The sequence below is a fragment of the Mustela erminea genome, chromosome 9 (assembly GCF_009829155.1).
Source record: "Mustela erminea isolate mMusErm1 chromosome 9, mMusErm1.Pri, whole genome shotgun sequence".
Classification (NCBI taxonomy): Eukaryota; Metazoa; Chordata; class Mammalia; order Carnivora; family Mustelidae; genus Mustela; species Mustela erminea.
In genome coordinates, this window is record NC_045622.1 from 102,301,916 (window position 1) to 102,421,023 (window position 119,108).

The 119,108-nt window shown below is 45.8% G+C and overlaps 5 protein-coding genes and 2 long non-coding RNA genes across 9 annotated transcripts; 3 read left to right on the forward strand and 4 right to left on the reverse strand.

Annotated features, from left to right (window-relative positions):
* Positions 1-1,997: 1,997 nt before the first annotated feature.
* LOC116599623 lies at positions 1,998-2,998 on the reverse strand. Its single transcript, XR_004289433.1, has 3 exons — positions 2,781-2,998; positions 2,406-2,589; positions 1,998-2,209 (listed from the first exon to the last, which is right to left on the reverse strand). It is a non-coding gene; the product is annotated as an uncharacterized LOC116599623 (long non-coding RNA).
* A 7,043-nt stretch (positions 2,999-10,041) lies between these two features.
* Positions 10,042-18,373, forward strand: FAM111A (family with sequence similarity 111 member A). The gene is made up of 4 exons (XM_032358991.1): positions 10,042-10,128; positions 12,773-12,802; positions 14,859-14,973; positions 16,324-18,373. The coding sequence occupies exons 3-4, from the start codon at positions 14,896-14,898 to the stop codon at positions 18,076-18,078; spliced, it is 1,833 nt and encodes a 610-aa protein (XP_032214882.1). The 5' UTR covers positions 10,042-10,128; positions 12,773-12,802; positions 14,859-14,895; the 3' UTR covers positions 18,079-18,373.
* Positions 18,374-19,325: 952 nt separating this feature from the next.
* Positions 19,326-24,008, forward strand: LOC116599225. The gene is made up of 2 exons (XR_004289287.1): positions 19,326-22,049; positions 22,783-24,008. It is a non-coding gene; the product is annotated as an uncharacterized LOC116599225 (long non-coding RNA).
* Positions 24,009-37,500: 13,492 nt separating this feature from the next.
* Positions 37,501-73,330, forward strand: DTX4 (deltex E3 ubiquitin ligase 4). 3 transcript variants are annotated; one of them, XM_032356954.1, is made up of 9 exons: positions 37,501-37,884; positions 46,758-47,481; positions 53,966-54,027; positions 54,372-54,533; positions 56,531-56,592; positions 57,409-57,561; positions 60,620-60,781; positions 66,676-66,765; positions 69,879-73,330. In XM_032356954.1, exons 2-9 carry the CDS (start codon positions 46,865-46,867, stop codon positions 70,110-70,112), a joined length of 1,542 nt encoding a protein of 513 aa, XP_032212845.1. In that variant the 5' UTR covers positions 37,501-37,884; positions 46,758-46,864; the 3' UTR covers positions 70,113-73,330. The 3 variants fall into 3 exon arrangements, with proteins under 3 accessions (XP_032212845.1, XP_032212843.1, XP_032212844.1); XM_032356952.1 differs by lacking the exon at positions 37,501-37,884 and adding an exon at positions 38,350-38,586; XM_032356953.1 differs by lacking the exons at positions 37,501-37,884; positions 66,676-66,765; positions 69,879-73,330 and adding exons at positions 38,350-38,586; positions 62,152-62,566.
* Positions 73,331-73,971: 641 nt separating this feature from the next.
* MPEG1 (macrophage expressed 1) lies at positions 73,972-78,432 on the reverse strand. The gene is given in 2 exon segments (XM_032356951.1): positions 73,972-76,365; positions 76,367-78,432. Coding segments are annotated over 2 exon segments (2,151 nt in total). The 5' UTR covers positions 78,139-78,432; the 3' UTR covers positions 73,972-75,986.
* An 18,242-nt stretch (positions 78,433-96,674) lies between these two features.
* On the reverse strand, positions 96,675-97,637 carry LOC116599968 (olfactory receptor 5A1-like). Its single transcript, XM_032359901.1, has one exon. The coding sequence runs from the start codon at positions 97,635-97,637 to the stop codon at positions 96,675-96,677; it is 963 nt and encodes a 320-aa protein (XP_032215792.1).
* A 14,888-nt stretch (positions 97,638-112,525) lies between these two features.
* LOC116599969 (olfactory receptor 1440-like) lies at positions 112,526-113,473 on the reverse strand. The gene has a single exon (XM_032359902.1). The coding sequence runs from the start codon at positions 113,471-113,473 to the stop codon at positions 112,526-112,528; it is 948 nt and encodes a 315-aa protein (XP_032215793.1).
* Positions 113,474-119,108: the final 5,635 nt, after the last annotated feature.

Genomic DNA, 119,108 nt, shown 5'->3' on the forward strand with positions numbered 1-119,108 from the left:
GTTCCTCTGAAGAACCCTAATACATATGGGAGCAGGACCTCTACAGTGAGACATAGGCCATGAGGGAAACGTCATCTTTCTCTTACCCAGAAGACAAAAGAGAAGCAGCGAAGAGAATGTGTCATTCAAGTTTAGGAGCTGCTATTTTCCATGTCTTAGAAGCCTCCCAAATACCATAACACCAATTCTATGAAACTTCCCTATCCTTTGTAAATGAATGTCTTTAATTCCACAAACAGGAGAGGGCAATCTGTATATGCAGTTGCCACTGGAATTCAGTAACATAAAAGTATCAATCTCAGAGTTCTAGTAAAGATGAGGTAGATATTTCAGACCAGCTCTCCCCCGCCCCCCCCCCCCCCACAGAGAGGCACACTGAACAAGAAAAATCCAGACTTAAAATAGGAAATGCCTGTGTGAAGGCATCAAAGCTGTAGCCAACGAAGCTACCAAAGCAGTATTCTACTGAAGTCCAGGACCAATATCCCAGTGAGGAGGGAAGCCCAAACAGGTCAGTTCTGTAGTTAGTACTGATTTTACCTTAGAGGCACCTGCCAGTTCTGGAGATGACTGGGAGGCTGAGAAGCTGACCACACATTTGAAGACAATCATGAAGCTGAGAAGGCACAAGAATTAGTGCCTTCAAGTAGTAGGGGTTCTGGTAAACACAGGATTTGGAATGCAAAGTGTTGCATTCACAAATAAAAATGTTCCAGATGTTGTCTCAGCCTTCACAGGGATACAAGTCCGTTTGAAATCACCTCAGTCCATATTAGGTTAAGGTGACTGGAGATTACTAGGGATGCCAGTCCAGCCATCGCCCAGAATGAATTGTAAAGTCTCTTTGGAGGAAGGTTATATCATCCTGAGTCTTGTATTTTTTTCTACAAGACAAAATATGCTATGTAAAAATGAAATCTTGAACTTCTAAAGAGAAGGAAAGGGACTTATATTGGTGACATAGATTAAGAAAGATGGCCAAGATGTAGACTTGATGAAAGGAATGTGACCATATTCTTCTATCCAATACTAACATGAGAAATGTATTAGGATTATTTACTTATACACCAATTGAAGGGCCCAACATGTTTATTTGAGAGACAGACCTTCTTTCTTAATTATTATCTGAATAATGGGGAGTTAAATTCTATTCTAAGCATTTGACTCATCCTTTCTCTACCAGACCACCATGGGGACTGACATTTCCTGTTTGGTATTTACTGAAATTGAAAGAAGGAATAATGCAACAAAGGGTTACGTGTAACTGTAACCAAACGGATATCTTTAGACATGTCCACAAAGCTGTGGGACCTCTTGTCAAATCCTGGGAGCCCACAATGCCTCTTGCTACACCACACACGTAAGGATTTCAGATCTTATCCTGTTGCTGTAATTAAATGTCTAATAAAAATTGTCACAGGAGCTCCAGTTGGGGGAATCAGATCCTCAAATGTAAGTTTTTAAATAGCATGCAAAGGAAGTCTGCCTCTCTCAGTGGCAATCCTGGGAGGCAAAGCATATGGCACCGCTGAACTTGCCTGCCACTTGATCCTGCCCCATCCCTTTGAACCAAAGGTGGGTCCAACCAGCCCAGACAAGAGGTGGTTCTAAGTTCTTATAGTAAGATGCGTTTTCCACCAAGATTTTCGGTAAAGCTTATCACTGGGATGTGCAGGAGTTAAATGCAGAGACCCTGGGACTTTGCCACAACAAGCACATCTAAACTTGGGATATAGAGCTCAAGTGTCCCCCCTGGGTGCTGGCATCCCTGAAGCCCTCTCTATGCCACCACTGCCTTTCCTCATTTCTGTGTCACAGCACACCAGTTGTAACTCTCTTTTTACCTTTTTCAGAGATTGTAACTTATTTGATGATTAGGACAATGTTACATTCTTCTTTGTATCCCCAGTGCTAAGTCTTTAGCAAACACTTAAAGTTCTAGTAACTCCAAAAAGAGTGGATACACTTTTAAATTTTTTTTTATTATTATTATTCGGATACACTTTTTTAAAAGAATCTAGATTTATAGTTCTTAGACACAGGTCAATAAGAAATGAGTAAAGGCTACCCTATAGCATATTCACGGGACCTCTACCGCAACAGGTTATTGTTCTAGAACAACACAAATCAGTTAAAGATGAGGTCCCAAGGGTTGGCTCCTCCTGCTCTTCAGTCTTTACTGCTTCGTCCTCCCAGGCTTCACCCAACCCTGCAAAGGACAGCTAAGAAGAGCATATTGGAGGCTGGTCCACACCTCCCTGTTGAGAAGACTTGCTAATCTACCTTCACAGAACGCTCGCTTTGGCCGGGGTTTTCTTTTCTTTTGTTTTTTTTTTTTGTTTTTTTTTCCCTTGTCGATTGTGAAAGTCAGTTATACAATTGAAGTAGAACTAAAAAAAACAAACCTTCAAAATGAAATCTGACCAGGGATTCTTCTGGTCAGTCTCATGATGTTGTGCAATCACTTGGCCAACTGCCAGTGAAGGAGGAAAGGCTGGCCACAGAAATTAACTGGCAGGCTTCCAGAAACAAAGTGGCTGCGATCGGAATTACCGTGTGCTTTTGCTGTTGTTGCTGCTATGAAAAGACCTGAGAAGAAACCCAAGGTTGAGGAACCAAACTTCCTAATATGTTATATCTTGATTAACAAAAGAAAACTATGTAACAAAATATATTTTAAAATCCTGCCTGCTCCCTCCTTTTCAGGGCCAGAAATTCCTGGGCCTAAAACAACAACAACAAAACCAGATAGCTTAGCCCCACGCCAAGCATCCCTTTACATGTTTACGATAAATCCAGGGTATCATGATGGAGAAAAGGGCACTTGACTCTCAGCAAGGTGAAGTCGATCGATGCTAAACTGGAGAGGCAGCAACGCAGCCCCAGCAGGCCAAGCCAACCTCAGTTCTGGCACATTTAGGCCAACAGCCGGATCTAGAAGGACCACTTGAGGGGGAGCGTCCAGACCGTAGCTTCTCAGCTTTCTGCAAAAGTCTCTGGCTTGGGACGCCTGGGTGGCTCAGTTGGTTGGACGACTGCCTTCGGCTCAGCTCATGATCCTGGAGTCCCAGGATCGAGTCCCACATCGGGCTCCCAGCTCCATGGGGAGTCTGCTTCTCCCTCTGACCTTCTCCTCGCTCATGTTCTCTCTCACTGTCTCTCTCTCTCAAATAAATAAATAAAATCTTTAAAAAAAAAAAAAAAAAAAGTCTCTCGCTTGCCCAGCTCGCAGCGAAGGAAAAACCGTTTCCCGCCCCCTTCCCTGGGGAAGGGAAGGTTGGGCAAACCACCTCCCTATTGTGCTGCTATTGGGCAGGAAGGATGTCAATCCTCGCCCTGGCTCCGCCCCCTTCCCTTTCTCTCAGGTTCGTCCTCTCGCGTCCCCTACAGGCGGCGCCCGGACTCCGCTCCTAGTGAAGAAACGCCCTCGCGGGGCGGGGTTATTAGAGGCTCAGCTCCCGGGGCAGGGACTTTCCAAGAAGGGGGGGCTGCAGGCGCTCATCTCTGGCCCCGCAGCTCCGGGTTTAACAGCGCCGCGGGCGCCTCGAGAGGATTCTGGAGGGACAGAAGGGGACGGCGGAACGAGAGGACAGCGGGGCGAAGGGCGGAGTCGCGGTGGGGTCCCGGAAACCCAGCAAGCAATGGAAAGGAAGCACAACTGACTTGAAGTTTCAACTTGCTGAGGATCCCATGACCCTGGGATCATAACCTGAGCTGAAGGCAGACGCTTAACGGGCTGAGCCACCCAGCTGCCCCAAGATCTGCACTTTTAAAAGCCTGCCCTAAATATTTCTTATAGACACTAAAGTTGGGGAATCGCTCATCTAGGCCAACCTCTTTGGTTTGCAAATGAAGGAACTAAGAGGGGCCCAAAGTCTTTGCAGCGTCCTAAAAGGCTGTAAGGCTCTAAGACTAAAATCCTAGGGTACGTCTGTCTTTCCCTTCAACTAGCAAATTTAATCTAGCAAACATAGATTAGGGGTTCCTAATCTATGAAATGGAGACAAAGTCACACCCACCGCCCAAACGGTGAATGTGAAGATTAAATGAGACTCAGGTGTGTCAAACGCAACCCCAACGGGCCACAGGTGATGAATGAAGGTTCCCATCCTACCCCGTCCGGTTTTCGGAGGTGCAAAGGACGATCCCCGCCAGGAAGCCCTTAAGTAAAACAGCGCACCTTGGAAGTGCGAGTCTCAGGAGGCGTACTGCGGATGGTGGTTAGGGAACGTCCATCCCTGGGGCTCAGGCCCGCCCAGCCAAGACTGGCGGCGGGTTTCTGCGTGGTTCTTTAGGAGGAAGGACGGAGGGCACTCCAGCACGCCTCTCCTGCGCGTACCCAGCGCTCAGGCGCTCTGGCCTCTGGCCACGACTGCGCGGACTGCGACGGATACCGCTCTTCCCGGAGAAAGGATGAGCCCCGTGTGCAGGCAGCCTCCCCCTTGGAGTCTCTGCAATTAGGGCGGTGCACGCACCCTCCTAAAAGTCTAAGCAGATCCCCCCACTCCTACCGCCATGAGGGCGTTACCTCCTCAGGTGTTATGCCCTCCAGATATTGGGGGTATCTGGAGTCTTAGGATCTGGCTCTGAATTTAGGAATCCAGGTCGCTCAACACTTTGACCTCAAGGTGAAATTAACATCACCTTGTCCTGCTGGTGGAAGAGTAATTTGGTACATTCTTTCTGTATTAGTAATTTGGCAATATTCCCCGAACCTAGCAATCATGTTCACTTTTGACATAGTGCACAGCCTTGCAGACAGGTATATACCAAGCAGAATAATACGATAGTCATAAAAAAAAAAAAAGAAACATGAAAACGCCTATCATTTATGGGGTATTTGTGTATTTGGTGTATTTGGACCCTCATTCCGTCCACTGCCTCATTGAAACCTTCCCACATTATGAAGTAGTACTAGCAGGTGCATGTTCTTAAACTGGCGGTAGCAGAAGTCAAAGAGAGGCAAACAGAAAGATCCAGTGGTGCCCAAGGTCAAGCCAGGCAAGTTTTCATTCTGTGCACATTCCCCTGGCTGAAGCAAATCAGGTGGTTAAGTCTGACATTAATGAGGTGGGAGGAACTGCGAAGTCAAGGCAAGTCAGGGCAAAAGGTATATGTACAGGGCAGGGTGGAGATTTGAGAACAATTTCTCACATTCATCATCAGGTTCTTCCAGTTCTCCAGACTTTCCAAAATCAGAGAAACAGAATTAGGGTTTTCCTAATTCCCAGAAAATCAAAATAAATGTTTTCTAAGGCAAAATTACATAAAACTTCATGAAACTTTAAGCAGCAGACATGTATAGTGTGTCCTGGGAAAGTACTGTGCTTAGAACTAGATTGTATAAACTGCTCTGGATCCATGAATATGAGAAACATATTCATTCAACTCTGAATCCCTAATATCCAGTACATTCTCTGGAAGCAGGAAGCAACATGTGTTTTAAATGAATGAAACCATGTTGGAGATTCTATTATGTGTGTACCTTTTCCTCCTTCCTAATGGCAGGACTGTTCTCAACTGTTCTCTATAGAATCCAGCACTTGGTCTTGTAAATTGTAACTGCACATCTATGTGTTGAAGAAAGGATCGCGTAAATGAAAAAATATGTAGGAAGGGGTGAATGGCTGTGCCTTTCACTGTTAAAAATTAAAGGCAGCCATTGAAGCCTTTCAATACAAGGAGTTAGATGGCCTTAGCTTCAGATGGTAGTTTAAATCCTGGCAAGAATGTTTCTGGGCAAATACTTGCAAAACTTTTGATTTGTGACTCAGGGCAGATGAGCAGACCTTCCCCACAGGGTCATTGAGAGTATTAAATAAAGCAGGCACACCCGGGGCAGTGACTCCTTCCACCCGCAGATGTAAGGGTTAGCGCATCCGTGAAAGCAAACAGCCTGGCTGGCCATTGCCAAGGAATCCCCTGCCCCTCCCTCCATTTATAAATGACTATAAAAAGTAATTACAATAAAATGTTATATACCACCACCAATTTATTTTAACTTGATCACATATCTTGATTTATGAAACAGGCATTTATTTATAGCGCTTTCAGTGATTAAGAATGAGTTATGGGGTGCCTGGGTGGCTCAGTGGGTTAAAGCCTCTGCCTTTGGCTCAGGTCATGATCCCAGGGTCCTGGGATCGAGTCCCACATCGGGCTCTCTACTCAGCAGGGAGCCTGCTTCCTCCTCTCTCTCTGCCTGCCTCTCTGCCTACTTGTGATCTCTGCCTGTCAAATAAATAAATAAAATCTTTAAAAAAAAAAAAAAAAGAATGAGTTATAACAGGCAACCAAAAAAGAAACTTGTGTCAAGTATGATGAACCTGTAATTTTTATTTACTTTTTTGAGTTTTGTTTGTTTTTTACAGAGGAGGAATGGCTTTTAAGATAAATTCTGAAGTAAAAATGGAAAACAAGATATCTTCATGTATGATATCATCTTTTCCTACAAGAAGGCTTTGCACAAAAATTAGCCTCAAAAATTGCAGGGGCGCCTGATGACTCAGTTTGTTAGGCATTTGACTCTTGGTTTCTGCTCATGTCATGATCTCAGGGTTCTGAAGTCAAGCCCCTCATCGGGCTCTGGGCTGGGCTTGGAGCCTGCTTAAGATTCTATCTCTCTGAGGGGCGCCTGGGTGGCTCAGTGGGTTAAACATTTGCTTTCGGCTCAGGTCATGGTCTCAGGGTCCTGGGATCAAGCCCCACATGGGCTCTCTGCTCAGCAGGGAGCCTGCTTCCCCCTCTCTCTGCCTGCCTCTCTGCCTACATGTGATCTCTCTCTCTCTCTGTCAAATAAATAAGATCTTTAAAAACAAACAAACAAACAAAAAAAGATTCTGTCTCAATGTCTCTCTCTGCCCTTCCCCCAGGACCTCTTTCATTCTCTCTCTAAAAAACAGAGAAACAAGACAAAAAGAGAATCCTGCAGATGAGGTTATCTGTTCGCACGTTTTATGTAATGTCTTATAGGTGCATTATCTAATTAAGATTTTCTAGCAAAGACTTCACATTCAGGAGTCACAGTAAACATTGTCCAAATAGACCAGTTACCATAGCATAATTATACTCATGCATATTATTGTTGATATGTTTCCCATAAGAAGATTAGTCTTAAAATATATGAGTGATTTATTAAAATTAGTGTCTATAGAGCACAGTGTAATATAAATCTATGAAAAACCCATTTTTACATTTTCCAAAATGTCACTTTGAGTATAACAACAGAGCAAATTTCTGCAGCAGAGTAACAAACACAGGAATTAATTATGAAAATTATACTGTATTAAGTGCCTTTGCTCTTGACTGTTTAGCAACATAAAAGCTCAAAACAAAACAAAACAAAAACCCCAAACCCCACCATAAAAGCAAGAGGCAAGAAATAAAAATGAGGCATATGCAGAGGAAGAAAACTCATTACATGCTGTCACCTTTATATTTGACCTTGCATGTAAAAATTAATCTCTTCCCATCAAAAAACCCCCCACCCCGGTGATTAAGTATGGAAAACAACACTTTTGGAGGCTAATGATGGGAAAGAGTTGTTCTCTGTAATCCTAATCTAGGAATGAAGAAATAGCCTATTTGATTAAGCATTTACAAGGAATGCATCTACTTTTTAAGGAATTTCCTGGTAATTATAATAACTCTGGTTTTCAGCAGACCAAAGAAAAAAAGAAGAAAATTTCATAAATAAGTTTAATGGTCAAATTGCTTTTAAAAACTTTTGGGTTTCAGGGCACCTGGATGGCTCAGTGGGTTAGGCCTCTGCCTTTGGCTCAGGTTATGATCTCAGGGTCCTGGGATCGAGCCCTGCATCGAGCTCTCTGCTCAGCAGGGAGCCTGCTTCCCTCTCTCTCTCTGCCTGCCTCTCTGCCTACTTGTGATCTCTGTTTGTCAAATAAATAAATAAAATCTTTTTAAAAAACCTTTTGGGTTTCTAGTCTTGAGAATGTGAATTTTATTTGGTTTAGCTCTCACTAGCTCTATATTGTAACTGAGATTACAACTTCATCTTGTCTGAAATTTGGAGAAAGAAATAACAAAAGATATAGGGGTTATGAAGGAAAAGGTGTGACAGAAAACTTTCACCCAAAAAAGTTTATTTTCCTATTACCTTGAGGCAAAATATATTTTATTGTGAATATATTTAAGGCTGAGGAAATATTTATTTTAGACCCTTTCCCCAAGAAACTAACACATAACTTACCAAGCCAGAAATGTTTTAAAAATAAGGATTATTAAAATTATACAAAATTATAGAAAGATTTAAGAAAAAAGTGATAGATATCTTGCTATATAGTAGGTACAGTTGCACTGAGGTCTCATAGATGCATAGATAAGAACATATTTTATTTTAACTTTTCACTATCTTCTTGAGCACTAATATTTCATAGAAACAAAATGTTGAATTCCTAACATCCATGTTTGGGAAGTGTTGTTAAGCCTATTGGCTACTAAGCCACTATTTTGTTTATATACTGAAATGTACAAAAGACAAAAAAAAAAAAAAAGACCCAGAAAATGTTTCACATCTGCATAAATACTTTCTCAGTGGACCAGACATTTAGTTTTGCTCTTCATTATAGGTCTTCTTACTCCCCAAAAAGGACAACCTCACTCTTCTTCGTAGTTGAGATTGGTCATAATTTCCAGACAATATCTCAAAAGCCCATCAAATTCTAACAAGTCAGCTGGAAAAGTATAGCTCTCTAAAACGAGGTAGCTCAGATTGTTGGGCCGTTTCAACCCCAGTATTTTCACCACCTCTTGCTTGTCATGAAAAGTTTTTACTGCTTCAGAATCTACAATGAAAAAAAAAAAAAAAAGAAATCAGAAAAGTTAATTCTTTGGTGTTGATTGCATGCACTACTCTCAGGAGCCTGAAAACTTCTAACGGTTCAGAGAATGATAGTGAGTGGTGAAATTTTCATACTAATTGGGTTTTCTGGGGTCTTTTGTTGTTGTTGCTGTTGTTTGTTTGTTTGTTTGTTTTTCCTTTTCAAAGTTTACTCTTTCCAAATCCCAGAGAACCCACAGTATAGGAAGCAGTATTTGTAGTTATTTGGGGAGTGCGGTATTGCACACTAAGTCCGGTTCCCCCCAAATTATCACATACACTGTAGTTACCAACGCTCTTCTCAACACTGTGGCTCTACACACATCCTCTAGTCCTCGGTCAATTGCAGAAAACGTGTCACGGTTGTAACCTCGGCTCCTCTTCAAATACAGAATGGAATGCGTGCGCATCCGCTGTTGGTGCAGATCCTTAAACAGCGGCTGCCGGCAAGCCCTGTCCTACTGGAGTTGTCCGCTCTGGGATTTATTCCTGGAGTCCTTACGGTCTTCTTCATCAGGATTGCAAACATCTGCCTATATTCGTGGACGTTTGGAGACTCGCTTCACGACCAGGTCGTTCACTCCACCTCCATTCTCGGCTGCGGCTTCTTCCTGATTGTCACAGTCACCGGATCTGTCGCATCTGGGGGGAACGCCCGAGTCGCCCAAGTCCCCTTCTCCCCACCCGCCCGCAGCGCCCCCAGGGCGCTGGAGATGGCGACTCGCTGCAAACGCCTGCCTCATGCCTCTGTCTTCACTTTCCACACATCTCCGGGAGGGGACAGCCGGGCCTCCGGAAGCCGCATTTCCACCCACGCACTTTCGCGGCGGGTTTCTGGCGCGCAGGCCGGAGCCTCAAGTCCCGCCTTCCGCTGCCCCCCTTCACTCCCACTGGGATTGCCGCGGGGATTCAGGACTAGAGGAAGGAGGGAGATGAAGCAGGCAGCGAGGGCAGCGAGAGCCCAGTGAGGCCGGACCGGTCCGCCGCGAGGGAGGGTGCGCGGCCGCCCGCAGCCGGGGTTCCTGCCTGGGATTCCTGCACCTTGCAGCGCCCCGGGCCGCGCTCACCCTTTCCCGCGCTCCGCTCGGCGGCCAGAGCGCGACCAATCGGCTTCCGCAGTAGAGAGCAGCCGTCCAATGAGACAAAGGGACGCGGCACCCCGCGGTCCCTCGGGCCGACGCACAGCCCGCTTACCCAGAACGCGGAACTCCCGGCTGCAGGCAAGGGTCCCCCCAAAGTCGCGCGTGCAGGCGAGTGAAGGCTAGGTCTGGGACGAGCTCTTCTCTTGGGTGAGTTACCCCTTTGGTCCTGGCGCTGACTTAAGAGTTTGGAGAAAATGTATTGACGGTCACAAAGGAGAAAAACCTCGGGCTGGGGCGGGGGGGCGGGGCGAGAGGGGACAGCAACCCGTAAACCGGAATACCCTTGTTTCCTGAAAAGACTGGGGTTTGTCCCTGGAAATCTAGAGCAGAGTCAAATAAAAGGATGTAATATTTCTTTCGCAGTGCCCAAGGGGAGAGCAGGTTCTAATCTTAAAAGCTGATGTGGTTCTGAAGACCCATCGTTAACTTTATGAAAATGTTTCCTAAGAAGATCAACCTCTTTGTGTCTAAATTCTGGGTGTAGCATTATGACAACAATTATGTTAAACGTGTTCTCTTGAGTGAGCTTCTAGATAAAATACTCGATACTCTCGGTGACAAATGGTGACCAGGTTCTCCAACATGTTCATCATGAAGAGAAAGTCATCTACAGTCACATCGCTTGCTGACTACATTAATATGGCTTATCTTCTCTTTTCATGAGCATGAATTTACTATACCAGGAAGCTTTTGCCCAGGGACATGGAAGTTGCAAATATCTTTACTGTTTATTCCAGTAACTTCCCCAAAGACCGCAGCACTCTTCACTTAAAACATGAAAGCACAGTTTCCAAACCTTCTTGAAAATCCTTGCCTGTCACCCACTGGTCCTAAACTGTCACCCGAGGCTTACCCTATCCTAACCAATCCCCCACATAAAAGACCCGACTTAAACCAGACTTCAAAATCTCCATAAAGAGTCCAACCTTGCTCTCCCCTTTCTGAGACGCTACGGAAGTTCTGCTCCCCATAACCTCAAGAAGCCGCGGACTTAGCTTTACCAACAGGCGGTTCTGTCGAGATTTCTGGGAAGCAGCACTTGACATCCTTGGAGACCTCACAACACCGAGCGGGTTTCTGCTGCCCTGTCCCTCTGAGGTCCCTTGAACTCTGTCCAGCGCTGTGTGAACTCAGTGGCGGGGAGACTGTGTCTTGCATGCGGAGGTTCATGTCCAGCTTTGTTGTTGTTGTTGTTGCGTTCCCCCAAGTGCTGAGTTTATTTTGCCCTTGGGAGTAAAGAAACCTTTTAAGGAACCCTTTTGATTTTCTGACCAAAAATTTAACAGGTCTGTGTTTGACGAAAATCCGCCTTCTTAGCCATACAGTGACTGGTCTCTACCCGTGTCAGCCTTCGCTGTCCTTGTGCGAGAGAAAAGCTCAAGGGAAGAGACGAGGCGTAGACGCCCACGTCTGGTTCTCAAACCGGCCGTGGGGACGGAAGACCTTGGGAAGATTTTGTTTCAGGCTGGAGGGACGGAGACAAACACGCTAATGCTTTATTCTGGAGACTCCCCCCCCCCCCCCACCCCGCCACCGACGGACAGGCCCGCTTCCCGGGTGTCCAAAGAAGCAAAGACTCAGAGGCGGCGGAGGGGTGAGGCTGTTAGAAGCCGGGCAGATAGGAGAGTGGAAGGACCCCAACAGCCCGCCGAGCAGCGGATCGCATGGGGCAGGACACCTTCTGGAACCTCAACCCCCGCCTCCCGCCCGCGCGCCCCAGCTCCGGCCCGCCCAGCCGGCCCCGCTCGCAGGGACGCCCCTCCCAGGCCAGCTCCCCGCCGGAGCTCAGAGGCCTTGGTTTCCTCCTATAAGCACCGAGCTCGGCTGGGCGCGGGATTCAAGTCCCGGGTGCTGGCGGCCGGCGAGGAGTGGGTGAGCGCGCGTGAGCCCCCGGGGCTGGGGCGGAGGGGCTGGGGTCGCTGGCCTGGGCGGGACAGCGCCGCCCACCCGCGGGGCCCAGATTTGGGCCTGGTTTGATTTCCGTGGCTGCAGCTTGTCCCGCCACGGAGGCGGGGTGGGGGCGGCGGTGGCGGCCTTGCAGGGGGGCCTAGGTCAGCCGAGACCCGGCCCCTCTCCTGCAGTCTGGCTCAGCTCTGTGCACTTGTTCCAGAGAAGAGAGGGCGGAGAAGGAAAGAGGAGGAAGAAGAGAGGGAGAGAACTAGGGGAGGAGTGGGAGAGGAAGGGGCGAGGGGCGAGGGGCGAGGGGGGGCGGGGGGGTGCCTAGAAGGTGGAGAAGCCGGGGGAGGGTGAGGAGGTAAGAGGAAGAGGGGAAGAGAGATGGGTTCGGGAGGAATTCCAAGGGAGAGCCTCTGGGTGGGCAGGAAATGGACCAAGAACAGGCCGCATATCTTTATCTCCTTACTCGAGGACATAGGGCAGCCCTTCAGGTCAGCAGAGCCTTCTCCAACTCTGAGAGCGGGCTGCAGTAGGAGGCCCAGCTAAGGACATTTCACCTTTGCTATTACGGGACTCACGCTGGACACCGGAAATGATGTTGGGGGGGAATGTTAGGGTGTTTTCTTAATCTCTTGCCCCTGTCCACTGTGAATGCTGGAGTTAATCCCAATGTAGTACAAAATTCGCATTTCTTTCTGTCTACTTTATATTCCTTTTTTGGTCCATATGTAATTACCACTCTTAAATCTCCTGGGTTCTCACTCAGTCCCTAAGATTGGGTCATCATCAACTGACACACTGAAATCGCAGATTTCTTAATTGTTGGACAGTAAGTCCTTGCCTTCAAGGATCTTACAACACAGCCCAGTGATAGGTATCTATTTTGTTTTCCCAGGTTCTCTGCTGTTGAAAAAGTATCCCTGTGGTAAGTATATTGATACAAAATAATAATAATAGTAGTAATATGTACTGGGCAACCTGTTATGTGCCAGGCACTGTTCCGAAAGTCTTTTCATGCATTGTATTTTTTAATCTTCACAAGGGAGTCAGATTCCACTACTCCTTCCGTGTTAGAGCTGTGGACAGTGAGATGGACAGGGGTTAATTAACATGCCCACGGTCAGGTAGCTAGTAAATGATAAGCTGATATTTGAACCCAGGTGGTCTTATAAAAACTACCCTTGATGCAGCACCTTCAGATTCTGTAGCTCACTTAGAGTCCTTGCCTCATTTTACAAACAGGAGAGTTAGGCTCAGAGACGCTGGAGTTTCCTGGGCAGCTCATTAGCAGTAAAGAATGAAGCCACAGCTCCTGCTCCACAGTGAAACGGTTAGGAGAACAGTCATTGTCTTTAGAGAACTTGCCCTTGACCAAAAAACAGGTGGGCTACAGCGTAACAACATGAAGCAGCAGCCGGGGAGTTGAACGCTCTGCAGATAGCTTCTCTGTTCTTTTTAATAAATCAGGGCTTTTTCTAGAATGAAGGAGACTAAAGAGACATAATAATTAAAGACGACTAATGCACCTCGATTGGATGGTCAAATAAATTAGGATTGTGATTAGGCAAGAAAAAGTTCTTAATTTGTAGAGCTGGAAAGAGATAATTAGGGATAAAATGTTATGATGTATCTAAGTGTAAAATAATCTAGGAAAATAAAAGGATGATGCAAATTTATCCAAAAAATGAATCATCATTAACTCTGTGCGATAGGCGTATGCAGAGTCATTATCCTATTCTCTATTTTGTTGTTGTTCCCATTTGAAAATGTTCGTAACCAAAAGTATACTTTCTGGAGCTTTGTGACCTTGAGTAAATAGCTTAATCTCTCTAGATGTTCAAGTTTTTTATTCGTAGAATGGAACTAATAATACCAATTACACAGAATTGGAAAAATTAAATGAGGTAATTTATTAAAAGGAACTTAGGATAGGTCATAGCACCTCCTGTGCTTGCTCCGTTCATTCATTGGATCTTTACAAATGTGTCCTTTTTTTTTTTTTTTAAGATTTTATTTATTTATTTATCAGAGAGAGAGAGCACAAGCAAGGGGAACAGGAGAGGGAGAAAGCAAACTCCCTTCTGAGCAGGGAGCCCGATGCGGGACTTGACCCCAGGACCCTAAGATCATGACCTGAGCCGAAGGCAGACGCTTAACCGACCAAGCCACCCAGGCACCCCACAAATGTGTCTTTATTGAGAGATCACCACATGCCAGGCTTCGTGGTACATGTTGGGATCTGAAAACAGAGCTGCTGCCCTCCCTGGCTTTTGTTCTATTTATTGCTAATGAAGATTTCACGGTTTTATTTACATTGTTCATTCTCTCCTGGGGAGACATCAGAGGAAAGATAGAAGGGAAAAGTATCCCTTTAAACAAACCAAAAAACCAAGCAGCAACTAAACTTCTTGACTTCTTGACTTCTAAACTTCTTGACTTCTTGACTTCCCAGGCAAACTCTCGTCCTAAGATGATTTTGTCTTTATGGCTCTTTTCCCATCCATTCCTCTGTAATCACACCATCCCTGTGCCATTAAATGGGGGCCAGATTTTAATCTCCGTGTAACTAGAACACACTTTTTAATTCTCATACTACAAACCCTTCTGCATTTGAATTCCATCTCTATCACATGGCTCCGGCCTTAAGGGTCACCTACCTCTTCTGAGTTACAGTTTCTTCATCTGCAAAAAGCAAATACACCAGCTTTGCATGGTTTCTGGGGGAACTGGCAATCGGAGACAATTTCTTTCAAGTATTTAGTGTGGTACCTACCAAGCAGTGGTCTATAAAAGGGAGCTTTTATCATCGAGTGATCGTAGTTGTTGGGTCAACTATTTACTTGCTAAGTTAACATCTCTTAGCAAGAGAGGGATGCTAGAGGCCAAGGGGAGGGGTGGGATGTGGGGTCCCATCAATGTTATCTTCTACAATTAACATAGCTATGAAAATACCACTCTAACTTGAACTTTTTTGAAGTTAGAGTTTAGAGTGAACTGTCTCTTCACCTTCAAACCATCATGAGCCCTAAGAAGCGCAGGTCACAGATCGCATTCGATGAGAAGAGAAATAGGAAAATTGAGCACTATTTCTCTCAGGTATGTTTGTAAATATGTCTATTTACTGTTTATGGAATATGCCAATATGAGACATAGCTCTTCTTGACACTGGATTCATAGTTCTTTCTGCCAAGAAATTGCCTCCTTGTAGGTTGACGATATTAAAGTAAAATCTTTCTCATCCATTTTATTCTTTTAGTGTTAATACAGGTCTTGGCCACATCAAAACAGCCTTCAGTAAAAAGCTATTGTAACACTTCCTGAACAAAAACAATGAATCTACTATAATGTATTACAGTCAACTGTGGAATAAAAAAATCAATACTATTTCAAAGAATGAAAATATATACTATCTCAAATATAGCTAATCTCTTTGATCACAGTAATAACCTACATTTGTACTGTGCTTTCTAGTGTATGAAACAAATTTTAAAATAATCATCCTTCTCATAACCTTGTTAGGCAGGGAGGGAAGATTTTTATTATCCTCAGTTTATTTATGCAGAGAGAGAAATGCCTTTTTGCTTGAGACATAAGTGAAGGGAAGACTTACATTTACTTTTACTGACATTAGGGCTCTTTCTAATAATGGGGCTCTGTTATCATATCAAACCGTCAGTTTCTTTCCTGAGTCTGAAATCCTCCTTGCGTTTATCAAGAAGCAGGCTAGGAGAATTTTGAGAATTGGAGTATGCAATGTAAAAGCTTTCCTCTGTTTTCTTTCATCTGGTTGTAACTGAAATATCCAAGTATCTAGGAAAGCTGAGACAAGCCTAGTTATGCTTCTCTTTGTCCTACTTCATGACAGAGCCAGCCAATAGCCATGTACTACCCAGTTCCCTTACTTGAAAATGTCCGTATCTGCCTTAGAATCTTCTGAAGAGCTGGAAATCCATTACAGTGTCCCAACAAGGATGTTTCTGACAATGCTGGGCTGAAGAGATGCTCTCTGAGAGTTTGTTTTGTTGTGCCCAGAGTGAACGTATATTACCTTATGCTCCTTTTTTTTTTTTTTTGGATCCAGAATATTAGCACCATTACAAAGAAGGGAAATAAAAGTTAATCTCTTAATGTGCCAGTCATCGTGTTGGGTATTGTCACCTATGACGTTACACTGAATCTTTACAACCATCCTGCCCTGTTATTTCCATGACCAGCAAGTTCTGTCCACACCAATGCCATGATGAATACGACTTGGGCGACAATGTCTCATTCAGGCATAGAAATCAAATGCTCTTAATTTTTCAGGGAATTTCTAATATATGATGAATCCTCCTTGTGTAAGGTTGTATTCAGAGTTTTAAAGGATGTAACATTTATTTTTAGGTCAATAAAAACCAGGAGTAAGGTTGTATTCAGAGTTTTAAAGGATGTAACATTTATTTTTAGGTCAATAAAAACCAGGAGAATAATTCTGATATTCCTCAAATGAAGATGGGTGCTAGGAAAGGTCCAAAAGATATAACTAACACCCAGGCTCAAGGACCCAAAGACCAGACTGGGCTCCCAAAGAAGACAATTTATATCACCTTGGCTGTGAACTCCAGAAAACACGTGCTCACACACAGTGAAGGGGATAGCTTATATGCAGCACTCAACACGTTAAAGGCTGTCGAGAAGGAAATAAAAACTCAGCAGGGCAAAGAGATGCTGGTGCTTGGCACGGAAGGCATCGAAGGATACATCAATCTTGGGATGCCCCTCAGTTGCTTTCCTGAAAGCTGCCACGTCCTAATCAAATTTGCCCAGAGTAGAAGTAGACAGAAAGAAGGGAGCCCGGTATTTGGCCGGCATGACAAGGTATCCCCTGACTGTGTCAAATTTTATATTCACGTGATTGGGAAGAGAAAGAAGAGGCTAGTCAAGAGCAGGCATCTTCACAAAGAAGGGTGCAAACTCTGTGTCTACGCTTTCAAAGGAGAAACCATCAAGGACGCAGTGTGCAAGGACGGCAGGTTTCTCTCCTTTCTGGAGAAAGAGGACTGGAGACTCATCAAAAACCATGACTCCATTCTAGAAAGCACACAGACTGTTGACAACCTAGAAGGCGAGCTCTTTGAGATTGAAGTTGAAAAAAGAATGGGCTTTGGAGCAGGAGCTTCTCAAAATTCGGAGTCAGAGGAACGAAACACCTCTGTGTTGAGAGAAGAATTTGTGGCTCAGTACCCCAGTTTGCAGAGAGAAAGTGAAAAAATCAGAGATAACTTCAAGAAAAAATTGGAAAAGAAGAAGAACAGAGCTTCATTATTTAAACTACATAAAGTAAACTTTGGGAAACTGACAAGAAACTCTACCCCAGTTAAAATGCACAAACTTCTTTCTCATCTCAGTGACTCAGTTGGGTACCTGTCGTGGGACAACAATGGAAATAAGGGTTCTGCCACCTGCTTTGTTTTGAATAAGTTGTTTATTTTAACTTGTCGACACGTGGTAAGTGACATTGTGGGAAAGGGAATAGACCCAAGTAGGTGGGCAGACATAATTGGTCAGTGCGTAAGAGTGACTTTTAGTTACGAAGGGCCCCCTGAGAAAGAAGAGAACTGCTTTTTCGTTGAGCCTTGGTTTAAGGTATCTGATGCCACTCTCGATTACGCGGTTCTGCAACTGAAGGCCAATGGACAGCGGGTACCTTTGGGACTCTATTCTAGAGTTGCTCCTGCGCCATCTAGTGGGCTCATCTATATCATCGGCCATCCGTATGGAGAGGCCAAGTCTAGTGATGGTTGCACCGTGATCCCTCTGGAGCAGCGACGGGAGAAATTTCAGGAACATCCTCAGCCTAGAGGGGGAGAGAATAGCAGTCATGACATGCAGTATATCCATATGTACACTCAAAGAAGCTTCCAGAAAATAGCTTACGATCCTGATGTGATTACCTATGACACTTCTTTTTACTTTGGGGCTTCTGGCTCCCCAGTGTTTGATGCAAAAGGTTCATTAGTAGCCATGCATACTGCTGGCATCACTTACAATCGCCAAACTGGGTTATCTCATATCATTGAGTTCGGCTGTACTATGGAATCCATCCTCCTTGATATGACGCGAAACCATTGGCAGTGGTTTACAGAAGAATGTATAAATCAGCCAAATACAGAACAATGTGTTGATCCGCAAGATGTGGAAATGGTGAGTGAGGAGGATTGAAGATGGTGAGAATTCAGCCTATTTACTGGCTTCCAGGGGATTACCCAGGGAGTTGGTATTCCACAGGCAATGGTGATCATTTCCTAAATTCCAAAATGGTTACTTTTGTTTAAAAAATTGCCATTATAGAGCACTTCGTACACACCACTTCTCTAAAGACATGAAGACTATAATCCTAACACGTGGGCTGTTAACCCCCTTTTAAAGTCAACCAACGGTCTTTCAAGATATGTCTCCAAAGGCAAAGGAAACAAAAGCGAAAATAAACTTTTGGGACTTCATCAAAATCAAAAGCTTCTACACAGCAAAGGAAAGAGTCAAGAAAACAAAGAGCAACCCACGGAATGGGAGAAGATATTTGCAAATGACAGTACAGATGAAAGGTTGATATCCAGGATCTATAAAGAACTCCTCAGACACAACACACACAAAACAGACAATAATATCAAAAAATGGGCAGAAGATATGGACAGACACTTCTCCAATGAAGACATACAAATAGCTATCAGACACATGTAAAAATGTTCATCATCACTAGCCATCAGGGAGATTCAAATTAAAACCACATTGAGATATCACCTTACACCAGTTAGAATGGCCAAAATTAGCAAGACAGGAAACAACATGTGTTGGAGGGGATGTGGAGAAAGGGGAACCCTCTTACACTGTTGGTGGGAATGCAAGTTGGTGCAGCCTCTTTGGAGAACAGTGTGGAGATTCCTCAAGAAATTAAAAATAGAGCTTCCCTATGACCCTGCCATTGCACTCCTGGGTATTTACCCCAAAGATACAGATGTAGTGAAAAGAAAGGCACTCTGTACCCCAATGTTTATAGCAACAATGGCCACGGTCGCCAAACTGTGGAAAGAACCAAGATGCCCTTCAACAGACGAATGGATAAGGAAGATGTGGTCCATATACACTACGGAGTATTATGCCTCCATCAGAAAGGACGAATACCCAACTTTTGTAGCAACATGGACGGGACTGGAAGAGATTATGCTGAGTGAAATAAGTCAAGCAGAGAGAGTCAATTATCATATGGTTTCACTTATTTGTGGAGCATAACAAATGGCATGGAGGACATGGGGAGTTAGAGAGGAGAAGGGAGTTGGGGGAAATTGGAAGGGGAGGTGAACCATGAGAGACTACGGACTCTGAAAAACAATCTGGGGGTTTTGAAGGGGTGGGGGGGGTGGGAGGTTGGGGGAACCAGGTGGTGAGTATTAGGGCATGGATTGCATGGAGAACTGGGTGTGGTGCAAAAATAATGAATACTGTTATGCTGAAAATAAATAAAAGAAAAAAAGAAAAGAAAAGTCAACCAACGGGAAGAATAATGGGATTGTGACACAAACCGCATGTGCGTGCGTGTGTGTGTTTTCCGTGTCTTCTGTGCCTTCCCCTAAATTCAGTTGCTTGAAGGCAGTATCTAACACGTGTTCATCTCTTCATTCCCAGTGTCTGGAAGATGGAAAGTAAATGCTTAGAAAATGTGTGGGTCAATCTATAGCACAATTTTTGGGCTGCTGTTCATCTTAAGTGAGGAACTAAATGCTTGCTTAGAAATAATCTCACACAGAATCTTTAGGATTTCCCAAATCTTCATATTACTAAAACTCAGGATGCATGTGTTCTGAAATTCAAAGGGTAAAACATTATTCTTGTATTGATTAGTCTATTCAGGCAAAGAAACTATCGTAAAGATTCTATCACTGTGATCTTAAGTCCTTGGTTTTTACCTTTTCTGTTCAAGATCACATAGTGCATTACATTTAGATGTTAATGTTAATGTTAGGCTCCTCAATTTCTCAGACTTTGACTAGTGATCTTGACAGTTAGAAAGAGTGTACTTCTCAGGTGTTCTGTGGGATGCCTTTCTGTTGGAATTTGATGATTAGACTGGTGTTGTGGGGTATGGAGAGTAAGACCAGAAGGGCAAAGTGCCTTTTCACCATATGACATCAAGGGTTTGCATATCCCTTTGACATATTCTCATCAGTGTGTTGTTTGCTTCCTGTTTGTTTGTTTGTTTGTTTGTTTTGAGTACTTTCTTATGCTGTGGTCCATGCTCTGCTTGAAAATTTCCTGCCCCAGCCCTAGAATCAGCCATTTCTCCAAGGAGCCCTGGAGAACAGTATTAAAAACCAAGATCTGGGTACTAAGTATGCTTGTCGCTATTGGATGTTCTTTCTTTTATGCTCGCTCAGCAGACAGAGAAAAGACATATGTGTGTGTTTATTAGCTTCTGTACAGTCACCCTTCCCAGCTTATTCTTGATCTTGCTTTCTGGGGCTCTGGTTTCCTGTGGTCAGATGATCTTCCTTCTGACTTATCGCCCGAAGGTCAATGGTAGCCGAACGCTGGGTGACAGCACCTAGGTCGGCCAGCTCATTTCCTCCCATCAGGCAGGCATTTTACCACCTCACGTCACCATAACAAGGAGGAGGAGGAGTGCAGTAAGGTATTTTGAGAGAGGGAGAGAGACAGCATTCACATCACTTTTATTCCAGTGTATTGTTAAAATTGGTCTATCTTCTTATTAGGGATTGCTAATCTCTCACCGTGCCTCATTCATACATTAAACTTCATCATAGGTGTGTGTGTGTGTAGAGGAAAAAACAGAATATATGCAGGTTTCAGGTATCCCCTAGGGGTCTTGGAAAGTGTACTCCGCAGATGAGGAGGGCCGCCGCAGGTACCATGTATCTGCAAACATTCTTACGTGTGACTGGATGTATCATAAGCTGGACATTCTTACTGATGTCTCCCACTGCAGTCCAGTCCCATTGGACTGGATCATTTTCGCCTCCTCCCTTGCTTATCTGGGAACTCCCAGTCGAACAGGGAGAAACCTGGCTTCGACCATCCCCAACCCACTTAATTGTTCAATTTGGTTTTCATGCAAAGCGGCATCAGAATTGTTCACCTGTACTGGTGGGAGGAGGGGTTGCGTGGTCAGTTACAAAGCAGTGTGTATGTGCCATCTCCTTGCCTCTAGTTCTTAGAGACTCACTCCCAAAGTGACTGGGGTCAGCACCTGTCTGTCCTTCCACACCACGCAGCGAGGTGTTTTGCACATTTGCAGTGTAGTTGGAGTCTTGTCACTGTCTCCACTCTTTCCTCTCACTTCTCAGCCTAAGTGACGTTTAAAATTTGCATATCTTGGGCGACCGACTCTTGGTTTTGGCGCAGGTCCTGGTCTCTGAGGGGTTTCAGGTTCGGGTCCCAAGTGTGGCTTTGCGCTCAGAGCCGAGTCTGCTGGGGGACTCTCTCCTTCTCTCTCTGGCCCTTCGTCTGCTCATGCTGTCTCTCTCTCAAAATGAATAAACGAATAAATCTTTTTAAATTTGCGTAGATCAAGGTTCACTGTCCATGCTGTGAGTTCTGTGGTCTTAACAAGTGTATAATGTCATGTGTGCACCGTTACAATGTTGTACAGAATTCTTTCACAGCCTAGAAGTCCCCCAGGCTTCACCCACTTCTCCCTCCCTCTCCCCTGCACCCCTTAGGGATCACGGATGCGTTTACTGTCTTTATAGTTTTGCCTTTTTCCAGAAGGTCCCCGGAGTAGAACCCTACAGTAGGCAGCCTCTTGAGCTCGACTTCTCTCGCTGAGAATATTCAACAAAGGTCGTGTGCGCTGCATCTTTTTGTGGCTTGAGAGCTCATTTATTTCATTCCTGCCACTGACTACTGTTCTCTTGTGCAGATATACAACCCTTTGTGTACTCGTTCACCTGTTGAAAGATATCTTAGTTGCTTCTGTGCTTGGTGATTATGAATAAAGCTGCTCTCTGCGTTTGCATACAAATGTTTGTGTGAACCCAAGTTCTCAACTCCATTGGGTAAATAAATACTTCAGTGTGATTCCTGGACTGTCTGGTGAGATTGTGCTTAACTCTGGGAAGATCTGCCAAACCATCTTCCGACGGGCATGGCCATGCGGTTTTGCCTTCCCAGCAGCAGTGGTGAGGGAGAGTTCCTACTGCTTCCTGTCCTCACTGGCCTTTTGTGGTGTCAGGTTCTTTTTTGGATTCGAGGCCTACTCATAGTATGGAAATACCTGGTATTCTTAAGGGGATTATGGGATTTATTTATGAAATTTGGGCTGTCTTGGATGTGTACAGACGTACAGTATGAGCCTGGAGTCTGTCAGGAGAATAAAGCCACTGAATTATCTTTATAGCACTTTGGGGCTCTGAACTTCTGAAAGTGAGAGAGGAGACCAGAAACCTAGGGAAGTATTAACCAGGACCCTTTTGTAGGAAGAAAAATATATTGATGTTTAGGTGACATAACAGAAAAAGTTAGAGGTTACAGGGGCTTGAACTGTGTTTCCCAGAAACGTATGTCCAAGTCCTAACCACTAGCACCTGTGAGTTTTGGGGAAATAGATTATGTGGATATAGTTAAGTTGATCTCTAGGGAGGACCATCCTGGATTTAGAGTGGGGCCTAAATCCAATGACTGGGGTCCTTAGCAGGGAAAGGAGAGTTTTAACACATCCTAGAAAGAAGGCCTTGGTGGGGGGAGGGGGAGAAGAAAAGGAGGATGTGCGGATCTGAGAAGCCAGGGAGGGGACGGTGGGGGTGATGGGCAAAGGGAGGGGGAGAAAGAAGACCACCGAGCAGATCAGTTTCCCTCCGGGCCCCAGCCCTGCGCAGAATCTTTTGGATTCTCCTCTCCCTCATGCCTCACCAGGACCCACTTTGTCACGCGTTTGCCGAGCCCCCAGTTCGCTCCAGTTCCTTCCTGGCCTCCATTCCACCTGTGGACTCTGCCCACGGTACTCCCTGCAACTAGCTTCGGGACAACTAAAACATTAAATGTTCATTCGGTCGACCCCAAACCACCAGCAGCTGCTCAAAACCAAAAATAAAAGCCGGTAGTGACGTTCCTCTCCCTCCTCACCCCTGCTGCCCTCCTTCCCCCCTACCAAAACCTCAGCTGCTTTTGGAGAAAGACAACTAGAGATGAAGCTAAGATCTCCCCGTCCCCAAGGGGGACCAAAGGCCATATACACTTGTGTCAGTACAGGAGGGAGGACCCAAATTGATGGCCAAATCACCAAACTACCTTGTCCCAGAAGAGGAAAAGCTTCCGGAGAACAGGACTGTTGGAATGGACTGAGGGATGGAGCGGATGCAGCTTGTGCAGGGGGCAGAAAGGGGTCCCTGGGCCTTGGTGCTCACCAGATACCCAGTGGTACACGGAGGGGAACTAGCTCTGGGGCTTCGGTGCGGACCCTGGAGCGAGAGGACAAAGAAGGGAAAGAGACTGACAACTGCGTTCTCTCCTCCCCAGCCCACCCTGCCCGCCCTCCATAACCTGACCCCACCACCTGGAAAGTCCCTTGACTTGTACTGCCCTTGAATGGGAAGAAAGCAGTCTGACTCAAGTAGTGGGGTTTAGGCAAGATTGAGGTGGGGGAGGAAAACCGAAGTGATCCTGTGGCTGGTGGCTTTGGGGGATTCGATGATCCCTGCTGTGGTGTAGCCCAGAACTCCGTCTCCTAAGTGCCACCGGGGATTCTCCTGTTAAGGAACCGCTTCATGTTGGACATGTGGCTTGTCCGCGAACCATTTCCCTGCCCCCACCCCCACTCCCACCCCACACCCCGACGATTCCAGTAAAAATAATACAGAATTTCCAAAGAAGAAAGAGGAAATCCCAGTTTGGGCTAACTGCGGGAAGGCCAGTGGAGCGCCCAGAGAGGCCATTTCCTGGTACAACGTCGCCACCTGCTGGATGTATCCAGTACCGCACCTTCTAAACAAAGCCCTTGACCTGTTGCTAAGCCCTCTTGAAACTGACCTCTGGACATCCGGAGGTCCCTTCCACCGGACTCGGACTCTCATTCACTGACAAAGGAAGGATCCAAAGGGGTTGGCAGTCAAATACAAACGGTATGTACATTCAGGAGCTCAGCTGGCCTGGCTGTGGCATCATTCTTGCATTTTACACACACAAAAAATGGCAATGGCTTTATCATCTGCATCAGTGCCTGCATTTTATTATTTTCCTCCAGGGAGGGAGTCTCCCTATTTTCTGATAGAATGCAGTCAGATCATCTTAATTCAGTCGAGTACAAAACTGACTTGAGACTGAGTCACAGAAGGCTCCGTCCATCTCTGGTTTGCTCCACTTCCAGAATTCAGTCCCAGCTGAGAGTGACGGAGGTACACTAGTGCATGTCCCCTTTCAAATCTTTAAGTCCCCCCCTTTTAAAAAAATCTCATCAGCACTAAAAGTCCTTAGAGAGCTCTGCCCCTACTTTTTATTGACTTAAGTGGGGGAGGACATGAATATAAATTAGTGCAGTCCTTAAGGATCTAAAAAATACAGGAAAAGTGGTCCCTGTCACATATGCATTTATTAGTTGATTCCTTGGAAAACTCGTAAGTCTGGAGAACAGCCATTGACTTCCACAGAGTCAAACCAAGTGGTAGGGCAGTGTGCCACATGTGTGATATCATAGTGTGATATCTTTGCTAGAGCAAATTAGCACTGCCCGAGGTACACGGTGTGTGGCCACTGACTGGATTAATGTGTTCTTTTCTGTCATTATCAGAAAAGGGGCTCCTAAGCAGTTCAGCTCACATGGAGCAGATGACAGTATATATATATATATATTTTAATTTTGCCCAAGACTATAGTAACACTTTCTTCTTTCAATATAATATAGATAGAAAAGGCCTGGACTATTTGTACTTCCTGCAGATCATCACATCAATCCACTCTGTCAGTGACATCATGCTAATCGGGCCACATGAGTAAGAAGTAGCCAACACATTAGAGGTCATGGTAGACACACATTTCAAATGATAGAAGATCAACTCTATGAAGAATCAGCAGCCCATGAAATCAGGGATGTGCTGGAACATCTCATCCAAAGAAAGAGATAATTCTTTTTTTCTTTTTTTTTTTTTAATTTTACTTATTTGACAGACAGAGGTCACAAGTAGGCAGAGAGGCAGGCAGAGAGAGAGGAAGGGAAGCAGGCTCCCTGCTGAGCAGAGAGCTCAATGCAGGGCTCGATGCAGGGCTCCATCCCAAGACCCTGGGATCATGACCTGAGCTAAAGGCAGAGGCTTTAACCTACTGAGCCACCCAGGCACCCAAGAGATAAGTTCTTGAATCTTGTGTACCTTTCTATGAAGAAGGGGGTACACTGTCTCTTTGGTTTCTGAAGGTAGCAAATTCCATACCTGCGTATACCTCTTTAGCCTGTTTAAAAGGGTGACAGATAGGCTGCTGGCCTTAATGTGAAGCTCAGGTTAGAGAAAGTTTCTGTGGACCTTGGCTATGATGAAAAAACAAAACAGTGCTGTTTCTTGGATGGTGCAGACTCACCTAACATATGCTATCACAAGTGTCAGATGAGAACAAAGATACCATGTGGAGTTGATGACAAAACTAAGTGGAAGAATCAGAATATAGACTCCTGGGGTTTTGCAGCAAGATCACATCATTTGCAGTGGAGAATTGTATGCCTTTTGCTTAGCAACACCTGGTGTGCTACTGTGCCCTGTTAAAAGTGGAACACGTCTCAAGACATCAAGTGACCACGCATCCAGAACTGTTCATTATGTTGTGAGCTCCTTTAGATTTCCCAAGTCATAATGTCAGGTGTGGCCAAAAACGTTCTCTTGTAAGATGAAAGGGGTACACCCAGGATGTGTAAGCAGGACAAAAGATCACAAGTCAGTTGCATGGGCGATGTGGAGAGCATCCCTACAAAGAGATCTACATCCCAATACCTGGACCCTGTAAATATGTAAATTACATGGTAAAGGGCAAATGTGGGGCATCTCTAATTGGCCATGTTAGCTTCTGAGCTCCCTGTTGGCCAAACCTGTGACAGGGCACAAGTTTGGGAGGTCACCAAGACCATCTTTAGGTTCAGTAATTTTGTAAAAGATCCATAGAAGTCAGAAAACTGTTATGTTCATGGTTATGGTTTATTACAATAAAAAATACCAATTAAAACCAGCAGAGGATATAAGAATATATTAGGAGCAACTATATTTCAGCAAATTTGACAATCTGGAAGAAATAGATGCATTCCTAGAGACATATAAACTACCACAACTGAACCAAGAAGAAATAGAAAACCTGAACAGACCCATAACCAGTAAGGAGATTGAAGCAGTTAACAAAAATCTCCAAACAAACAAGAGCTCAGGGCCAGATGGCTTCCCAGGGGAATTCTACCAAACATTGAAAGAAGAATTAATTCCTATTCTCCTAAAACTGTTCCAAAAAATATAAATGGAAGGAAAACTTCCAAACTCATCTTATGAGGCCAGCATTACCTTGATCCCAAAACCAGACAAGAATCCTATCAAAAGAAAGAATTACAGACCAATATCCTTGATGAACACAGATACAAAAATTCTCACCAAAATACTAGCCAATAGGATCCAACAGTACATTAAAAGGATTACTCACCACAATAAAGTGGGATTTATTCCCGGGCTGCAAGGTTGGTTCAACATATGCAAATCAATCAATGTGATACAATACTTTAGTAAAAGAAAGAAAAAGAACCATATGATACTCTCAATAGATGCTGAAAAAACATTTGACATAGTACAGCAACCCTTCCTGATGAAAACTCTTCGAAGTGTAGGGAAAGAGGGTACATACCTCAATATCATCAAAGCCATTGATGGAAAGCCCACTGCGAATATCATTCTCAATGGATAAAAACTGAGAGCTTTTCCGCTAAGGTCAGGAACATGGGAGGGATGTCCATTATCACCACTGCTATGCAACATAGTTCTAGAAGTCCTAGCCTCAGCAATCAGACAACAAAAAGAAATTAAAGGCATCAAAATCAGCAAAGAAGAAGTCAAACTATCACTCTTTGCAGATGATATGATACTATATGTGGAAAACCCAAAAGACTCCACTCCCAATCTGCTAGAACTTGTACAGGAATTCAGTAAAGTGTCAGGATATAAAATCAATGCACAGAAATCAGTTGCATTTCTATACACCACCAACAAGACAGAGGAAAGAGAAATTAAGGAGTCAATCCCATTTACAGTTGCACCCAAAACCATAAGATACCTGTGAATAAACCTAACCAAAGAGGCAAAGAATCTATACTCAGAAAACTATAAAGTACTCATGAAAGAAATTGAGGAAGACACAAAGAAATGAAAAAATGTTCCATGCTCATGGACTGGAAGAACAAATATTGTAAAAATGTCTATTCTACATAAAGCAATCTACACATTTAATGCAATCTCTATCAAAATCCTATCCGTTTTTTTCAAAGAAATGGAACAAATAATCCTAAAATGTATATGGAACCAGAAAAGACCTCGAATAGCCAAAAAAAAAGAAAGCCAAAGTTGGTGGCATCACAATTCCAGACTTCAATCTCTATTACAAAGCAGTCATCATCAAGACAGTATGGTACTGGCACAAAAACAGACACGTAGATCAATGGAACAGAATAGAGAGCCCAGAAATACACCCTCAACTCTATGGTTAACTAATCTTCAACAAAGCAGGAAAGAATGTCCAATGGAAAAAAGACAGCCTCTTCAACAAATGGTGTTGGGAAAGTTGGATAGCCACATGCAGAAAAATGAAACTGGAGCATTTCCTCACACCACATGCAAAAATAGACTCAAAATGGATGAAGGACCTCAATGTGAGAAAGGAATCCATCAGAATCCTTGAGGAGAACACAGGCAGCAACCTCTTCCTAGGAAGATTGCCAAAGGCAAGGGAAGCAAGGGCAAAAATGAACTATGGGACTTCATCAAGATCAAAAGCTTTTGCACAGCAAAGGAAACAGTTAACAAAACCAAAAGACAACTGACAGAATGGGAGAAGATACTCGCAAACAGGCTAGTATCCAAAATCTATAAAGAACTTATCAAACTCAACACCAAAAGAATAAATAATCCAGTCAGAAATGGGCAGAGGACATGAACAGACATTTCTGCAAAGAAGACATCCAGATGGCCAACAGACACATGAAAAAGTGCTCCACATCACTAGGCGTCAGGGAAATACAAATCAAAACTACAATGAGATATCACCTCACACCAGTCAGAATGACTAAAATCAACAAGTCAGGAAATGACAGATGCTGATGAGATTGCGGAGCAAGGGGAACCCTCCTACACTGTTGGTGGGAATGCAAGCTGGTGCAACCACTCTGGAAAACAGCATGGAGGTTCCTCAAAAAGGTGAAAATAGAGCTACCCTACAACCCAGCAATCACACTACTGGGTATTTACCCTAAAAATACAAATTTAGTGATCCGAAGGGGCACTTGCACCTGAATGTTTAGACAATGTCTATGATAGCCAAACTATGGAAAGAACCTAGATGTCCATCAGCATATGGATGGAAAAAGAAGATGTGGTATGTATATACAATGGAATACTATGCAGCCATCAAAAGAAATGAAATCTTGCCATTTGCAACGGCATGGATGGAACTAGAGGGTATTACGCTGAGCAAAGTAAGTCAATCAGAGAAAGACAATTATCATATGATCTCCCTGATATGAGGAAGCTGAAGGTAATGTGGGGGGTTTGGAGGGTAGGAAAAGAATAAATGAAACAAGATGGGATCAGGACGGACCCAAACCATAAGAGACTCTTAATGTCACAAAACAAACTGAGGGTGGAGGTCGGGAGCAAGAGGGTGGTGGGGTTATGGACATGGGGGAGTGCTGTGAATTGTGTAAACCTGGCGATTCACAGACCTGTACCCCTGGGGCTAATAATAAATTATATGTTAATAAAAAAATAAAAAATTAATTAAAAAAAAACAGCAGAGGAGTGAGATTTATTCCAGGTATGCAAGGTTGACTCAACCTTAAAAAATTAACTGATGTAGCTTATTAATGTAATGACATCATCAGGGTAAAGAAGAAAAATATAATCATATCAATACATTCAGAAAAAGCATTTGACAAATTACAATAGTAATAGTGGGCAACCTCCTTGGGTTGATAAAGAACATCTTCAAAAACCTACAGCTTCGCAGATGATATGATACTATATGTGGAAAACCCAAAAGACTCCACTCCAAAACTGCTAGAACTTATACAGGAATTCAGTAAAGTGTCAGGATATAAAATCAATGCACAGAAATCAGTTACATTTCTCTACACCAACAACAAGACAGAAGAAAGAGAAATTAAGGAGTCAATCCCATTTACAATTGCACCCAAAACCATAAGATACCTAGGAATAAACCTAAACAAAGAGGCACAGAATCTATACTCAGAAAACTATAAAGCACTCATGAAAGAAATTGAGGAAGACACAGAGAAATGGAAAAATGTTCCATGCTCCTGGATTGGAAGAATAAATATTGTGAAAATGTCTGTGCTACCTAAAGCAATCTACCCATAGCAATGTCTATGCTACCTAAATTGCACATTTAATGCAATTCCTATCAAAGTACCATCCATCTTTTTCAAAGAAATGGAACAAATAATTCTAAAATTTGTATGGAACCAGAAAAGACATCGAATAGCCAAAGGGATATTGAAAAAGAAAGCCAACGTTGGTGGCATCACAATTCTGGATTTCAAGCTCTATTACAAAGCTGTCATCATCAAGACAGCATGGTACTGGCACAAAAACAGACACATAGCTCAATGGAACAGAATAGAGAGCCCAGAAATAGACCCTCAACTCTACAGTCAACTAATCTTCGACAAAGCAGGAAAGACTGTCCAATGGAAAAAAGACAGCCTCTTCAATAAATGGTGCTGGGAAAATTGGACAGCCACATGCAGAAAAATGAAATTGGACCATTTCCTTACACCACACACGAAAATAGACTCAAAATGGATGAAGGACCTCAATGTGCGAAAGGAATCCATCAAAATCCTTGAGGAGAACACAGGCAGCAACCTCTTCGACCTCAGCCGCAGCAACATCTTCCTAGGAACAACGCCAAAGGCAAGGGAAGCAAGGGCAAAAATGAACTATTGGGATTTCATCAAGATCAAAAGCTTTTGCACAGCAAAGGAAACAGTTAACAAAATCAAAAGACAACTGACAGAATGGGAGAAGATATTTGCAAACGACATATCAGATAAAGGACTAGTGTCCAGAATCTATAAAGAACTTAGCAAACTCAACACCCAAAGAACAAATAATCCAATCAAGAAATGGGCAGAGGACATGAACAGACATTTCTGCAAAGAAGACATCCAGATGGCCAACAGACACATTTAAAGTGCTCCATATCACTCGGCATCAGGGAAATACAAATCAAAACCACAATGAGATATCACCTCACACCAGTCAGAATGGCTAAAATCAACAAGTCAGGAAATGACAGATGCTGGCGAGGATGCGGAGAAAGGGGAACCCTCCTACACTGTTGGTGGGAATGCAAGCTGGTGCAGCCACTCTGGAAAACAGCATGGAGGTTCCTCAAAATGTTGAAAATAGAACTGCCCTATGACCCAGCAATTGCACTATTGGGTATTTACCCTAAAGATACAAACGTAGTGATCCAAAGGGACACGTGCACCCGAATGTTTATAGCAGCAATGTCCACAATAGCCAAACTATGGAAAGAACCTAGATGTCCATCAACAGATGAATGGATCAAGAAGATGTGGTATATATACACAATGGAATACTGTGCAGCCATCAAAAGAAATGAAATCTTGCCATTTGCAACAACATGGATGGAACTAGAGCGTATCATGCTTAGCATAATAAGTCAAGCAGAGAAAGACAACTATCATATGATCTCCCTGATATGAGGAAGTGGTGATGCAACATCGGGGCTTAAGTGGGTAGGAGAAGAATAAATGAAACAAGATGGGATTGGGAGGGAGACAAACCATAAGTGACTTTTAATCTCACAAAACAAACTGAGGGTTGCTGGGGGGAGGGGGATTGGGAGAAGGGGGTGGGATTATGGACATTGGGGAGGGTATGTGCTTTGGTGAGTGCTGTGAAGTGTGTAAACCTGGTGATTCACAGACCTGTACCCCTGGGGATAAAAATATATGTTTATAAAAAATAAAAAATTAAAAAAAAAAACCCTACAGCTAACATACTTCGTGGTGAGAGACTTGATGCTTCTCTGCTAAGATCGGAAACAAGACAAGGATATCTGCTCTCACCTCTTCAGCATCGTACCAGAAGTCCTACCTAATGCATTTTGACAAGAAAAAAATGCAAAAGTGATACTAATTGGGAAGAAAGAAATAAAATTATCTTTACTCACAGATGACATGATTATCTATGTACTAAGTATAAAATCCCAAAGAATCAACAAAAACAACATTTCTAGAGCTAATAAGCAATGATAACAAGGTTGCAAGACACAGGGTTACTATACAGGAGTCAGTTGCTTTCTTATCCATCAGCAATGAATAGCTTAAATTTGAAATTAAAACAATGCGTATTAGTGTATTAATAAAACAGAGAATTCTACCAAACTTTTAAAGAAGAATTAACACCAATATACATAAAAATTTCCAGCAAGTAGAAGAGTGTGGAATGCTTCATTTTATAAAGCTGATATTACATTGATATCAAAGCCATACAAACACAGTAGAGAGAAAGAGAGAACTACAAACTGGTTTCTTTCATAATGCCTCCAAAGCCTCAAAATATTAACAGTTAGAATCCAGCAATATATTAAAAGCATTACTCACCAAGACTAAGTGGAGTTCATTTCAAGGATATAAATCTGGGTCAACATTTGAAAACCAATCAATGCAATCTACCATATTAACAGACCAAGGAAGAAAAATCACATGAACATATCAATCGATGCAGAAAAAAAGATCTGATAAAACTCAATAAATGTTCGTGACCAAAAAAAAAAAAAAATGCTTAGAAAAATAGGAATAGAGGAGAATTTCTTCATTTTGATAGAGAATATTTGAAATAAACATCTAGTGGGGTGTCTGGCTGGCTCAGTTTGTGATCTTATGGTTGTAAGATCGAGACCCACATCAGGCTTGACACTGGGTGTGGAGTCTGTTCAAGACTCTCTCTCTCCCTCTGCCCCCTTCACTTAAAAAAAAAAAAGAAAGAAAGAAAAGAAAAAAAGAAAAGAACTACAGCTGATATCATATTTAACAATGAAAGACTAAATGCTATCTCCATATGATCAGAAACAAGGCACAAGAGTGCCCATTCTCACCACTGTATTCAACATAGCACTGGAAATTAGAATTATAATATGGTAAGAAAGGGAGGGAGTGTGGAGACAGTGGTTGGGTTGACATTGGGGAGGGTATGTGCTATGGTGAGTGCTGTGAAGTGTGTAAGCCTCACGATTCACAGACCTGTACCCCTTGGGCAAATAATATATTATATATTATTAAAAGAATTAAAATTTTAAAAAAAGAAAGGAGGAAATAAAATAGTCCCATTTCCAGAAATGTGGAAAATTCCAAGGAATCTGCAAAAGAACTCCTAGACCTACACCTGGACCAATAGGGTTAGAAGAAACCAGGTAAATGTACAAAATTCCATTGTATTTCTACATAGCAACATACACGTGGACAAAAAAATGAAAACTACAATGCCACTTACATGCACATCCCCAAAAACAAAATACTTGGGCATAAGTTTAACAGAACATGTATGGCACATGTATGATGAAAGCTACAACATACTAATAAAACAAATCAAAGATCTAACTAGAGAAGCATATTGCGTTCCTGGGTTTGACAACTCAGCATAGCAAAATGATGTCAGTTCTCCCCAGACTGATCTACAGCTTCAGTGCAATTCCTCGAAAAATCCCGGTCAGTTCTCCCCAGATTGATCTACAGCTTCAGTGCAATTCCTTGAAAAATCCTGGCACATGTATTTGCATATAGACAAGATTATTCTTTTATACAGAAATTAAAAGAACTAAAATAAGTAAAAAACATTTTTGGAAGAGAAGAATGTAGTGGGAGGAACCAGTCTTTATATATTGAGTATATAAAATATACCCAATTTATAACAAGACATCACACAGCTTATTCACCAGCACTCTGTGGCACTGGTGTAAAGAGAGACACACAGATCTGTGGAACAGAACAGAGAAACCAGAAACAGAGCCACATAAATATGTCCAAACAGATATTTGAGAAAGATAGAAAAGCAATCAAAAAAAGGGAGAATAGCTTTTTGAACCAATGGTGCTGAAACAGTTCAACATCCATAGGCAGAAAAAAAGAAAGAAAGGGAGGCAGGGAGCAAGGAAGGAGGGAGAAAAGGGAGGAAAGAGGAAAGGAAGAAGAAAGGAAGGAAGGAAATATAAATCCAAGCCAACCTTCCTTCTCATACAAATATCAACTCAAAATGGATCATAGATTTTAAGCATAAATTATAAAACCACAAAAACTTCCAGGAGAAAATACTCAAATCCTAGGACCAGCCAAAGAATTCCTAGGGTTGACATAGAAAACAGAAACCATAGAAAGAAAATTTGATAAGTTGGACTTCATCAAAATTAAGAATGTTTGCTTTGTGAAAGACCCTGTAAAAAGAGTGAAAAGAAAAGCTACAGATGGAGAGAAAATATTTACAAACCACATATCCACCAGAGGGTTATTAACTAGATATACAAAGAACTTTCAGGTTTCAACAACAAAAAAATTAATGGCAAAAGGCATGAACAAACATTTCATTAAAAAGGATATATAGAGGGGCACCTGGGTGGCTCAGTGGGTTAAAGCCTCTGCTTTCGGCTCAGGTCATGATCCCTGGATCCTGGGTCATGTTCCCTGGGTCCTGGGATCGAGCCCCGCGTCTGGCTCTCTGCTCAGCAGGGAGCCTGCTTCCCTTCCTCTCTCTCTGCCTGCCTCTCTGCCTGCTTGTGATCTCTGTCTGTCAAATAAATAAATAAAATCTTAAAAAAAAAAAAGGATATATAGATGCCAAAAAAAAAAAAAACCCTAAACTTATGACTTTGCAATTGTACTCCTGAGCATTTATCACAAAGAAATGGAAACTTTATGTTCATGCAAAAACTGGTAAATGAACATTCATAGCAGCTTTATTCATAATAGCCCAAACTATTATGTCTTGCAGTGGGTGAGCAATATAGTGCATTTTTTCTATGGAATACTATTTGGCAATAGAAAGGAACAAACCCTTGATATACATAACGATCTGGATGAATCTTTGGAGAATAATGCTGAATAGGAAAAACTAGTCCCCAAAGGTTACATAGTCTGTGATTCCATTTACTTAACGTTCCTGAAATTACAGATTTGGGAATACATTAGTGATTGTTAGAGGTTAAGGACAGCATGGTAGGGGGAGGACTGGTTGTAGCAATAAAAGGGCCACATAGTGGATCACTGTGGTAATAGGAATGTGTATTGTGTACACTTATATACAAAGTATATATTTTCTGTATATTGTATAATATGTGATACAGTGATATTGTATCAATAAAGGAGCAGAATTATGACTATTTTGTATCATGATGGTGTCGATATCAGTAGTGATATGGTATAATACTTTTTAAAGAGTTGTTATTATTTTTTAGTAATCTCTATACCCAACATGGGGCTTGAACTTAAAACCCCGAGACCAAGTCAAATGTTCTACTGACGGAGTCAGCCAGGCACCCCGTGTAGGATACTTTTCTAAGTATAGGTTTGCAAGTTGTTACCTTTGGATAATATAGGGGGAAAACATGGGATTGTCTGAATTCTTACAATGACATGTGAATCTACAATTATTTAAAAACAAAAGACTTAAAGAAAAGGCATTGCAACTTCTGCCTGGTTCTTTCTGTTGGGTCCTACTCATTTGGAACCTAACCTCTATGCTGTGAAGAAGCCAACTGACAACATAGACCATGGGTAGGTGGTTGCGTGAATAGGCATAGCCGAAGTCCCAGATGACAGCCAGAATCAAGCGCTGGATGTGAATGAACAAGCCTGCGCGGGATTCCAGCCCTCAGCCTCCATCCAGCTGTCCCGAGCTCCATGCGGAGCAGAGACTAGCTGTCCTCATGAAGCCCTCACCAAATTACAGATTCATGCGCAAAATAAATGCTTGTTGCTGCTTTCAGTCCCTCATTTTAGGAGGTCTGATAAGAGCAATAGGTAACTGGAAAAAATGAACATTTCACAGATAAAAAGAATGCCTTGTTCATTGAAACTTAGTGTTAAGGGTTGATGGTGCTTTTTGAAAAATCATCAGATAATACCTTTGAACTATTCAGACTGGCTTCTTTCCAGTTCCGTCTCAGTGAGTGAGGTTTTGTTATAGCTGCCATATTCCAAACTATAAACTCGGCACCTCACTTGGTTAAAGATTAGTATGCCACTTGGGAACAGGAGGCAATTGGGAAGACATAGTTCGGATACTAAAATAGAATGTCTGAGGTTTTCGAGGGTTTATGGTACAGATTATTTGAAATTAGACTGTGTTGAGGGATCTGAGAAATGTATAAATGAATAGATTACTTTTATTGTTGACACATAATTATAAATTATGATTGCCAAGTGGGTCGTTATAAATTATAAATCATAAATCATTACATCTTATCAAAAATACACATTTTACAACTGTAATTGAAGGCTAATGTCAACTTTATATTCACTTCCTCTTACAAAGGAATCAGGCTATATACAAACCCTCTCTTGTCTCATGAGGCAGTTTTGTTCTATTGCAATAAACCGGCAGATACAAGACCAGACACAGAATCACGCTGGACATAAGTAAAAGCCAGCTTCCTCCTACCTCCTAGTCATCTTTCAAATGGCCGGTCTAACATGTTCACAGCCCTCTCACCTGGTTTAGGTGTTTTCTGCTTGAGAATTTCTGGTTGAGCTGGTCAGGCGCTCCTTTCTTCCTGGGACTTCCAGCATTCCCATAAATCAGTACTTACAGTTCTGGATCTATACTTACCCAGACCACCAGAAAGCTTCCCAAGTCTTCATACTCCTGGTCTTATGATTGGAAATAAAAATAGCTCAATAAAGCTTTAGATTACCTTTTCTTTACTGCGACATTTGTTCTCCCAGAATCCCCCATCCTTATGATCTGCCTTCCCTTCTTTCACACGGAGGCTCCTTCACGTGGCCACATACCTTGTTTCTTACCACACCACCTCCTTGTCATAGATGGAATAGGCATTTTTGGGGTGGGGGGGAGTCCAGCTAAGTTTTGAATACCAATTTTCCCTCTGGCTAAATATGTAACCTAGAGCAAATTGCTTAAATTCCCTAAGTCTCATAATTAGTAAAATAGAAATAATAATAGTAGAAATAATAATGGTAGGATAAATGAGATCTCCTTTACTCCTTTCCCCTTTGACCTTCAAACCCTGAAATGTGATGTTTTAATGAAGGTGTTGATTGAATCGGATTGGGAGGGTGGCCTTTGGGAGAGACTAACTGGAATCTCTAGAAGTCATGCTAGGGAGCCTTTTGGGTAAAGGCACCATTAGGAACGTGGCTCCCAGGTAGCCTCGATCCTAGCGCTTTTTGGAGGCTGGAAGGAGATTTCTTTCTTTTTTTTCCTTCTGTTTCTTTCTTTCTTTCTTTTTTTTCTAAAGTATTTATTTGACAGACAGCGAGAGAGAGAACTCAAGCAGGGAGAGCGGGAGAGGGAGAAGCAGGCTTCCCGCTGAGCAGGGACCCAGATGTGGGGCTCCATCCCAGGTCCCCGAGATCATGGCCCGAGCCAAGGGCAGAGACCCAACGACTGAGCCACCCAGGAGCTGCAAGAAGAACATTTCTGATATTTTTCTTTTGCTTTGTATTTCGAACCCTGTGAGGGGCGAGGCGAGGGCAGAGGGATGAAGAAGTTAGGGGTGATACTAATGATAGAAGAAAGGATGGCTGTGGGACAGCAAATCTTCCACAACAAAAAAGTTTATGAAACTATGAGAGAAAACGAGCGTTTCAAAGAGATTCGTAATCCCAGTCCCGAACACATACACTGTTTTTATATTTCTCTATCTTATCCTGGATCTTCTTCATCATGTAAATTCATGTGAAGTCTGCGTTCTCTGGCAAAATTAACACGAAATCCTGAAGTTCATCTGCCCTTCTAGATTATTTTCCATGTTAACTAGTGACAGCGAAAATAGCCAAGCCTGGCTTGTGCCTGTCCTAGTGTCTCATTATTTCCTTCAAAGAAACTCTGCGGAATAAATCGATGTAGCCTGTACTTTCTGGACTATAGCATCATCGAGGCAGACCAGAAAAAAATACATTTGCGCTCCACATGGACGACATAAACCCACCGTCCATCAAATTGCTGCATCCCTTCGCCCTGGGTCCGGGGAGCAGAGGTTAGAGTCGAGCGGTAGCGTGAGGCCGTTGGGCCGCACGCGTCGCCTTGGGCCAGCAGGGGGCGTGTGCGCTCCGGGGCAGCGGCCTGGCAGTCAGGGGCGTGGCTCCGCATCCTTGACGGACAGCTAAGGATGCGGGCGAGGATGAGGTAATAGGAGCCCTGCAAGGAGGGCGTGGGGGTGCGGGCGCGTGTGTGCGAGTGTGTGAGTGTGAGTGCGTGCGCGAGCCGGAGACATCGTGTCTCGGAGCTGGCGCTGCGGACACCGATCACGATGAATTAAAAAAAGAAAGAAAGAAAATTCCATTTCTGGGAGGGAGGCTGCAAAGCGGTGGCGGGTGACAGCTGCGGTCCCGGGGCCGCGTCATGGCCTGTCGCTTTGGGGCTCCTGGGGACGGGGGAAACCCCCGCAGGCGCGGGTTTGCCTTAGCGCCCCGCTCGGGAGGGGCCCTTCATTCTGGAGGCGACTGAGCAGAGCCGCAGGGAGGGGGAGCTCTCGGCGAGACGGCGACAGCGTCCGCGCGGCCAGAGGGTGGGCAGGGGGGGCGGGCGGGGAGGGGAGCCCGGCGTGCCTTTCCGAGCGCGAGCGCGCGGCGAGATCCCACCCCGGCGTCTGCAGAGCCGGAGGCGCAACTGGTGCGAGGGCTCGGGGCTCGCCTCCCCGGCAGCCCAGCTCCGGCCGCGCGCCCGCCCGGGCTTTGCAAGGCGGGGGTCCGTCTGCGGAAAGACGGGCATTTGCATGAAGCCGCTGGACCCCACGGAGCAGCGGCGGCAGCGGCGGACCCCGGCGGCGGCGGCGCGCGGTCGGAGCCGGGCGGCCCGGGTGTCCGGGTCCCGGTGGATGCGCGGCTGGGGAGCGGCCCATGGGCCGGAGCTGAGGCTGCCCGGGGCGGCGGGGCGCGGCGCTGGGGGCGCGGCCGAGGCCCGCGGGCGGCGGCGCAGGAGGAAGCGGAGGAGGACCCGCGCGCGGGGCCCGGGAGGCAGGCAGAGCAGCGCCGCCGCCGCCGCAGCCCGGGGCTCGCCATGCTCCTGGCCTCGGCCGTGGTGGTCTGGGAATGGCTGAACGAGCACGGCCGCTGGCGTCCCTACAGCCCGGCCGTGAGCCACCACATCGAGGCGGTGGTCCGCGCCGGGCCCCGCGCGGGGGGCAGCGTGGTGCTGGGCCAGGTGGACAGCCGTCTCGCGCCCTACATCATCGACCTGCAGTCCATGAACCAGTTCCGCCAGGACACGGGTGAGCCGGCGCCCCTGCCCCACCCGCGCCCACCTCTCCTCCCTGCCCTGGGATCTCCTGCCTCGAGAGCCCCCCGGGACCCACCCAGTCCTCAACTGCGCGCAGTGTGTCACCGGGAGGTGGTTGTGGAGGGGGCGCTTTACTCCCCACCATCCTCTTACAATCCCCCTGCAATAAATGTCCCTGCTAGTACTATCAGGGTTCTCGTTATGCAGAGGGAGCCTCAAGCGAGCCCCTAAGTGACCCCTTTCCGCGCCCCCTTTTAAGCGCTCGCTGGCCCCAACTTCTCCCGTGTAGAAATTCGAGGGCCGGCCCAGCCCGCAAGCCATCCCAGCCGCTGGGAAAGGCTTCCTGCTCTCATCCTCACACCTTGGCTGACCCTGCTTTGCCTCAGGCACCCTTGGGACTGACACACGTCCCCCCTCGTCACCCACCTGACTGCCTCTGCCCCTTCTGTGTGGGATGCCTTCCCACAGCTGGGTCCCGGGGGGTGGGACCCGCGGGAGGGAAGAAGGGGTTCCCCGGAGGCGTTGGCGGTGCCCTAGCATGGGAAGGGTGGTCGCCCTGGGAGGGGCGCCGGGAGCTGGGGGATTCCGGGACATGGAAGGCCCTGGATGCGGTGGCATTGGCCGGTGCCGCCTCTGCACTGCAAGTGCTGAAGCAACAGGCCTGAGCAGATGGGGAGAGGAGGGGGAGGGACGCGGCTCCGGAATGCCTGGCAGGGAAGCCGCTCCCTTTGTCCGTGGAGGAGGAGGAGGTGGTGGATTCCTAAGGAGAAAGGGTCCCCAAGCTTCCTCCTGAAACTGCCCCCTCTGAGGGACACTCTGGTCTCCCAGAGCACTAAACCCCTATCTTTTCATGTGAATCCAGTTGCCACTGTGGCCGCCACAATCCCACTTGCTTGCTGACCAGCCTTTCCAGGTCAGAGCGAAGCGGAAAGCCTGCAAGGGGGGAGGTCAGAGGGATGGGTCCCTGGCAGGACCGAGCAGCTGGTCTTCGCTCAGCCCAGGGTGGCCAGGCTTCAGAGGACCTGGGACAAGTCTGCCTTTCTAGGATTCTCTTTACGAGGGTGGGAGACTGTTTCTGGAATTCTGGCTGGGCTTTCCCAGGAGTGTGACCCCGGAGCCTGCAGAAGCAGGTGTGCTGGGGAGGGGCTAAGCAGGATGACCCGGGGAGTCCCAGAGGATCAGAGAACAGCTGCCTGAGCCAGGCATCCCAGCCGCCTTGGAAAGCCCCCACATCCTGTGTGCTAATTAGAATTGTCATGGGAAAGAGGCGTCTTTCCACCCGCATGTCCCCATCTTTAATCGTAACTACCAATAGCCTTTTTGCCAGCGACTTTGCAGATACTGGGCAGCTGAGTAAAGCTTTCTGGGGGGAAAGGATTCCAGAAGTCTTAGCATCTGGAGGGGCTTAAACCCTGCTGAGAAAGGGAGGGAGGTGGGGCTGAGAGCGCCTGGGGGGAGGAGGGAATGCGGAGGAATGTAGGGAGATTGAGAAAGAGGATTAAGTGTGGTGGAGGGGGAGGGGGAGGATGTACTTGGGCAATTGGGGTAAAGGTTGTGGAGGTGAGGTTGGAGGCAGCGGATTGGGGGTGAGGGGTGGTGATGGTTTGCTGAGCCCCGGAGGAGGGACCAAGGAGGACTCGCAGTTAAGACACCTGACAGGGCATTCCGGTCCTGCTCGGGAATAAACAGGCAGGAAGGTGTTCGGTTTTGTATTTCAGCCTGAATCTCTGCAGCATGTGGTGAAACACCCTGGTGACATAAAGGTCCCAGCCCCTGTCCCACATGTGGGAGGGAGTGAAGTTTAATCATTGTTTTGGGGTGTCTAAAATGGAGAAGAAGGACGACCTTTTGACAGAAGTGAAGGCACAGAGAACATGGGGTTGAGGGACTGAAGCATTATCTCTCCCCTTTCCCCCAGGTCTGACTACCCTTCCCTGGGGACAGGCTGACCACGGCCTCGAGTCCCCTCAGACTGGAGGCCGGAGGCAGAGAGCTAGCCCTGCATCATTTTAAAGACTGCCGCGGGGCCTGTTTTATATTCGAGTCCGTCTTAGAGGCGCACGACTCAGACTGCTTTGGATTCCATCCGCTCATTCTAGTGGTCGGTGGGTGAGCGGGTACTGAGCGCCTCGCTCCGAGTGCCAGGCCCTGTGCTGGGTGCTGGAGGCGCTGGGCTGAATTCCCAGGAATGCCGGGCTGTCAAGGAGCTTGTCAAAGCAGAATAGAATCTCTGGGTTTCTGGGCCCGGAGCCCCCTCCTCTCCCTTCTCTGCCAGCAGACGCAGAGCTCCTCTCAATATAGCTCATTGATGAGGCCACGACAGGGTAGGAACTTTATCCTGCCGGCGCCCAGGCAACCTCAGCCAAGCCCTAGCAATGTTTAATTAAATTACCCGCCATCCCCAAGCCACAGTTTGAAGCTGGGAACCAGAAACATCCCCATAAACAAAGGAGAGCTGGAAGTCCCCTGCCTAGAGGCGAGTCTTCTCTCTTTTTGTTGCCTCCTCTATGTGGGGACATTTCCTGACACGGGAGCCCTGTTTCTTCAGAAGTTGCCTGCCCTGCTGGGAGGGAGGCCTCAGACTCTGGGCTCCCCGGGCTCCAGCCATGCCCACCCTGTCCCCTGGGAGATGGCTGGGAGGTCACAGATACCCTCTGCCGCCTTTGTTTGCCCTGGGCCCTTCCTCCCCTCACCGTGTCTGGGTTTGCGGTTATTTGCGCTCGGTGCTGGTCTCCGCGAGTGTTTTGGGCTAAGGAATCTGGAGGAAGGGAGGAGGTGGACAGTGGAGGGCATGGTCTGGTCTTGGCTGCTCCCGGAGCCTTGGTTGGGTCCTGTCCGTCTGTGGTCATTTATCTTGACCAGACTCGCCTTTTCTGTCACAGGACAGTGTCCTTCAGCATCCGTGCCCCCTGTATCGTCAGTACCTCTGACGGTCACCACCTGCAGGGCTCCAGCCTCAGGACGTGGGGAGCCCCAGGCTGGGAGTGGGCAGATGGGACTCAGGCTCTCACGGCAGACTCCTTGGCTTCCTGTGTGACCTTGGACAAGTCATATAGCTGCTCAGGCCTCGTGTTTCTCTGTGGAATGAAGCGCAGCCTTAAGAATCCTCTGGGCCCTGTCCTGTCATCATGCCAGGGGACTGCGTTTGGCCTCTGCACCAGTCAGGACGCTGCTCAGAAGTGACCTGGTGCGAGGCAGGGTCCTTTCTAGCTCCAGGTTTTCTCTGCAAATTTTGCCTCTTCTGGGTCTTTAATATGGTGAGAAAGGTCAGACGGAGAGAGGAGCGGTTTTGACAGAAGCTGATGTTTAGGTCCCCACAAGGCCCTCTGCCCTGTGTGAGCACCGGAGAGGACACGAGTGTCACGAGGGCCACGTGGCTGTGACACTGTGGGGGAGGCCGCAGGCCCATTGCACGCATTGTCGTTTAGTCCTCACAGCGATCTTAGGACGGACCTACCATCCCCATTTTACAGGCAGGGAAACAACTGGGAAGAGAGTATGTCATTCCCCGTTGCACAGCTAGTCAAAGGCAGAGCTGAGATGCCAAATCAAGTGTCCCACACTCTCTCCTCCGTCATCAGTGAACAGTTCTGGGACGCCCACTTCGTGCAGACACGTGGGATAGCCCAGGAGCGGGACATCTGGGGCTTTGCCCTCGTGGGACATTCCAGTGGGGCTGAGTGGGACATTCCTGTGGGGTTGGAGGGGCCCAGAATTCTCTGGCACAGGGATGCACAGATGTAAAGTGCCCTTGAGACAGGGTCATGCCTGGAAGGTGTCTCCCGCAATTCCCAGGAGCCAAAACAACTCAGGTGCTTTGGAATGCAGGTGTCTGAGTTGCCAGGAAAAACAGAGTTTCTTTCTCTTTCTCCTTGCCTAGTTTATGACCATTCATTATTTCTATCCCATTAGAGGCTTTTTCTTTGGGTCACTGCACCCAAGGACTAAGTGGATTCCTCAGATCATCTGGTTCATGGTCCTGCGTTTAGAGGAGGCCAGGACTCACCCATTCTAGATTACGGAGGTCTCTGACAATAGAGAACGGAAACCCCACAGTGACATTCTTTTGTCCCACAGCTTTGGTTCTGAGGTCTGCCTCTGTCTCTAACCTGCTGGGGCTGAATGAACTCAGCACCTTTCCCTCCAAAATCCAGCTCTTCCCCTTGACCCTTGACACCCTTCTGCCTGCAGATGGTGCCACTGTTTTATCACCTGCCCATTGTTAAGACCTCAGGATTCTTTGACTCTTGTTCAGAGCCTTGTTTAGGTGCCCAGTGTGCCGAGGCGCATGGACCCTGTGGCCCAGCTGCTGAAATTCTTGTGCGTGATGAAAATCCAGGGTGGCTGTTCCCATGCAGATTCCCAGGCCCCAGAGAGGCCAGTGATTCCTCGTAGTGGCCAGTGGGAACTCTAGAAGGTGTTGCTAATCGGCACCCCAGGAGATTCGGAAGCAAGTGATCCTGGAATCTGTCACCGAAAGCATTCAGCTACTCAAGGTCAAGTCCTACCCACTTCTTCTCCCTAGGGTCCCTCCAGTCTGTCACTTCCTTTTCATGTTCACTGCCAGGACCCTCATTACCTCTCACGTGGAACTCATGACCAGAGCAGCTCTGGTCCTGTCACTTCTGTGTCACAGACATCACTGGCCCCTCAGTGCCTACAGATAAAACCCAGCATCCCTGCCTGGCCTTCCAGACTGCCTCTGCTTTGGCTGTAACACATCTTTCCAGGTTTCTCTGCCTTCTATTCCCCCCTGACTCCTGACAAACAGATGTCTTTTTATCTTCATGTATTCCCTTAGGGTTCTCTGACACCCCCTACCCCAAGTAGTCACAAAGCCCCTTCTAGAGAGATGCCATTTTCACCTGTTGAAATTCTCCTTCTCGTGCAAGCCTTGTGGTCCTTGTCATCCATTTCTTTGAAATGTTCTCCGACCCGTCATTCTTTCATTTATTCAGTCAGTATTTATGGAGCTCCTGGGACATGTCAGGCACTAGGGAGACAGCCATGAGCAGACACCTGATACCCACCCTGCAGGACTGGGGGTCCAGTGGAGAAAGACTGACATTCACCAAATTAATCCCACCAAGAAACGTGTGACTGCACATCAGGATAAATGCTGTAAAGAAAAAAAAAAAAATAAATAAGAGTGGGAATCTGATCTGGTGAGGGCAGCCCAGAGAAGTTTCCTTGAGGAAATGAGCAAACTCTGAAGGATGAGCGCAAAAAAGATGACAGAGGGTTTGGGGAAGGAACCAGCCTTGTGGAAAGGCCCCAGAGGAGAAGCAGAGGGGTTGGGGGAGTGGAGAAGAGGCCACTGTTGCACCAACGTGGGCACAGGTCCCGGGGCATGAGATGGCCCGCAGACATGGGGGGCTGGGAGGGTCAGATCCTGTGACCTAAGGGGAGGTCGTGGAAAGGGGTTTTAGCACGAAAGGGATGTGGGTGAATTCTCTCGGCCCCCGTGCCTTTTGTGGGCACCCTTCTTCTGGTACATTCCGCTTCATAAATAGTGATGCGCACACTTGTCTAGTTTTAGATTGTAAGCTATTTGAGTAGGGCCAGAATCCGCAGAGCAGCCGGTGGGTTGAGTAGCAGCGTGGGATAAATGATTAAATGCCCAAGTAGCCAGAAGTCTTCCGTCATTCATAGCACGTTAACTGAGTCCTTCTGAGAGTCAGGCAGCGCCCTAGGTGCTAGAGCTTAGGGCTGGATGGTGGTGTCTCTGCCTTTGCTTAAGGACCCCCTTACGAAGAATGCCGAGGCCGGCACAGGCACACACAGCGCAGGGGCAGGAATCCACAGATAAGTACCCCAGACCTCCCAGGAGGCAGGGGGCCTGGACTGGGAGAACATTTCAGGAAACTGTTGGCAAATGGCATAGGACCCGAATGAGGGTAACTTCATTAGGTAAAAATGGCAAAGGAGGGCGTCTCAAGGCGGGGAGCTGGGAAATAGTAGGTAAGGGAACGCAGGAGGATAAGAGGAGTAGAGGAAAAGGCAAGCATGGGGGAGCTAAACCTGGGGGAGCCATAGCTAGCTTCCAGAAGTTCAGTGGCAGCTCTCCAGCATCTCTGAGGTTGGTCCCACTGTTGAAAATTGCCTCTTGAGTACACTGGGGAGCACTGGACAAGTGCATTGCCCCTGCCGCCCTGGAAAGCATATAAAACATGGTCATGTAAGCTCTCTAAACATAATCTCCTCATTTCTAAAAGGTGTTTCTTAAGATTGCCATGAAGATCATATGGGATGAGTTAGGAGCCTCCTAAATAATAAAGATTGTATAAGGAGTTACCTATAATCTCTCTCTTTCACACACACAAACACACACCCCACATCCTCTGAACTCAACTTTCCCTATGCCGTCTCCATCGGCATAGACATATAATAGAAAATAAATTACAATGATAATCAACCAACTGTTATTGAGCTCTTGCCCTGTGGCAGGTGTTATTTTAGTGCCTTATATTCAGTCCTTCCTTTAATCCCCAAATCCACCCTTTGAAGTAGCTACCCTGGCCCAAGCGAAGGAGGAAACTGAGGCTTAATCACACAGCTGGAAGGGACAGAGCCTCCGCTGTTGGATCCAAAGCCTGTGCTCTTTGTTCCCCCGTGAGCTGGCTACTTAGGAAGGAAATGGAGGCAGACCAGGGGGCTCCTGCCCACCCCCCTTCTTCCTCCCATCCCGTACCCCCCCACCCCCACCACAGTTCCCCCAGCAGAAGTCCTGGTGCTGAATAGGGAATTGTTTTGCTTCTCCCTCCGGCCTCTGAATGTTGATGTTTTGGGTCATTAAGGGGCTCGGAGTTGGGGTTGGGGGCGGGTTATGACCCTGGCAAAGGCCTGAATAGCCATTGTTCCTTTTCTTCCCCCCTTGAATGGAATTCTGTCCCCAGTCTTGGTGTCTCCCTCTGGGATGGAGGAGGGGGTGGGTCAGAGGCCGGCTAGGGGAGCCTTTTCCCACCACTTTGATGGCTAGAGCCTAAGCCGACAGATGCGAGATTCAAGCACCCTTGGGGTCCTCCTAGGCCGCCTCACCCTGCCTTGACCCGGGCATCTTCAGCCTTGATGTTGATATCCATGAAATGAGCCCAGACTGGGCACGAGTCTGAATCCAGGTGTGGGGTGGGTGGGGGAGAAGGAAGCAAGACTTATAGGCTTAGTTTCCCTCCAGTCCGGCAGGCTCATTTCTGCTGTACTCCTGCTCTGCACGGATGCTGGCCCCCTTTCCTTGCCCCCTCCCTTAGTGAGACTGAAAATGAAAATAATCCTATCTTTAGGAGGGGTTGGGCTTTTTGAAAGAAAGATGCTAGAGAAATAGAAAATTATTACGATCATCACTACTGAATTAAATATACGATTTAAGTATACGATTTAAAGCTCCTAAGTGTAAGAGAGTTCTCGTAACCTGATTTTCTATTTTTGTTTTTACTACACCCTTAAAGGGACAGGGAGCATGCTCTAGCTCCACGGTCTGCTTGGCAGCCTTCCTGGAGGCAGAGTCTTCTTCCTCTGGCCTGCAGACTTCCGTGACCCTTTGTTCTTTCCCTTCATAGCCCTCGATGATGAGGGAGCAGGAGGCTGGCTGAACACAAAGCACCGAACCTCACCTGGGTTCTAAAACTTCATCATCGAGGCAGGGACATTTAGAGACTAGGGGAGAAGGGGTTCCATATTTATGAGCCCCTACTATGTGTCAAGGGCTTTCAGTGCCTCAGTGCAGGTGCAGGAGAGATCTAGAACCTGGCAAATATATATTCCTTGAACGAATTAAGTGGGTCACATTTAATTTTCACAAAAATTCTGCAAAGGACTCATTGTTTCTCAGGGGAGGAGGTTGGGGAGTTCTACATACACTCATATGCTCGGAAGTGAATCAGTCTGGCTGCAGACCCAAGGTCTCCGAACTGCAAATGGGCAGGGGCTCTTTCAGGTATCCCGCTGGGCCCCACACCCTTCACGTTGTCACCAAGATGCTCCCACCCCTGCAAGGACACACTCCTCGTGCAGGAAGGTATCTCACTCAAAGCTGCTACCCCAGCGGGCCGCCTAGGGCCTGGCCCCGCAACAGGACCGATTCGATTCCTCTTTGCCTCTGAACGTAATACAATCCGGTTTCAGCCCTGGCTGAACCTGACCCTGTCCTCCATCTCACTCTGGCAGGGACGCTCCGACCGGTTCGCCGCAACTACTACGACCCGTCCTCGGCCCCCGGCAAGGGCGTGGTGTGGGAATGGGAGAATGACAACGGTTCTTGGACGCCCTACGACATGGAAGTGGGCATCACCATCCAGCACGCCTATGAGAAGCAGCACCCCTGGATCGACCTCACTTCCATCGGCTTTAGCTACGTCATTGACTTCAGCACCATGGGCCAGATCAACCGGCAGACCCAGCGCCAACGCCGCGTCCGCCGGCGCCTGGATCTCATCTACCCGATGGTCACCGGCACCTTGCCGAAGGCCCAGTCCTGGCCGGCCAGCCCCGCGTCGGCGGCCTCGCCTGCGGCCCCGCCCTGCTCCTGCCCGCAGTGCGTCCTGGTGATGAGCGTCAAGGCCGCCGTGGCCAACGGGGGCACCGGTCCGCTGCAGCCCCCAGCCGCCCGCAAGAACATGCCCCCATCTGTAGCCGTCAAGCTGCCCCCCCCACCAGGCCCTGGGGCCAAGCCACTGGACAGCACGGGCACCGTCCGAGGCCCGACGAAGACTGTCCCATCGCAGGCGATCCGGCGACAGGCCTCCAGCACGCCCGCAGGGGTGACCGTGGGTTCTCCCGCCAGTCCCCCCGGAGCCAACAGCAAGACCGGAAGGGTGGCCCTGGCGACCTTAAATCGGACCAACCTGCAGCGACTGGCCATTGCCCAGTCCCGGGTGCTGATCGCCTCTGGGTAGGTACTCCCAGGACTGTCTCCCGCCAGTTACTCATAAGGGGCATCCACCCGGCTGACCCAGGCCAGAGGTGAGAGAGGGGCTGCCAAGACTTAAGCTCTCTGTGATCTTGTCCTGACCCTTTGGGTTGCGTTTGGGGGAGGAGGGCAAAGCTGTGTGGTGGCTGAAGGTGGGATCCGTCTGGGGTCTCTCTGCAGTCCTCTGGGGCCATCATATCTGGCTTCTGATTGAGACTTGGCATAGCTCTGGGATTCAGGACAGATCCCTAACATCCCAGAGTCCTGACTTCCTCCTCTGCAAAGGCTGGTGATAATCCCGGTGTTAGGCCGGCTGCTGAGAGGGCAAGGGTAGGCGCACCACACCCTAACAGGCAATACGAAATGACCTCCTACCAGAATCTGGTCTGGGGGCTCTATCACCTCATTTAATCCTTACATCGAATCTTTGAAGTAGGCATTTTGATCCATTTCACCCATGAAGAAACCAGAGGTTCCCTTGCTCAAAGGCACAGAGCATTCATTAGCTGAGACCAGGATTCAAGCTTCGGGAAGTCTGACAGAGCCCTCCTGTTCTTTTCTTTTCTTTTTTTTCCCCAAAGATCTTATTTATTTATTTGAAAGACAGATCACAAGTAGGCAGAGAGGCAGGCAGAGAGAGAGGAACAGAAGCAGGCTCCCTGCTGAGCAGAGAGCCCAATGCGGGGCTCGATCCCAGAACCCTGGGATCATGCCCTGAGCCAAAGGCTCTAGAGGCTTTAACCCACTGAGCCACCCAGGTGCCCCAGCCCTCCTGTTCTGACTCTGCCTGCTGCTTCCCTGTCAAGCACACCCCACAGTGCCCAGCCTATAGTAGGCGCCAAATGTGGTTAGCCCCTTTCCTCGGAAACTGGAGGGCTCACTCCAGATTGGAAATAACAGTACATGTTTGGCGAGTACTTTTGTGTGTGCCAGGCACTTTCTGTGCATTGCCTTAGTACTTCCTGGGACAGGCTGGTGTTGTCGTGGGTTCTGTGATCCTCTTGGGCTTCCTGATTTTCAAATGGGAGACACCCAGGTCCATGTGGTGCTCACGGCCTTTGCCTGCCAGCTCCTGGTTTCTGGTGAGATGGGCCTCTCCCACCGGCCTGCTCTTCCCTTTTTCCAGAAGGGCCTCGCCCTGCATGTGACCCCCGAGCCCCAGACGGGCATGGGGGTTTACAGTGAGGTTGAACACCAGAGTGTAAAACCTCAGACTGCGCAGAGGAGGCTGTCTGCACACAGAGGTTCAGCAGCGGGAGGAAAGAGGAGGAGAGGGGCTGCAGAAGGAGAGGCCCGGCCCTCACTCCGGCCCCTGAACGAAGCCACCGTCTCTGCAAACTCCAGTTTCCTGTGCGTGGGATGGGGATGGTCGGGCTCCCCTTGCCCGCCTCATGGAGACGCTGTGGAAGCCTCCACGAAGGGAGATCATCCCGTGAGAGTTTATCAGGTGTGCTTGCCAGTGTTATCTCGTCCCCTGGCCCCGTGCGCCAAGTCAGGCCTGGGCCCCCAGCTCAGAATTAACTTTCCAACGACGGTCACGTGGCTCAGGTGTCTTAGAGTGGGGGTTGGAGCCCCGGGTTTTAGTCCCCTCATCCTCTGTCCTTTTGGCTAAAGCTCAGCTCCTCGTTGTATGTGAGGGCCTTTCGGGAATGGTCAGGTGCCGGTCAGGCGCACAGGATTTTCCTACGACTACTTCTGAGCTGACAGTATTTGGGAGAGGGGAATGGGCCCCCAAATCACACCGCGGCTCACTTTCTTCCCCAGGTCAGCCAGCAGCATCCTGAGGGCCCCTGACAGAACTCTGGGGTAACTATTTGAGTGGCAGAGGGAGGCTCTTGAAGTGGACGAGAAACACAGCCTCCCGAGCCTGACCGCTCGGGGCGGGAGCCCAAGTTCCTTGGTCTGTAACTTGGCGCAGGTTATCCTCCCTCGGTCTTCAGTTTATTCATCTGCAAAATGGGAGAGTATTAGTACCTCCCTTCTCAGAGCTGTCACAAGACTTCAATGAAATACTCAGTGTCTAGGTGGCGCACAGTGCATGGCCCATAGGAAGCGTCTGGTCTGGGTTCGCTGCTCTTGTTCACACGTATCTATCAAAGGTCATTGTTGAAGTCAGAGCTGAGCGGAGCCAAATGTCCCACCTCATTTCTGGAGCCCGTGGCAAATACCAAGTAACCCCACGCCCTAACCGAGCCAAAGGACCCCCAGATCCCTTTAAATCTCACCCAGGGAACTGGCGGCTCTTTATCTCTCTGCTTTATTCCCCCTGCCTGCCAGTGGAATTGGAGCGAGAGAATGGGGCGGAGGTCCGGGCAGAGCCTTTTCAAAAGGGCTATAGAAACAAGCTTTTCTCTCCGTTCCGAGAGGGGAGGCCCCGCCCTGCCCCTCTGTCTTCCAGCCCTTTCCTTTTTCTACCTCTTACCACCACCTCACCCCCCGCCCCCCCCGCAACCATCTTGTCCTCCAGTCTTTCTCGGCCATTTAATTAGCGTGCTTACTCTCTTTGTGCGGCCCTGCCGTCGACCTTCTGTCGTGGAATGGCCCCTTCCCCTCCTCTCCCTGTCCGCGAGCTCTTCAAGCAACTTTCCCACGGAAAAGAGGAAGACCAGGGAGGGCGGGAGAGGTGGGCTGAAGAGAAGGGTTTGCGGGGAACAAAAGACCCTGTGAATTATTCAGAGACACAAGCAGGGGGTTTCTAAAGAGAAGAGGGGGGGCTGCGGCGTGGGGGGCAGGAGTCGCCCCTCTGGCCCTCTCCTCCAGAATTGAGGCTTCTCTATCTCCGGCGAGACTTTGGTTGCTGGAGAGACAAGACCATTGTCCGGCCTGAGGATTCCTGGGTTGGCTCACAACTCACAACCTCCCCCCCTCCGCCCCCAAAACAGCACTGCTCACCATGGTATCTGCAGAGCTTTTCTCCTGCCATCAGCCCCCTCCTTCGGCCACCTTGCCAGCTCTTCTCTTTTCTTAGTTTTGTGCTTGAGAGACAGAAATGGAAACTGAGAACAGCCCAGCAAAATGGGGGAGGGTGTCTTCGGATGGTTAGGCCAGACAGCACTGGCTGAGCGGAGTTGCCTGAAGGGTGTGAGATGCACGCCTGTTGCTGGGTCGCTGATTTCTGGAAGGAGGGCTCAGGTATAGACAGCTGGGGCCCCAGCAGGGTGTGACTGGTGGGGATGACATGGTCCACCTCCATGGTTTCCATTTTAACCAGTCACCACCGTGGGGGAGGGTCTTATCAGCTGTGGTCAACTCAAGGATCCGAAGCATTGCCCGCCTCTCAACTTTACACTGTACCCTCCATGTCCTCCAGAATCTCAGAACACTGGAGGATTTCGGCAGGAAAAGGCTTTATGGAGCCCAGCTTCTTCTTACAGTTGGGAAACCAATATGTAAATAACCACCCAATTTGTACAGGGCTTGCCTGTTTACACAGTATTTGACCTGGATCCTCACAGGGACCCCGTGGACGGAGAGGTAGGGTGCCCTGTTTTTGGGTGTGGTGACTCGGATGTGGTTGGAGAAGTGCAAGGAGGTTGTGTGACTGTCCCAAAGGCCCAAAGCCACTGTGCCGAGCTGGACGAGAACGCAGGTTTCCTAACCTCTGCTCAGGGCCCCTCCACGGTTCCCTTCTGCGTTCCGTAAGCAGATACCCGCCTCCTCCCGTTGGCTTCCACCATCCAGAGCCAGCTGACACATTGTCCCTTTCCCGGAATGGCAGGGACACCGCCTCTCCCACCGTACTGCCCGGAGTCCGGGGTCCTCAGGTGGACCCTCCCTCTCGTCAGGCCTGGCCCCCTCCCTGGGTCCTTGGGCTGCCCAGGGTGTGTACTCTGGGGATTGGACTCCTTCCTGGTTAACCAGAGTGGGTGTGGAAACCTGCCAGTCCAGTTTGTGGGAACAAAGGTGGCTTTTGTCACCCAGATCACAGCTACTTATCAGCTGGAGAGGGGGGCCTTGGAGCTGGTAGGGGGGAAGGCAGGTGCGGGGCTGGACAGGGAGCGCTGCCCCCTGGTGGGGAGCTGGGGAATGGGCACAGGCCTGGGGCCCTTCCCTCCAGGTCTCCAGGCCTGCCCAGGGAATGCCAGTCTGCCCAGGTGGGGGACCCAGGGCTTAGGCAGCTGCCTTGCTCTTAAGCACTGAGGCAGGGAATCCTCAAGTCTCCCCCGCCACCGCACACCCCCCCCCCCCAGCATCTGCTAACTCCAGACCCTCACAGGGTCACGGGTAAGGTGATCAAGGCTCAGAAAAAACTGAGGGGGGTCATGAGGAGTTACTGGCAGGGTTGGCCTCGAACCTGGTTTTCCTGACTCCTGTCCACCCTACCATGCCTGGCCCTGTGGGGCAGGTCACGGAGTCCAAAAGCAAGGCTGGGCCTCTTTTCCTGGCTGACTTTCCTTTGTGTTGAATTCAGCCTTCCCCTCCCCCCACGTGGGTTTGTTCTATCCTGGGGGAAGAGTAGCCTGTTGAGACACAAACACTCCCACATCTGTTCTTTCACATCGTTCTCACAGCCCCAGTACACATGTCACGGGCCCAGGAAGGGGCCCCTGGAAGACTCAGCCAGGGAAGCACCCATCTCTGCAGGCATGTGGGGGACAGACAGACCCTCTGCTCAGCCCCGTGCCCACTCTTCTGTCTTCGTCGTGGGTTTATTCCCTACGCTCTCTGCGCTCCCGTGTTCTCTGTCTGCACTGTGGGGTTCGCACAGACCCAAGACACAGCAGGGTGAGTGGCTCCAACAGGGGGCTCTGGAGCCAGACTTCCTGGGTGTGAATACACAGCTGTGTGGCGTCCACCAAGCTCGCTTAACCTCTCTGTGCCTCAGCCTCCTTGCCTAATAAAGTGAGGCCGATGATCATAGCACCTCTTGCGTAGGTTGTCGGAAGTCTTGGATGGATTTATACACAGTGAGCCGTTACGACTGTGACAGGTACCAGGTGGGCTGCGTGCCTGCCCGCCATGACCACCCAAGGGTGAAGGGCCACGGGCTGCCTTGCTCGTGGCTGCATCCCGAGGCTCCAGCCGAACGTCCCACATGAAGTAGGGCTCACTATGAATGGGCAAACAAACATAATAAACAATATAAAGACACAAGGGAACATGGCTTCCCCCTCCTGTTTTCCCAGCACAACCCTGCCCCCACAGCAGAACCGCTGGCTCCTGGAGTCCTCTGTGACCCAGGCCAGGCGTCTCCCAGCCCACTTTCCTCTCCGAGCCCAGCTGTAGAAGCCTGGGTGGCGGTGGGGGGGAAGGGGGGAAGAGGGGGTGGGATGGCGCAATACCAGGCCCCCCGTGTCCCATATTTCTCTCTTCGGCATCGTGGGAGGCCTCGCCTTTCCCAGGCAGCTGTGCGGACTCCTCTCAGCCTGGCTCTGGTTTCTGGGGAGAAGGACAGAAAGAGGAGGAGGCCTTGCTTGATATTTAGATTTCTCAGGGAAAAGGAGGGGTGACAGCTGTTGAAGCAGTGGTTTCCCAGTGTTGGGCTGCATCCTGTTAGCCAAAGCTAGTGGGAATGCAGGTTCCTGGGCCCCACCGGTGGGAGTTCTGATGCAGGCCCAGGGCTCTGTCTTTTTAACAGCTTCTTAGGTGACTCTAATGTGCGCCCAGGTTTGAACTTGCTGCTTTATTTATCATTCGGTCAACCAATACTCGCTGAATGCCTGCTAGTGTCAGGCTCTGAATGAAACAAAGATATTTGCCCTCACAGAGCTTTGATTCTGGAAGGGGAGGTAGTAAGGCAACAACTTATTTTTAAAAGAATCGTAGAAGTTCCACGAAAAAAAAAAAATAGAGCAAGGTAAGAGGGATTGAGGTGGGAAGGGAGGAGTGAGCCACAGTTAAATGAGACGGCCTTAGATTTTATTTTTTTTTTAACTTTTTTAAAGATTTCATTTATTTATTTGACAGATAGAGATCACAGGTAGGCAGAGAGGCAGGCAGAGAGAGAGGAGGAAGCAGGCTCCCTGCTGAGCAGAGAGCCCGATGTGGGGCTCGATCCTAGGACCCTGGGATCATGACCAGAGCCAAAGGCAGAGGCTTTAACCCACTGAGCCACCCAGGCGCCCTGAGATGGTCTCAGATTTTAGAGGTAACACTTCTGGTGATTCCTGGCTCAGTCGGATGAACATCTGATTCTTGATTTCGGCTCAGGTCATGATCTCGGAGTCCTGGGATCGAGTCCCACGTTGGACTCCACACTTTGCAGGGAGTCTGCTTGAGATTCTCTGTCTCCCTCTCCCTCTGCCCCTCTCCCCCACAAATGAATCAATAGAATCTTTAAAAAATAAATAAATAAAGGTAACCCTTCTGTTTGTGGTGCTAAGAACGGACTCTGCCTTGAATAAGGATACGTAGTTTCAGTATAAAAGGGGAACCCCCCTCAGTGGGTGAATTTTGGGGGTTCAAACACCGACCCATTTTGTCCCGCTTGTCAAGACCATAACGTACCCGCTCTTGTCTCCCACAGGGTCCCTACTGTCCCGGTGAAAAACCTAAATGGGACCAGTCCTGTGAACCCTGCCTTGGCAGGTAAGAGAGACCCTGGGCTGCCCTTGCTCAGGGCAAGAAAGAGGAAGCAGGAATGTCGGTAGAGGGCATTTATAAAAGAGAAAGAATTAAAGTGAATAAGGGTTTTAGGAGTGAGGCCGGCAGGGCAGGAAGAGTGTGGGGAGAACCGATTGTTAAAAGCAAAGCATGCTGTTGAAGGTGAGTGAATACATCTATTTCTGGGGAAAACTTCGAGGAAGGGGAGGTGGAGAATAAGTGAGTTCTGAGAACTTTGCTGGGAAGCAGAGTGTAGGTTTGTGGGGAGGGTGGTTTATGGGATGCTGGGAGCTAACTCTGCCGTCCTTCCTCATGCCCTGCCCTTCCAGGAATCACTGGAATTCTCATGAGCGCTGCGGGGCTGCCTGTGTGTCTCACCAGGCCCCCAAAGCTGGTCCTCCACCCACCCCCGGTGAGCAAGAGTGAAATCAAATCCATCCCAGGGGTTTCCAACACGAGCCGCAAGACGACCAAAAAACAAGCCAAGAAGGGTATGGGCCTCCTTATCTTATGGGGTATGGGAGTCAGAAGTTCGGGCCCCAGCCTTGGCTCGGCCGCCATCACTGAAGGTCACACCCACGGCTTCACCTTCTGTGCCTTCGTTTCTGCATCTGCTAAGTGGGCCCAACTGGTACCAGTCCCAACGACTGTACCCAAAGTGGACTGTGTACGAATCAGATGGAGACGCTTTAAGAAGGATAAAAACGCAGCACAGAAAGAGAGAAACATAAAACCACGATGTGTGACACAGGAAAATCGCCCTGGCCCTGGCACCCAAACAGACTGGGTTCACACCCCGACTTTGCCACTGCAAGTCGTGTGGCCGCAGAGAGCCTGTTTTCATAACCTTTACGATGGGGTGACAGTGCTCGGAACCAGTATGGGGCAGGTGTGGGCCAGACTGCATCCACGCCAGCCAGGGACGAACCACCGTCCTGTGTCCCTCTAGAGCCCCTAGATTTGTGCAAACCATCCTTCAGGGCCTCCCTCCTGCCGGTGTGCGGGACCTGTACCTGCACTCCCACCAAAGAACCCCGTTCTAGCTCCGCGGCTGGTCTTTCCGGCTGCGGTACTGGCAGTGACATGTTTTGAACATCACCCCTAGACCCCAGCTGGCAATCTTGTTTCGAAGTTTCAGTGGGATCTCACTTATATTGTGACTCCGCCCAGGGCCCAGCAAGTAATGGGCTCTCAGTTAATAGAAGCTTAATTCTATAGAAGCAGGACAGTGGGAAGGAAGGGCCTGCACCCCGGCTTTTGACAGTTGCCCGATCTGCTTCCTCAAACCCTTGGCCTACTTCCCTGCTGCATGAAAAGTTCTCTACTTAAATGGACTCGATTGCCTTGTTCATCAGCTGATAGGAAATGACAGGATTTCACACTGCCGTGGTCCTCCTGTGATTATTTTTTTTTAAAGTTTGTTTTTTAAAACTTATTGGACAGAGAGAGACACAACTAGAGAGGGAACACAAGCAGGGGGAGGGTGGGAGAGGGAGAAGCAGACTCCCCGCCGAGCAGGGAGCCCAATGCGAGGCTCGATCCCAGGACCCGGGGATCATGACCCGAGCCGAACGCAGACGCTTAACAACTGAGCCAGGCAGGCGACCCTCCTCCGGTGATTATTAATAGCGCACGTTGGACCCTTCTCTGGAAAGGTGCTAAAGGACTCTGGGTCTATTCGCTCACCGGATTGTCAAAGCAACCCTCTGAGCTGGTGGTGTTGCTTTTTCCTGTTTTCGAGGGGAGAAAACAGAAGCTCAGAGCGGCTCCGACAGGGAGGTGCCCAGGGAGGCACGGACCCTTTTGAAGGCGTGTCGTCCTGCCTCCTAGTCCCGTCCCCAGAGAAACCTCCAGAATCACGGGAAGCTGGCAGGATGCTTGCCCGCTGCCGGGCTCTCTCTGCTGGCAGCTGCAGCACCGCCAGCGGCCAGGGAACAGCATCCCGAAGCTGCGGGCATCACTTCCTGCTTTCCCATGAAAATAACGTGACTCTGACACCACATTATAGATCTAGATGGTACTTAGCACGTTGTAAAAGGAGAAAGTGATAAGCCTACCGCATGGGGTTTCTTTCTTTCTTTCTTTTTTTTAACGTGTAACAGTTTACACAGTGCCTTCGGCTGTCTTCTCACTGCTTCGTTGGGGGCCTGCCCAGGCTCTGATTATATGGAAGAGAAACCCACTCAAATAACCAATCTCAGGCAAAACCCGGGTCTGTTGAAAATAGGCCCTGGGGGATGTCAGGGGAAAACTGCAGGAGGTAAGGACAGGCAGGGACACCTCCCACCGCCTCAGACACCCCCAGTCTCTCTCCTCCATCTGCTGACTCCCTTTCAGGGTCTTACACCTGATTACTGCAGAATGAGTTCCTGCCCTTTCCTGCTTGGATCCTGGCTGACAGCCCCTGTCTGGCAAACCCCTCTTGACAGGGCTGTTTGATCCCTTATCTCTGTCTCGGTGGCCCACCAACCGTCCTGTCCCCCCACAGGTAAAACCCCGGAAGAAGTGTTGAAGAAGTACTTGCAGAAAGTCCGGCATCCCCCGGATGAGGTGAGTGCAGGGGGAGCAGGGCCGGGCTCCCCCGCCAGCATTTCCCCTGCTGGAGTTTTCCTCAGGATTGCGTGGGAGCAGCTGACCGGCTGTGGGACCGGCTGTGTCCTGAGGGGCACAGAGCCGCTTAGAGCTGACCCAGGGCTCCGAGGTTGGTGGTCCGGGGCTGCAGTCGTCCCCTGACCCTCCCCTAGCCCCCGGCCCTGCTCAGCAAAGAGCTGATTGATTGAGTCTAAGCTACCTTTCCATTAATAGTCTGAATACAAGACGAACGGTATGATAAGCTACGGGAGCCGACTTTTCAGTGGGTTTGATGTAGATCGGCGGTTCTCAGCCAGAGGGGATTTTGTGTGTCTGGGGGGAAGGGCAGTGCTTGTGGGCACAGGCCAAGGATACTGAACACCCAGCGGTGCCCAGGACAGCCCGTTCAAGGAAGACTGCTCCAACCCCAAATTCCAATAATGCCAAAGTTGAGAAATCCTCTTGCAGACTTCTTTAAATACCCCTCTGGTACACTTGGGGTGCAATTCCTTTGCAAACGTTCAGCTTAAAGGGGTCTATGGGCAAGAGTCTGTTTCCTCCCATAGTTTTGGGGGTGAGCCCTGGACCGACGCCAGCCATTATTGGAAGAATTGTTCTGTCGTGTAAAGTGGGATAAGGCTGTATTTAGATTCCCAAAATCACGTTCGTCTATACCTTGGTTTGTGGGTTTTCTAGAAGAGCAGCGGGGACAGCTGCTGGACCTCACGGTGAGGTGCTCTGGCTTCCAGGCCAGTGAGAGCTGATGGTCTCTCTGCCCTGCCTTCCCACCCTCAGGATTGCACCATCTGCATGGAGCGCCTCACGGCCCCCTCAGGCTACAAGGGCCTGCAGCCAACGGTCAAGCCTGAGCTGGTGGGCAAGCTGTCCAGATGCGGCCACATCTACCACATCTACTGCCTGGTCGCCATGTACAACAACGGCAACAAGGTTAGCCCTGGCCCATGGGGCACCTGCCACCTCCCCTGCTGGGCCCCTTTGGGATTGCGCCCAGGTGATCGGTGGAGGGGGGCGCGTCTCGGCTGTTCTCAGCAGCATCAGGCCTCCACAAAATGATAACCTGTCTTAGGCAACTGCTCCCAGTCTCTACACTGGGTGTGACGGTCTGAGAGCTGTAGACTTCCAGTCCCTGAAGGTTCTTGGGGTTGGGGAGACAGAGACGACCGGGGTGGGGGGGGGCGGGTGGAGGAGGGGGGGTGTCCATTGTACACTACCAGTGTAGACGGATTTCCTGAAATTGCCCGTCCTTCTCCAGGGCTAGTGATTTTCAGTTACAATTCATTTTGTATGGACAATTTCAAAACACCCTCAATTGCCCCTTCAGAGGCATTAGGGACTGTTGCCGAAGTATTCCTGCTAGGCCCTTCGAAACCCCCTGTTGGAGAAGGGGAAGGGCATTTGTTTGTTTATTTTTAAGATTTTATTTCTGAGAGAGAGAGAGAGAGAGAGAGAGCGAGCACTAGGAGGGGGGCAGAGGGAGAAGCAGACTCCCTGCTGAGTCGGAAGCCTGACGTGGAGCTTGATCCCGGGACTCTGGGATCATGACCTGAGCTGAAGGCAGATGCCCGACCATCTGAGCCACCCAAGCACCCCATGGGAAGGCCGTTTGTGATGCGCGTCTTGTCCGTTGTTGATGATGGAGTGCTATTCCTTTTGGAAGCTGGTCCCCAGGAATCTGGGGGTCTCCTTAGATGATAACGCTCTCTTACACTGTCTGAGCTTTCACGGAGCCACTGACTTTTCTCCTGTTCTTTGCTGTGCCACAGTAACCATCCCTCCATCTCCATGAATTCAAGTCCTCCTTGCTTCTCCAGACCAGCTCGGATGGCATCAGAGTCTGAGATTTCCCTGATATCTCCAACTTCTTATTCATCCTCCGAAAAAACTCTGGCTTTGGGAGGCTGCTCTGAACTTCTTTAGCTATGGGAAAAAGTAGAGGCAGGAGAGATAGCAGACTCAAGCATGACCTGGTTTAGCAACTGGATGACCTTGGGCAAGATTTTCAATCTCTCTGAGATTTCATTTTCCACCTGGAAATGGAGATAAAACAATACCTAGTTTACAGGGTATTACCACCATTATTATTCAAATTGATATCTCCTTGATAGCTGTAATTTTCCCCTTCATCTTTATATAGCCTGGGATTTAAGTTCCCGTAGTGCAGACCTTGGGATCTTTGTCTGACTCCGAGGGCTCGCGCTCAGTCATTGATGCGTGATGCCTGTCCAGTCTGGTGCTCAACTTCCTGACCCTAGGTTAGGAAGTTTCACTGGGACTTGGCATTTTAAGGGGTTATTCTGGATTTAAAGGGGTTTTCTAGCTCATTGATTCCCTTTTTGGTGTCCGTTTTCAAGAATAACCTAGCACCTTTTTGTATTTATTTCCATAGTGCTTCAGAAATATGCCTCAAGACACTATCCTTCATTCTTTTAGCACTAATACTTTGAAGCATGCATTTAAAATTTTCTTTGCACAGAAGATGGAACAAAAGGACCCAGAGAGAAATGAAGCGAGTCTGAGAGAGCGGGACCCTGGGCTCTAGACCCCAAGCCTTGGGTTCCCATCCATCCATCGCATGAAGGAAACTTCTCCATCATCTTCAATATAGGTTTTTCTTTTAAATTCTTGGAGCTTCCTTTGAAAAGTCCCCAGATAGCTTCGCAGAGGATCTCAGTCCTCCTAAGATGCTGCAGATGTCCTGGAGAGCTCCTCTCCCAGCTGCGCAACAGCCCTTTCTGCACACATTGCTCCCTGCGCTCGTCTTCCTTCTCACCCACTCTCTTCTGGAAAGCCTGGGAACAAGGCTCCTCCCAACCACGTAGGCCAAGCCTCGCTGGGCCCCCCTGTGAAGCCAGGGCCTCTTCTATCTGCATCCAGAGTCTGGTCCTGCCCCCCACCACAGCCACTGAGGTGCTATGGAGAGCTGGGGGGGTTACACACACCGGCTGGGGCCCTCACCTTCAACTGTGCTGTGCCTCAGTTTTCCTCTCTGTTAAAGGGACCCATTTTTTTTTTTTAAGGCTAATAATCATAATAAGGCTAATATTCCTTTTCAGGTGAGGGCTAAATGAAACAAGATATAAACTCTGCTGTAAGGTAGAAAATGCTATAACTAACGACTCCTTCCCTCCTTCACCATGTGGGCAGACCTTATGCTCCCTCTGTTAAAGCCAATTCACAGCTTTTCTTCAGGGACCATTTCCTTCAAAGTTAGCTTCATCTACTCCAGCACATGGCGCCCACTTTCTCTTCTCAGAGCAGTGGTTTGCAAACCTGGAGGAGCATTAGACTCGGCACAGAGATCATAAAAGCACAAATAACATTTAGATACGCCTCTTCAGGGTGTATAACCCTTCCTGTGGGTTATCTAATTTAATCCTTCCAACAACCCGGTGAGATAGATACTATTATCTTCTTGTTTTGTACACAAAACAAAACAAAAAAGCAAAAAAAAAAACCACCAAAAATCAAGACCCAGAGAGGTTAATTAACTTGCCCAAGGTCACACAGCAGGTGGATAGCTGACTACCTCCCCCTCCCCCTCCCCCCTCCTCCTTTTCTTCTTTTTCTTCATTTATTTTTTTTACTCTTAACCAATGTGCTCTGTAGCCAATCCCCGACCCCTGACCAATCCAACTCGGTGTCCTGGGGTGGGGTCCAGACATCTTTATTTCTAGCAAGCTCTTCAGGGGGTGGTGACGCTCGGCTGTTTGGCAGTGGCTGCCCTCCTAGTGCTTCGTTGTCTGTCCCACTTGCTTGGTACTTAGCGGTTAAATAATGACTGAACCCGCCCTCGGGAGCTGGTCTCCTTTGCAAGGGTGGGGTCTCTTCTTACACGTCCCTGAGCCCGGAGCCGAGTTGTGGAATTTACTGATTCGGCTGCATCTTGTTCCCCTGGCCCTTTATCTTTGTGTCCTTCCAGTGTTAGGTGGGGAGGTTGTTACCCAAACTGATTCCCAATCTGGCTGTTCCTGCCTTGTCCCCTCAGGATGGGAGTCTGCAGTGCCCAACCTGTAAGACCATCTATGGAGTGAAGACAGGCACTCAGCCCCCGGGGAAGATGGAGTACCACCTCATCCCTCACTCCCTGCCTGGCCACCCCGACTGCAAGACCATCCGGATCATCTACAGCATTCCTCCTGGCATTCAGGTGCGCTCACTCTCAGCCGCTGGCGGGTTTTGTTTTGTTTTGTTTTGTTTTAGGTTTGCATGTTGGCAGGTGATATGTGTGTCTTAATCTGTTCAGGCCACTGTACCAAAACACCACAGACTGGGTGGCTTTGAAACAACAGGAAGTCATTTCTCACAGTTCTGGAGGCTGAGAAGTCCAAGGTCAAGGTGCCGGCAGATTCACTGTCTGGGGGCGCCTGGGTGGCTCAGTTGGTTAGGGGACTGCCTTGGGCTTAGGTCATGATCCCAGAGTCCCGAGATTGAGTCTGCATCAGGGTCCCAGCTCAGCAAGGGAGTCTGCTTCTCCCTCTGAGCCTCTCCGTTCTCCTGTTCTCTCAAATGAATATAATCTTTAAAAAAAAAAATGATTCATTGTCTGGTAAGGGCCTGCTTCCTAGCTCATAGATGTCTTTTTGCTGTGTCCTCATGGCACGAGGGCCGGGGGGCTCTCTGGGGTCTCTTTCAGAAGGGCGCTGATGCCATTCGGGAGGATTCATCGTAGCCTCCCCCCACCCCAAGGTCCTTCCTCCAAAAAATACCATCACCTTTGGGGTTAGATTTCAACCCATTAATTTCGGAGGGACACAGTCTTTCAGTCTATAGCACTCCACCCCCTCTGTCCTTGCGTGCAAAAGGCATTATAGTCCAGTGAGTTAAGACTCACTCCAGCATCAGCTTGAAAGTCTCAATCCAAGGTCTGGCCTACAGACCATGTAGACCAGAGGTAGGAGAGACCCCACGTACAAGTTCCTCTCCAGCTGGGAACCCGTGAAACCGAACAGGTTATGTCGTGCTGCCCCCAGGACCTGCATTGGTGTCCTTGTGAAAAAAGCCCCCATGGACCCCTCCCTGACCCCTTGCCACATGGAGGCCACAGGGAGAAGACAGACGCCTGTGAACCAGGAAGGGGGCACTCAGTAGACATTGGGTCTGTTGGTCCTTGGACTTCCCAGCCTCCAAAACTGTGAGAAATACATTTGTGTTGCTTAAGCCACCCTGTCTGTGGTATTTGGTTAGGGCAGCCCAAGAAGGCTAAGGTAATTTTATACTATGGAAAGTTTCCTTTCGCCCATCCACACGGTCTCACCCCCTGCCCCCATGGGGCCTTCCACCGTTGTGCTTACTTTCCTATGTGTCTCCCGGCTTTCTCTCTGCCTGCACAGCAAAGATCGTTTCCAACCTATCCATCCGTACACAAAAGATGACATATGAGACACCCTGTTCTGCACTCTGCATTTTTCAATTAAAATATAGTTTGTAGATCTTCCCTTGTCAGTATAGCTTCCTCGTTCCTTCTTCGCTCTGGGTGATAATCCATCATATAAATATACCATAATTTCTATTCCACAGTCTCCATTTGATGGGCATGTGGATTGTTTCCGATCTTTCACTACAACAAATAATGCCGTAGGGAATAACCTTGCATGCCTGTGAGTATATCTGTAGAATAATTTTGCAGAAGCAGAATTTTTTTTGTCAAATCGTATTTGCATTTAATACTTGGTAGATGTTCCCTGCCTTTGATTTTTGGGGACACTTCTCTCCTCTTTTGATTCTTTGAAAGATAGTCCTAAGGAGCAAATTGAACAATATTCTTGCCAGTAAATACAAATGCGTTCCTTCCTTCACACATTGAAGATTTTCCTAAACGATCTAGGGTACTTACTGGATTCATCTGTTGGGCAAATATTTATTAGTTCACTCTTCCTTCCTCCCTCCGCTTTGCCTTTTTCCATTTTGTCTCTCTATCTCTTTTTTTAAGGTTTTATTTATTTATTTGAGTGAGAGAAAGAGAGAGAGCATGAGCAGGGAGAAGGGCAGAGGGAGAGGGAGAGGCAGACTTCCCGCTGAGCAGGGAGTCCCAGTGCGGGGCTTGTTCCTGAGACCCCGAGATCAGGACGTGAGCCGAAGGCAGACGCTTAACCAACGGAGCCACCCAGGCGCCCCTGTCTCTTATTTAACAAATACTGGAAGATGGATGATGGACCAGGAGCTTTCTAGGTTCTGGAGAAACAATGGTGGACAAAACGGACGGTACTTGTTCCCCTGATGTCCCCACTCTAGGGGGGATGAGGAAGACCACACAGATGCACAACCAGGTTTCTTCCAACTGATGATAAGTCACGTGGAAGATATAAAACAGGGGGTGGGGTGGGGTGATGACAGTCTGTAAAAGAATTGAATAAAAACCTTACCAGCCAGTCTGGGAAAATAGATACACACCACTAAACCATAGAGCCAGACACGGTGTGCACTGATAAATGCTGTGGGACGCCACACAGGGTCTCCAAAGTCTGGCAGACCCGGGTTCTGACCAATGGCTGGCTCCTTATTGGCTGGAACTTTGGATGACCACTTGACCTTTCTGAGCTCAGCTGTACAGCTGGGAACCCTCTGTGCACGTTGTGGTTTTGGGCACAGGGCTCCGGTGCTGAGTGCCTGGTCACCGGTGTTAGCGGAAGACGCTGCTTGTCGTAAGGAAGAGGGCTTATGTCTGTCTGTCTGTCTGGGAGGGCTGGGTGGAGAATGTCCAGGGCGGGGCATATGGTAGTAGGGCCTTAAGAGCCATGAAGAAATGGAAAACCTTGGTAGTGGGAGGACACAGCGGGGTTGTAGCGGAGAAGTGTTGCAGGCCCACGAGGAAGAGCTTGATTTGGGGCTTATGACTTGCATAGGTGGGATGGGGGAGGGCGCGTGAAGGATGGAGAAGACGACACCCTGAGGGGGGACCGTGGCCAGGCCGAGGAAGGACGCCAGCCTGTGTACTTGCCAGGCTGTGGGGAGCCCTGGGAGGCTGCTGGGCACGACTAGCGGGATGGGAGGTTGTGTAGTTGGGAATGCAGTTCAGGAACACCAGCACGGCAGGAGAAGTTAGTGGCTGCTACGGTCCTGGGACCCGAACACGGGAGGCACTGGGGCCCGGCCGGCCGTGGTGAGAAGTAGAACGACGGGCTAAAGGGGGTCGGGGGTGGGGGGTGTGGTGGGGAGCAACTATCTCCCAGGAGGTTCTTTTCCCGGCCTCTGGGATTGAAGAATGGAGAGGTGGCACCAAAGGGTAGAAGGGCTCCAAGCCTGTGTCAAGGGAAATGCATCTCTCTGGGGTCAGGGCAGCTGCTCCGCAGACCCACCCCTGAGAGTCTGCAGCAGGACGCCCAGGGCCACGTCTGCCCCCATCCCCAGAGACTCCCAGAGACCCCACAGGCTTGAGCTTCCAAGAAGAGTGGAGACCGTGAAGCTCCGCCTTCAGAGAACGAGTCCCTGGGGGAGAGACTCTGATGGGGGGGCGGGAGGCAGAGTCGTGACTGTTCCGCTTAGCGACAGGCTGGGAGCAGGCAGCCTTGCTGGGTCCGAGCCAGGCAGGCGTCTGCGTTGGCCGCACCCTGGGCACGTCCCAGGCCGGTGAGGCTCGGGCAGAGCCGTGGTGGGAATTGGCCCTTCTGTTTGGCAGCCTGGCCGACGAAGAGCCGTGGCCGTGAGCGTGTTGTAAATGCGGAATGATGTCACATGAATACGAAACTCAGGGCTGTCAGGTCCTGCATCTCCAAGAAGACAGTGTTGCGGGGCGCCTGGGTGGCTCAGTCCATAAGCCTCTGCCTTCTGCTCAGGTCATGATCCTGCGGTCCTGGGATGGAGCCCCGCATCGGGCTCTGTGCTCAGTGGGGAGCCTGTTCCTCCCTCTCCCACTCCCCCTGCTTGTGTTCCCTCTCTCTCTGTAAAATAAAAAAAAAAAAAATCTTTAAAATAAAAGAAGATGGTGTTGCCTCTCTCAGGTGCCCACAGGGACCGTTCCCTTCTCCGATGGCGCACTTACGTCATTCAGTTTGTGAAACGGTAGATGATTTTGTTCCACCCCATTAAAGTTTTATTTATTTATTTATTTAATTTTAAAAAAAGATTTTATTTATTTACTTGACACAGAGAGAGAGAGACAGCGAGAGCAGGAACACAAGCAGGGGAAGTGAGAGAGGGAGAAGCAGCTTCCCGCTGAGCAGGGAGCTGGATGAGGGCCTGGGATCATAACCTGAGCCCTGAGCGGAAGGCAGATGCTTATGGGCTGAGCCACCCAGGGGTTCCTTACAATTCTTTTTTATTTATTTATTTATATTTTAAAGATTTTATTTATTTATTTGACAGAGAGAAATCACAAGTAGATAGAGAGGCAGGCGGAGAGAGAGAGGAGGAAGCAGGCTCCCCGCTGAGCAGAGAGCCCGATGCGGGACTCGATCCCAGGACCCCGAGATCATGACCTGAGCCGAAGGCAGCGGCTTAACCCACTGAGCCACCCAGGCACCCCAATTCTTTTTTAAATCACAGGATTTTAACATCAATTTGCAACCACATCCATTATTTACAAAAAACCCCCAAAACCAACAAAACCAAAAGTCTGTATTTTCTTTCAGTTTTGTCATTCAAGCATTCATTCACTCGTTCACTTACTTTTTTTTTTTAAGATTTTATTTATTTATTTGATAGACAGAGATTACAAGTAGGTAGAGAGGCAGGCAAGGAGAGAGGAGGAAGCAGGCTCCCCGCTGAGCAGAGAGCCCGATGTGGGGCTCGATCCCAGGACCCTGAGACCATGACCTGAGCCGAAGGCAGAGGCTTTAACCCACTGAGCCACCCAGGCGCCCCATCGTTCACTCATTTTTTTCAGCCAGAACTCATTTACCATTTGTAGGATGCCTTGTGCCAGGAGCTGCATGGAATTATCATTATTATATTGGCTTCGTCTAGAAGGGATTTTTCAAGGGGTCCCACAGACCCTCAGGGGGTCAGAGATGCTCAGAAATTATAAGCAGACATTTGGGTGTGGACGGGGACGGGTTGGGGGAAGTATGTGCTGTGGTCCTGGCAGAAAATCCCGCTTTTTTTGTGAGTTGCTCAGGGGACCTGTGGACGCATTCTGGACCCTGATTAGGAAGCCTGGGTTCTGGGTGAAAGCTGCGTCCGTTCCTTTCCCACCCAGCCCCAGGAGACTGTGGGGTATGGGTGAACCCCCATGTTCACTGCAGCGTTATTCACAATAGCCAAGGCAGAGAAGAGACCTAAGATAAGGGTCCATCAGTGGATGAACAGATAAAGAAGAGGATAGCACGGCCCCTGGCGTGGAGGCACTTTCGTGATTCTGAGTAGTCTGGAAATAAATAGTTCAGCGTGCCCTCGGAAACCTGGACTTAAGTTTGGGCAAAGCCGTTGGAGGAACCCTGTAACCTCTCTCTAGGCTGCAGGTTTTCCTCTTTTGTAAAAGCAAACAGCCAGCATAGCTGATGGGTGATGACGATGAACATTTACCGACTCTTACTATGCACGGGGGCCAAGCACACTTCACACTCATATTCTCCCTATTTAGCAGACATGGAACCAACACCCCAAGAGAGGGCTCCAGCCAGCACCTCTGGGAGGTGGCAGCTCTGGGTCCAGACCCGGGTCTGAAGACTTCACTGTGCATGCGTCACACCACTCCTGTCACAGCTTTGCGATCTGTTTCCGCCTAGACACTATGACCCTTATTATTGTCATCATTATTTGCATTTGTCACAGTCTGTGTCCCTTCATCAAAAGTATTTTGAAACCTTGGGCATCTGGGTGGCTCAGTCGTTAAGTGTCTGCCTTTGGCTTAGGTCATGATCCCAGGGTCATGGGATCGAGCCCCTCATTGGGCTCCCTGCTCAGCGGGGAGTCTGCTTCTCCCTCTCCCACCCCCCTCCCCCCGCTTGTGTGCCTTCTCTCTCTATTCTCTCTCTGTCAAATAAATAAAATCTTTTAAAAAAGTTTTTTGAAAACTTGTCTACGGCCGTAATACCCTCCCGACCCCCCGAAGGGCCCCTATCTCGTCTGAAAACTGCCCTTGGCTGTATTTCTTTCTGCTTTCAGGGGCCAGAACACCCAAATCCCGGGAAGAGTTTCAGCGCCCGTGGCTTCCCACGACACTGCTACCTTCCAGACAGCGAGAAAGGGAGAAAAGTAAGAGCGGGCGTCTGGGTGGGGTGGGGAGGATTTCCTTCTATGTCAGGACCCCAGGTTTTGCTTCCTGCCATGCACAGGCTAAAAAGTGCGGGGTCTCTTTTTACTCTAAATGCACATGGTAACTAAGGTCATATTTGAATCAGCCATAGGTAAGGGTGGGTATGATTAGAATTTTTTCTCTTGCAGGGCTGTGGCGGCAGGGTTTTTTCCTCTCCTGGATAATACCAGCAATAATTCTTCTATTTTTGGATCCTTTCTCTCAGGCTTTGCTGCTTATTAGCTGCTGGTCCTGGGACCAGCACCAGGGCCACACCTAGAAGCTTGGTAGAAATGCAGAACCTTGGAAACTGCTTCATTTTTACAAGATCCCAGGTGATCGGACAGCACGTTAAAGCTTCAGAGCCACTGCTCTGGGGCAGGGATATTAATTTGGGGGAGATTACTTTTTTTATAATGTACTTTTGTATTCTATGACGGCTCCAAAAAGGCAGAGGGAAAAATCACTGGGTTTCTGGATTCCCAGTGATTTGTGGTCAGGCTTCAGTGGTTCTATAAATTATAAAGTTAGAATAAAGTTTTTATGTTCATTTTTCTGTGGCAAAGGCCAGAAAGTCATTGAATTTTCTAAAACTTCCCTAATCTCAAAAAGGATAAGAACCATTGATCTAGGGGTGTGCTGTGCCCCTTTTTGTGGGGTGCTGGGGGGCAGTGTTGGGCAAGAGGTGGATTTGATTTTATTTTTTAAGATTTTATTTTATTTGTGAGAGAGAGAGCACGAGCAGGGGGAGGGGGAGGGGAGGGAGTAGGAGAGGGAGAAGCAGGCTCCCTGCTGAGCTGGGAGCCCAATGCGGGGCTCGATCCCAGGACCCTGAGATCATGACCTGAGCTGAAGGCAGAGGTTTTAACCCACGGAGCCACCCAGGCGCCCCACTTGACTCCTTTTCTAATCCTGCCACTACCAACCTAGTAAATACTTCCGTCTTTCACCTGTCACCGGGTTAAGTATCCTCTTTTGAAAGTAGGCTCCAGGCCCAGCATAGAGCCCAGTGCAGGGCTAGAACTCACAGCCCTGAGATCAAGACCTCAGCTGAGATCAAGAGTCGGAGGCTTAACAGACTGAGTCACCTTGTAGCCTCCCAGGTTAGGTAAACAAAAGCACAGTTTCTAGCATCAAGCTGTTTGTTGATAAGAAATAAACTAGAAAAAAAAAACCCCAAAATTGTTCTGATATCTTTCCCTTCCTTCTTTATGATGTGCTGTCTTCTCAGCTTGGCATACAGACCTACTACAGTGTGGGTCTAAGCCTTCTCCTCACACTAATTCCTCACCTCTATACTTCATTTGTCTGCCGGTCGGGGGCCCTAACCTTGGACTCTTGCACAGCAAGGTAATAAGATCCTGGGTTTGGGAGCCGGATTGGCCTCAGACAGAGTCCTAGTTCTGCATTTACCAGATGTGGGGACTGGCATAAAAGAGGAACATTCTGAAGTCTTAGTTTCCGGATCTATAAAACAGTGGTGACAATTTCTATCTGCATGGACAGGATGTTGTAAAAATTAAATGAAAATAGCATTTCTAAAACGCCCAGGGTGTTGACAGCTCTTGTTGTGATCACATGTGCTTTGGCTCATATTTATTTAATGTGTCTTCATGTCCTTTTCTACTGATACACAGGTGACTCTTTAATAACTCAGGGGCCAGGGGTGCTGGCCCCCATCCTTCTGAAGTTGATATCCAAATATAACTTTTTAAAGAAAAGATTTATTTGAGAGAGCAGGGGGCGGAGAGCGAAAGAGAGAGAGTAGGAGGAGGAGAGAGAGTGGAGGGAAAGAATCCTCAAGCAGATGCCCCGGATGAGAGCAGAACCCTATGCAGGGCTCCATCCCGGGACCCTGAGATCATGACCTGAGCAGAAATCAAGAGTCACATGATCAACCGACGGAGTCACCCAAGTGCCCCGTGGTAGTCCTTTTTGGAATCCTGAGCATTTTCATCGGGTGTTTTCTTCATGCTGGACAGGGTGGTAGGCAGTTGTCTTACTCAACGACAATTTTTTTTAAAACATTTTATTTATTTATTTGACAGACAGAGATCACAAGTAGGCAGAGAGGCAGTTAGAGAGAGAGGAGGAAGCAGGCTCCCTGCTGAGCAGAGAGCCCGATGTGGGGCTCTATTCCAGGACCCTGGGATCATGACCTGAGCCGAAGGCAGAGGCTTTAACCCACTGAGCCAACCAGGTGCCCACTCAATGACAATTTTTAAAAATTTAGCTGAATTAGAACATTCTGCAAGCCCTAACACCTCGTTGGGTCTCACCTATTAAATAGAGACGATAATAACCCCTGCCAGATCTGCCTGCAGGTGGACTTGTGAGGACCAGGCCAGCAAACAAATATGAAATAGCCTGGTAGAGGGACACCTGGGTGACTCAGTCGTTAAGCGCCTGCCATCAGCTCAGGTCGTGATCCTGGGGTCCTGGGATCGAACTCCGCATCGGGCTCCCTGCTCAGCGAGGAGCCTGCTTTTCCCCTTCCTTCTGTCTGCCAATCCCCCTGCTTGTGCACACGCTGTCTGTCAAAAAAAAAAAAATCTTAAAAAAAAAAACAAAAAAGCCTGATGTCACAGCATTTCCAACCCCATCACTGGAGCGCTGTGGCGCGTCTTTAGCTGCGTGTGCTCTAATACTACATTTGGGGGGTGGAAGCAGAGGGCACAGCTTCAGAAGCTCTAGGATCATAAGCTCCTTGAAGTCCTAGGTCCTATCTTTTAGCCGTGTTGCTGGCAGCTAATGTTTGTTGAGTAGCGTGAGTCAGTCTCTACTGTGAAAGTGCTGGTAACATTTAGCAGATCATCATTGCCATTTTGTAAGTGAGGAAATTAAGGCTCAAAAAGGTGGTCATTTGTCCAAGTTCACACAGTTCACCAGTGACAGAACCAAGAATTAACTCACGCCTCCCTAACTCTACATCCAAACTCGTTCTTTTCGCTGTGCTTCTTGGGGCATCATGATGCAAATAGAGGTGGACCCTTGGGAAGGCTCTACTGTCCAAGGCATACTCTTTGACCAACATTAAATGTCTGCCTTTGGTCTCTTGCCTTGACTGGCTTAGGTGCTGAAGCTGCTGCTTGTGGCCTGGGATCGCCGCCTCATCTTTGCCATTGGTACCTCCAGCACCACGGGCGAATCAGACACCGTGATCTGGAACGAGGTCCACCACAAGACAGAGTTCGGCTCTAATCTCACAGGTCATGGCTACCCGGATGCCAATTACCTGGATAACGTGTTGGCTGAACTGGCTGCCCAGGGCATTTCTGAGGACAGCACTGCCCAGGAGAAGGACTGAGCTGGGGTGGGGTTGGGGGGTCTATGGGCCAGGAGGGGCCATGGGGACCACAGGGCAGGAAGTGGGAGGGTCAAGGTCGAAGTTGGTGCCATGCCCTCCCGACTCCCTCATCTCCCCTTCTGTCCTGTCCCCATCCCCCATCCCTCCCGGCCACAGTGGGGGAGGGAGATTGAGTAAGGTGACGTCATTCATAACCCTCATCCACCACAAAGGAAACATGGGATGAGGGCCGTCCTCGGTCTGTTCCCATGGAGTTTTCGGTGCTGGGTAGGCAAGAACCCCCCACCCCCCTAAGTAGGGGGCATGGTCAGCACACTTAGGGTATGGACATTGCAAGGGCACTCCATACCCTGGCCTTGTGAAGCCTGAGGTTCAGTACCTTAGCTGGCTTCTTGCTGCTTCCACTCTCCTTTGAGAGCGGAGTTTCTGCTTTTCTCTCCTCCTCTGGAGGTGAGGAGCTCTCACTGTGCAAGATTGGGGGGAAAGGGGTGAACCGCTTAACTGCTGTGACATCAGAAATCAATGCCTCGTTGTACAGCAAGGAAGCACTTCCCGCCAGGAGGGTCAGGGAAGCAAAGGTTTCTGGGAGCACATTCAGCTCTCATCATAGTCCCTGGCTTCTCTGAGCCCTCCCTCCTCACGTTTTTGACCTGTCCAAAGAGGCATCTGGTTCTCTTGTGTGGATGGATGGACTCTGGGTTTCCTCTCTGGGGTGGCATCCCGTGATGTTTCCAGCCCCTCTCTGATCAGACCAGAGTCTGCATCCCACTTAGCATCTGAACTGTCCTCAGGGAGAGGAGCCCATAGCCTTCTTCCCAACTCATCCCAGACCAGCTCAAAGATTCCATGAGTTTCATCAAGTCACTGTGAGTAGAGCCCATGTTGGGCTCTGTGCCATCTGTGTATGTGCATCTGTGTGTGTGCGTGTGTGCACCACTGGGCAGGTTGGTGGACAGTCCCATCCTGTTCTCCCGTCCTTTTTGCGAACTGTCAGACTCCAGGTCTGATGGGGGTCAAACAGTCCCGCTGTGGTTCCTTAACCTCCCTCACCTTTTGCAACCCATCCCGTAGTAAACTTGGACCCAGATGCCCCAGGGATGTGCTTGGGGAGACGTGTAAGGTGAGGACTGGACTGACCCCTTTTTATATCTCTTTCAAGATCAGATCTAACCAATTCACCCAGTCTTGTTCCTATGAGGGCTTTGATCTGTCTCCATGCACATTTCCTAATCAGAGCCCCGAGGTGGTGCTGGACCCCCTCATCTATCACAGATTGAGCTTGAGCATGGAGGGAGACTTTTCAGCTCATTCCTCACAGGGCTGGGACCACATCGTGGGCCAGTCCAACCTGCGTTTGGGTTGTGTCCCAAGACTCTGGTCTATACCCTCTCCAGCATTCCTCTTGCGTTCCACTTCCCTTAAGGAATGAATTGGGGGTCAGGGAGGAGAGAAAGGGGATCAAGAAAGGGAAACCCAAATCTCCCTTAGAAAGTGGGTTCTTTGAACTATGTGTTTGGGGGAAGTTCCTCTGGATACTAATTTGAATTTATATACCTCATGTTTTGGGGGTTTGACGTATATATATCCATATATATTTCATAATATTTGGAAGGTTTTTGATGCTAGAAAAATGAAACAAAAGAACCTTCAGAAATGGTACTTAAGTTAGAACCCGAAGCCAGGCTTTCCTGCGAACTGGCTCCGTAGCTGCTTGCTGTTCGCCCGCAGCCGTTTTCACGTTGATGGGACCAGTGGATTCACCCGAGAGTCACCCAGTTCTTTGGGACATGCTGGCGCTGAGCCTTTCTTCATTCTCCAAATGGCTATCAGGATGCTAACTGGCTCCAGCAGAGGGAACTCTGACAGGAGGAATTGTTCCTGACACCTCCGGTCCGGTTTCTCCTGTCGGCCGCCTGCCATCTTATGTTACTAGTGGACCAGGACTTAGGGCCTGAGTTCACGGCTCCACAGGGCACAGTTTCCTACCACAGTCAGGAGGAAGGGACCTTGCTGCAGTGTTTAATATCACACCCACCCTCTGCCCTTTGCCAGGCTGTGGTGTACCAGAGATCGTGGAAGAGCCTCACTGGAGACCTCGTCCCATCCCCGCCTTCAGCGGGAGACCCGGGTCAAGTGTCTGCCGAGCTTCTCACCCACGGGGATGAGGAAACAGGTTGAGGGTCAGTGGGTAGAAACACACAGCTGTGGAGTAGGTGGGGAGAGGAAGAAAATGCACCTTGACCCCTGGCAGAGGGCAGCCGGGAGAGAGGCTGGTTTCCTTGCAGTAGGCAGAAGAAGGGGCGGGTGGGCAAGGGGACAGCTGAATGAAGACGGGGGAGGACTCCGAGAACGGACCAGGCAGGTAGGGTGCCAGGGGCAATTCCTCTTTCAGGATAAGTCTTCGTACCTTCAAGACTTCCCCCTCAGGGTGCTGACGACGTCTGCGTCCTGGTTCTCTTCTTCCCTGGGGTGCTCCGGAGGCATGATCTCACCCTCATGCAGCTCCTCTTGGGGGCTTTCTAGGCAGAAGGGGTCTTGACTCTCCTTTCTAACACTGTGCCAGGCAAGATGTGGAGGGAGGGGGTGCCCCTTTGCCCTTTCTCTGTGCCGGCCCTGGAAAGGCACAGTCTCCGGCTCAACGAAAACCCTGCCAGCAGGGGTCCTGAGCACCCACCGCTCCGACACAGGATGTTTTCCCGCCATGGCTGTTCCTGCTGTGTCTCCTGGCCCCTGAGGGGAATCCTATGCCTTTCCTTTCATGCACCAGCAGCCCACTTTGCCCCCTCCTGAGTCTGCCTGAGGGATGACAAATGGGATTGCAGACGAACTCTGTCAGATGCCCATCCCTTAAAGGTTACTTGTGTATATGTGGTTGTGTGTGCCTTTGTGTTTCATACCCTTTCCCCCACCTTTTTTTGTAAAACTTGGACTTCTCTGTGGTTTTACACTTGGTCAAAAGTACTCGTCCTGGTATTGCACTGTTGTGTGCATGAGAGGGTAGGGGGCAGTACAAGAAAGGGCCCTGTCCCCTTTTCTTGTCTGTGGTCACTGGCAATTGAGTGGGGGGTTTTCTGGGAGAGGGAAGGTGAATGTCCTAACCTAAATCTTCGTAACTGGTGTTTTGAAGTCCTTGGTGTTGCTCTGTGAGAGGACATCGCCACCTGGTGCTCATGAGGTGTATGTGCAGAACAATAAATGGCAAGTGAACAAACCACAAATGGCTGTTAACCTTCTGCTTTTTGCAGATCAGGGCACCTAAATACGGGGCATGTGGGGCACCTTCCCCAATCTGTAAGCAACCACAAGACCAGAATGGGGGCGGGGGAGTCCTCTTTTTTTCCCCCCCAAATCTTTTGCAACCACACATTTGACCAGGGGACCTGGTTTGACTTCTAGTTCCTCTCAAGAACGAGACCGCATGGCAGGGGAAATTTAAGTGAATCTATGCGGAAAAGACCGCCTTAAAACACGTGGATGTTTGCTTCTTACAGTTCTCTCCACCTGACTACAATGTAGCAGACGTTTCAATAGTTTGCCAGCTGTTGTTTCTCAAGTAAATGTTTAGTATTAATCATCCCAATACTAACACGAACACGAAATGCAAATACAAACCTGCCCTTATCACCCAAATGTGTCGATTTCTGAGAATCTAGAGAGTGTTTTCACGGAAGGTGGGGTTCATCTTTCCACAGAGCCCAGGCTGGGCTCCCGGGTCAGGACAGCAGAGCCTGTGAACTCCCCGCCCTGGGTTCTGACTTTGCAAAATGAGATGATGGCTGAAAAATGATGTGATGGCTGTGGGGGGGCTGAAAACCCCCCATGTTCTCATTTCCTGTAGATGAGCAGTTGGACAGCGTGATTCTCCAGTACACACTTTAATGCATATTTATGCATAATTTTGTTAGAAATACAAGTTTGAGAAGAACTTCTATTTCAAAGGGCAGTTAGTGCATTAAAAGTCTGAGAGCCGTTAGCTGCACTTTGTCTCTCTAACTCAGTCGTCTTCAAGGAATTCATGGGGAATTTGCAGAAAAGTGGTTAGTTCAGCTGAAACTCACCCACAAAACACCCAGAGGTTTAGGAGAATATTTTAATGTTTAAGTGGCAGGATTCGAGTGGAGGTTGCAGAAATCAGTGTTGGTGGCTGGGCAGCCGGGAGAGGAGGGCTCAGGGAGACAAAGGAGTAAGCTCCTTCCCATCTTCCCACAGGCTGGGATGCTTCAGGGTCCTCAGAAGGATTTATGTAAGCCGAAACTCGTGATTGTGAATGTTAACAAGGCGAGAGCAGATTATCCTTCACAAAAATTAACTCATTTGTGGCATCTGATTCAGTGAAGGGATATTTAATTAATTGAAAATGTTGTAGAGAAGGTGTGCCAGGCTAGCTCAGCCCATAGAGCATGTGACGCTTGATCTCAGGGTTTGTGAGTTCAGGCCCCATATTGGGAGTAGAGATTAGTCAATAAAAAAAAATTTTTTTTAATGTCCTGGAGAAATATTAATAAACTCACCCTAATTGTTACAATTCGATGAGACTGGTGTTAAAATCAGGCAAATCTCCCCCCCGCCAAAATAGAAAAAATAAATAAATAAAATTGGACAAAGCCCCAAATGCCAGGAAACAGTCCTACATCCTGCTGGATGCCTGAAGGACATCTGCCGGAACTGAAATAAATGTGTCACGAATGGTGTTGGATGCCTTTTTTGTTTCATTTAAAAACGTGGATTTGATCATGACTGCCCCTTTTCTGCTGGGCGGGAAGAAAAAGATATATAATTGGTAGTTTCTATTCTGTTTTGGTTTTAGGGAGGAAATAATACTTTGGTGTGGGCTTACTTTGACTTCTTGCATTTTCCCTTGTCTCCCGCCCCTAGAAAAATGCAGACTTCTTGCTGGAATGTGCTGGGGGGGGGGGTGGGAAGGGGTGTGTGTGCGCACACATGTGTTTGGGGTGTGCGTGTATGTTTGGGGGTACACGCGTGTGTGCTTGGGGTTGTGTACAGTGATCTGAGGACGGGAAGGGGAGGGGTCCCTCATGGATGAAGAAGGGGTAGTATTCTTGAAACAGAGACCAGGAAACTGTCTCAGAGACCAGGTGGTTAGGAGTAAGGATTTCAGTTTCCCTTGAGCGCCAGGATCTTGTCCAGTTCTCATCTTTTTTTCCCTCACGCCTTGTCTCGAAACCGTCCCTTCTCTCTTAACCTCCTAATAGAAGATTGTTAAGTTAAAATATTTTTGAGGACCTTATGGCACTAGTCTCAAGTCCAAGAGTGGCCCGATCTGAGTGAGTCTGAATCGTGGTTGGAAAGCTAGAATACAGAGACTTAGTAGAGACAACATCTTGCTGTTCAGATAAGCTTCGGAGGACCCCATGCATTGGTACAGAACCCTCAAGGCTGAAAATCAGTGCCCGTGCGGGACTTCCCATATCTTATGGGGGAAATTTCAGCCCCCAGGACCATGAAATCCAGAGAGATATTTAAAAAACAAAACAAATTCTTACAGCTCGTGAATTGGAAACCGATCTCGGATTAAATGCAGGGTCCCCAAACCCAAAGGTCTGCATGCTCCCCGCTCTCTTTTTTCAGGGCTGTAGTCAGGTGAAGATAAATAGTGATGCACACAGAGAAATGACACCCCCTTCACGTTTTAGCCCCCAGGATGACCTTGGCTTAAAAGGCACGTTGGCTGTCCTACCCTCCCCAACCCTGTCCACGCAACTCTGTTCATTTTGTGGCTGGGAGCCCTAAGGAAGTCACAAAGTTATACCTACATTTTCCTGCACCTGCCACGCCAGTCCTCAGGAAGGCAGAAGTGGAGACAGATAAAAGGCAAGCGTGAAGAGATGGGAGAGGCGTTTCCAGGGGAGAGATTCAGGCTGGACTCCGCTCCTGTTCTTGGTCAGGGGCACCTCCAGCGTCTGCAGTGCCCACAGCCAGACTCTGCCTCTCATCCTCCAACAGCTGGTAGCCCCTCTTCTTGTACTTCCGGGTGCCATAGACGGCCAGGGCGATGGCGGCTGCCAGGACAGTGGTGACCCCCACTGTGACCCCAGCTGCTGCCCCTCCTGACAGACCACCGCCGTCCCCACGGATGACCCTCATGGCCCTGCGCAGCTCTAACGGCTCCCCCAGCCTCCACTGGTGGGTCTGGGAGTCTTTAATCCAGGAGCTGGCCGTCTCACTGTTAGTCACTAAGACAGTGTTAGTGGCAGCTTGACTCATGAGGGGTGGCTGGGTGTAAGGGGGAGCCTGCAGGGGGCAGAGCCCCTCCTGTGAAGAGCCCGGACTTGACGCAGTAGGACACTTGGCATCCATCACTGATGATGGCCAGGTGTTGGCTGAAGCCCCCGGGACACTTTTTTAGTGAAGGTGTCCCCAAATCTTTGGATGCAGCAGAATTCACCAAAGGGTTCCCGACTGCACAGCTAAAGAAGCCACCAAAGGGGACTGAAAATCTGTATCCCATCTCATAGTCCAGGGAGGCACATACCTTGAGGCTTTCAAAGAGCCGCAGTGGAAGATAGCCAGCCGGGCAGGACTGCGCGTTGGTCAAAGGGTTTATGCTCTTACCACTGAAGAGGCCCCCAAAAAGCAGTCCTGAGTTTTCTGGTATTTGGCCGCCCGCCACGCACCAAAAAGCCCTAAATTCAGCCTTTGCCACCCGGAACACGTCTTCGCACACCGTCTTGCAGAAGACGAGGAGGGTGCATTTCCGCCGGCACTCCAGGTGGTTGTAGCCGTCCTCGTGGATCTGGGAGAGCAGCTGGACTGGGGAGTAGCCAGAGGGGCAGGAGAAGTCACCAGTGAGGGGATTCTTCTGCTCCAGGTGTTGGCAGAGTTGGACAACCTCCTTCCCGGAGAGCTGGGTGCATTCCTGATAAACTCCTCCGAAGGAGAAATTGGTCATTTTCCCCTCGCAGGAGCCGTCATCCGTGTTGGCCTGGAAGTTGAAGTTGGGCGAATTGGCATTGGTGCATCCAGGGTAGGTGTTGAACGTGTAATAGCGCCTCACGGCGGCCTCCACCGTCCTGGACAGCTTCTTGACCAAGGGTCCCGGCAACTCGGGCAGCATGTCGGGGTTGATGAAGAAATGCAGAGGCAGGCCAGCGCGGTCTATGGCCACCAGGTGGTTGAGGATGCCCTGCTGCCAGGCCTGGAGGGTGATGCCCGGGTAAAAGGGAACCCCTCCGATGCTTTGCACCCTGGAGTTGGTGCGGTTCGAGAGGTAGCTCTTGGTAAGGGCGCTCTGCGAGGTGTAATTCTCCTCAACTTTGTAGTTCACGATGTTCATGAAGGCAATCCCAGCAGAGGCAGTCACGGCGGTGCGGCTGCTCTCGCCGTCCTGTAGGAATGAGGCTCGGATGTGGTCCTCCTGGATGAGAGCTGCGCCGGCATCCACGCTGGTGATGACATGGGTGCCGTAGTTGAGGACCAGCAGTTCTGCGAGGTAGGTCGCCATCCGCGTCTGGTTGTTCTCCAGGCGCTCGGAGATGTCCATCAGCTCCTTCTTAAACCTCCAGCTTAGCTCTGGCGCTGAGTTGATCTTGACTGTGTAGATCAGGTTTCTCACCTGAACCCGGGTAGTCACAGCTTGGTCTTTTACTTGAAGGGTCTTCATCTTCTGGAAACCAGAGGAGAATTTGCCATTGACCTTGGAATAGAGGGAGAGCTCTGAGTTGATGGAGAAGGAGGTGCTGCTCTGGTAATTCACCCAGGACTCCAGGATTTCAGAGTTCATCTCGAGGTTGCTTTGTTTCTGGGCGATGCTGACGATTTCATCGGGGATGATGTACTGTCCATCTTCCGTGGTCCTGCAACCCCTGTAAGTCAGGTCCATCACCCGTCCCATGTCCACATTCCGCAGGTTATCCCAGCCCCCTCCGGGTAAGGCTTCTAGAACAGGTAGTTTCAAGGCGTTCTTGCATTTTTGAAATCCAGACTCATTCGTCTCTCCCAAAGGCTCGTTCGTTTCAGCCCACGCTACCACTGCCCAGAAGAGGACAGCACCCGTGAGGCCGTTCATGGCTTAGGCAGTCCCACACTCGCCAGCCCTAAACAGCAGCCAGCGAGCTTGGTACAAACGGAGCAGAAGGGAAAGAATGCAGCTGCGGAAATGAACACATACAACAGTTCTCCCAAAGCCACCAGTTCCTCTTCAGGCTCATCTAATTACAAAATAGGGAAACGAGAGTTGGTTGGAATACAAAGGCCCATCAGGACTTTGAAAAAATCATGTTGTGCTAGGTATGCAAAGACAGCCCTGTATCCTTAACAGTTAACTGCCCCAACAGCCCCCCTCTATCCCCCAGCCCCAGGCTGGTGACTCTGCCCCAGCAGTGGGATCTCAGAAAAAGTACCACCACACGTCTCATGGCTGCCTTCACGGCAGATTTCTGGCTTTGAAAGAAAGTTTTGGTTTCATTTTTGCTCTGATGTTTCAAATTTTCCTTGACGGCTCTCTCCTAGGACTCCAGCACCGGTTTCCTTTTACTGTAAATAGTGAACCGTTGCTGAGACTTCCTGCCTCCCCCTTCCCTGGGCTCACTGCAGGTCAAAGCCAAGGCCTGGGGCTCCCACTCAGCTGAGGGTGAAGGCAGTTAACACACAAGAAAAGAATGACAATCTTGGACACAAATCCTGTGGACTTTCCCTGTTATGAGCCTCATAGTGCAGGCTTTGGAGGTGCCGTTACATGAGGCAGAGCTGCGGGGGCTGAAGTAGACTCGGTTCTGCTGCGCTCTGGAAACTTCGGTGTGTACTGTCCTCAGTGCTCAGACTGAAAGCATTGGCCCCACATTGTGTTGTTTCCTTTCAGGCAGAAATGTTTAAGCAAAGAAAAAAATCCACACTCTGATTTAGATTTTGATCAAAAGCTGGAGCGCCTGGGTGGCTCAGTGTGTTAAAGCCTCTGTCTTCAGCTCAGGTGGCTCAGGTCATGATCCCAGGGTCCTGGGATCGAGCCCCGCATCGGGCTCTCGGCTCAGTGGGGAGCCTGCTTCTTTCTCTCTCTGCCTGCCTCTCTGCCTACTTGTGATCTCTGTCTGTCAAATACATAAATTAAATCTTAAAAAAAAAAAAAAAGCAGACAGTAGCCAAGGAGTATTTGTGTATGTATGTACACACTTACACATCCTCTGGTGTGTGTGTGTGTGTGTGTACAGTTGCTAAGTTGGTACCTGTTGTTACAGCTTTAATTTTTCGTTCTGCTGCTAAGTTTATGTACTCAGTCTAGGTGCATAAAAAAAGGTGCCTTTTTATTACTCAGTGGTTTTGAAGCAACAACTCATTTGTTCTATCATTAGGAGAACATAATTTCATGAATTTCCTTCCATGTGCCTATGCTGTCTGTATTATGATGTATATATGTATATACATGTATGTAACATGTCTATTAGACCCTGTAGTTTGGAAACGTGTTTCCAGACCCACTGATCTAGTGCCAGGATTAACCCAAGGCCAGCTCCATCACTTCTTTCAGACCATTAAGGTGCATCTTAGTCCATTCGGTGGTAAACAAAGAATCCAGAAGAGTTAATGAAGCTCCCAGTGGTACCCGCATGGCCCCCCAGATCTTACCACAAACCAGAGGCAGAGCTGAGGCTGAGAACGTCGTGTTTCAGTTTACAGGTACCACAACACTACCACCTGTGTGCAACCTGGGAAAAAGGTCTCAGGGACTTGAATGGTGGCATGTTGCCGCTGATGCAGTTGTCCAGGTTCACAGGTTGAACTTCACTAGTTATTATTCAAACCTTGGTGATGTTCTGGGCCTATTCATGCCTAGGTTATCATGCTTGGAGGAATTTCCTTGTATCTGGGGGGGCATTAATGTATGAGCCAGTGTCTGCTGTTCGTATTTGGCCAGAGAAGCAAGCCTGTGCAGGGGATGTCCTGGGTAATTAACAAATGAGTTACTTATAAATTTGTGGGCGCCTGGGTGGCTCAGCGGGTTAAGCCGCTGCCCTCGGCTCTGGTTATGATCTCAAGGTCCTGGGATCGAGTCCCACATCAGGCTCTCTGCTCAGCAGGAGGCCTGCTTCCCTTCCTCTCTCTCTGCCTGCTTCTCTGCCTACTTGTGATCTCTGTCTGTCAAATAAATAAATAAAATCTTTAAAAAAAAAAACAAAAAAAAAAAAACAAATGAGTTACTTATAAATTTGTAGCTCAGTAGAGTGATTCCACCACTAGAAACATTAGAGGTGAACGCCCTCAAGAACTTCCAATAAGTCTATTAAAATGCCCCCAAACCTCTTGTCAGACCGCCACAGGGTGAGTTCATCATCGTGAGAAAACAGGCACACTTACCCCGTTTTGGAGACACGCTGACAATTTATTACTTTTCGTTTACCTGTTAATAGATCCTGGTGCATTCTCACTCTTCCTCAATGAGAGTCCAAGCAAGGCGGATATAAATCATTTTCTATGCCGGTGCTGCTCTATCTCTGAACACACACAGTTGTCCTGTTTTTTTGGACAGGCTTCTTCATTTCCACCACAGCAAAAAGTGGAAAATAGCTAACAGAGCCAACAGCAGTGAAATTATATTGCATCTATTGACGAAATATTTTATAGCCATCCTAACTATATTTTCAAAAAATGTTAGTGACAAAAGAAATTTTTATGCCATAAGGTTAAGTGATAAAAGCATGATAGGCATCCAGTGTGACCTCCACTACATGCATATAAGCTACTGGAGAGACGTACACCGACTCACTGACGGCGATGATATACGCTGGTAGGTTTTATAGATGATGTAAATTTTTCCCTCTTCCTTTCCTATATTTCTTGAGTGTTCAACAAGGAGCATATCTTTACTCATCTGACACATTTTTAGTGAGACTCTACTAAGCAGCAAACACAGGGTTGGGTATGGAATAGTCATCACTTTTGTACTCAGGGAAATGAGGCATGAAAATGCATTTTAAACACAAAAGAAAAAAATTATCTTTGGAATTTCCATGTACCTGAAGTGATCTAAAGCCTGTGATTGCTGTGTCCAAGGAAGTTCTATTTTCTATTCATGGAGAAACAATGAAAAGAGAAGTATAAAATGATGGGAATTCCAGCACAACTTCAATTTGCGCGCCACCGGCAGAAATCACGGCTCATGGCGGTCAGGGGTGAGGAAGTGGAGTCATTCTCATTTCTTTCTTGCTTTACTCTGCTCACCGGCAGCTCCCTCTGCTTTTTCTTGTGCTGAAAGGCATATGCAATCGCAGAAACTGTCCAGATGGCTACTCTACAGGGCCTGAAAATCGAACTTGGGTCTCTAAAAGAAAAAGGCCACTTTTCTGCAAATGTTTGCCTCAGTGCTGCAGAAGTGTGATTTCACTTCCTCCAGAAAGAGGCAAGAGGGAAGTCCCGCGTCTGCTTTCTTTCTCAGTTTGAGCACGTGCAGCCTTCTGAGCCAAACCATGATTCATGCCTGAGGTTCGGTTCTGTGTGGGCTTGGGGCAGGTCCACCTGTTTCCAGCTTCTGCCTTTCACCTGTGATCTGACATGGGTAGGAAACCCTGGCTGTGTTTGCGGGGAACCAATCCCGTTCTTATTGTTAGCAGGGATCCAGGAAACCGGTCAAATGCTCACAAAGTGGGTCGAGGAACAAAGTCTTTTAAAGACTCTGGAATAAACTTGGTTCTGGAAAATGCAGGACGTGTCCATTAACAAAGTGACAACATTTTCTTTTCTGAAGAGTCGATTGCTAACCTGATGTTTTGAGAGCTGCTTTGGTAAGCCCTTCCCTCTGAGACTGCTTTTCCCATCAGGTCTGTTTGCATTATTATTTTTTTTTTTTTTTTAAGATTTGTTTGTTTGTTTGACACAGAGAGAGAGACAGTGAGAGAGGGAACACAAGCAGGGGGAGTGGGAGAGGGAGAACCAGGCTTCCCACTGAGCAGAGATGACCTGAACTGAAGGCAGATGGTAAATGAGTGAGCCACCCAGCCGCCCCAATTGTGCATTCTTTTTTTTAAATTTTATTTATTTATTTATTTATTTATTTTTAAATTAATTTTTTATTTTTTATAAACATATATTTTTATCCCCAGGGGTACAGGTCTGTGAATCACCAGGTTTACACACTTCACAGCACTCACCAAAGCACATACCCTCCCCAATGTCCATAATCCCACCCCCTTCTCCCAAACCCCCTCCCCCCCAGCAACCCTCAGTTTGTTTTGTGAGATCAAGAGTCACTTATGGTTTGTCTCCCTCCCAATCCCATCTTGTTTCATTGATTCTTCTCCAATTGTGCATTCTGACCCCCCAAAATAAGAACACTGTGGTTCCTTGGGTCCCTTTAATCTTGAAAAACAGAATGTCCAGGTGAAAAGCCTCTGAAATCCCCACTGAAAGCTAGGTCAGGATTTGGCAGGCTGTGCCATTTTTCTTCTTTTCTTGGTTAATACTTTTCCCTCCCTTCTTCCTCCCAATTTTGCTAATGCTTTTTCTCCTCCTTTTCTGCTCTTTGTTTCTCTTTGCCATTTCCATATGTAGGTTTGAGGGACACAAGTCTGTGACGTAGGATGATGACCTTTCCACTGCACTCAAGAAGAAATACACACCGACTCGGTCTTCAGGCTGTGTGTGTGCCTCCTTATTCCATTTCCCGGCAGACATCACCCATTGGTCGTACCGTTCGTTCCCGCCGAGCTCTGAGGCTGTCTCCGTACCCTTCTCAGCACATCTCTAGGACATTCTAATGGAAGCCTGTTTCATCTACCTATTAAATAAATACTTACTTTTTAAATTTAAATTCACTTAGCCAACATACAGTACATCATTAATTTCAGAAGAAGTAGAGTTTAGTAATTCATCAGTTGTGTGTAATACTCAGTGCTCATCATGTCACGTGCCCTCCTGAATGCCCATCACCCAGTTACCCCATCCCCCCAACCTACCTCCCTCAATAAATACTTACTGAGCATCGATTATTTGTTGGGCACCCATTGTAGGTGCCATATTTGGAGTAGCCAATACCAAATTTAATGTTCTTTTAAGAGTCTGGGTGACTGAGGGGGCCCTCAGACCTCCCTTCCCTTTCCATCTCCTCTCCAATCTAAGCTTTTCGGAGACAGAGCAATTAGGGCCAACCCTTACCCCCTCCCCATCTGCCTTCAGGATTCCTAATGGCATCAGTCTAATACGAAGTCTAATATTCTTGTATCATCCTTGAGCTGAAAGCAGCTTCACATGAAGAGATTTATACACAACAGGACTGGAAATACAGTGGGATTCCTCTATGCCCTTGATTCCCAGTCCCCACATCTTTTCTGTCATGTAACTTCCTCTTTGAGAAATAGCTGAACAAAAGAAATAACTGAGTAGCCTTTGACCTCCCTGGGTCAGCTGCTGGCAGATTTCATATTTCTCTATTTGTTTCATTATTGGGTAAAAAAAAAAACAGTCTAACATTCAATCTTTTCCTCTTTAACCACAGGATCTCCAGATGGGATTTTGAGCAGAGACACTTCTTTCTATCGGAAGTGATCATGAATAGGTTAAGGTAAAACAAGCAAATTAGGTCAGGTGGTTCTTCCAGAATTATGTGGAGTTGGGAGCTTTGGGTCCTCCACTGAAATATTCCTATTGTCTTAGTTGTGTCTGGGTGGTTCAGGGGGTTGAGCTTTCAGCTCTTGCTTTTGGCTGGGGTCATGATCTCAGGTTTGTTGGACTGAGACCAGCACTGGGCTCCTTGCACAGTGGGAAGTCTACTTGAGATTCTCCCTCTCCCTCTCCCTCTCCTTCTGCCCTCTCCCCATCTGTGCACTCTCTTGCTCACTTGTTCTTTCTCTCTCTCAAATAAATACATCTTTTTAAAAAAGAGATATTCCCATTGTCTCTATTATTTTGGAGATCTAAATGTGACATTAAGAGCATGGGCTGGCGGGGGAGCCTGGGTGGCTCAGTGGGTTAAAGCCTCTGCCTTCGGCTCAGGTCATGATCCCAGGGTCCTCGGATTGAGCCCCGCATTGGGCTCTCTGCTCAGTGGCAAACCTGCTTCCTCCTCTCTCTCTGCCTGCCTCTCTGCCTACTTGTGATCTCTGTCTGTCAAATAAATAAGTAAAATCTAAAAAAAAAAAAAAAAAAAAAAAAGAGCATGGGCTGGGTTGTGGGTCTATTCAGTCTCTTAGATTTTGTTCTGCTTAGTATAGTTACTCAAAAATATCTCAAGTCTGGACTGATAAACATGAATGTGAAATAGAGTTTTCAGATTTGAAATGTAGGCAACATCTGCGCTCCATATGGGACTTTGGGCAAGTTCTGGAGCCTCCCTAAACCTCTGTCACCTCAACTGGGAAACAGAAGTAGTAGCATCTACCTGTACGTAACAGGTGAAGTTGTAAATCATCCATGTAAAAAGCTCCATATGACCCGGGTAGGAACTCAGTGTGTATCTGCCTTCAGCGTGCTGAGCTTGCTGGCGTGTGCTTCAGTCCTCTCACAATGGAAATGGGAGAAAAGGCATGTTATAGCACCCCAGGAGCTTGACTTTCCTCCAGTTGTCCATTTGACAGCATGGGAAGCCATATTGACTCTGAGGGATCATCTGAATATTTTTTTTTTACTAATGTCCTAAACAAAGATAGGCAGGAAAACAAACTAGTAGCCATGCCATCTGGTTAATGACAGAGGCAAATTAGAAGTAATTGGTTGCTTTATCAAGGAATTCATCCTAAGAGTCTTTTAGAATGGGGCTGGCAAGTTTTTGCTGTAGATGACCGGTGAGTAAAAAAATTCAGGCTTTGCAACAAGATGATCTCTGTGCTAACTACTCAGTTCTGCCCTTGTAATTTAAAAGTAGATGATACATAAATGAATGGGTATGCTGTGTTCCAATAAATCTTTGTTTACCAAAATGGGGTGGGGTGGGGCTGGATTTTGGCTGTGGTCTGTAATTCACTGATGACCAATTTAGAATCATAGAATTATAGAATCCCATAATTGGAGCAGATGTGCTCTCCCAGCCAAGGCTTGAGCCACCTCCAATACAGTCTCAACAATCCAATATAATCCAACCTCGGCTTGGATGCCTCCGGGACCTCTACCTATTGTCTGCAGATAATTCTGATTCTTAGAAAGCATTTTCTTCCACTGAACCCAAATTGTCCTTTTGAACTTTCTGGGGGCTGAGATCAGACTTTTGGGCTATGGCCACCTTGACAACAATGTTCTATATCACATCCAAGCAAGAGAAGGTGGTTGGCTTACATGCCCACCATCCTGGAAGTCCTGTGGGAGTATGATTAAGTCTATCTTGTTTAATGACTAATCAGAATGGGTGAGGACCATAGTGTGAGGGTCCTAGAGGCCTCTTGTTGACCCAATTATTCCTTTATTGGTGGGTCATGAAGAATTTCAGGGTTTCTAAGGCAGAGATCAGAGCAGATAGGGTACTTGGTAGGCTGGGAAAAGTACCTGTTAACCTACAAGAAGAATATATTTCAATATTTTCACAACCTATCCACATGAATACTAGTCTCCTGTAAAAAAAATCTGATGCATAGTACGTAGTCAATAAATATTTGTTGGAAAAAACAGCTGACTAAAAGGACAAATGAAGTAAGAACCTTGCAATCTTAGAATTCTATTAATGAGATACCAGAAAAGCCAACGGCAGAGACCTCCAGGGCCTGAGGTGATGGCACAAATAGGGCAAGACATTCCATTTAGGAGGAGAATCCAATTTATGTTTGAGGTTGAAGACAAGAATCCACATTTATGTCAGCATTCCGACACTTGTCAAAATTGGGACTAGACAGACCAAAAAAAGGACTGATTCCACTAATAGGAGGTTCCTAGAATAAGAAAATTCATAGAGACTGAAAGTAGAATGGCATTTACCAGGGATTAGAGCAGGGAGAAATGAAGAATGTGAACATGTAAGTAGATTTTGACCCCGTATTTATTAGCGGGTGTTATGGAGGCAAACCCAAAATGAATAGGAGTCTTTTGACATCCAATGTTGTATCTGGAGACCATAAACACTACTGGACCCAAAGAGACTTTGGCTCCTTCCTCATATTGAACTCAGCTATAGCATGGGCCATATGGGATATGGCTTCTTTGGTAGTTGGCCAGAGGAACTGGATAATGCAGTCTTGAAGTACAGAGAACCTAATTCCATGTGCCAGTAAGCATTATTTAATTAGAGACAAGAGATAGGGGGGATCTGGCAAATAATTTGGTCTTCCTTCCAATGGACCATTTGGAGGACTGGTGGCTTCATGTGATTTTTCCAAAGATACTACACAACTGTATCTCTCTTTAAGCTGTGATCAACTCAGTAATATACCCACTTAGTTTGCTTTATCTCTGTCCCTGCCTTAGCTCCCTTATGCCTTTACCTTTGCTGTCCTGGGATTGTACTTCCCAATGAAACATTAATTAATGTGGAACATTAGTTAATATTATAATGTCCCTCTTACGTGCTCTATAACATCTCTTGCATTTGTCACAGTATATTTTAATAAAGTGTCTGACAAATGTAGTCATTTGTCTTCTCTTCATTGTCATTGTCTTCTCTTCCAGTAAATTGTGAGCTCCTTATGGGAGGAGACTGTGTCCTTTCACTTCATTTTTGTATTACAGAGTCTAGTGCAGTATCTGGTACCTAGCATCACTTGTTACTATTGAACGAGTAAATAAATTAATAGAGCAGACAAAGCTGACAATGATTCTCAAACACATCCCTGGAAAGTCAGGCCATGAATGGTTGGAAATGAATATTCAATTCAAAGCAACATTACAGGATTTTTATTTCAATCTACACCAATATTTCTGAGCACTTACTCTGACACTACTGTGTCTTTGTTATTTCCTATTATAAAATAATTTAATTTTCTGATCTATAATTGTATCCTGGGTGAATCATGGATTGTGTGAGCCTAGTGTCTTATGTAACAAATGATTTATAAAAGCCCAGAAGGTGTACTCCTACATGCCAAGAGACTTTGCCTTATTTATGTCTGAACGAGTGTTGAAAGCTCTGGCCCTGAAGGACTGAATCCATATCCACTTCCATACTCACCTTCATTCCCATCCCTGCCCAGTACCTGCAGCTAACGAGGCTGGCTTAAAGGTACCAGATCTCACCCCTCCCCTACTCCCTCTTCCCTCTCCATGATCCTCTTGCACAGTGTGCAAGCAGGGCCTGTCTAGAGGTGGGGTAGAAGTTGAGTAGGAAGGAGAAACTACCAGAACCGACCTGCCCTAATTCTGATGACAATTCCTTCATGCTGACAGTCAGGACAGGAACTAAGGAAGGTAGAGGAAGAACAGGAAAGAGATAAAGAGATAATGCAAAAGAAAATGGAAGGGGTTTTATTTAAAATTTCTAGTGTTACAGAACCAAATCCGAGCTTGGCTACCGAGACCGAGGGCCTTGGCTCTGGACATAGAGTCTTAGGAAAGTGTCAAGAATGTCTGTCTGTCTCTGTTTCCTCCTAGTCCTCTCTTGAAACTAGGTTTTTTCATGTCTAACTGGGAAATTAGGGCATAATGAGGCAGTAAAAGTAGCACAGGGTTAGAATTCTGGAGATTTGGATTCTGTTCTTCATCTGCCAACTAGCCTGCTGGTGACCTTAGGTAAGTCACTTCCCCTCTCTAAATGTCTTTTTCTGCATCTATAAAATAATAGTTTGTTGAGCTCCTTTGCAGCACCGGCATGGTGCATGGTCCATGGGTCCACAATCCAATTAACTTGCTTCAGCTGAAAGCTTCGCCTTTTACTAGGTGATCTTTTACTAATAAATGTTGAGGATACTCTGTCCCATATGGGTCATGGCATGTACATTTTCCCACTTGTTGTTCCCAATGCTACTTCCTCTTTCGGGCTTGTTTCCTTGTGTGGTTTGTAACTTATGACTCTTGAGCTCTTTTTCCACGGGGGTTTGCTACAGCCGGCCAGTTTGCTCTGGTTCGTGCAGCTGTCCCTCCAAAGAGGTTTTAAATTTGTTTTTGCTGAGGCCTGACACTCCTGCTGGACCACTATTCCTGTTAATTTCTTTGTTTGGCCTCAGTGTGAAGTAAGACCTCACATTTTCATGAACACAGGCCTGGGGTTCTGACATTTCTTAGAAGATGGCAAACAGCTCAACCATTTCCCACAGGCAAGTGGACGGAATGTTTCTCATCTGCAGGTGGTGGCTGAGACAGACAGCCTCTCTTGACTTCCAGTCCCCTGTGAATATTGTACATGAGTCCAGTGACCTGGATCACCTCCCACAGCCCCTAATATCCCAGGAGCCCACTATGACTCAGAATGTCCCTTAACCATAGAACTTCAGCTCCCACTGGCTGCCCTGATTTCAAGTTCTCTCTTTCTGGCACCTAAATATTTCTCTTCCTTGGTTTTTGAGCTCGAACCTTAGTGTTGGAAGAAATGTGTCCCTGCGTGTGTGTCTAAGGGGGAGGGAATCTACACATTCTGCCTTGTTGTGGTTACTTTGTATGGTGATTTCTCACAGATATACTTTGGGGGTCACACACGTACTGTGGTGTCAGGGCTTCGGGAGGCAAACTTTCCTGCTATCACACCCTTCCTCCCCGGAAGAAGACTCCTTCACTGAAGTCTGAAGTCCTTTTTCTATAGGCAACAACTCTGTTCCCGCTGGGAGAGCTCAGGCTTCCCATGTGACCTGCTTTTCCCTCTTGCTGCACCCCCGGGACAAGAAGGAGACCAGCTATTCTCACAAGGTGACAAGAACAGAACTTTTCCTGAGCAGGGAGAGGGAGGAGAGCAGCCGGTCACTGCATAAGTAGGGTAGAGAGAGGGAAGGGTGAAGCAAGCCACGCTCCTGGGGGGGAGGGGAGAGGCCTGAGACCAGCTTTATTGGTATTGGGATGTGAACAAGAACCACCCATCCTTCCCCTTCACCTCCATGGTGCGTGTGTGTGTGTGTGTGTGTGTGCATGTATTTAAATGCTGTGTGGTTGTGTATGAGTGTATTGTGTGTGTGAGAGAGTACTGTGAGTTTGTGTGGGTTTGTGTGAGATAGTGTGTGTGTGTGTGCATGTATTTAAATGCTGTGTGATTGTGTATGAGTGTATTGTGTGTGTGAGAGAGTACTGTGAGTTTGTGTGGGTTTGTGTGAGATTGTGTGTGTGTGTGTGTGTGTGTGTGTGTGTGTAAAGGGCACAGTCCAGGCAGTGGGAGTCTGGAGAAGTAAGCTTGAATCCCAGGCTTGTCGTTCTCTTGCAAAATGCTTCTCTTCCTCAGCCTGTCACTTCTTCATTCACAAAATTAGAGGACTGTATTAAATTTATGGATTATAACCATAATTTTAGCAGTGGAAACTTTATTTTCAAATGGCAAGTTTACACAGAAAACTAATATTTAAAGACATAAAAAAAGGTTGGCAGGGGGACTGCCTTGATGGATTGAACAAGGGCCAGGGACCCAAAGCCCAGTGGCTTCTTCTCTTCGCCTCTTGGGAAAGTCCTGTGCAGACCCTTGAGATCCCTGGAACATGGTGTGGAAACAGCATGAGACAACATATACTTTCTCAAGTTTCTTCCAGTGAGGCATTACAATTATGATCAGAAGCAGGAAAGTTTTCCTAGCCATGAAATTCATGCAACAGAGCTGAGTGACATGATTTCCCCGAAAACAGGAAGCGAGAGTTACCAAACCGTGAAGCAAAGATTCTTGGGCCACAATGTGTTAGAGCCGTTTCACCTCATCTCAGAGAAGCTGCTGACAGGCCACCGTCAGCTGTTGTGGAGCGCTTGGAAGGCGGCTGCCTGGAAAGGGGGTGCTTTCACTAAACAGTTAGGAGCCATTAGCAAATTACTTCACACCCCCCCCCAAGCTTCAAGTCTTTATTTGTGCAAAGAGAGAGTGGAACAGATTAGTCACTGGTAGGTCATTTACAGCTCTAAAAACTTTCTGAGATACAGTCATATGATTAATGTGCTCACAAAAATTTATTGTGCACATAGTATGTGTCAGATACCATTTGCTTTGCTGTGGAAATTGTAGTCTAATGGGAAGACAGACATTGAACAATGATGAACTGTATGAAAGGGAAGTATGGAGGACAAAGAGAACATTCGGGAGGGCCTCAGCTTGGACCAGGGGGTCAGGATCGTCGTCCAAGACAGACAGAGAGATACAGAGAAGCTCAGAGAGAGACCAAGACAGAGACTGAGAGGGAAATGGGAGAATTATGAGGAGGAAGTCTAGAAGGACTACAGAGTAGGAATGAGGGTGGAATTGGAGCAAAGGTCAGGGACATCAGCTACCTACACGACTAATTCCCTTTCAAACGGACCAACCCATTTCTTGACTGAGTTGGTCTAACAGCACAGATAAAAATGCTCAACATCACTTGGCATCAGGGAAATACAAGTCAAAACCACAATGAGATACCCCCACACCAGTCAGAATGGCTAAAATAGCAAGTCAGGAAATGACAGATGTTGTCAAGGATACAGAGAAACGAGAACCCTCTTACACTGTTGGTGGGAATGGAAGCTGGCGCAGCCACTCTGGAAAACAGCATGGAGGTTCCTCAAAAACTTAAAAATAGAGCTACCTTATGACCCAGTAATTGCACTACTGGTATTTATTCAAAGGTTACAAACATAGTAATTCAAAGGGGAACCTGCACCCCAAAGTTTATAGCAGCAACATCCACAATAGCCAAACTATGGAAAGAGCCCAGATGCCCATCAACAGATGGTTGGATAAAGAAAATGGAAATGGAATATAACTCAGCCACCAAAAGGAATGAAATCTTGCCACTTGGAAGGATGTAGATGAAAGTGGAGGGTATTAGGCTGAACAAAATAAGTCAGTCAGAGAAAGACAAATACCACATGATTTCACTCATATGTGGAAAGAAACAAAACAGGTGAACATAGGGGAAGTGAAGGAAAAAAATAAGATAAAAACAGATGAGGGAGGCAAGCCATAAGGGACTTTTTTATTTTTTTTAACCATTAGAGACTTAACTGTAGGAAACAAACTGAGGAAGGGTTGCTGGAGAGGAGGCCAGTGGGGTTGGGGGTAATTGGGTGACGGGCATTAAGGAGGGCACTTGAGGTAGTGAGCACTGGGTGTTCTGTGTAACTGATGAACCACTAAATTCTACCCCTGAAACTAATACTACAGTATATGATACCTAAATTTAATTTAAATACAATTAAAAAAATGCACCAACCTAGTGTGTAAAGCAAACTCTCAGACATTTTTATACTCTACTTTGCTCCCAAATATTTGAGCAAGGAGTTTGCAGAAACATATAAAATATACGTGGTCATAGAATAAAGAATTGTGAGAGACACAAAGCAGGGATTCAGAAGAGAACCATGGATAAGAATAAGAGTGTAAGGGGCGTCTGGGTGTCTCAGTGGGTTAAAGCCTCTGCCTTCGGCTTGGGTCATGATCCCAGGGTCCTGGGATCGAGCCCCGTGTCGGGCTTTCTGCTCAGTGGGGAGCCTGCTTCCTCCTCGCCTCTGCTCAGTGGGGACCCTGCTTCTCTGCCTACTTGTGATCTCTGTCAAATAAATAAATAAAATGTTTAAAAAAAACACAAAAGAATGAGTGTGTGCCAGATGATCCAAATTCTCGGTACAGATGAGTCACAGATTCTGCTCAGAACTTTTTAGCTACTTGAGACTGTTCTCGTTCACCAGAGACTACAGCACAACTGGACATTTCTTTATCTAAATCTTTATCTAAATCTAGATGCAAGCGCTCTAAGTTGGGATAGAATGTCATCATTACTGTTACCTTTGATAAGCGTTATGGATTTGTTATTAATTCCATTCTGTTTTTGTTTTAACATTTTTGTTTCTCGCTTGTTTCAAGGTCACTTGAGAATAAAGCCATTTATAAAACTGTCCCATTGAGAAATCCATTTTTGGATAATGCTGGGTTTTTTTGTTGTTGTGTTTTGTTTTTTAATTTTTTAAAATTTATTTTCAGCATAACAGTATTCATTGTTTTTGTACCACACCCAATGCTCCATGCAATCCGTGCCCTCTATAATACCCACCAGGATAATGCTGTTTTAAATAAAGCTTGTCATTGCTGGTATGTAACATAAGTGATCTTATCAAAACTGGCCATAGCTATTTAACAAAAGTCAGTTCTCCTTTCTTTTTCTGCACGTAAATTATGCATGACTTGAGAAAATACTTTTTGACAGAATGTGCTTTAATATTTTCTTCTTCATTTCTGAGCATTTCTGGATAATGTCAAACTTCCATATGAGAATGCGTATTTTCAATTAATATGTTAGTGTCATGTAGATATGCACTTAGGATCTCCCTCACTTGTTAGCGTATGCCTTTGTGTTTATGTGACCTCTTTCCTGAGCCTTAAATATTTCATTTCTTAGATAAAAATGGTTAAAACCCCTATTTTGTGTTTATATGTGGTTGTAAGAACTGAAAAAAGAGTGTAGATAGTCTTTATATGGTATGTAGTACATTGTATGTAAATAAAAAATCTTATCCAACAAGATCATTTTAAGGATTAAAATAATACATATAAAGAGGTTATCAAGTAGGAAAAAATTAAGTTTTGTTAATATCATCCTTCATCAAGGGTATGAGGAGACAGGTGCCCTAGAACGTCATTGGCAGGGATATCCATTGGTAGCCACTTTAGAGAGAATTTGGCAGTGTGTATTAAAGCTTAAAAATAGACAAATCCTATAAATAGCAATTCAACTTCTCTGTTTCTACCAGAAAAATTGGGCGTTAGCACAAAGAGGTACGTATAAGCACGTATATTACAATACTGTTTGTAATAAACTAACAAAAACTGGAAACTACCCAAATGTCCATCAAAGCAGAATAATTACATGAATTTTGGTGTGACAATTCTGTGAAATGATTTAAAAGACTGAGGTAGATTTAAATGTATTGCATGGAAAGAGTTCCAAAAAATAACGTTGAATGAAAAAAAAAACAAAACCCAACAGGGTATGCATGGAGCACTGATGTGGTACATAAACAATGAATCTTGGAACACTGAGAAAGTAAAATCAAATCAAATATTAAAAAAAGGAAAAAGCAGGGTGTGGAAGGATTATTCAGTATGATACCATTTATTTAACACACACTGAGCCACATAAAGCAATATTATATGTTGGAATGTATATGAATATGCAGAAAAACTGTAAATTTACACGCTAACATAACCAAGTCATTGCCTCTTGGGGAGTACAAGAAGGAACTGAAACTGAGAACTATGGTCAAAGGAGACATTTTCTTACCTCTAGTGTTAAAATCTTTTTTTTTCAGCAAGGAATCTGTGCATATGTTATAGTTTGGGTCACCTGTGTGGCTCAGTCCATTCTTGATTTTGGCTCAGATCGTGGTGTCAGGGTCCTGGGATGAGCCCCATGTCAGGCTCAGTACTCCGTGAAAGGATTTCTTTCTCCTTTTCCCTCTGCCCCTCCTCATTCTCTCTCTCTGTCTCTTTCTCTAAAATAAATAAATAAATCAATAAAAAAAAAAAAAAACAACAAAACAGAATGTTTAAAAACTGCTGGGCACAATGCCCGGCATATAATAAGCATCTATTTAGTGTAAACTCCCTTCCTTTGGCATAAAATCTCAAAATTATCTGCCAAGTGAATTTGGATTTTATTCATATATTAGACAAATATGTATTAAGCACATAGTTTGCCCAGTCACGTCTATGTTTTAATAGAGAACAGTTTACACAGATGTTAACAACTCAGGGAGAAGACTACTCACGGACCAAGACAAAATAAGAAAGCATCACAGCTGCTGGTAGAAAGAGAGGATGTGATGGGAACACACTGTGGCAACTCTTTTTTTTTTTTTTCCCCTGTTCAAGACTAATTGAATAGCAATAGGAAATAAAGCCATCTGTAGGAACTTGTAGAGAGTAGTAAGTCTCTGCCAGATGAGCAACACACAAAAAACACCAAATAAAGCCCTCAGCACACCACGCTCACAGGAGAGTAACGACAGCAATTTAGATGAACTGTCCAAGGACATCAGACCTCAGAAGGTCTCTTGCTTACATGTCATTCAGATGAGCATTCTGGTCACATTGCAATGTGAGCAGAGTCCCTCATGATGGCTCTGTACACAGCGGTGCTGACTGGGGGCAGGTCACGCAACAGGGAAGAAAGTTCACGTAGTGGAGGGGTCAGCAACATGGGTTTGGGGTCAAAGAGTTAAGGTTCACATCTGGGTTCTGTCACTTACCAGCTGTGTGACATCAGGCATGTCACTGTTTCTTACTGTCCTAATGCATAAAAATGGGATAATACATGTTTCTGTTCTCTCAAAAGCCAGCTAACAGCGTTGGTTTCCTGTTCTTCCTGTTTTATTGTTGTTGTTTCATAGTTTATCACTTATTTTTAAAAGCTTTATCGAGGCACAATTTACATGCATTAAAATTCACCCATTTTAAATGTAAGGTATGATGAGTTTTTAGCAGATTTATATAATTGCAGAGTTACCTCCATGATCCAGTTTTAGAATACTTCCGTCACCCCCCAGGGTTTCCTCATCCCCATTTATGGTTGATGCCTGTTCCCACCGCCAGCTCTAGGTGACCACCAACGTGTTTCCATTTCTACAGTTCGTCTTTTCTATAAATCTCCTGTAAATCAAATCATACAACAGGTAATCTTCTGTGACACTGCTGTAACTCTTAACCTGGCTTGGAGAAGTCAAGGAATGGGGAACACTTTACAAATAATGCATGTAGTCCAAGACTAGAACCAATAACAGCATGGATTGAAAGAAGGCTTGAAGCAGACTATTTAGAATCAAACTTGATATGACTTAGGGATGGCTGTCATGATTCACCACAACTTATATACACAACCATTAAAGAATAGGTACTTCAGAAATGTTTGTCTTTGCTCAAGAACCACCTTGTAAAAATAGGATCAAAGATAATTTAAAGTCCACATTCAGGTCTGCTCATTGACTTGGTTGTCCCATCTCATGTCCTAGAGTGGGGTTCCTTCTGAGATAAAGCATACAAATGAAAGCAAGGGTATCAGATTCATGGGACAGGCTGAGGTCAAATTCCAGAGAGACAGGAGACAAGATAAAAACTCTAGAACCCAGAGTGAAAGCAAGTTGAGAATGGGGTGAGGACAGAGAGGAAATATCCACACAGCACCAAGAGTGAGAACCGTTCAGGGAGCAGATACGGAATTAAGAGTTTCCAGGGGAAGCCTCTTTTCCCTGATCCTATTCCTTAAACCAGGTGGTTCCACCCAACCACTAAGTGGTTTAAGTCACGAAAATGAAAGGTTTGGCACTCTAATTTCTTACTTAAACTTATCTCTGCTTTTTGCTCACTGTGACATTACAACTTTGGATCTGCTGGTCTGGGCTCCTGTTTCTGGCTCAGTGGACTTCATGACGCCACACAAATGACATTGGCTCATCTTGGGCATAGTTTAGAGGTATGCTATTCCTCTCCCGGCTCTGAGCAACCATTGCTAGACCCAACCAGTTAGAGCAATCAGGTTCATTAACCAGAGTGACCCTCCTGGTCAGTATCAATGCTTGGGTAGGAAGGAATCCAAGGCAAGGGGAGCAGAAAACTTGTGTCAAGTGGTGAGTGGATTGGTATGAGTCGTGTTATATTGTAAAGAGGTCTGTAGTGGATGCTTGTGGTCCTGGGGCTATGACCCAGCTGACTCTAAGACATGGCATCCTGGGCCCAGTGCCTGTTGCCACAGAGCTAAAGAATGTCATCAAAAAGAATAAAATGTTGAAAATAGAACTGGCCTATGACCCAGCAATTGCACTATTGGGTATTTACCCTAAAGATACAAACGTAGTGATCCAAAGGGGCACATGCACCCGAAAGTTTATAGCAGCAATGTCCACAATAGCCAAACTATGGAAAGAACCTAGATGTCCATCAACAGATGAATGGATCAAGAAGATGTGGTATATATACACAATGGAATACTATGCAGCCATCAAAAGAAATGAAATCTTGCCATTTGCGACAACATGGATGGAACTAGAGCGTATCATGCTTAGCGAAATAAGTCAAGCAGAGACAGACAACTATCATATGATCTCCCTGATATGAGGAAGTGGCGATGCAACATGGGGGCTTAAGTGGGTAGGAGAAGAATAAATGAAACAAGATGGGATTGGGAGGGAGACAAACCATAAGTGACTCTTAATCTCACAAAACAAACTGAGGGTTGCTGGGGGGAGGGGGTTTGGGAGAAGGGGGTGGGATTATGGACATTGGGGAGGGTATGTGCTTTGGTGAGTGCTGTGAAGTGTGTAAACCTGGTGATTCACAGACCTGTACCCCTGGGGATAAAAACATATGTTTATAAAAAATAAAAAATTAAAAAAAAAAAGAATATTTGTTTTCTATTGCAAGTGACCAAAATCGAAACTGCATCAGTCCATGACAAGAAAGGTAAAGGGAAGAAAAACCTTTGTTGAGCCTAATTGGACAGTAGACATGTAGGTTAGGGATGTTGCTTGAAATAACTTCTTCATTACTCAGATTCTGTGACCGACTTATTATTATGCCTATTTGCATATAGCAGAACTTAAGACTTTTTTTTTTTTAACTCAAGGAACTGCAAGACACAAAGAGGACATCTGCTTCTTCCTGTCCTTGAGTTTTTTCAATGCATCTTTGATCTCCTTGTTTCTCAAACTATATATAATGGGATTCATCATGGGAATCACAGCTCCATAGAACACGGACACCACCTTGTCTTGGTCCTGTGAGTAGCCAGCACTTGAATGGAGATATGAAAAGAGACCCGAGCCATAGAAGAGAATTACTGTGGTCAGATGAGAGGCACAGGTGTTGAAAGCCTTCATCTGCCCTTGGGTTGAACGGATCTTCATGACAGCAGCAATGATGTAGCCATAGGACACAAGGACCACAAGAGCTGATGTCCCACCCACTGCACACACAACAAGAAAGTTCACTACCTGGCTGAGGAAGGTACTAGAGCAAGATAAGACAAGCAGGGGTGGCAGGTCACAGAAGAAGTGGTTAATGACTCGTGACCCACAGAAACGCAGCTGGAATACGGAGCTCGTTTGGACCAATCCAGTGAGCAACCCTCCAGTGTATGCTGTAATGGCCATCCCCAAACAGATGGTGGGTGACATGAGGGCTGTGTAGAGAAGAGGGTGGGAGATGGCAGCATACCGGTCATATGCCATGGCTGCCAGGAGACAGCATTCAGTGCCCCCCATACCAATGAAGAAGAAAAACTGGGCAGCACAGCCCACAAAGGAGATTGTCTTCTGCTGCTTGAAGAAGTCGCAGAGCATCTTGGGAGCAATGGAGGATGTATATGAGATGTCAACAAAGGACAGGTTTCCAAGAAAGAAGTACATGGGAGAATGGAGGCATGACTCCAACCGGATCAAGACAATGAGGCCCAGGTTCCAAGCCACAGTCATGGAGTAGATCCCCAAAAACAACACAAAAAGGACAACCTGTAGCTCTGGATGTTCTGAAAATCCCAAAAGGATGAAATTGGTTGTCGCGCTGATGTTCCTTCCCACAGCCATGGATCTTTCCTCTGCTGCCAGCAGAGCCCCAAAAGGAGATTCCTGGGGAATGAAAATCCAGGTGAAGAAACCACTTTGTTCTGCCATGGAATCATAGAGTCCCCAAGTCACAAGAAACACAGGAAAGCAAATGTCCTACCTCTTTCCAATGCAGAATTCCTCTCTACAGCATTTATTGGGTCTTTTATGGAGATCATTGTCATCCTGATTCTGATACCCTGTTCATGCAAAACTGACAGCTCAGAAAGGACTGCCATTTTTGCATTGTCTGGATTATCACCTTCACTGCCAATGCCACCACATTTCTGAAGGAAGTTATTAACAGTACTTGAACTAAATACCTCCCCTTTTTTCACTTGCTTCTAAGCACTGTGGTTGGATTATTGAATTACTCAGATTTGTGCTAGATATTTCTTTCTTTTTTTTTAAAGAAAATAAATATGTAGAAATAGAAATACCCAGAGAGGTTGTTCTGTGTTTCTTATCATCATAATTTGTTCTGACCAGCTCTTATGGGGTCAAGGTGTTCTTTCTCCTTTAATCAGTGGAATGAAGCATGTAGAGGTGTGAAACACTGGAATCCCTTTTAAAGATTAAAGAAAAGGGTTAAAAATAGAAGTTCAGGGCATCCGGGAGGCTCACTTGGTTAAGCATCTGACTCTTGATTTCTGCTCAGGTCATGATCTCAGGGTCGTGAGATTGAGCCCCACACTCGGCGTGGAGTCGGCTTTTCTCTCTCTTTCTCTCTCTCCCTTTGCTCCCCCTCCATGCTCACACTCATCTCTCTACAATAACTCTTAAAAAAATTCAACACTAGGAAGTTATCAGTCCTCATTTAGCACAAATATTATCAACGGATCACAAACCTATGTTTGCTAGAGCTAAATGCGGATGATGTAGAAAGGAATAAAACTTCACTATTATGTTCAAAATATTCAGCATAAGGCATGGGACAGACAGGAAACAGAAAACCACAGCACAATGTGACAGGTGCCCTGAGGGAAGTGTTTGTACAGTGCCTGTATCCTGGGCACCGAAGCTGGAGGCTTCTGAGAGATGTGTTTGAGGAGGGTTCCAACAGTGAACAAAGGATTAGCAGGATGAAAATTTGGTGTGTGAGGGGGTTGGTGGCAGTTGATTCAGAGAACTTTATATTAAAGATGGGAAAATCAGTTGCAAAAGCAGAGGAGAGGATAGTACTTGGGACACCTTAAAAGTGTCAGACCCCTAGGAGCATAGGGTGAGCAGGGTTAAAAGATTAATGAAAGTCTAGTTTTGAGTGACAGTGGGAGGTGGGCAATTGTGAGAGATCTTTGAAAGCAAAAGTAAAGATGGCAAAAACAGTTGTTTAATTCTTTCAGATATATGTACAATTGCATATACTATGCATATAACTGCATACATGTACATGCATATTCATTTAATTTCACTCTTCTCTTCACTTCATTTCTGTCCCCCTTTACCCTGTTCTGCTCTTTTTATAGGACCTATCACCTTCTCCTAGTGCATGTAATTGATTGGCTGTTGATAGTTGCTTGTCTGTCTCCCTTTACTAGAATGTAAGCTTAAGGAAGACCAGGATTTGCAGGAATTTTTGTCTCTTTTGTTCACTGAAGTATCGCAAGCATCCACACCAATACCTGGCACATAGTGGATACTCAACAAATATTTTCTGGGTAAATATCATGTTAAGGAGTTTGTCTTTTCTCCTATGGGCAAGAGATACAAAACATGAAGGGTTTTTCTTTTTTTTAAACTTTGATTATTTCTTTGTAAACAGGGAACTAGTCATCAAATATGAGTTTCACAATATAACAGAGCAGTGTTCCAGTGTAGAATCAGGTGGGAAAGCTGCTTAGGAGACCAGACAGTTGCTTCAAAGGCCAGGAGGAAAACTATTGCTGATTTGAGTTTAGAGGAGTAGGTTTAGAAATGCACACTCCCTGATATGCAACAGCACTGTTCGTTCAGCGGTGCATCAGGGGAGAGAAACCATAAACAGCCAGGCAAGTAGTCCCTGATCCCTTCTTTCTCACATTCATGGTCATCATAAAAGATATATGTTAGCAAGAGTCACCATGATTCTTAGCCATATCAAGCCAAGAGTCTATGATATATAGTCTAATACATTTTTAGCATGTGATAAAAGTGAATTACCAATCATTTTATATGATTACTACATCAATAACCTGGTTATTTTGACATGAATTATCCGGAAGTACAGATACAGAATATAGAACATGTGCTAAATGTCCTTATAAGGATAGCTATGCATAATGTATATTATAGCATATTATATTTTATATGGATTTATGTATGTGCATATATATAATATATATCATAGTTTACATGGTCTGAGAGCCACCACCACTACTTAGACAGTTTTTTGAGTTGACACAGCATTCCCACACCTGTTACCTCATCTGTGGGCATCTAAAGCTGGGCTCTGATATCAGACAGAGCCCGTCTCTAACCCTGCGACCCAATCCCAGGCTGTGTGCATCCTTGGGTAAGGTGACACATCACTCTTAAGTCTCCTCTTTTCATTTCCCTCAACTGTAAAACAAAGATATTGGTAGTATTGACTACCTCATAGAGTATGAGGAGTAAAAGAAAAAAGTTACATCGAGTTTTGGAGAGAAAAAGAAAATTTTTATTGCTTAACAAATGGTCAGCACTTCAGGATTTGAATCCAGGTCTCTCCATTCCTAATCCAGAATCTGCTCTCCATTGCACCTGCTCCCTAAAGCCAGGTGCACATACTTTGTACCTAACAATAGCTACATTGACCATATGCCCTGTACTTATGTTACTGCCAATATTTAAATATTGCAAATATGTTGGCTTCTTTGTAACACTTATCACGTGTCGTACTTCCTTTTGTTTGCTGACTTGTTATGTCTGTATCCTTAACTATAAAGTCTGGGAAGACATTGTAAACTCCGTGCCTTCTACAGTTTCTGGCATAGAGTAGACATAAAATAATATTTGCTGAATAGGTTCAATTTACAGCAATTCGAAGACCCCTCTTACAGACCAGAAACTCAGAGGTTGTGACAAGTCAAGGACTCAAGGGACCAAGCCAAGATTTAAATCACTGATTTACTGCAGAGCCTGTTCTCTTTCTCAAATGTTACAAAAGAACGTGGAAGAGGGTCTGAAAATCGACAGGACCATAATATAGGTGGGGCTGTGAGAGAAGTGTGATCCTTTCCCCAACCCGACTGACTGGACAAGGTTGGTTATGTGGAATCTGAATTCTGGAAATCACTGTAAAGAATTTTCTTATCCTCTCCTGGGAAGGTCTGCTTATCTTTTAACAAGGTTGAAGCTACATACCAAGATAAAGAGAAATGAATTTCTAGTATGGTAGCTCCCAAACAAATGATACAACTGAGGTGCAGAGGGTACGTGCAGTTCAGATGACTCTGTAGGATACAATAAAAAAAAACCAAAAAAACAAAAAAAAAAAACCCCAAAAAACGAGAAAGACTAGCTTTTAAGGGAAAAATATATTTTCTGCTTTCACCAATTTTTTCTTCTCATCTGTAATATAGGTGCCCAATAAATATTTGCCTGGCTCCTTAAAGGTTTATTACATATTTATTATAAACTTGCCCTAATCCCTAGATTACTGGAACTATGTTGTTTTAAATGCTGTATGGATGCCCAGAAAATTCTGGAGATACACTTAAAATAATAGAAGTAGAAATCAGTTAGCTTAGCCTTTCCCTATTATAAATAGTAAAAGTAAATCCAAAGAGAAAGAGTGAATGTCTATTCAGCAGGTTGGTAGGAGAGATGGAATTAGGACCTATATCTCCTTTTTCAGCAGCTCTTTCCACTTTACTTTATTCTAAAAGCTGGAATCTCCATGGTAACTAGAGAGGATCCAAGGAAACTGGATGGTTTGTTTTGATGCATACATACTCACATATGCATACCCTCATGAGTCTTGAACAGTGTAAAAAAAAAACACTGGACTGAAAGCTTTGAAAACAATGCCGATTCAAGTTATGTTTCTCCTACCTTTTTGCTGTGTGACCTTAGGAAAAAAAATTTTGCCATTCTGAGTCTTAATTTTCTTACCTCCTGTCTACACCATAAAGAGTGTTTTCTAGTCCACCTTTCTTCCCTATTTGCCCTTGAAAAGAGGAGAACCTTTTTTAAAAATAAAATTTTCTGCAGAAGTCCAGAATATAAAATAGGTAACATCAAGCTCCTCTGGTTAAAGTCAGAGCAGTAGGGAGACAAGATGCTAGCATCCTGCCTGCTCCATCTTCCCTCCCTTCAAAAGTCTTTCCAACTCTCCCATTCTGTGATTCTAGGATTCACCATTCCTAAAGAAGGACAAAGGGCAGACTCACCTACACCTCCTTAAGCTCTGGGCTTCAGTCAGATGGCTAAGACCAGACGCTTGGAATTATAGTGAAACCATCTCTGCTAGCACCTGAAGCACTGCTCTTGGACAAAGAGATAAATAAAATTTGGATGCAGCTATGTAAATTGGCTATCAAGGGAAGGTCTTGACAGGCCTTTAATGGAAGGCCAGTTCTCTCCTAAGTACCACTGGGTCTCTCTAGGTTGTGGGATATGACATGTCCCAGAGAGCACTATTGGCAGCCTGACTGGCTGTCTGGGCTCAGGGGTAAAGAAGATGCCAGCTTTGGCTGGATGCAGGTGATTTCCATTGGCCCTGCTTCCATTACACTCCTAGTCTCTGGTCTGGTTCCAATAAGATATCTCCAGAGGCAGTGAAAGCCAAGAGTGCCTTTTGGCTTCAAAATGATGTTTCAAACAATGGTGGTTACCTTTGTAAAGCATTAGATATTTTATAGAATCTTTTCAGTGTAAAAGTCTCTTTTGGATGACTCCAAAGGTTGGAACTGGGACTAAAAAAGTAACATCAAGAGAGAGGGAGAGAGAGACAGAGATTATAGGAAAACAGGACAATCCAAAGATGGAATGGATGTTCTAGAAAGGTGTAGATTTTCTCTCACTGAAAATAAGGAGAAAGTCTCATACGTGGAATTAGAAACAAACTCCCAGAAACAGAGAACAGATTAGGAGTTGTCAGAGGCAGGAGGGTGGAGGTTAAGGGGGAATGGGCAAAGGCTTTCAAAAGGTACAAACTACAAGTTCTGTGATAAATACATCCTAGGAATGTTATTACAGCATGATGACTACGGTTAACAATACTGTAATATATATTTGAAATTTCCTAAGTGAGTAGACCTTAAACGTTCCCATCATTAAAAAATGATTACTATGTGACAATTATTTCACCATGTATGTAAATATCCAATCATTATGTTAAACCCCTTAAACTCATACAATCTCATATGTCAATTACATCTCAATAACACTGGGAAAAAAATTTTAAAATAGGCTATCAAAGAGAGAGAGAGAGTCTGAACTAGTTGATCTTATGGGTTCTGTAAAATTCTAAGATTATATAATTCTGTGACACAAAGAGGAAAGAAGACAGATACTATCATTTTTGGTGGTGTGGTTTGGGCTTTTTGCATACTTTATTTCATAAGAGCCTCACAGTACCTCTGAAAGGAAAGCATTCTTACATGTATTTTCAGATAAGAAAATGGAATTTTGGAGATGTGCTTGCCAAAGGTCACAAAATAGAGGCAATGCTGGAATTTGTGCTCAAGTCTTCTAGAAATCAGAGTCCATCCTCTGTCCTCTATATCCTATTTCCTCCCAGAAGGACATGAAAAATGGATGGCAATTGCGGGCGGGGGAGATCATTTGATAGACCTCATTTTTCAAAAGATCTATGTGCAGGGAATTTATGAAAGTAAATAACCTTTAGGTTTTTGTCTAGGGCCAGATTTCCCTCATGTACATTTTGTTTATGCTTTATCAAATATCCAACTTGAAAAGACTTGAATTCTATTTCTGTGTCCTGGGGAGGGGCATGCAAGGAACAGAAGGAAGTGGGCATTGTGCAAACCCACAGGACACGTGGCTTCCTTCAAGGATTTGTGAGAGATGGTGGTCACACCCTGTTTATATTGGCAACTCTGCAGCTTGCCTCCAATGAGAAAAATCTGCTATAGCTTTCCTTCTCCAACCCCCAAACCCCACCCACTTCTTTTCTACCAGGGCCATAGTCCTCCACTGTGAGGTTAAAAAATTCAGACCCCTTCCTCAAATTCCCAGCTCCTCACCGGAAGCCTACCTTCTTGAGGTCTCTCTAAGGCTTGATACTGTGGAAAGGATCACTGTGGTCAATGCAGTAGTTTGTATGCAATTAATCTTTTCTAGATTAAAAATAACAAAAATAAAACCAAAACACTCCTTACGGCAGATTGAAGGGTAAAAAGATAGGGTGCTAGAAGACTGTGATTGATTGATTGATTTTTTTTTTATTGTGTTATGTTAGTCACCATACAGTACTTCATTAGTTTTTGATGTAATGTTCCATGACTCATTGTTTGCATGTAACATCCAGTGCTCCATGCAATCCATGCCCTCCTTAAGACTGATTTAAAAAACAAAAAACCAAACCTCCTGCCTCTCTCCTTCTCTCCCTCTGTCCCTCTTCTCCACGATAGAACTTCAGGAAGGACTCTCTTTGACATTTGCAGAGTAAAAATACCATCAACAGAATAATGGCCTCCTTTTGGGACATCTCCACCCCAGTCCCTTTTCATCAGGGGGTTTTAACCTGATTGTTCATAATCGGCCTTTTCCCCTTTAACTGATCTTTCTGACTTTAGACTCTCTCTAAGTCAGTCCTCCCTCCTTAAACTACAGATGGACGTCCTGAAAGCACAGATCAAACCATGTCATTCCTTGTTCAAGCATATTCATTTGTTTGTTGTTGGTTAACAGCCTGATGACACTCATATTTCTTATCCAGTCCTCAGAGTCCTCACCATTTAGCGATGCTTGGTGAACGTGGCATGGAAATCAAAGAGGGGAAAAGATGAACAAGAGGCCATTGGTTGTGGCAGGTAGGAAGGAGGCTGTGATCTTCCCACAGAAGCTCAACCATCCCAGATTGGGTACTCGGAGTGGGGACCAGGGGATTTGAGTAAAGCCAGGTGCTGAAGAAAGTGAATGGTTGTTTGGTAATTAAAGAAAGGAATGAAACGAAAAGTAGGTACGGTGGCTGGCAATGTCAGGATAAGATTGGGGAAACCTGAACAGATTTGGAGACTGAAGGAAAAGCCCTGGAGAGGGATACTCTGCAGCAGTTGTCCTCAGTTGTGGCTGTTCCCCAAATCATGACCAATAGTTGGCAGAGCCATAATGGAAGGCTGGGCCCATCACAAGAGATGAAGGAAGGATGCCTGAGAACCCAGAGGCAAACAGTCATGAGAAACGCAAGGAACCCAGAAACAGAAAGGGAAGGGTTAAAATGGGAGGGGCCCCACAGAGGTCTAGGTTGTGGGAGGCTGGTCTTGTCTGTCCATGTAAATAGTTGTTTTAGCTCATCAAAAACAGAATAAAAGTTTATTTTTATGGATCCAGGATAAGTGGAAAAGGTGGTCTCTTGGAATCTACACTCAGTCTTAGACTAAATCTATAATCCAGCAAGGTAGTAAAAACCTAGAAAATAGTCATCCAACCACATGTGTCAGGCAGATGTGGCCCTCCCCAGTGTCTACTGTCTGTTCTTTAAATAGAGACTCTGATCCTTCAGTCCTGTTTGGAGTGACGGGAGGGGTGGAGCCTCTTCTAGGAAGCCACATTGTTATATATTCCCTGCTGAGTAGTCCCATCCTAACCCTTTCCTAAAGAAGACTTGCTAAGACCAGGAACACAGCAAGAATGAGCCTCTGGGAATCATGCATCCAATTAACTGCTATGCATTAACGAAACTGAGTTGTCCCTTAAAATAGACATGAAAAAGATCCAGAGCTGATGTGACTTGGGAAATGCACAACTACCCTGAACTTGATTGATCTTAGTACTTTTAAGCGTTTTGTCAGTGGGGCTCAATTTCAAGAAGAGACAGCTGCGACTAGAGGCAGGTCATTAGGCTGATGAATGTTTACTGGAGAGGACAATCCAGCTGGATCCCAGATGGTGGGAAAGTCCTTGTTAGGAAGCCATAAAAAGCCAGACAAATAGGGGACACTTCATTCTACATGGATGTTGATGGTTTGGGGAAGCAAGAGAAGAGAGGGGGAAGACAACTATAGATTACCAAGTAACCGTTCGTTTTACTGAATCATCAGTTAGTCTTGAAAATCTAAAATTAGTGTTGAAATTCTGTCAGGTATGGCAGGAAGGTAGAGGGGAAAACCCAGTGGGTTCCCTCTGTGAACTGTCTCTATTACATCTCTGATGTCTCAAGACAAAACTCTTCTCAAGTTGATCAGTGAATGACTTTGGGCAATCAACACATGGCTAGGAATGTTCACCCATTTATTGTCTGTCCCTAAGACCAAACTTCAAGCTCAATAGTGCAAGAAATATTTCTAGATTGATTTACCTCACTGATTATCTCATTCTTCTGCATGTTTCTCAAGCGCATATTCATCTAGCCCTCTGTGTTTAAGGTCAACCAGAAAGATGAACCAAATGGTGTCAAGGGGGATGCCTCTCCAAATTCCCTAGCTTCATCTTAACCCCTACACCCTCACCAACTTGAAACTCTGTGCCACCTGGTCACGTGATTTGGCAGCCCTAATCCAGACCAGAATAGGAAACTTCTTAATTTCAAAATCTCAAACTCTTAATATTTCCCTTTACCAAAACTTCCTGTTTTTCTACTGTGCAGCTCTCAGTGACTCTATTTTTAACGAATTCTTATTCCTTAGACCCTCCCAAATGCATGGGTTCATTGGTCTGTCTCTGAGGTTTCTGCCACCAATCCTCACCACCTACTTCGCTTTCCAGACTAATCCCAGATTTAGGTTGCTGATGGGATCATCTATTTAAATGTGTTCTCTAACTCCACAAAGACATTCACTACTGCATGAAATCTTTCCTGAGCCTTTTGTTGATGCTCTATCATATTCTCCACTGCCATTCCAGGATAACCTTTCTTGGTACCCTCAATTCTCCCTAACCTAAATTCTCATTCCTTCCTGGCTTCCATCACTTTTTGATTCAGATAACAGCTATCCATCTACTTGTATTATTTCTTTTGAGGATTTTTAGAATTTTAACTTATTCCTCTTTGTGTTCCAGTGCCTGGCATCAAATAGAGCTCAATAAATATTTCCTGAATTGGTCAACCTTCTTTGGGCAACCAAAGAAATTAAAAAATATATATATATAATAGCTTCATTGGGATATCAACTGCGAAGTTTGGGGCGGGGCATGGGTAGCTTTACAAAGAAACAAAAACTTGCAATGAGCTTATTAGTCTTCTATCGCAGCATAATCAATTAACACAAATTTAGCAGCTTGGAACAATAGATATATTATCTCAACTTCTTGGGTCAAAAGTCCCAGTGTAGTGCAGCTGGGTTATAGTGCAGCTGGGTTCTCTGCTTACTATCTTCCTCCTGGATAGGGAAGGGTAAGAGAAGGTATTGTATTGTTAACTCCACCAACTTTTCCTACATCTTAGGAAGTAAGGAGGGAGGCTAGTTAATGTCCCTGTTGCAGATGAGAATAGGTTGAAGTCACTTGGAAAGAACTTGTTGCTTAGTTCAAGGAGGAATTTTCTTACAGTCAGAATTGTCTTGTTTTCATCCAAACATAAAAGAGACTGAGAGGTTCTGAGAGCTTGGGATGAAGAGAAGTATCAAAGAGAAGTATTCCCATCTCCTGTGCACAACAGAGAGGTGGATGTATTCAGCCTCTCTCAGGCACGCATGCCAAGATATTTGAAGGGGAAATCCCAACTAAAGTGGCAACTGTTGGGGGAAAAGTGTATCCTGCCTGATCACTATGGTGGGAGGTGTTAACATTCTTTCCCCTTGGGTGATGCTGGTAAACACACGTGCCTTGCCCTTCATCGGCTGCTCATTTGCTAGGTGACCTCAGCAAGTGGAGCTGGGTTCTGCTTCCTCATCTACCAGCCAAGCTGTCATGAAGACCAGATATTTATGGATATGAACTGTCAAGAATTACACACATTGAAGTCAGTATCATCACTGTCACTGGTCGGATCTGCCTAAGGCCATGTCTGTGTTAACCGCTCAATCACTACATACTCTTGGGTTGGTTCGCCCTCTACTGGTTAATGAAAGTCTAACAGGATTTCACATGCTGATGTCTCATTACATACGTAAGAAATATACTTCACAAATACAGGATTTATCCCAGTTTACTTGCCACTTCATATTCTTTGGTTAATGTGGTCATCTTCATAACTGTGTAACATATTTCTGGCAATCCATATGCAACTCTAATCGTCACAACCATATTTTAACTGTAGAAAGAGAAAACAAAAAAGTTATTTCAAGGAAACCTATGGTGAATCTCTTCATTTCCACTTCTGATCAAAGGGGCTGCCCCCTCCTCAGTTCCTCACTCGGCTCAGTTCTGTCCCAAGAGCATGGAGCTGTCCAGTGTGTCTTGTTGGTGGATGATAATCCGTAGCATGCCACAGCACAACAGGTGTGTGGATTGTTAGGATCTTGGGAATATTAATCAATCATGGTTTACCAGAGCTGAAGTCTGAGAGTCTGAGACTGTGTAAGGCTCTGCAGAAATCAAGTATGGTTGTAAGTATACCACGTTTCTTAGTAAAAGTGTGTCCTCTTATGTTGGTATAAAAAGGGCAGTTTCTTTTGTATATGGTGACAAAAATGGAGATGGGGTTGTGTTTTACTTGATTTTTATAATTTTCTTAGGACCTTTAATTTCCCTGGTTCATTTCCTTTTTTATTACCAAATCTCTGTGGACTGCCCCTCACAGAAACAGTGCCTTCCCGAGAGGCTCGCCTTCGGTCCTCTGCACTTTCCATCCTTGTTCTCTGTTGCTCCTTTTATTTTTAAACTTTATTGAGATATACTTCACATTTTATAAAATTTACCCATTTAAAGTGTGCATTCAGTGACTTTTATTATATTCACAGAGTTTTGTGACCATTACCACAATCTAATTTTAGAAATTTTTCATCAAAATAAACTTCATATCCATTAGCAATGACTTTCCTCGCCTTGTCCCTAGACCAACACTAAACCACTTCCCATCTCTATAGATCTCTCTATTCTGAAGATTTCGTTAAAATGGAATCTTGCCATACAGGGTCCCTTGTGACTGACTCTTTCACTCAGCATGATGTTTTCAAGGGCCATCCATGTCGTAGAAGCTATCGCTACTCCATTCCTTATTATGGCTGAATAATATTCCACCACATGGCTATACCAAGCCTCTTCCCTTTGCTTTTTTTTTTTTTTTTTAAGATTTTCTTTCTTTATTTATTTGACAGACAGAGATCACAAATAGGCAGAGAGGCAGACAGGGGGTAGGGAGAAGCAACCTCCCTGCTGAGTAGAGAGCCCGATATGAGGCTTGATCCCAGGACCCTGAGACCATGACCTGAGCCAAAGGCAGAGGCTTAACCCACTGAGTCACCCAGGTGCCCCTTTGCTTTTTTTTTTTTTTTTTAACAATGTGATTGACACACAACATTATATTAATTTCAGATGTACAACATAATGATTGAGTATTAATATATTATTGTGAAATGATCACCAGAATTAAGTCTAATTAACATCCATCTTAATTTTTTTCCTGTGATGAGAACTTTTAAGATCTACACTGTTAGGAACTTCCAAATATAGAATACGGTATCATTAACTAGAGTCATGATGCTGTCTCTATGATTTATTTGATAAATGGAAGTTTATACCTTTTGATAAGCTTTACCCATTTTGCCCACATTCCATTTCACTCCCTCTGGAAACTAGCAATCCAATCTCTGCATCTATGAGTTTTGTTTTTTGTTTTTGTTTTTGTTTTTTTAGATTTGACATATAAATGAGATCATATACTGTTTGTCTTTTCTCTGACTTATTTCACTTAGCATAATGCTTTCAAGGTCCATCCACGTTGTTGCAAATGGTAAGGCCTCCTCCTTTTGATGTCCTTGTTTTCAGGGTTCTGAGTGGCCAGGTGTCGGACAGGTTCTCAGTATTTGTCCCTTTGAGAAAAAAATATCTTCCTTCTGGGGGAGATTTAATCTGTTTCATCACTGCTAACCTTAATTGCTTTATGATTTTTATTGATAATTCCAATATCTGAAGATTTTTAGGTCTATTTTTTTATTTTTTATGTTTTCAGTGTTCCAAGATTCATTGTTTATGCATCATACCTAGTGTTCCATGCAATATGTGCCCTCCTTAGTACCCACCACCAGGGTCACTCAACCCTCCACCTCCCTCCCCTCCAAACCCCTCAGTTTGTCTCTCAGAGTTCACAGTCTCTCATGGTTCCTCTCCCCCTATGATTTCCCCCAACTCCCTTCTCCTCTCCATCTCTCAGTGACCTCCGTGTTATTCCTTATGCTCCACAAGTAAGTGAAACCATATGATAATTGACTCTTTCTGCTAATATGGACAATTTTTCCCCCACTGGTTCTCAGTTATGGGGGTTTGACTTGGTATAGAGGTTCATGCCTTTATTTACTATAAACTGCTTTTTTGTTGCTGTTTTTTCTTTCTTTCTTTCTTTCTTTTTTTTTTTTTTTTTAGCATAATCTGTGCGATTCTTACTTATTTACACTGAGGGTATCACCTGGGCTTTATGTGGAGGTTGCCGTCCATATCAGCTGGGGGCACACCCTGAGTGTGGTCTTCTAGCCTTCACCTCCTATAGCTGACATAGCAGAAGTTAAGGTCTCCAGCGTTCAGGAGGACTCTCTAAGAAGAAACCCATTTTTAGCACATTTTTACTTCCCTGGGCTCCTGGTTTCACTTCACTTAGGGGCTTAGTTTGTTCCTTCTTTTCATTAAATTAAGTGGAAATTCAATTAAAAGATGATTTTAATTCAAATCCAACATCTCAGTTGTTTCAGTTAGGAGGGTCTCTTAGGTATCTATAATTCACCACACTTCCCCATGCAGAAATCCTCAGGAAACTTCATTATGCTGGTCTTTTAAGATATTTTTAATTCCCCTTCTTAGTTTTGAACACATCAGTCCACCTGTTTTATATTTGTATTGAGACAGTTGCTTTTCCTGACATCTTTATAGGTTTGATATGACCATGTCTTCTTGGCTTTCACCCATAAGGTCTTATTTCCCTGTGTACTTTGAGATTTGTGTTACCCAAGCTTCTTTAAAAAGTTATTTAGAAAAATTATTTGAGCCTGAATTTAAGAATCTCTCTTAAGGGGGACCCCACATTGGGCCTCTCTGCTCAGCGGGGAGCCTGTTTCCCCCTCTCTCTCTGCCTGCCTCTCTGCCTACTTGTGTTCTCTCTCTGTGTGTCAAATAAATAAATAAAATCTTAAAAAAAAAAACTCTCTTAAGAATCTTAAAAGGGTGGGGGGCACCTGGGTGGCTCAGTGGGTTAAAGCCTCTGCCTTTGGCTCAGGTCATGATCTCAGGGTCCTGGGATCGAGCCCTGCATTGGGCTCTCTGCTTAGCAGGGAGCCTGTTTCCACCGCTCTCTCTCTCTGCCTGCCTCTCTGCCTACTTGTGATCTCTGTCTGTCAAATAAATAAATAAAATCTTTTTTTTTTTTTAAAGAATCTTAAAAGGGGCTTTGCATTTGCTTCTGATTGGTACTCGAGGATAGTATCAACCTGGAACTACTTTAAAATTAATTCTCAGCTAAAGATTCCTTGAACTGCACAGGAAGTATGAATTCAGACCATAAAACTCCACTAGGGCATGAGGTTATAATTTCTGAGTTTACTTTTTGCTGTACCCATCATGAAGCCTGAGAGAGCCAAGATTTCTTTTTTCTGAGACAGGATTTTTTTCCTCTTAATTTCCTCTCACACTGACGTAGAGTCAACTGGACCTTCATATGTACGTCTGGGTCTCCTATCGACGTCCCAGGCAGCCCCAGACTTGGAGTCTCTTTCCTCAGACCTCACATGCCTGTCCCCAAACAGATCCTTTCAGATTTCAGCAGATCCCCCACCGTGAAAGCCATCTTCAGAGCTGCTTTTACTCTCAGGATTCCTGATTTTACTTTATATTTGTGTTCTGAAGTTTTCCTATTTTTCGCCTGCTTAGAAATCTGTTTCAAAGTATTTTCTAAAAAAAATTGTTCAATATCTCCAGCTTTGCAGCGATGGGTACATTTATGTTATCCGGTCTGCCATAATAACAGATAATAATTCGGACTCTATCTTAAAGTCCAAATGGTCATTTCTTTCCTTTGTATTTTAGCTTCCCCAGATCAAGGTAGTACCATGGAAATACTCCTGTTCATTCAGTTACAAACTACTGATGTTGGGTTCTAGAAATAAAAACCCAGAAAACAAACTCAGACCAAACTTCCTATGGCAGCTCTCCCTTCAGGGAAGTTAGGTCACAGTTTGAAGTAATGTTTCTCTCCATCTCCCCATCTCAATTAACTGGAATTTCCTCAGGTACCTAAAGAGTTTGGAGTCTGGAATGAAGAGGTCATGATTCTGCTTGTGATGTGTATGAATGAGAAAGACTACTGGTCTTGTGTTTAGTCCTAATCTCACCAGCCCATAGGCAGAATTTCTGAAAGAATACGTAAAGGTCAAACACCAAGGAACTGAAAGTTTATATTATTATACCATTTAATATATTAACTGCTTTGTGTGGTCATTACTGGTATACAAGAAAAGAGCTGACTGTTGAGATTCAAAGACGCCATAGGATTCGCATCACACTGACCCAGTCCTCGATTCAGATGGGTTGATGCATTTGCAATCCTGCCAGAAGACGGATAGGTTTGAATAAAGTTAAATCCATTTCCCTTGCATAGTCTAGAAAATTCCAACCACCAGGGCCACCAGCCTTCCAGATCTTTAACAGTGACAATGGGAAAATGCTTTCTTCTTACACCTCTTAATGGCATCTTTGATTTCCTTGTTCCTTAGACTGTAAATCAAAGGATTCAACATGGGGATAACCATTGTATAGAAGACTGATGCCATCTTGTCATGGCCCAGAGAATTATCTGTGCTGGGGTTCATATAGACAAAGAGTCCTGATCCAAAAAAACAGATCACTGCTGTCAGGTGAGAAGTACAGGTGTTGAAAGCCTTGGACCTGCCTTCAACAGAGCTGATCTTCAGGATGGTGGCAAGGATATAGCCATAAGATATCATGATGACAAAGACAGATATCACACCAAAAATCACTGCTATCACAAATTTCATGACTTTTAGGAAAAAGGTTTCAGAGCAGGATAGGACTAATAATTGAGGCAGATCACAGAAGAAGTGGTTGATAATATTTGGCCCACAGAAATTGAGCTGAAGTAAGGCACACAGTTGGATCAATGAACCAAAGAGACCAGTTATATAGGCTCCAACTGTCATCTGGACACAGAGGGTGGGCGACATGGTGGCGGTGTAGAGCAGAGGATCACAAATGGCAGCATATCGGTCATAAGCCATGGCTGCCAGGAGACAGCACTCAGTCAGACCCAGGCTAGAGAAGAAGAAGTACTGTATGGTGCATCCCCAAAAGGAGATGGATCTAGGCTTCTGGAAGAAGTCTGAGAGCATTTTGGGGGTTGTGGAGGTAACATAGCAAAAATCTAAGAAGGATAAGTTGCTGAGGAAGAAGTACATGGGTGTATGTAGGTAAGAGTCCATCCTAATTAGGATGATGAGGCCCAGGTTCCAGGCCACTGTCAGGAAGTAAGAACCCAAAAATACTGCAAAGAGAACAATCTTGAGCTTGGGATAATCTGAGAATCCCAAAAGAATGAATCTGATGACTATTGTACTGTTCCTTCCTCCAGCCATTGTCTTGAAGTATTTTCAATCTGCAGAAAGGTCCCTGGGTTAATGATTGAATAACTTAATATTATGAAACTTATTTTTTTAATATGGTTTCATTATTTGAACAAAAAGTTATCCACAGTCAAGACAACTTGTTTAAACATAAAAATTATTTTAAGAACAATTGGAGAGCCCATTTCAAAACTACTCTTAATATTTTGGAATACATTCTTGCAAATATTTCTACACAGACACAGACAGACAGACAGACACACACACACACACACACACACACTGTTGCCAAATTGTTTTAAAAAGTATGGACTCTGAAAAACAATCTGAGGGGTTTGAAGGGGCGGGGGTGGGAGGTTGGGGTACCAGGTGGTGGGTATTATAGAGGGCACGGATTGCATGGAGCACTGGGTGTGGTGAAAAAATAATGATACTGTTATGCTGAAAATAAATAAATTAAAAAAAATTAAAAAAAAAGTTAGTACTAGAGGCGCCTGGGTGGCTCAGTTGGTTAAGTAGCTGCCTTTGGCTCAGGTAATGATCCCAGTGTCCTGGATAGAGCCCCATATTGGGATCCCTGCTCATTGAAGAGCCTGCTTCTCCCTCTGCCGGCTGCTCTGCCTACTTATACTCTTTATCTTTGTGTTAAATAAATAAAACTTTTTCCCCCATTTTTAAAATTTCTTTTCAGCGTAACAGTATTCATTGTTATTGCACCACACCCAGTGCTCCATGTACTACATGCCCTCCCCAATACCCACCACCTGGTTCCCCCAACCTCCCACCCCCTGCCCCTTCAAAACCCTCAGGTTGTTTTTCAGAGTCCTTAGTCTCTCATGGTTCACCTACCCTTCCAATTTTCCTCAACTCCCTTCTCTCCATCTCCCCATGTTCTCCATGTTATTTGTTATGCTCCATAAATAAGTGAAACCATATGATAATTGGCTCTCTCTGCTTGACTTATTTCACTCAGCATAATCTCTTCCAGTCACATCCATGTTTAAATAAAACCTTTAAAAAAAGTTGGTACCAATTTACACAAGTATCAAGATTTTATGACAATATCCCAGGCCATTCTATTGTCAACACTACCTGTAATTATTTAACTTTAGTCCTTGGTGATCTTAGATGAAAAAGATTCATTGTTTTTAATTTTGCATTTACTTTACTGATTTGCTAATATACATTTTTTTGCCTATTTGTCTAATTGGTTGTTCATTATTGATTTGTAGGAGCTCTTTACATATCCAGGATGATAACTTTCATCCACGTACATGTTGCTAATTCTTTTCCAAGTTAATTATCATCAACATTGTTTATGCTGTATTTTGTTATACAGATTGCTTTTATTTTTAGGTAGCCAATTTCCTGTGAAATATATGGTTCCTGGCTTTGTTCTTACTGAAAAAGATTTCTTTGCACAACCAAAAAATACTTTTTTCTATATTTTCTTGTTCTCTTATAGTTTTACATGTACATTTAAATTTTCTAGACTGTTTTAGTGTATAATGCAAGGCATAAATCTGGGATGACTTTGGTTTTGTCATTCCAAACTGATTGCCACTGTCTCAGCACAATTCATTGAATGATTTCTTCACTGAATAAAGTCACCTTTATGATGAAGTTTTTAAAAATAGATTCTCTGTTCTGCCCAATTTTTAATCTGTCACTCCATGTGCCATCTGTCTAGTCCTGCATATTTTCTAATGATTTACAATCAAATTTTATTAATAAATTATAGAATATTTTGATAACTGTTAAGAAAAATGTTTCCTCATTTTTTATCACTGAGAATGTTTTGATGGTTCTTTTTTTTTTTAAAAGATTTTATTTATTTATTTGACAGACAGAGATCACAAGTAGGCAGAGAAGCAGGCAGAGGGAGAGAGAGGAGGAAGCAGGCTCCCTGCTGAGCAGAGAGCCCGATGTGGGACTCGATCCCAGGACGCAAGATCATGACCTGAGCCGAAGGCAGCGGCTTAACCCACTGAGCCACCCAGGCGCCCCTGTTTTGATGGTTCTTATGTTTAGGTCTTCAGGAGATCTTTATGATGAACTCATCATACAAATAAAATAGTATTTTTATTGCATTTTATTATTATATTAATTTGGGGAGAAATAAGGGTTTTTTTGTTTTGTTTTGTTTTGCTAAGCTGTTGATTTAGGTTACAGAAGAGATAACACTAAAAGTTCTTATAAATATTGTAATACTATGACATCCAATTTTGACCAAAGTACCTGATTCTAGTGACATTTGTGAGATTCCAGGCTCTGTCCCTACATTGCTACAACTTCTCTGTGTCTTCAGTTTCCTCATCTGTAAAATGAGATCATTGTGGCAATTCTCCCTGTATCACAGGGGCTCTACTATACTTGAGGGGAGCAGTAATTGTGGTAGAAAAACACAAAGAAAAGTGACCCACTATTCTATGATATTACTAATCTGATTTTAAATACCCAAAGAAGAGGATTATTTAACTACCTGGAAGGAAAACTGTACTGACTCAATATTATCTATCAGTGTCCCTGATGAGTCCACAAGATCCAGACTATGTTTCCACAGTAAAATCTGAATCACAGGTTTATATGCTTAGAACATCCTTCAGCAGAAATAGAAAGATTCCATCAGTTAAGTTCATAATGAATTTATATTTCAAGAAATTTAGAAAAGGTTTCTTTGGAAACACTAGTTCCTGTGGTATTTCACAGTATATTTTGTCATGGGTGTTTTGAAGGTACATGTGACCCTGGCCATCCTGAAATCTTAAGGTTATTTTTGAAATTATAGGAAATGCTTTCAGTGAAGTTGATTTGTTTTTATCCTTTTATATCATTGACATATTTTAAATAAAAACTTTTTTAATGATAAGGCAGAAACAGTAAAATGTACATTACAGTATACTTTTTCTTTTATGTATTTAAATGTACTTTTTCTTTTTTAGATAAAGATGATGATTAAAACAGCCAGTAGTTGAGAAAGGTTATATAACTGGAAGACAGAGAGAATATCTCATATTGATTCCTAAAGTTATTTTTCCTTTTGTTGTTGGTCTTCACAATTTTCCATTGTTCATTCAAAACCAAGCATACAACAATCAAGATCATTGGCCATGATCAGAAAAAAAAAGGCCCAAAATAGCAGAATAAATTCTGCTCCCTTACTTCCCTTCAGGCATATGAAATGGGTGGGCTGGCGAAGCAGCCCTTGCAATCTTAACACCTATGACGTCAAATGCATGACATCAAGAACAATAAACATACTGAACCTTGAAGGGGCAATCTTACCATTCCTCTGAAATATTTCATTATTCACAAATAAATAAAGTGCAGACACACTTTAAGAATCCCATGCCAAAAAAAAAAAAAAACTATGGAAAAATAGAAGTTTGAAAATAAAGGCCAGTGAGCAGTTGCTCTACATGTAAACACCATTTGTAACCTTTTGGAGAACAAATAAATAGCAATAATAAATTACTCATGTGTTTGCAACCCAAGGGAACAGTACATGGTACCAAGAAACAGTCATCCTTCTGTTCTTACTTTCTACCTTTCTCCCTTAACACAATGTTGTATTTCACAAATAAAATTTTATATCCTATGAACTAAGTGTTTTACATTTATTTCTCTTTAATAATAAAGCTCAAATTAAATCACTATTTATGAGCTACCAAGAATGTTTCTTGGTGGTTCAGAAAATAATTTGATGTACACTGACTATCTAACATCTGTGAGGCACCAAGTAAGACTATCATTTGAAAGCAGTAGAGGGAAGATTAAATAAGTATTTGAAATGGCACCTGGGACAATTCATTATAGCTCTTCATACATTTTCAGAAAGGCAGGCAAAGAAAATAGATGATTTAATATGAACAGAGAAATACACAATGTATAAAAGAAAGCTTTACTCTGGAAAGCTTTCTCTATTTTTAATTTGAATTCTTTCTTCTAAACTCCCACAGCACCTATAGTTTCTCATAGAGTAAGAATTTCATAGTTTATATTTACTTCATGTGCTTTTCCAATAGAACTTAGCCTGTGCTTTTGGCCAAAAATAAGTATTTTTAATATTAACACCTAATATATAAGTAATGAATGGCTATGTAACAAACCAAACTTATGGCTTAAAACACCAATGATTTATCATTTCTCATGTTTCTCTTGGTAGACAAGATAGTTTGTCTATTGACCTCACTTGGATCCCAGATGGTGATATTTACCATCACAAGTCATGGAGTGCAGACTTTTATACAACCATGTTTGACACTCAATACTTGAGGACCCACAGAATATAATTATTCAAATAAAAAGTATTTCTCTCTCAGAAAAAGAGATGGAATGAATTGCAGAGTGTAGCTCAAATGACAGAAAAGAGAGAAGAAGCAACTTTTCCCTCTACAAAGGAACTAAGTCAGCCCAACATAAATCACAGAGTAGACCTGAAAGGAGGGATTTATCCTTAGGATGCAAGGGTGGTTCAACATCCACAAATCAATCAGTGTGATAGAACAAATTAATGAGACAAGAGAGAAGAACAACATGGTCCTCTTAATTGATGTAGAAAAAGCGTTGGACAAAATACAGCATCCTTTCCTGATTAAAACTCTTCAGAGTATAGGAATAGAGGGAACATTCCTCAACTTCATAAAATCCATCTATGAAAAACCCACAGCAAATACCATTCTCATGGGGAAAAGCTGACAGCCTTCCCACTGAGATCAGGAACACGACAAGGATGCTCACTCTTGCCACTGTTGTTCAACATATTACTAGAAGTACTAGCAAAAGCAATCAGACAACAAAAATAAGCAAAAGGTATACAAATTTCAAAGAAGAAATGAAGAAATGAAACTCTCTCTTTTCACAGATGACATGATACTCTATGTGGAAAACCCAAACGTTTCCACCCCCAAATTACTAGAATTCATACAGCAATTCAGGACTGTGGCAGGATACAAAATCAATGCACAGAAATCAGTTGCTTTCTTATACACTAACAATGAATTGTAGAAAGAGAAATTAGAGAATAAATTCCATTTACAATAGCACCAAAAACAATAAGATACCTTGGAAAAACCTAACCAAAGAGGTAAATGATCTATACTCCAGGAATTACAGAATACTCATGAAAAAGATTGAAGAAAACACAAAAAGATGGAAAAGCATTCCATGTTCATGGATCAGAATAATAAACATTGTTAAAATGTCTATGCCACCCAGAGCAATCTATATTTTCAATGTCATCCAAATCAAAATACTAACAGCATTTTTCAAGATGCTGAAACAAACAATTTGTATGGAACCAGAAAAGACCCCGAATCACCAAAGAAATGTTGAAAGAGAAAAACAAAGCTGGGGGCATCATGTTTTCTGATTTCAAGCTATATTACAAAGTGGTGATCACCAAGACAGCATGGTACTGGCACAAAAATAGACACAACTGTATGGTCAACTAATCTTTGACAAAGCAGGAAGGAATATCCAATGGAAGAAAGATAGTCTCTTCAATAGATGGTGCTGGGAAAATTGGACAACTATATACAGAAGAATGAAACTGGACAATTCTTTTACACCATACACAAAGATAAACTCTAAATTGATGAAAGACCTCAGTGTTAGACAGGAATCCATCAAAATCCTGGAGGAGACC

Excerpts from the sequence above, each read along its gene's own strand:
- DTX4 (XM_032356952.1), top strand. The coding sequence starts at position 38,376 with ATGCTCCTGGCCTCGGCCGTGGTGGTCTGGGAATGGCTGAACGAGCAC. Across the intron at positions 38,587-46,757 it reads CCAGTTCCGCCAGGACACGG|GGACGCTCCGACCGGTTCGC; the intron begins GTGAGCCGGCGC and ends TCACTCTGGCAG. Across the intron at positions 60,782-66,675 it reads GCATTCCTCCTGGCATTCAG|GGGCCAGAACACCCAAATCC; the intron begins GTGCGCTCACTC and ends TTCTGCTTTCAG.
- LOC116599968 (XM_032359901.1), bottom strand. The coding sequence starts at position 97,637 with ATGGCTGTGGGAAGGAACATCAGCGCGACAACCAATTTCATCCTTTTG.
- LOC116599969 (XM_032359902.1), bottom strand. The coding sequence starts at position 113,473 with ATGGCTGGAGGAAGGAACAGTACAATAGTCATCAGATTCATTCTTTTG.
- FAM111A (XM_032358991.1), top strand. The coding sequence starts at position 14,896 with ATGAGCCCTAAGAAGCGCAGGTCACAGATCGCATTCGATGAGAAGAGA. Across the intron at positions 14,974-16,323 it reads TTGAGCACTATTTCTCTCAG|GTCAATAAAAACCAGGAGAA; the intron begins GTATGTTTGTAA and ends ATTTATTTTTAG.